The 144,179-nt window shown below is 38.9% G+C and overlaps 5 protein-coding genes and 3 non-coding genes across 12 annotated transcripts; 1 reads left to right on the top strand and 7 right to left on the bottom strand.

Annotated features, from left to right (window-relative positions):
• Window positions 1-5,482: 5,482 nt before the first annotated feature.
• LOC129767821 (WD repeat and HMG-box DNA-binding protein 1) lies at window positions 5,483-32,366 on the bottom strand. Its single transcript, XM_055769046.1, has 7 exons — window positions 32,164-32,366; window positions 31,619-32,097; window positions 31,102-31,563; window positions 29,863-31,043; window positions 29,637-29,795; window positions 6,130-6,246; window positions 5,483-6,064 (listed from the first exon to the last, which is right to left on the bottom strand). Exons 1-7 carry the CDS (start codon window positions 32,238-32,240, stop codon window positions 5,576-5,578), a joined length of 2,964 nt encoding a protein of 987 aa, XP_055625021.1. The 5' UTR covers window positions 32,241-32,366; the 3' UTR covers window positions 5,483-5,575.
• Trnay-gua (transfer RNA tyrosine (anticodon GUA)) lies at window positions 6,289-6,381 on the bottom strand. The gene is made up of 2 exons: window positions 6,345-6,381; window positions 6,289-6,324 (listed from the first exon to the last, which is right to left on the bottom strand). It is a non-coding gene; the product is annotated as a tRNA-Tyr (tRNA).
• Trnay-gua (transfer RNA tyrosine (anticodon GUA)) lies at window positions 15,340-15,430 on the bottom strand. The gene is given in 2 exon segments: window positions 15,340-15,375; window positions 15,394-15,430. It is a non-coding gene; the product is annotated as a tRNA-Tyr (tRNA).
• Trnay-gua (transfer RNA tyrosine (anticodon GUA)) lies at window positions 24,580-24,670 on the bottom strand. Its single transcript is given in 2 exon segments — window positions 24,580-24,615; window positions 24,634-24,670. It is a non-coding gene; the product is annotated as a tRNA-Tyr (tRNA).
• Window positions 32,367-33,918: 1,552 nt separating the features above from the next.
• LOC129767825 (mitochondrial enolase superfamily member 1-like) lies at window positions 33,919-62,752 on the bottom strand. Of its 3 annotated transcripts, XM_055769054.1 has the most exons (10): window positions 62,486-62,751; window positions 62,342-62,426; window positions 62,151-62,284; window positions 61,965-62,087; window positions 35,344-35,494; window positions 35,125-35,282; window positions 34,928-35,070; window positions 34,711-34,874; window positions 34,354-34,655; window positions 33,920-34,296 (listed from the first exon to the last, which is right to left on the bottom strand). In XM_055769054.1, the coding sequence occupies exons 1-9, from the start codon at window positions 62,588-62,590 to the stop codon at window positions 34,369-34,371; spliced, it is 1,350 nt and encodes a 449-aa protein (XP_055625029.1). In that variant the 5' UTR covers window positions 62,591-62,751; the 3' UTR covers window positions 33,920-34,296; window positions 34,354-34,368. The 3 variants fall into 3 exon arrangements, with proteins under 3 accessions (XP_055625030.1, XP_055625029.1, XP_055625028.1); XM_055769055.1 differs by having other exon boundaries at window positions 33,919-34,655; window positions 34,711-34,865; window positions 62,486-62,752; XM_055769053.1 differs by having other exon boundaries at window positions 33,921-34,655; window positions 62,486-62,750.
• On the top strand, window positions 40,575-50,474 carry LOC129767822 (inner nuclear membrane protein Man1). 2 transcript variants are annotated; one of them, XM_055769047.1, is made up of 4 exons: window positions 40,575-40,775; window positions 41,373-41,953; window positions 47,677-48,418; window positions 48,490-50,474. In XM_055769047.1, the coding sequence occupies exons 2-4, from the start codon at window positions 41,446-41,448 to the stop codon at window positions 49,796-49,798; spliced, it is 2,559 nt and encodes an 852-aa protein (XP_055625022.1). In that variant the 5' UTR covers window positions 40,575-40,775; window positions 41,373-41,445; the 3' UTR covers window positions 49,799-50,474. The 2 variants fall into 2 exon arrangements, with proteins under 2 accessions (XP_055625022.1, XP_055625023.1); XM_055769048.1 differs by having other exon boundaries at window positions 40,575-40,935.
• A 4,257-nt stretch (window positions 62,753-67,009) lies between the features above and the next one.
• Window positions 67,010-68,359, bottom strand: LOC129767829 (uncharacterized). The gene is made up of 2 exons (XM_055769057.1): window positions 67,733-68,359; window positions 67,010-67,409 (listed from the first exon to the last, which is right to left on the bottom strand). The coding sequence occupies exons 1-2, from the start codon at window positions 67,805-67,807 to the stop codon at window positions 67,107-67,109; spliced, it is 378 nt and encodes a 125-aa protein (XP_055625032.1). The 5' UTR covers window positions 67,808-68,359; the 3' UTR covers window positions 67,010-67,106.
• Window positions 68,360-70,596: 2,237 nt separating this feature from the next.
• Window positions 70,597-140,895, bottom strand: LOC129767828 (peptidylglycine alpha-hydroxylating monooxygenase). Of its 2 annotated transcripts, XR_008741578.1 has the most exons (8): window positions 140,264-140,895; window positions 91,504-91,561; window positions 91,330-91,417; window positions 91,015-91,226; window positions 72,659-72,710; window positions 72,254-72,592; window positions 71,928-72,186; window positions 70,597-71,867 (listed from the first exon to the last, which is right to left on the bottom strand). XR_008741578.1 is itself a non-coding variant. In XM_055769056.1 (7 exons), the coding sequence occupies exons 1-7, from the start codon at window positions 140,429-140,431 to the stop codon at window positions 72,018-72,020; spliced, it is 1,086 nt and encodes a 361-aa protein (XP_055625031.1). In that variant the 5' UTR covers window positions 140,432-140,894; the 3' UTR covers window positions 70,597-72,017. The 2 variants fall into 2 exon arrangements, 1 of the variants encoding a protein (XP_055625031.1); XM_055769056.1 differs by having other exon boundaries at window positions 70,597-72,186; window positions 140,264-140,894.
• Between the last annotated feature and the right edge of the window lie 3,284 nt (window positions 140,896-144,179).

The raw sequence follows: 144,179 nt of genomic DNA, 5'->3' as shown, positions 1-144,179 counted from the left end.
AAATTCGACTGCAAACCACCACTCGAACGAAATAAAGAAAGGGTTTGACATTCGAGTAGCGTCGAACGAAAGATGTTATACAATTCAAACGGAATACAGAATGAAATTTTTCAAGCCGTTCGAAATATTTCGAATCGTTCGGAATACAGAATCGGGGTGATTGTCTTACACGATGACAACACTACACATCTTCGATGACACGTCAAAATTTATGGGAGCTTATTTAAGGGGGTATTCTAGTGTAGAGACACCATTATATCATTATTTGTTCATCTATCTTTTAACAAAAAAACAAAAATTGAACGAAGAAAAAACATTCATAACTAGAATACTTAAGAGCTGATGAAATGAGAGGGTTGTGCCATGGTGTACACGATTCCAGCCCTTGTGGTTATCTGAAACAAAAAGATCGAACAGATTCTGAATCAGTAAAGATCTCGCTATCACATGAACCTCGGACAAGTCAAAAACATCTTTTTTTGACAAAATGGCGGCCGATACTCTTGAATGCCTAAGCTACAGAAATATGAAGGATTTTTTTTTTCAAATTTCTAGACTAGAATACTCCCTTTACGAATTTAGAATCATCCACCGCATAGCCCAGACCTCGCACCGTCTGACTATCATTTGTTTCAATGTCTGCTGAACTCTCGTGATGTAAAAACATTGACCTGATAGTTTTCTTGAAAAATGTTGTTCAGTTCCGTCCTCAAACCATCCCTCTGACAGTCCGCCATGTTTTGAATGCCAACATCTCGAGCTAACATTCAATACTTTTGAACCCCACTGACACCAAAGATGTTGACACCTTTCGAGCACATAAGAAGAGATGGACGACGAACCGAACGTAGGGGAAAAAGGGGGAATTGGACCACCCAAGCACATCGCCTAATATTTCCAAACCAATACGGTCTAAACAAAAAATATCACATTGTATACTGAGCTACACTTGTTTTCTCTCAATAAATAATGTTTAATCATTATATAAAGCTTCAATCTACCAAATATATCATAAAATAAAAGAGATGATTTTTGGACATTAAAATTTGATGTGGGGTGATTTGGTCCAGTGTGTATTTCATCGAAAAAAACATACTTATGTTTATGTAATGTATATTGGGATAATGTTACAATCAGTAACAATGTTTTGGAATCGATACCAGGTGTGGCCAGATTCCAGACCAGAAAAGTTGGATTGACACCATCTCGAATTCTGCATGAATCTTTTCACTGTTGGTCGAGCATTTTCAAACACTTTTGATGCTTGGTCAAAGAAAACCCGTTCTCGATGGCCTGCGTTGCTCTTTCAAGCTCCTCCTTCTTCCAATGTTGTCTGTCCATCCTCTTTTTGTAATTCAGCGGCATCTGGAATCAATTAGACCAAAGAAAAGTCTCAAACCTGTAGGACCAATTCACCTCACAGAAACGTGCCCATGTCACCCCACACAAAACGCAAAAATTAAAATGCAATTAATTTCATTTATTGTTATCAAACTTACAGTTTCGCTACATCAAATTGTTCTTCTTCTGTAGGCGAACAGAACTTTACCACACAATACACGGAAAGTTTGTTTAATCAGCGGGAAAAACCTTAAAACCACGATCGGAAAACTCACATTTTTTGACGCTCAAAGTACTTGATATATTTACGCTACCGTTTCCCTCTACTTGTGAAGTTTTACCAAAGTTTTTTTTACTTTAGATATATACGGTTCAACAATAGAAGGAAATGGCATTATACAAAATCCAAGTTGAGCCGTAATTTTTTAGATAAAGGGGTGGTCCAAATCACCACATATGACCAAATCACCCCGTGTTACCCTACTAATGTATTTTTAGCACGTTTCAGGCCAATGTTCCATAAGACAACGCACAATGGTCCAGGAGATGCATTTGAGTGGAAATTAGCATTTAGAGCTCGACAGTTATTCTCTAGACAAAAACTGTCTTCGACAAAGTTGTTACATATAATAGAGCGCTCATTTTCATGTTTTCAAGAATAGGGTGACCAAAATTGTCGAAGAAATAATAAATCTTACTTTCTTATCTTTATAGATAGAGGTAAACTTAGTTCGACAATGTTGTAGTTCAAGTTATTGGAGACATCTTTGTAGAACAAAGTTTTTTTCTATCTCATGAAATAACCGATACAGCGCCTTTTTTCTAAGTTACGTTAGGGTCACCATGAAAAAAACTGTCTTTTGCTCTAACTTTTATATTTCAAATTCTACATACATGTTACTGTCTTCGAAAGACTTTTAGAGCTTACTAATACAATCATTTTTCGATACAGAACTTGTCAATATCTCAACTTCACTCAAAGTTATTGATATTTCTTCCCAAAAAACATGCTCTATTCAATTGTTTGTCATTCGTTGTGGGGCAAACATAAACAAAGTTTAATGACGGCATTTGAAAGAGCATATTTCACCCTGATTTTCAAAACTATGTTATTTTTTGTGTTTGAGTAAATTAAAATTAAAAATCGCAAAATGTTGCATATCAATGCTCTAAAAGTCGTACGAAGATAGTTTTGATGTGGAATTTTAAATATAAAAGTTACATCAAATGGTTCCTCTTTTGTAGGCGAACAGAATTTTAATGCACAATACACGAAAAGTTTGTTTAATCAGCGAAAACAGACATTTTCTTACAATAAAAATGTTTTCTTTGTACATGCTACCGTTTTAGGCGGAAATGCGGAAAATTCATACTACCGGATCTAAGAAACGTAGCTCATCTCGAGGCAGATCTTCAGACTAGAGATGGGCAAACCGTTCACGAACGGTACGAAAGAACTAATGTGCGATTCACATAGCACGTTACGGAGAAGAACGTCTACGCTCCGTCAACGTCTCCACCAATTCACACATGCAGTCAATGCCTCCACCAGCACCGTCACGTCAAATGCCAAACGAATGATTTATTTAATTTTATTCATGGTGTCGCCACCTACAACAATTTTAAATTGCAATGCCCTCTTTCAAATCATCATGCCTAGAATCAGTTCTAAATTTTGAAAAATTCAATGAGAATCATTGAATTCAATTATTTAAATGCTTAAACCCCGTAGTCCGACCCTTATGCAATAATAATAATAATAAATAGAATAATTCTTTCAACTAGTCGCGAATGATTTTCACTCAGAAATTTGGAGCTAAGAGATATGTTAGCATAAAAAATACAGTAAGTTACTTACAAAGCGATATGTTGAGGCACCACTTAGTGTCGCATTGGAGTCGGTTTTGACCAGTAATTGGACATTTGCGACTGGGGGCGACTTTCAATGTGGGGCCATAATTTGGGCCCCGAACTCAATGTTTACAAAAATGTCCAACTAGAGGTAAAAATGTCTAATTAAACGTGTTGCATCACAGATCTGTTCAATTAGCTTAGTGTCGATGTAGATGTAAATTACTGTATAACCAAATCAAAACAAAAGCCGAGACACAAAGCCCAGACAAAAACCAAACGAGCCGTCCGTCTCCGTCAATTATTCTTTTCTACAAACCCTGCCGGTCGTTTTCGTTGAACGTATGCTGACGGGTCGTTACGTTGCTGGTGTATGTGAATGTTTTCATGAGAATTTCATGGTAGAATCATTGACGTATCGTGACGTGACGGGACGTGAACGTGACGTGTATGTTGTATGTGAATCGCACTTAATTCGCCGAGAAGAGTGAACGAACGGTCGTTCTTTTTCAAAGAACTGTAGTTTTAAAGTATAACTATATATTTCCATTTTCATGTATTCTTTCAATTTCGCGTAACATTCATATACTTCCTGATTATCAGAAAAAAATCTGGAGGAAGCCGGGGCGATCCATGAATTAGGTAAACATAAAATCTAATAGTGAGAACAAGTTGAGAAAAAAGTTTTTTCGTTGCTTTCAATCAATTTTTCGGCCTATTGCGTGTGCGTGTTATCGTGATTGTTTGTATGAATGATTGGCAATAGCTGCTGATTTTTTTCTCTGAATGAACATCATGAAATATGATCTTACATGGAACCTGTGTGTTGTCCAAACAGAAAATATGAGAAATTGCACATATTTTGGGCGCATCAAATTATTACATATACTTTTGTCGGCCGATAAACATATTTTCACATACAGTTTGCGAGTTTAAAGAAGAAGCACCTTATCCTTCCCCACTAAATTTCAAAAATATAAATCCCATACGTACACTACACAATCCAACGATATCAATTATAGCTGTCTATTGATGTTGGTTTCCAGCTAACATTCTATGTTGTTCTTAATACCGCTGAACGAAAGAGCGAAAGAACTGATTCACTTAGATGAACGGTTAGTGACTGAACCGTTCATCAAAGTGAACTGTTCTGCCCATCTCTAATTCGGACCCCTGGCCATGCAGGTATCCTGGGCAATGTTGAAGCAGATATGTTGACGAACGAAGCAAGAGGACCACCTCTGTTGGACATACCAATCCAAGCGGTAGACGCACTGAGAGTTGTGAAAGATTTGATACATTATTTAGGGGCATCCCACTCAAGGAAATTAGGAACGACCCGCGCACGGTAATTAATTTCATAATTTCCTAATACGATAGGAGAAATTTGCCATACATCGGCTGCAGAAAACTACTGTGGTCACATCAGAGAGCATTTACGATCGATAAGGGTTAAAATAAACCTTGTGGTAATAGGTCATCAAAAAAATTAGAGGCGTTTCGGTATTTATTGTTTAGCATTTTGTTTGATCACATTTCAATATTCTATCCACAACCAACAACATTTTTCTCTGTTACATTTATTATAAGGTCGTTTTGACAATGTTTCATTTCTAGTCATGAGTCATGTAAACGGAATAGAAACATTTGCGTTGGGATGAGAATTTTGTACCGATAACTGTTGAAACACTGTTTAACACGGAGGGGTTTTCAACATAGGACGTAATGATTAATTAAACAGAAAAAATCGGTGGTTAAAACCAAGTTGGGGTAATGATTAATGGAAATTGTCTTCAAAATACTCACAGCTGCTCACTTGTTTCACACACAGCTCATAGAGTAAAAAACGTTTTGTGTAATTCGAATAATTACGTACAAATATCTGGATTAACACTTGACTCGAACCCACTCGATTAGAATTGCATTCGAGCAAATGAATCCTAACATGCCGCATCGAAGCAAAATAAAAATCCTGTCAATTTCACGCCTTTCGGAAATGGACACACTTTAAAATTCCATTTGTCAACACAGAGCTACAGTTAATCGTTCCGCTGTTCCCCCTAATGCCTGGAGATCTCAACAACTCTCGGCAGAACACAATTAATAAAAAATCATCCAACCCCCTCTCTCTAGACGTCTGTCAAACGCCTTTCGTACATGTCAATCATCCGGGTGAGTAGTGCGATGTATCCATTTCTTTTCTCGGGAAAAGAACCCAACCTTTTTCACGCTTAACCGCACATTTATTGTGTTGCCCAAATAAATACAAATAAAAAAAAAACGGTTTGAATTAATCGTTTTCCCACCCTTTATCGAAGCACTTTGTGGGGTTTGTAATCATTTAAATGTTAACATTATTCTTATATTACACAACAATTCGTTCTTAATTCTTAACAAAACCGAACCGAGCCAATTTGGACACTCCGGTTTCGCTTTTCTCGGAATCTTCCAGCTTTCGCTTCTCACCCGTCTCACCGCGTGACGCCGGTAAGCTATTCAGCGCCTTGTACTGTTTCAAACCAATCTTGATCAGCTCCTGATCGGTGGCATCGGGATTCTCCCCTTTCAGCTGTCTCCTGTTGATTTCGAACCACGGCATAAATTTCATCCCCGACGGGGTGTTGCTGCCCCTCGACTGATTTTCGCTGTTGGCCGTGGCTCCGCTCTCATCACCAGTAAACATCGAGGATGCCCCACTCATGTTCGCCGATTCATTCCCATCGTGGTATCCACCATTGGTGGAGCTCGGTGAGCTGAATCCAATAGCTTTGCCGGTCAAATGACCCAACGGATTGGACGCACTGGGTGTTGACTTCAATGCGCTGCCCTTCTTCCTGAAGGGATTTCCTTTTTTCGACATGGACAATGGTTTCTGGATCGGATGCAATTGAAAGAATTAGATGCGCAATTTGGAAGAAAACATGATATGCTACTTACAATTTCAGGGGTGGCGTCCTTCTTGGTTATCGCTTCTGCATTGATGTGCTGCAGTTCTCTCACCATAGCAGCATCCTCCCTTTCAATTTCCAGCTCTTGTTTTTCCTCTTCCCTTTCCTGTGGAAAATAAAGGATGATAAATTTGCAAAAAAAAACATATCCTTCGAACCGGATTTGAACCAGTGACCTATGGATTACTGAAAATCGTTCGTACTCTACAGTCCACCGCTCTACCAACTGAGCTATCGAAGGGTCGATGACGAGGGGAGAAATTAACAATAGCATTTCGAATGCGCGAGTAAACATCGGCTAACAAATATGAATAGGGGACCCGCGGGTAAGACGGACAGTGGTAGTGTAATGGACAGGTGGTTGATTTGTATAGTTGCATTATGAATTTCAAATTTCTGTTGATGGGAAACCCTTCTACATGCTATTCTATAATATTTAAACCACCTTCGACAATGAATACTGATCAAAAGTGGAATAGGGAAACAAAAACCGAAAATCAAAAAAGGATTCCGCGTGTGGATGTATTTTTTTCGGCTTCGATATAATTCATGCTCCTGGATCTAAGAAACGTAGGTGTGTACGGAAAAGTAAATTTCCTCGTAAGTTTTGAATTTAAATTATTGAAATATAGTCAACTCTCCCTAACTCGATGTTCTGTATCTCGATATTTTCCCTAACTCGATGGATTTCATGGCACCTTCGATTTTACAAGCATTCTTCTCTCCATAACTCGATACCTCCCTAACTCGATGCCTCTCTTACTCGATGTGTTTTGATTCATTTTTCCATGGATTTTCACCTCCCTAACTCGATTGATTTTCGCGTACATGTTTTTGTGCGTTATTACCTCAGATTTCAATTGCCCTTGTAAGTGAAGACGGAGTGTTCGTGTCATCAAACAATTTCTTTTCAAGTATGGAAAACCACGAGAAACCTTTCAAGCGAACAATCAAAACGCTAACCATTGCGCAAGGTTTGAGCATCATCGAGCAGGTCGAAAAATATGGACGGAAGGGGTCTGAAGCTGCAAATAATTTCAGTATTGCACAAAGTGCGGTATCAACACTACTCAAACTAAAGTAAAAATGGAATCGGAATGGAAAATTGTATCTAGACCAAAAGCATATAAGGTTGGTCAGAATCGAGAAGTTGGAGCGGTCAATGAATTTTTGTCTTGTCAAGCTAGACAAAATTATTTACCCCTCTTCTATTCTTCGGGATATGGCTTGAGAATTTGTCCAGAAACTGGGAAATCCGAACTTTAAAGCACAACCAACATGGACGGGAGTGATATTCCGCTGGCATAATTAATGTGTCGTGAGCGATGTCGACGGTACAATACCGTTCGATTGCTCAATGTCTTTTAATAATTAGTGCAAAAAGGACCAAAACGTGATCTGATGCCAGATACCGATATACTAGAAAGTGTTGAAAAACCTGAGAAAAACGCTGAAGATAGTAGTTCTATTGAGATGTTAATTCGAACGTTAAATCAAACCTGAAGAATATGTCCGGAATATTGAAATCAACTGAAAATGTTCCTGTGAAACTATTCGAACATTTCTTTGTGATTGAACAGTTCCTGCGTGATCGTTACAATTCAGTTTGAGTAACATACTTAATCAATATTTTCTTTGTTTACCTAGTGCCTCGTGCAAGTCGGACTCGATTGTATACAAACTCGATTATATATGATTCGATTATGTAAAATTTAGGACTCGATTGTATACAGTTTGAAAAAACAGTTTTTTTTTATAATTCAAATATGAATAATTTCAAGAAAAAAAATTAACCTTTCAGCATTAAGGTGAAATTTAAGTGGCTTTTATAAGTACAGTGGATTAAAAATTGCGATTTTTGAAGATTTTGATTGAATCTTCATCAGGAATTGTTTATATCGATATTGCAGCGAAATTAAGAGAGATAGAAGTTTGTTCGTCAAAGAACAAATTGTAGAGAGGTTATACAGCTTTAATTTAATTGATAGAAACAATCAAGTTTAGTATGAATTTTTAGGATAAAATTAATAATTACAAATAAAAAAAAAACTTTTTAATGTTCCACTTCAAAAAAGTTATTTTAATCCACTAATTTAGATGTTCCACTACTATATCCTGTACTAAATTTTCTCATCTTTCAAATGAAAGCAACAAAATCGGATTACGGAGCATACTTTTCAATGTAGAGTCAGTTTGAGCCAACAGAATCCGAAACAAAGAAAAAGGTCTATAAGTCTGTCATCGTTGAAATTCTAACATATGCGTAGAAGGATTTTTTTCGTGAAATATAACCGTCTATCACCTCCTGAAATATTCTGGGAAAAAAATTTTTTTTTATATGAGAAAGGTGTTTTTTCACTTTAAGGGAATAATCAAAAATGAATCAAAAATTCAAATTAATACCATAATTGGGACACTTACCCTAATATATGACAATTTAAGACATAAAAAAAATTAGGAAAAAATGTTCTGTATCTCGATACCTCCCTAACTCGATGGTCCCTTTGGATATCGAGTTAGGGAGAGTTGACTGTAATTGCACTGTAATTGCACTGGTTGAAATGGACAATCTCATCCATAACCACATCCAATGCATGATGGAAAGTGAAGGGAATAATATTCAACTCTTTTTTATATTGCTTTCTTTTTGTTCTATTTCGATTACTAGACACACAAACACTGAGAGAGTGCGAAATTATTCCTCTCGCGAGCGATAAACTTCTACGTTTCGTATATTATTAACCTGTCCATATCCCCCCACTACATGTCTATTATACCGCATTGATAAAAATGTTCTACTTTTCGGCTTGTTTTAATTTCAGTAAAAAACATGGAAAAACAAATTTTCATAAAACATTTAGCCAATTATTTCGAAAACAAGTATATTGAACATTAAGAAACTGCTTTTAAGTTTTGGAAAAAATGAGTTTCCGAAGATACAATCGAAGTTCTTCTTAACATGTCCGTCTTACCCCCATTTCCCCTACAATTCAAAATAATGAATTCATTTGACAATATGCTTTTTCACCTCTCACCTCTCACTCGTTTTAGCACAAAAGTAAATACAGTGACCAGCACGAAAATTATTCCATCTTCAATTTGTGCAAACATTTGAACAAAACTTATCATTTTTCAAAAATCCGTAATTTTGATTTATGAGGTTGAAAAAAAATTGTGATATGTTACGATCAGTCTTCAGAAAACAAATTCAGCGCTGCGCTTGTGTTTAATTTTCATCGGCGCGCGCTCAAAGAAAACTTTTATTCTATCTTGGTGCGAAGAGCACAAAATTCAGAGGCACGACAGCGCTAAATGTACCCGGCGCAGAACTCAGATACTAAACAATTCTCACTTGTGTGATGCGCGTCTCATTCTATACACACACACACACACATACACATCAAATTCTTGCGCCCGCTTTGTCTTCGTTCGTTCTAAGCAAAACATAAAAACAACAGCGCGTCCCCATACGCACCCTCTTAACAGAGAAAGCAAAGCAGACAAACAAGATTCGAGCGCGGTTTAAAATTGGGCATATACACCGGTGTAAGGATACGATGCAGAAAGGATGTTCGAACTTTAAAGCGAACGGTGTTGAAACAAAACATTTCAACTTTGTTTCGGTGCGCATTGATTCGTCCGGGCGCAGGTGTGCGCAAGGAGTGCGAGTTAAACTGGGTGCAAAACAAAAAGTTGCACATCAACACCGCGTTGCTTTCCGAAGACTGGTTACGATTAATTTCATGTTGGACACAAATAAATCATTCGGTGTTATTCTGACAAGTCAACGAAGGAAATAGATTTGGTGAACAATTGAAATCACTTTGGCATGCGTTCCTCCAAAGTGATTAGGACCCAGACAGACCACAGCGTTTTGTAGTACTGAAGGGTGCATTTGTTTAAAACAGCGGTACTCAACCTTTTTTTCAGATGGGCCACAAACATGTGGTAGTCATGGTGTCGCGGGCCGCTTGTGTCTAAGACACGACCGCATTGTTGACGTAGGAATTATGAATGCCGAAAAACAAACATTATAGTAATTCAAGAATGAAACTTTTTAGCACAAATATTTGGTAGCACTGAGGGCCGTTGAATGAATGCTCTCAGTGAGGGAGAGGTTTCATTGTTTGCGAATGTTTCGCAAACTTCCAGTTTCCACAGAAGAACACAGCACTCACTGCTGAAAATAGCTTTTTCACACCCGGCTTCAAATGCGTTGCACTTTGATGACATTTTAAACCCTGAAACAATTCACTCGAATTCACGAAAAATAATTTGATCGATCGGAATGTCACCATTTAATCATTCACGATTTATTAGTCATCTTGCTAGTGACCATTTGGCAGCGACAGCGGCAGCATTCCAAATGGTCTTTGTCAAAGCCGAATGTTTTATTTAGTTTTCCAAATTGGCCTTTTTTAAGGCTAGAGACGTATTAATTGAGGAAGTCTGAGAATCTGAGAGAGCCTCTATAATTCAAAACATCATCATCATTACACCAATAAATCCGAACACGCTTCCAAATTTACAGAATCTCTCTTCCACCATAAATTCAACAATTTGTACGTGTGATTCAATTATACGCAACAATCTCCACATATCTGTATGAAAACTCGCACCATGTTGGTTTTCATACCGTTATTTTATTGGTTATTTGGTTATATTTTTAATATTTTTTATGCTTAACTTGTGCAAGCTCTGCACGTTTGTTCAACATGGTAGCAATACAGAAACTGGAACCAGCCAGGGTAAGCACGATATTTATACTACTTCCACGGCCATCCGACGACATGCATCATCTACTGAGTTCTTATGATTTCACCAAAACTTATAGATTTTTGTGATTTCATTTGTTGGCTTTTAAAGCTGTGAATAATTAACAAACATCACTTATACACTTTTTATCTTTTGAAAGTAATTGTAATACCACTTCTCTCAACCGGCAAAGAGATGTTAACGCTCTAATCCTTGCTCCCCAAATGTTACATATCGTTTTCGAAATTTTCAACTTGCACTCCAGTACCGATGCAAGAATGATGTGGTGCAAAAATAAAGAAACATTCTCCACCAGACGGCGTGAAAATCAACACAGTGCTCCACCGAACATACATCACTATGTGGATACCAGTCTTTCATTTATCCTTTCTATCGAACAAATCAGCTTTGTCTGAAATCAGTATTGAGAAAGACTGCGGTCTGCAAGTTCGAATTATAGAGGCTTTAAAACTTCAATTTATTCGGCTTTAACATTGAAAAAAAAGCCTATTTGGAAAACTAAACTAAACTCTGAATCATGAATGTTGTGAAATCGCGAATAGCTTGTATATACTCGATAAATTAAAAAACGCTGCATTTTCTATTTCTATTTCATAAAACCGTGTTCTGTTTTCTGATTTTGCACCATTACTGAAAGATATAGCCCTACGTAAAAAATAGGAGATGATTTCATAGGTTTTCGTTATTGTTACACATTAAAAATAGTTCAAAATAAAATAACACCAGATGGGCCAACCGGAAAAGCCTGCCGGGCCACATGTGGCCCGCGGGTCGCAGGTTGAGTATAGCTGGTTTAAAACAACGGGTTCCAACTAGAGATGGGCGAGCGCTCACGAGCCACTCATTTCAGCCGATACGTCAGAAAGAGCGTACGATCCACGGTTCTTTAAAAATGAGCCGCGGCTCTCAAATGAACGGCTCTTATGTGTACGGCTCTTGAACCACAGTTCAAAAAAGATCCACGGTTCTTTTATGAGCCTTTTTGAACCGCGGTTCATTCAAGAGCCGTTCATTTGAAAACTACGGTTCATAAAAGAACCGTGTTTCTTTTAAGAGCCGGCTTATTGATAAAGAATCGTCTATCGTACGCTCGTTCTGACGAACCGTGGCTTGCGGCAGTGCGGAAAAAATATATGTTTCCCATGCTGCTTTTTAAGCGGTTTCATTTAACTGTTTGTATGTTTGTAAATTTTGGCGGATTACATATTTTCTCGAAACCCCATAAATAAGGGTATCTAATGAAAGGACTTGACTAGTAGGACACAGTTATTTGTGCAAGATGGAAATTCAAAATGGCGGCCGGTATAAAAAGACAGCCTACTAATTTTATCAGAACCCCATCAATATGGGAATCAAATAGGCGAACCAGCCCAGGAGGCTGAAAACCTCTCAAATAAAGATTAAAAAAAAATGGGTATCAAATGAAAGGGCTTGCCTAGTAGATCACAGTTATTTATGAAAAATGTAAATCCAAAATGGCAGCCACCCCAAAATGGCGAAATATGTATTTTTTTTTCAAAACCCCCTCAATATGGGTATCTAATGAAAGAACTTGAATAGTAGAACATAGTTATTTATGTAAAATGGAAATCCAAGATGGCGGCCGTTACAAAACGGCAGACAATTAATTCCGTCAAAACCCCATCAATATGGGTATCAAATGAAAGGGTTTGACTAATAGATCACAGCTATTTATGAAAAATGTAAATCCAAAATGGCGAAAGAGGATTATTTTTTTCAAAACCCCCTCAATATGGGTATCTAATGGAAGTACTTGACTAGTAGGACACAGTTATGTATGTAAAATGGAAATACAAGATGGCGGCCGTTATAAAATGACAGACTACATATTTTGCCAAAACCTCATCAATGAAAGGACTTGACTAGTAGAACACAGTTATTTATGAAAAATGTAAATCAAAAATGGCGACCCTTACGAAATGGCAGACTACATTTCTTCTGAAAACCCCATCATATGAGTTTCAGATGAACGGACTTGACTAGTAAATCACAGTTATTTATGATTAATCCAACCCGCATATGGGTATCGAACGAAATGGTTTGACTAATATAATACAGTTAATCATGAAAACATTCCATTCGATTTTTTTTTAAATGTTTGGGATATAAAACGGGGAGAAAACTGTGTCGTTATCGAAAACTGCTATATTCTCCCGACTGATAATTCGACATGATCAACATTATATGGATCAAGTGAAATCAGTTCTAGTGATTATAAAAAAATCTATGTATGAATTGATTTCGGAGCTGGTAAAGCGATCTACAATTCTTGAGTCAGACGAATTAGTAGCCTAATAAATACTGCTAGATCCTCGCTTCAAGCAGCGAGGTTTTGGGGACAACAGAAAGTACAACTATGCACACCAGTCGTTGATAAGGATGCTAAAAATGACATCCATAGAATACACACCTACGAAACTACCACAAATCGTTAGTGATGAAGCGCTGTCATCTGTATGGGAGGAGTTTGTTGCTTTGGTTGGCAATCATCGATCCTCACATGATCCAACATCTATTGTAGATAAACATTTAGCCGAACCACATTTGCTGAGACTAAGCGACCCTTCATTTTGGTGGAATGAAAGGAAATCTATCTCTCAGTACCATGTGAGCGAGTTTTTCCGAAAGCAAAACAAGTTTGCAGTGAAAGATGTAGTAGACTTTCATCAGATAACATTGAAAAGATAATGTTTATAAATAAAAAATAAAGAAGATCATTGTGATGGAAATATATCAGAGAAAAACTTCAGTAAAGTAATATTTTTATTTTTCTCTGCACTGTTGTTTTGTTTTAAACCTTATTGTTTACGTCTTCCATTCTTTACATATCCGAATAAACCAGTTCTTGAACAGAGCCGTTGAGCTCTTTTCCGGCTCTTTTCATTGAGCGCACGGCTCTGGGCCGCTCACTGAAATGAACCGTTTTGCCCATCTCTAGTTTCAACATTTTCCCGATTGTTTGGCTGTTAGTTTGGTGTTTCAGTTGTATAGTGTTCATTGCCATTTGCGTTATTTAACAACGCTTACAATTCATTGAATTTCATTATCAAAATCAATGCTCTTTAAAATCAGTTTTTTTAGTTTAGTGCTGTAAAGTAGGATTGGGCGATCTTGAATCGATATTTAGAAGATCGATCTTTAGTAAGCTTGGTCATTATGTCGGTCCAGCTGAAGCGTTCTTTCTAGTTCTGGGACTCCTACCAAGATTTCGACTAAATACCAGACGCATAGCATGGTATATGATGGGATTATTGTCAGCATAGTTCTGGATGATTATATAAGTTGTTGAATTTCTAATAATTTTCAATTAAATAACTCCATGGCGGTACAAGATAAATGTCCTGGAAAATACAATTTACAATACAATACTTACAATACAATACAATAGTTCTTCATGCTGAAAATCAAAATGAAATACCTTTCATGTTTGAAAAAAAAAATGAATTTCTTATCCATTGTTTAATGTGAAGACAACACTTATATCGAATAAGTAAATAGATTGGAAAAAGGCATTCGATTCAGCAAAGATCGATTCTCTGGTACCGATTTAATCGGTGAATCGATCCCCACACCGTTTGGAAAATCGATCCGTCAAGATCTTTTCTTTCTAAATGTCGCCCAATCCTACTGTTAAGAATTTCGGTGATCATTCAAAACAATTTTGATACATCCAAATCTGATAAATGTGATATGTAGCTAACGAAATGTTTAACCTAATGCAATCCATTACTCGATATTTTTAATTTTGTGACTTTGTTCCCTCTGACTTAACACCGACCAAATCGTCTACGGAGTCCAGTTTGTTTCTTGCCTTTACATGACCACTCTCGTAGAGATACGAAGAAGCAAGCGGAATTTTTAATAAGAATTTCCAATTTACACATCGAACGCAGAATTTAATTTAAACCCTTTTCATCGAACAGATCACTAGCGGAGCAATCATTTTTCACGCCTAAATATTCACCCTGTACTTCAACGATATTATAATATATATTTTTTCTTGAAAACATTTCGAACTGATCATTCAATTGAAACCGCAGCATCTCACAGCTTGATTTTTTTCAAAACTTGCACTTCATCGTATTCGACAATAACCGCGATTCGTTTTTACACAATGTTGTGAATGGCCTTTTCGAGCTATCGAATTTCACTCGCTAACTGGGCTGACATGACAAACGTCAAATAAAACTGAAGGAATCTTCAGTGATTTGTTTTACTGCAAATGCAAATGTTGCAATTATTGCGCCAAAGAAATGGTTTACCCTCCATTCCAGGCCCTGCTCCTTGCAAACATTGCTAAGTGGCCGAGCGGCACTCCAATTCATGTGGAGAAGTCAAAAAAGGGAACATGGAACTATAAAACATAAAATCTCTAAATGCTACCAAACGACACAAAAAATTATCCTTCGAACCGGATTTGAACCAGTGACCTATGGATTACTGAAATCTTTACTCTCTACAGTCCACCGCTCTACCAACTGAGCTATCGAAGGCTTAAACACTAGAAAACTCTGACCTATTTTTGTAACACCAATATCGACACGAAATGCTAAACATTTGAATCTTGCAACCAGGGATCGGCAACATCATATTCCACTGAGGATAGTCAGGGGACTAGGATTGGGTGATCTTCATAAAAAGATCGATCTTGTCGAATCGATTTTCCAAACGGCGAAGGGATCGATCCACTAATTAAATCGGTACCAAAGAATCACTCTTTGCCGAATCGATCTTTGAAAAATAAAAAGTTTTTTTTTTCAATTTACTTGCTTATTCTATAGTAGTGTCGTCTTTTCTTTAAACAGGGTATATGTTCGCGACCAAAGCGTGAAGTTTGAGCAAGTGTTCCAAATTCCCAATTTTCAATGTCCATCCCTATCCATTTTCCTATCCAAATTATTTCCTCCCATTCTTTTCGTTTTCTCAGTATGACGGGGCCACAACAAATTTTAAAGTCCAAAAAAAACATTTTCCAGGGCATTCGTCTTGTGCCGAAGGGAGTCGTTTTGTTAAATAAATTAGTTGCAGCATTATTAGAAATTCAACAACTGGTGTCTGCCCAGAACTCAACAGACAACGATCCCATAAAAGACAAACGTGCAATACGTCTGTCATGTAGTCGAGGCAGATTCTTGATTTTGGCGCCAGTTCTAAAAAACAACCGTTCGCCTGGAAATGATGTCAACATTAAGTTCAGTGATCCTATGAATCACTGGTTACAGTACACCCCTCAGTAGCTGCCGCTAGTTTTGTCTGTGTCAGCATTTGTACGGAAGTGATTACATTATCATTGGAAAAAAAAAATAGGTGGTCTTCAGTGAGATTGAAATCGATTTATACTGGAAGACAAATCTACAAAAAGTTTTTCTAAAATCGAAAATCTCGAGAGCAAAAAAAATCGATTTTCTCCAGTACAAAAGATCGATCCAAAAAATCGAAAATCGGAATGGAAAAGATCGATCTTCTAAAAAACGATCCGAGATCGCCCAATCCTACAGGGAACTATGAAGCCATCGGTCTTCCCAGTCAATTGGAAATGAGTTTTTGCTTCTTCCAGCAGTTTCTCTTTCAACATGAATCAACAATCGTTCGGGCCCTCTCGTCACTGTTCTAACGTCGCTCTATGCTCAGTTCATTCTTCATCGTTAAATTGTGAAGTCCTTTTTTTGCAAAGAAAAGTTTTTGCTTCACTTTATATGGACGTTGAAATAAGATTGTGTACGCGGGTAACGAGGTACATGTCAGAGTGGAGTAGTAGTGGCGGATTGTAGTCGGGTTGAATTAAGAGGTTAATTTGTGTTCATTCGTCAGGTCAATTAGAATAACATTTTGTTAGAATTGAATTGGCCATCGTTAAGAGAGAAGATGACAACTAGTCGTGTTAAAATGCACCCTGCTTGCAACACACATTTTGGTGGTCATCAAATTAACATCGTTCGAACGGGAATGAAAATTGTCTTTCTCAAGACATGGAGAGTTCATTCAGCTCGCGCAGTCCGAAGACATCGGTCGCAAATTTGTTCGCGTCTATCATATAGTGGAGATTATACCGTTATCAGTGGCTGGTGAAGTTATTTCGCCCTAACGGGGTTCTCTTTATTGCGCGAGTGAGAAGAGCAGCAATCACAACCAGCGTGAGGAAGAAGTTCTCCACCGCGGGCGCGGTGCGTGTGCCGTATCATCGCTGTGTGTGCTTTATCATCGTCATCGATTCCATCATCGTGTGGTGGTGCGATTTACCGTTGCAGCTGTACCGAGCGATTGCCACGCGGTTCGATTGGGACACCGTTTCATTTCATTCGCATTGGTGTGCGATTTAGGTATAATATATATATTAGGTTTAGGAAGATAGAAGAATTCAAAATTATATTATTTCATATCTGCCGTAATGGCAGAAGGTCAAGTTGAAATGGAGATTGAAACTACTGTTTCCTCCTCACTAGCTACATCGGGGGCTGGGAAGTCGCTCAAACGCGTTCCCCCCTCAGAAGATGTCTCTTCAGAGAAAGAGTTAATTAACCTCAACAAGCCCCCCTCAAGAAAATTGGCAAACTTTTCCTCTTCGCCCCCTCCATCTCCCGCTTCCGTTCAACTCCCGAACTTGCCTCCCAGTCCTACTGATCCCGCTCCCGCTCAACAATCGACCTCGTCCTCCCCCTCAGTTGTTTCCTCTCCTCGTGTCAAGGTCTATCCAGACGATGCACCTGGAGCTGGTCCATGGGTTGTTTTTTTCCGGCCCAAACCTAAAGGAAAATCTATTAATGTCATTCAGGTTTCGAAAGATCTGGCAAGATTTTATTCCTCCGTGGTCGAAATCTCTAAGGTTAGGCCGAACAAACTGCGTGTTGTCGTGAGTGATCGGAAACACGCAAATGCAGTTGTGATCGACGAGAGGTTCACCCTAGAGTATCGTGTCTACGTGCCCTCCCATGACGTAGAAATCTCTGGGGTGGTAACTGAAACGGGTCTGACGTGCCAATTGATAAAAGAAGGAGTTGGTAAATTCAAAAGACTCCCTTTGGTGGGCGTTAAAATTTTGGACAGTCGCCAACTAGGTAAAGTATCCCAAGAAGAGGGAAAAACGAAATTCACGCCGTCAGACTCGTTTCGAGTAACTTTTGCTGGTACGGCCCTCCCTGACTACGTCATGGTGGACAAATTGAGACTGCCTGTGCGACTCTTCGTGCCAAAGCCCATGACTTGCAACAAATGCAAGTCAGTTGGTCACACTTCAGATTATTGTGCCAACAAGGAGCGCTGTGCAACTTGCGGAGAGCAACATGTGGGGGAATCCTGCAGTGCGACTGAGCATAAGTGTCCATATTGCGGGGGATCCCCACACGTGCTCTCAGCTTGTGAAACTTACAAGAGTCGCTGGGAGAAACAGAAGCGCTCTTTGAAGGAACGCTCAAAACGCACTTTTGCGGATATTTTAAAGGGCGCTTCTCCACTGGCTCAACAACAACAACCAATCATCACACAAAATGTCTTCGCCACGTTGCCCGTTGACGAAATGGAAGCGGACACAGCTAACGGGGGCACACCGTTCATTTTCCAAGGGAATCCCCGGCGCAAAAATGTGACCACTCCCAAAGTTCAAGGACAAGCCCCACCGGTTATACCCCCTGTTAGCATGTCTAAAAAATCGAGTGCAGCGGACAAGCAAAATCAGGTTCCTCCTGGTTTCCGTGGGAATGGTTCACCTTTGAACGGCCCAGCACTCGAGGGGACATCAAAAACCCCAACTGTCCCTGTTTTTCCGTCTAGTTCAACTTCCCAATCGGGATTTATAAAGTTGACTGACCTTGTGGATCAAATCTTCACGTGTTTTAACGTTTCCGACTCCATCAGAACCATTGTCATCTCAATGCTTCCAGTGTTAAAGACAATTTTGCAGCAATTGATGCAAACATGGCCCCTTCTTGCAATGATTATCTCTCTTGATGTCTAATTTAAATAGAGAGGTCGGAGATATCACTGTTTTACAGTGGAATTGTCGTAGTCTTATCCCTAAATTGGATACTTTCAAATTTCTAATTCATAAATTCAATTGTGATGTTTTTGCTCTGTCCGAAACCTGGCTCTCTTCTCAAAATGATCTCTCTTTCCACGATTTTAATATAATACGCTTGGACCGCGATGACAGATACGGAGGGGTACTATTGGGGATTAATAAGTGCCACCCATTTTTTAGAATTGAACTTCCACCTATTGGAGGGATCGAAGCTGTTGCTTGTCATGCAAACATCAGAGGCAAAGACCTCTGTATTGTCAGCTTGTATTGGCCTCCGAGAGCTGCGGTTAGCCGCAAGCAACTTGTTGACATGTGCTCACTCCTTCCTGAGCCACGATTGATCTTGGGAGACTTCAACTCTCACGGAACTGCCTGGGGGGAACAGTACGACGACAATCGTTCATCGTTGATATATGACCTTTGTAACAGCTTCAATATGACCGTTTTGAATACTGGGGAAACAACACGTGTACCTAAACCTCCTGCTAACCCTAGTGCTCTTGACCTCTCGCTTTGCTCGAATTCACTATCGTTAGATTGCAAGTGGAATGTAATCCAGGACCCCAACGGTAGTGATCACTTGCCAATCAAAATTTCCATCACCATTGGGTCGAGTTCTTCTGAATCTATAAACATGGCATATGACCTCACAAGACACATTGACTGGAAAAAATATGCGGACGCGATTGATCTAGCCATCAATTCCAGAGATGGTTTGCCTCCATTGGAGGAGTATAACTTCATTTCTCGTTTGATCTATGACAGCGCGGTTCGCGCTCAAACGAAACCCATCCCAGGCTCCACTATTCGTCGAAGGCCTCCCAATCCATGGTGGGATAGCCAATGTTCCAAGCTTTATCAGGATAAATCGAACGCATTTAAAGCTTTTCGAAAACGTGGAACCATTGAGAATTTTCAAACGTATTTGGACCTTGAAAATCAATTTAAAAACTTGATCAAAGGGAAAAAGCGTGCTTATTGGCGAACTTTCGTGGGAGGTTTGTCACGAGAAACGTCAATGAAAAAATTATGGAAAGTGGCTCGAAACATGAGAAATCGCTCTTCATCGAATGAAAGCGAAGAATATTCACATCGATGGATTTTTAAATTTGCACGGAAAGTTTGTCCCGATTCCGTTCCTGTGCAAAAAATTGTTCGAGATATACCACAAGATAGGTGCGATCTTGATTCCGAGTTTTCGATGGTAGAATTCTCTCTTGCTCTCCTTTCTTGTAACAATTCGGCTCCAGGAACAGATAGAATTAAGTTCAACTTGCTGAAAAACCTCCCTGATGTGGCGAAACATCGCTTGTTGAATTTATTCAATCGGTTTCTGGAGCATAATGTTGTTCCAGATGATTGGAGACAAGTGCGAATTATAGCTATTCAAAAACCCGGAAAACCCGCGTCCGACTTCAATTCGTACCGCCCAATAGCAATGCTGTCTTGTATACGGAAATTTTTGGAGAAAATGATATTGTTTCGCCTTGATCGTTGGGTTGAAACGAATGGCTTACTCTCAGATACACAATATGGGTTCCGCAGGGGCAAGGGGACGAATGATTGTCTTGCGTTGCTTTCTTCAGAAATTCAAATGGCTTACGCCGAAAAAAAACAAATGGCTTCAGTATTCTTGGACATAAAGGGGGCCTTTGATTCTGTTTCAATAGAGATTTTGTCAGACAAATTACACTCTCGGGGTCTACCGCCTCTATTGAATAATATGTTATATAACTTGCTTTGTGAGAAACATTTGAATTTTTCTCATGGAGATTCGGCAGTAAGTCGGGTCTCTTACATGGGCCTCCCTCAGGGCTCATGTTTAAGCCCCCTTTTGTACAACTTCTATGTAAGCGACATCGACAATTGCCTTACACAAAATTGCAGCCTAAGACAACTTGCAGATGATGGAGTAGTGTCTGTCGTAGGATCAAACGAATCCGACCTGCAAGAACCCTTACAAGATACATTGAACAATTTTTCAACCTGGGCCATTGGGCTAGGGATCGAATTCTCCACGGAGAAAACAGAGATGGTGGTTTTTTCTAGGAAGCATAGACCAGCAAAACCAAAGCTTCAACTTTTGGGTAAACCAATCACTCATGCTATGTCATTCAAGTATCTTGGGGTCTGGTTCGACTCCAAATGTACTTGGGGGGCCCATATTAGGTATCTGAGTAAAAAATGCCAACAAAGAATAAACTTTCTCCGTACAATTACCGGCACCTGGTGGGGAGCCCATCCAGAAGATCTTATAATGTTGTATCGAACAACTATTCTCTCAGTGATGGAGTATGGCAGTTTCTGTTTTCAATCAGCTGCCAAAACACACCTCATTAAACTCGAGCGAATTCAGTATCTTTGTCTCCGTATCGCGTTGGGATGTATGCCCTCAACGCATACCATGAGTCTCGAGGTTTTGGCAGGCCTACTCCCACTAGAAGATCGCTTCAATTTATTATCTCTTCGGTTCTTCATCCGGTGTAAGGTCATGAACCCATTGGTGATCGGAAATTTTGAGCAGCTGATCGGGCTAAATCTTCATTCTGGATTCATGACTTCATATCATGAATTCATCTCCATGCAGGTTGATCCTTCTTCGTATATTCCCAACCGTGTTTGTTTTCCTGACTACATCAATTCCTCTGTACATTTTGATCTGTTCATGAAGGAGAAAATCCATGGAATTCCAGATTATCATCGATCGGGGATCGTTCCTACGATCTTCAATGCAAAATATGGGCGTATCAATTGTGATAATATGTACTTTACTGATGGGTCCTCTATGAATGAGTCCACAGGATTTGGAGTGTTCAACGAATTGTTTAGCACCTCACACAGTCTTCAGAATCCTTGCTCAGTGTATATTGCTGAATTGGCAGCGATACACTGGGCGCTGGACAGCGTCGCCTCACGACCTGTTGAACACTATTACATTGTAACGGATAGTCTTAGCTCTGTCGAAGCTATCCGTTCAGTGAGGCCGGAAAAGCACTCGCCGTACTTCCTTGAGAGAATACGAGAAATTTTGAGTGCTTTAACCAGACGCTGTTATGTCATTACCTTTGTCTGGGTCCCCTCACATTGCTCAATTCCGGGTAATGAGAGGGCTGACTCATTGGCAAAGGTAGGTGCAATTGAAGGCGATATTTATCAGCGTCAAATCGCCTTCAATGAATTTTATTCTTTAGTCCGTAAAAATACCATCGTTAAATGGCAACGTAAGTGGAACGAAGATGAATTGGGTCGGTGGCTTCACTCGATTATCCCTAAGGTTAGCCTCAAACCATGGTTCAAAAGTCTGGACTTGAGTCGGGACTTTATTCGCACCTTCTCTCGACTCATGTCCAATCACTGTTCGTTAGACGCGCTACTCTTTCGTTTTAATCTTGCCGATGGCAATATCTGTGCTTGTGGCCAAGGTTACCACGACATCGAACACGTTGTTTGGTCGTGCGAGGTGTATCTTGTTGCCAGATCGAATTTAGAAAACTCTCTTCGGGCCAGAGGAAGACAGCCCAATGTGCCGGTGAGAGATGTGTTGGCTCGGTTAGACCTTGATTACATGTCCCAAATATACGTCTTCTTAAAAGTTATCGATCTTCGTGTGTGATTGTCCTTATATCCTTATATTTTCCTTTTCCTTTTCCTTCGCGAGAAATTAAATCCCTTCTTACTAACAATAGAATAAGGTGAAATGTAAATACATGTTAGATATAAGATAGGCTTAAGAATTGAGTATGATGAATGTGAGTGCGAATGTGAGTGTGAACATTGTCAACATATCCTTATATCCCTTCCTTTTCCTGAAAAAAATGTCACCCTTCTAAACTCGAGCAAACCGCGAGTAATCGGTTCTCTACTTCATTAACACTAGAATTAATGAAAAATGATTATATATACTTGTAACAATACAGATAGGAGTTCGGCTCCTTTAAACTTATGTAACTGAGCCTGTAAAAATAAACGATTTAATAAAAAAAAAAAAAAAAAAAGACATGGAGAGTTCAGTTTAAGCTACCCACAAGGGCCTATCTCAAGGCTAAGAGACGAATGAACTGCAAAAGTTTAAAGTCTCTAACATTCAAAACAACACAGCTAAAGTTTGGGCTTGGATATACTCAGTGGCTCTCGCACCCGGTACGAAAGTGTCTGGTTGCACTCCTCCTTCGGGATTTTTTATTTATACAAAAAAGAAACCCCAAAAACGGAAAAAAATCAATTCTATCCAAAACATTACAAACTTATTCGCCATGTACTTTAAAGGTGGATCTGGGCTTATACGCGTTCACGATTTCACTGACAAGCAGAACGTAGCAAGAACTCATAAGAGTAAAGATGAGAGTTTGTTCTGTTTTGTCAATAAAATAAGAGTGGTTAAAGAAAATGTGACCAAGCCGAAGACGGGTGAGAACCAGACTTTATTGATTGTTGTTAAGGTCGAACCAAGGAAGAGTGGTGTAATTTTGCGATTTTGGGTAGAATGAATGTTTCTCCAAGCCACGATAATGTTTTAACAAAATCATGCATCAGGGAGTTTAATACAAAATTTTGTTCGATTGTTAGATAATATCGAAAGTAATTGAATTGAAGGCTTTGCATTCATAAGTTCGTAGATCTATGTTGACAATGCGGTTGCGCCTTGGACGGGACCCTCCTAATTTGTTTATGTTAAAATTGAAATAGGTAGGAATTTTCGTGTAACTATACGTATTTAGTAGATTTTTGGTGGTTAGCGGGTATCCATCTTAAATCTACTGAATACGTATTTTTAAGTTGACAAGTCACATACCAAGTGTTTAAAATAACTATAAATATTCGGCCTTTAACTTCTTTTTCATTTATTGTGGGATATTTATTTTAAGGGAGTATTCTAGTCTAGAAATTTGAAAAAAATAAAAAAAAAATTTCGTCATATTTCTGTAGTTTATGCATTCAAGAATATACCCTAGAAAACACTTATCGAAAATCCTATTATTTACTGAGTTAGAGCCATTTTAGTGATGCGGTATCTAACACGTTACGGCCATAACAATGAACTTCAAACGCGTTTTTCTCAAAACTAGTTTTTTCAAACTGGCGTACACGATATCTTAAGTCCTACTGATCCGATTAATGTCGAAATTATATGGATACAATCTGCAGGCATTTCTCTATCGCATGAACCTCTAAAAAATAATATTTTTAAAATTTTACTATTTTAAAAAAAAACCGGGAAACTTAAGGAAAAACGTTTTAAACCGCATTTTGTTTTTCATAGGGCCGCCATTTTGCAAAAAAAACATGTTTTTGACTAGTCATGCGATAGCGACATCTTTGCTGATTCAGAATCTGCTCGATTTTTGGTTGTTTCAGATAACCAGAAGGGCTGGAATCGTGTACGCCATGGCACAACTTTTTTTGAACCCTCTCACTTCATCAGCTCTTAACTATTCTAGTTATGAATATTTTTTCTCCGTTCAACTTTTGTTTTATTGTTAAAAGATAGATGATATAATGGATGGTAAAAATACTCTTTGTTTTATTTTTACGGAGCTCGAAAAAACGTCCGAAATTCGTGTCTCTACACTAGAATACCCCCTTTAATATGCTAACTCAACTTTGTGTTGTCTCAACAAAAAATATGTATCCTTCGAACCGGATTTGAACCAGTGACCTATGGATTACTGAAAATTAAACACTCTACAGTCCACCGCTCTACCAACTGAGCTATCGAAGGTTCGAGAAAACAATGTCTCAGAGTATTTTTTCAACTGAAAAGGGTATTTGCAATAATTGTCGCCACTAGATTAGTACTAATAATACGCGTAATAGTCTGGCAAGGGTACCGCAGATAACGCAATAAATTACTAAAAACGAGGTGCATGGGCGCAAAAAAATCCACCCCCAATTTAAATCAAAGTATTGCAGTGTTAAAAGTTTGTTCAAACCTGTTTTCGGTATTCCATCCTATACTACGTAAAAGTAGGCAATTAGATGACAATTTTGCGATTTGGGTGCTTTTAGGGTGTGACATAAAAAAAACCCATTAATGGTTTATTTTAAAAAATAATAAAAACGAATAACGAATCAATAGTCAATATGACAGTTTTTGGTCTCGATAACCAACTGACAACGCGTTGGCATACTCTCCACGAGGTTTCGAAAGTGTTGGGGGTTCAGCTCGTCCCAAGCCGTCTTCAACGCAGCAAAATAGTTTTGCTTGTACGTAACGACAATTTTGTCCACCTTGTTGTCCAAAATCGCCCATAAATTCTCTATATAATTCTTGTCGGGGCTTTGAAGTGACCACGCCATTAGTTTGATCTAGGCCTATCCGAAAAATGCTGCTGTTTTCTTCGCAGTATACTTCGGATTATCTTGCTGGATAGTTGTAATTATCTTCCAACCCTATTTTCTGCATGGACTCTTCAAAGTTCTCGCACAATATGTCGATGTAACCATCGGCAATCAGGACGAGAAACGAGAAACAGCCCCACACCATGATGCTTCTACCACCGTGTTTCATAGTCGGTTGTAGATGCCAGCCTTATAGGCACTCGTCGCTTTTCCGCCACATTTGGAATTGCCTTTTCTTGTTGAACAGCTCGAGCTTGGACTCGTCCAACCAAATAACGCCCATTTAGAACTCCAACTGCTTGTTGACATAGTTCCTCGCAAACTGAATTAATTTTTTGTTGATGTTGCTGATAATCGGTCGCTTTTTGGCGAAATAGCTCTTCAGATCCCGTTACACCAAGCGTCGTCGAATAGTGCGATTGGAAAGGTTCAGATCCAACCTTTGTTCAATCGCCCGAATGGGGTTTCTCTATACCCACAACGGCTTACCCAATTCATCTTAGCAATGTTTCGTTGAGACACCTTAATCGGGAAGTCACACACAATCTTATTTCGGACCTGTATTGCGAATAACTTTCGACCCATTTTCCATGAATTACTTTCGATCCATTTTCCGGAAACTTCCTCAACGTCAAAAACACGTCACTACGCACGAAAAGTCGACTAAACAGTTACGAAAATTATGTTTGTGTCGGATGTAAACAACCACCTGTCAAAACCGGGTGTATCGATGAAAAAAACGCGGTAAAACAAATTTACACAAGTGAATTTTTTATGTCATACCCTAAAAGTACTCATTTAGGAACAAAAGTGTTTTGTTTTGTTTTTCTGAAAAATAAACCAACGATATTGCGATAACCCCGCGGATGATCAGGGTTCTACTGTATTGATAATCATCTTCCAGATCTTCTTAAACACACATCTAACAAACTCAGTTCATTGAGAAAATTACAAAAAATCCAATTATGTATTCTTTTGAACACTTTTCATGCGAAGATGTGGAAAATCATAAACGTTGATTTCGAAAAATCTATTAAAACTGAATCCATAGCGCTGGTTAAGGATGATGAAATTTACCGATCAATCATGCGAAAACATGCGATATATTCAATTCACGTTGATTCTTCAATGAACCGTCCTACAAAGTTACAACGAATTTCTGATACGATTCTTTTGGCTTAATTGTAAATTGAGTTATTCTGCTAGTGCGCAATAAAAGCTGCGGTTTCGACAATAGTTCAACTGACACTGTTAGAAATAACTCCATTGCGTTATCTCAGATCCTTTCGGAAGCTTTCAGTAAAATTCATCTATCCGTATTGTTTGAAAAATTGGTAGGATTATACCTATTTTCATATTGGGAGACGCATGTAACCCAAGCAATTATCGGCAGATTTCATCGTTGTCAATTTTATACCGGAAAACACTGAAAATTTACGACGAAAAATCGAACAGCAATTTTGATTATTTTGCTTCGGAAAGCAACCATATGTTAATGCTTTTACACTCAATGATTGCTTAAGGGGGGATCCCTGTCTGGAAGGTAGGAACATAATGAATTTTCGTGAATTTTTTTTCGGATGTTACGAATAAAGTGAAGCGTTCGTGTATTTTGGTTATTGTTTAAGGTATATTTGAAGATGTATTTTCCATTTTTTGAGTGCACGAATAATGATTATGACGCTGGTGACAGCTGGATGCGTAGATACTGTCTGAAAATCGGTACCTTGCTGGTGGTATCGGTTCTGAAGCAACGGAGTGTCGTAGAACAAAATCCAATGAATATTTTAAATCTTTAGAACAATACCTAAAGCGTTACATAGGGGGTTTTGAAAATTCAAAAAATTGCCAAAATGACGGCAATTTTTGTTAAAAATTAGATATTTTTCATGAAAAATCTCTAAATAGCGATTTTTAAAATATCGAAAAAATGTGATAGCAAAAAACAGCTATGTAACACCTTAGATAATTCATTTTTACATGCTGATAAAAAATTTCAGCCAAATCGAGAAAAATGTGCTTTAAAATTCGTACAGCAATACTATATCCCTTGAGGTGACTTCATACTTTTGGCTGTAACTTTCCAACGATATCAAATATCGAAAAATCTTTTAGGACAACATTTATGAAGGTATAAGCTTCTCAAAAATGCAAAAAACAAAAATTTATTTTTTTCGATTTTCCAGACCGAGGTCCCCCTTAATTTATTAGTTACCACTTACCATCAATTTTATTAAATTTTGTATAACTTTAATGGGTAATAAATTCGGTTTTAAGTCGATATGCGCGGAGGGTGATTCAATTAGGATTTGGTGATCTTTGGAAAAAGATCGATCTTGACGAATAGATTTTCTAAACGGCGCAGGAATCGATTCTTTAATTAAATCGTTACCAAAGAATCGATTTTCGAAAATTAAAATGTCATTTTTTAAATTTATTTATTTATTCTATATAGAACCGATAGAACAGGGAATACAAATTTCATATTTCACTTTGATGCTTATCAAAGGCATTTTATTTTGTTTCTCAGTATAAAGGTCACAAAAAAAAACTTAAAAGACCAAAAAATTGCATTTTCCAGGCAATCATCATGTACCGTCATGGCATTATTTAATCAAATAAAATAATTGAAAATTATTATTGAAAACTAGCTGACCCGGCCAGAATTATTTTTTGATATAAATTCTTTAGAACAAATTTCTAAACTTCCTTCTTCGGATTTTGCGATTAGCAACACATTTGGCCTTCCTTTTTTATTTATATTGATAGGAATGCGCTATTCCGCCTGAAAATCAGTTTTCACCTTTAAACAAAGATCAATTTCGTTAGCACAAACATCGAATGGACTAACAACGCTTATCATGATGTAATTTTCGTACATATGGATATTCAATTTACCGAATTTTCTGACCTTCCTTCAGAGTTTTCCGAAAATTTTCCGATTTTTCTATCCGCTATATTGATCGATGGACCAAGACAAATATAACAAAATAACAACGACTCAGATCGGAATCCTTCTTCGGATTTTACGCTTAGCAACACATTTGACCTTACATTTTTATTTATATAGATAGAAGATGTAGGAGTGCGTTATTTCACCAAAATCCATTTCCACTTTCAGACAAAGAACAATTTCAATAGCACAAACATGGAATGGACCGACAACGCTCATCATGATGTAATTTTAAAACATATGGGAAAACAATTTTTCGAATTTTCCGAACTTCCTTCATGGTTTTCCGAAAATATTCCGACTTTTCTCTCCATAACATTGATCTACGGGCAGAGACGAATACAACAAAATAAAGATGGCTTAAATCGGACGACTCCTTCTTCGGGTTTTGCGCCTAGCAATAACTAGGCAATATAACTTGTGACCTAGCTTCTGCTAGATCTACATCTAGGATTGGGCGATCTTTATAAAAAGATCGATCTTGACGATATGGTCCTAAAAAACGGCGAAGGGATCAATTCACTAATTGAATATCTACCAGAGAATCGATCTTTAGAAAATCTGAAGGAAGGAAGGAAGGTATTGAATTAGAGAGACTTTAAGAAAATCTGAAGACTTTTTGCTTTTTTTTTATTGAAATACAAATCTTATCTTTAGCGCCAGTTCTATAAAACATCCTTTCGACTGTCACAATCCACTTCAATTGATCGTATTAGTCACTGTTTGCAGTAGGTCGCGCCCCTCAATAGCTGCCTCGATTTTCGCGATTTTTTCGAGTACAAAGATAGAAAAACGGAAATCGAAATGGAAAAGATTTATCTTCCAAATATCGATCCAAGAGCGTCCAATCCTACCTTAAATACCATAAATAATAATAAATAACAAAATCTAATGAAACACATAAATATGTGAATTTTTCTGCAGTATTACTTCAATAAAAGCACACACATTGTGATATAGGACCGAATTGTTCGGCTTTTCAAAGTCATTTTTTAAAAGAAGCATTGAAGTTTTCCAACGTCAATAATCAAATTTACGCCAATGGATTTCGTCAAATATTAAAAGTAGAAATAAAACAAAAAAAAAATAATAGCAACTGACAGTCGCATCTACATAATTCTGCAATAGACGTGAGCGCCACAATTACCAACTTGACCGCACATGAAAGATGGTAAATATCTACTTTACCGACCGCGTATGCTTTATGCACCAAAAATAACTAAAAATAAGCAAATCGTTGAAGCAATACTAGAAACAGATTGCAATCAAAACAGCATCTTCAATTGATTGTCCATCTTGTGTCCCTCACCAGCATATAACAAACAGCAGAGCGAAGTGTTAACTGGACAGTTCGGTTATGTACAGTACATTAAGGGCATTAAAAGAACTTTACCTGTTCTTCGAAAGCATTTTTCATGGGCTCCAAACTCTCTGCCAGATGGAACCGATTGATCTTGTTAGCGTATTTCTTCACAACTTGTAGCACTTGACTGTCGCCAACAGTTTCGATCAGCTCTTTAGCTCTCTGATCCATTTCCGAATGACAGGCTATCTGAAAATAGAAACAGGGGTACCATCATTATCCTTTGTAATCATTTCTGTGCAAGACAAAAACTTACAGCAAACAGTTTAGTAACCGTTTCCTTTAGAATTTTCTCGGCTTCGTCGCACTTCAAGTAGATACTTCGAACCAGTTCCTCTTCGAAGGTTCCCTTTTCAGATTCTACGTCACACATCGGTTGCTGGAACTTGACGCTCAACGGGACGGGGCGTGGATTGGTCAATGGGTATTTAGCCCCACGGCATACGATCAATTGCGCCTGTTGCATCGATTCGGAAACCCTGATGATGAAAAGACTGTCGGAAGCGCCGATTCTGTGCTGCTCTGCGTTCAAAATAGGAAACCACAGGTTGGCCGTGGCATGGTATAAACGCATAATCCCCTCCGAATCGTACGTGACGGGTGAACCTTTGTCAGAATAACCCAACCATTGCAATTTTGCTCCCGCGGATAGCGCCAGCGTTATCTCACGACAACGCAGTTTGAACCGGACGCATGTTATTATCATTAACTTCAAATGTTGATCTTCGCTCGCTGGTGAGTGATGGTAAGCGACAAGAATGTGATCCCCGAAGGCAGCCATGGACACAAACGGCCCGGGGATGGCCACTACCTCTCGCTGTGTTCCTCTTGCTGTGAAAACTCGCAATAATCGAGAATCGGTAGCCACCACAACGATTTTGTCCGAAGCAACCACTCCAATGATCTCTTCCGTTCCTGGCATAGTGCTACTCCACTCCTTGTTGCCAAAAGCGATGAAATTTATACACACCAGCTTGCTTCCTTTGCTGTCCGCACTCGAGGGACAAGCCATTGCCAGTACAGTTTCACTCAGACCGGCCATTGTGTGGTTCAGATAATTGTTCAAATGGAAGCCGTGGTTCTTTTGGGAATCATGAAATTCAATCTCAATTGAATTTTCCTTCTCGTCGGAGTGTCCCCTCACTATCCCGACGTGATTGTACACTAAATAGCGATGCTGCAAGTGGTCCGGCGTTGAGCCTGGCTGAAAATGGCCCTGCATCGGATAGGATCGCGCATCAACTCTATCACTCGCTTCGGAGTGCGCATCGTCATTATCGGCACCGTGATGCGAATCCGTTTCGTCCCGTTTAGCAGCACCTAGCAAATCATTCACCAGATCGTCATCGTTAGTAGTGTACTGACTCTTCAACTTGCTGACTGAAAAACTGTTTTCATCGTCTGAATCGTCTGCAAGCAATTTTTCTCCCGCGACATCTGAAATACAGAGATTTTGCTAATTATTGTGCAAGGAATAAACGAGGAAATGCTTTACGTTTTGAGTAGATTTCGTTTATGTCGTCATCGTCATCTTCCACGCCAGTTGCTTCCCTTTCGGCCATCGTCATGAGATCATTTCCATCATCTATCTCGCCGTCATCGTCTTCCGAAGTACATGTCACGTTCCCCAGTTGCCCTTGATTATCACACATCACCAATTCGCCATTGTTTGTCGGATTCCAGCACAATCCCGTGACAGGATATTGATCGATGGATGACATTTCTCCCTCCATCGGCTCCCCGGATTTATAATTCCATATGACAACTTCACCAGATTCGGTTCCCGCGGCAAGATAATCCCCCTTTGGGGAAAAGGCGCAATATGTGTAGTCCGAGCAAACTTTGGAATGTTTCAGAACTTTATGTTGCTTCCAAGTTGATGAATTGACGATTATTATTTCTCCTCCTTTTGGATACGCCAAAACATTACCGCGAACTGGCTCAAAACTTGAACTGGCTGAAAAATAACAATTGATTATGTTTCATTAAACAATTACAGTTGAAGCTCTTACCGATATGGGCATTCCCTTCGAAACTTTTCACCTTACGCAAATCTTCAACTGTGTTCAGTAATTCCTTCTTGTTCAGATCCCACACTCTTAGCTTTCCATCACCACATCTCGCAGCCAACAAATTCCCCGCGCTGATACTAATACTGAGCACGGGACCTACCCAACCACCGAACTCGAATTCTTCTCCCCCATCCACCGGTTTCACTTTGATGCTTCCATCCTCCGAACCAGCGGCTATGAATTTCGCATTCCGTGCAATGCTCGTAACAAAGGCAGTGAACCGGAAATCAATTCCATCCTTCTCCAGCGCGGGATACGTGTAGGCTTGTACGGTGTTCAAATCATTTCCAATCAAAACCCGGTTACCGTACTGTAGCAGGGCCCAAACATTTTCCGCCACACACGTGGTATGGGGGTCATCATCAAAGACCCCATCCCAGATACGTATGTCGCCATCGTGGCCGATACTGAGGATTCGCCTGGGAAGAATAGCAGTTCGTTTTTAGAATGAATACCAATCGACCGTTTACCCCGATCTCACTTACTTCCCATCATCTTGGTATGCCACACTGGTATAGCCAACAATGTGACCATAACGCATAGCAGATCTCTTGAAAGGCATGTTGAATAAATTACACTAAATTCGTTCGGTTATTCCACCTACTTTTTAGTTAACACAATATTTTGTTATGTTCATATAATACCATCGCGCGCCAATTCTACTGATTTATTTGTAATCATTCGTGGTCCGGTGAAAAAAATATTCGAGCTCTGTGTGAAGAATTGGAAATATTTCACCAAAAACAACACGATCAATGCAAAATAGAAAGTTTTGCGCGAAAATCAATAATTCGAGTTGATCAAAGTATGTACACTCTTAGGAAAAATTAGTATATATGTACTTGTGCGTCATGTTGTGGTTAATTGGCAGATCCTGGATATGCAACCGGAGCTGTTCAATTGCTACTGCATCACTGGTAATTTCTGTGTGAACATGGATAATTAGTAAAGAGTTACATAAAACAAGTATCGAATATCCTACTTGAGGCTTTGAAGAATTTGTCATGTAACATAACCGGAATGATCGGATTGGGCAGCTCCCGTAAGAACTTCTTTAGTACCGTGACTACACACAGTTTGTTTACCTCGTCGTAGTTCGGTGGCTTCGTTCGATACAGCTTGTACATAACCAGGTTCAAGTTACACATCGTTTTTAGTTCATGCTCGTATTATGACAATCTGCGGCGCCGGCTGAGAAATTAAATAATAAGCCATAAAACAAACGTTAAAATGCAATGTTTAAAAATGATTGTTCGATATTATATTAACCACACTTAACTTATTATATAAATAAGTTCAAATTGTCAGTGATACACGCAACAATAATCCAAACCAACAAACCAACATACCGTCTGGTATCGTGATATAATTGGGATTTGCATTCCTCATGAATAACTGTGTCCTACTAGGCAAGTCCTTCATTTGATACCCATATTGATGGGGTTTAGAGAAATATGTAATCCGCCATTTTGTGGTGACAGCCATTTTGGATTTGCATTTTTCCTAAATAACTGTGTTCTACTAGTCAATCCCTTTCATTTGATACCCATATTAATGGGGTTTTGAAAAAATATGTAATCCACTATTTTGTGGTGGCGGCCATTTTTGATTTGTATTTTTCATAATTAACTGTGTTCTCCTGGTCAATCCCCTTCATTAGATACCCATATTGATGGGGCTTTGAGAAAATATGTAAACCGACATTTTGTAGCGGTCGCCATCTTGGATTTTTAAGATCATGAAATACGCAGTTTTATTATGACTGTAGAGATAAAGGTATGTTCCAAATTTCAGATCAACCGGTCAACAGGAAAGGGGTCAAATTTCAATTAATGTGGTACAGCGCCATAGACAAACATTTTACATACAAACATACAAATGTTAAATGCACTGCTAAATAAAACTGTTTAAAAATTTCAGCATTCTATCAAATCGAGCACGATTAGCCACTCATTCACCTGGCGCGATGCTTTTACCGCTTTTAACACACTTCGATAGGCTCTCCTGCTCCACATCCCATTGAAACTCTTGCCTCTCACTATTGCGATATCGCACCGCATACATCCCCGGCAAATGCAGCGATATCTCTTATGCTGAAAATCAATCTCAAAATGGCGTCTTTCCTGCTTGGTGTCCAATGATAGAATGTGGCCAAGCACCACCATCGCTCATTTTATATAGCCATATAATTAACGTTGTAGCGACCGCCTATATTTATTTATAATCTCTTTTTTGTCCCCCTCCTTCACCTTGTCCATACGTTTCGCCCGTTCCCGTGGTTGCTTGAAATGAATAGCTGTTTGCTGCGGGAGCGCAGACAAAATGTATGGGAAAGTAGGGAATTCTTTCTTCCAATTTTTCATCAATTTGAACTGTATATGAGCTGGAAAACCATAATGTGTAGCATATAAACAATTGCTGAGGATATTTCCTATCAATGTGTGTATTTGGAACCAAAATCCCTTCATTAATTGAGGAGGTATTAGCGTTCAAACACTTTTCCACATCGAAATATTGAAATGGGCCCTTATATTGAAAGGTTAAACGTAGTCCTACGTCAAAAAAACATATATTTCCAATAAGTTGAGTCTATAAGCTCGATAGAGATTAGAAATTAGCTGAAATGAGTGTAATTATTACGGTATTCATATTCCATTCTTTGAATTGCTTCCAACCCGACTTCAGTTCTGCTAAAAAATTCCTTCTGCAAACATACGCTGCCATTCCGAACCAACGGGGTATTCAAACATTGATACAGCCTCGGGTTTCAATTCGGTGGAATACCCCGGTGCGGAGGGCGGAATATAGCACGCATTAGCATATATTCTGGCTGGATGAACAAATTGTTCATGCTGTTGATCAACAAATTCGATCATCCTTTTATCCATCGTACAGGAAACGGATGTGTAATCCCATAATTGCAAATGTTGGACCATCTCACAGAGTCCAACGCCACCGGCGTGCGGACAAACTTTGACTGAAAGAATTGTTTTCGTGTAAAGTACCATTCTTCCATAATTATCTTGTTATACCATTGAACTTCTTTGCCATCAAATAAACCGCAAGGATTTCGTTCACTCCTCCAATACGGGCGGAGTCAATCTGGCAAAATTCGAATGCTTGAGATTGGATGAATTGTTTGAACATAACCCGATTGCAGCACATCTCTCCTGTTGCAACTCCAATACTGTATGGTCTGTAAGATAACAAAAACTATATTAGGAGAATATTACAATCAGAACGAGCTACTTCAAAGCATCGGCTATTTTCTTATGTCCGAGGATATCATCGGGCGATGTTGGTTCTTCAATCCACAGTAGCTTAAAATGTTTCAAATTTTTCATCCATTCGATAGCCTCATTGACATCCCAAATTTGATTCGCATCTACCATCTACAAAAAGTGAGGAACATTTTAGCTGTGTATCATCTCATGATATCTGCGCACCAATGTATTATTCCATCCTATTTCTTCCCGTACCAGCCGGCAACGTTTGATATCGTTCTCCAAATTTTGGCCAACTTTTATCTTGAATGCGGTAAATCCCGCCTGAAGGTACTTGCGACATAAGGCACGAATCGTATCATCACTGTAACCTAGCCACCCTATAAAAGACATGAAGTCAAACATTGTTTCGACCAGCACAGTCAGAGCGAAAATACGTACCAACCTGCGTTGTGTATGCTGGATACCCTGTCTTCATGAGTTCATTCATTCTAGTTCGAGTGCCCGCCCTATTTTCCTTAAGTATGTTGATCGCTTCCTCTCGTGTGATTGCATCCGTTATGTAGCGAAAGTCTATGGTGGATACCAATTCCTGTGGAGAGATGGACAGTGATAGAGAGTGCATTCAATTCGCATATATGACGGAATTATTTTGGTCCATTAGTTTTTACTCTTGAAATGCGATACGATTCAAAAGATTCATAAGTGACTTATTGACTAAATTGATCATTCGATAACGAGACTGGACTTTTTAGCTGACAAAACATTACCTGGAATGTAGCTCATTGTAGTTCCCCTCTATTTTATTTGATAACTGGGCTTCCTTTCTCGCCCAGTTACCGAACGACTACTGTTTTCGCGTTGACGGCATTGAGATTCGTCTCCTGATTTTGGGAAGCAACAATGGATTTTCATGCAGAATGCACTTCAGAAAAGGATAATTATAAATGAAAATTAACTTTTCCGTATCAAATATGCCTTCTACGAATTTTTTGCAAGTGATGAGAAATCATTCATGAAGATTGTCATGAAAACTCGATTTTCGAATCAAATCGTCGTCCTCGATTTGTGATTTCAATTTATGTCATGCATTCCAGTTACTTCACTTTTTAGAAAGATAATCCTCTGATCCAAGACACGACGCGTGCCAACGCTTGCGACACACAGTGCTGTATTCTGAGATCAGTTTTAGCCTTTATCATTATTTACAGTAAACGAGATAAGCTCTTCGAAATAATAAAAAAGTACAATAACAAACTAAAACTAATTATAGTTTCTTAAAAATAAACATAATCTGATGAATAACGTTTCATACTCATAAGTTTATATATTACGTTGCTAGATTAAATTCATCTGCAAGCAGTCGACATCAGATACCGAAAATTCCATTCTTTCCACTTCAACGCTGCTTCGATTGAAAAAAAAATCGACGGTGCAATCGGCGTTACCATCCTGGGGGCAAAATCCAGTAGCGTCGAACTCCGGCTTCAAACCGGGTTTATAAGTTGTCGGTTACTCGTTGAGAGTTATGTGCGCTGCATCACCGTTCCGTCAACTTTTCTCTTGGACTTATTTTGCCGACGGCGAACTTGCCGTTGCTGGTGTATGTGAATGTTTCCATAAGAATTGCACGCAAGAATAATTGACATAACGTGACGTAGATGTTGTATGTGAATCGCACTTCAACTCCTCACGTATAACGTCGAACCAAGGCGCCTAGAAGCTTGTAAACAAAACACAATACGCTTGAGCCCAAGCTCGCTCATGATCAGTCTGTCTCTTTCACGCTACAGGCAAATAATTCCCTTTCTGATTTCTTCCGTACTGTTTTCATATACCGCTCCCCTAACCAACTTAGGGACGAAACGGCCTCACCTTAGGATATACTTCTAGGCGCCTCGCGTCGAACCACACTCGTGGCGATCAGACTTTGCTAGAACGTTCGATGTTGTACGTTCTGGCAAAGTCTAATCGCCACGAGTGTGTGATTCGATGTGAAATGATTACATAGCTTCGGGCATGTGATGTTCGTGGGACTGCTTCGAACGATACCATTCATCATCTTTTTTTAATTTTCCGTTGATTTTTCTAAAATTGTCCATGAACTTGAAAAAAATGAATTGAATTAATTTAATATTTTTTAAATGAAATGTTCGTTTATATATTTAAATTATACAACGCAACTAGCTCACAACATGTATTTGGATACACACGCTCAGCAGAGTAGCGGAACGACTCGATGTGCTCGTGTTTGGGCCGTGCTGCTGGAATGTAATCGTACGGCAAGGGGTTATACGTCAAATGAACCGAAGAACTACGAACGTACCCATACCACGAAATTTGACATTTGAATATATATGGCCCATTTAAAAACAAAAAAAAACATTCAAGTAGCTCGGTTGCGAGTAGCTCCATACCTACAAATCAAATGGTAAATTTCGTGGTATGAGTACGTTCGTCATTCTTCGGTTCATTTGACGTTTAACTCATACCAAGTACCTGACAACGTATAAATCGGCTTTGGTTTGATACCAGCGAGGTGGCGCTCCAGCAATCGATGGATCTCTTTCAAATACATTTTCCTTATTTTGTGGAAACCGGGCGTTTTCGTACCTCCGGCAATTTATACAGTTTGATCGTTCTCTACATCGTCTTGTTGCATAGCGATGAGAAAATTAAACCTACAACCATTTGATCAACAAACTAATCTTCGAAAATATCTCAAGTAAAATCGAATTCACCAGTTTCTTCGGGTCCAAAGACCGATACCAGTAGCGACAAAAAGCGACCGGTTTTAGCAGTCGTTGTGCAGTTGTGTAGACCGCTTGAAAAATCCCAGTAAGATTCACCTTTCTGATAATCTCTCGAATCAATAGTGGAGCCAAACGTCTCGAGCACAAACAATCTCAACCATTTTCTGTTGTTTTCATGTGTACATTGAGAGTGACAGAAATAGCCGAAATGAATCCTACCAGGAGGACGGACTTAACTACTCATACTCCACAGCAGTCTTGCTAGTGCTCACCATCGTGTGACTATTTTTGGAGACGTATGTGCTGTGTCATTAATGAACATCATAAAATGAACATTCAAACAACTATCGCAAAGTACGTGGAATAAGAAGGTAGTCTACTCCCTGCTTTGTTCAAGTGTGGTAGGCAAAGGAAAAAAGCAAGAAATAGTAATAAACCATCGATCGAATCCATATAAATTCAAACATTTTTTATTTTTTCAAATTATAATACAAGAACTGTCTCCAAAAATGTTTCGAAATGATGAAATAGCAGTTTACTTAATTATTTTAAAATTTAAAACTGTAAAATTATCGCACCTGTACTATAAAAATAATGCAATCCGATAAGCAAATGTGTTGAGAGGTTATATCGAAGCAGTGTCGTTCCCGTTCCCGATCCATGGAGCGAATGCATGAGATAACTGAAAACGTCTCTGATTAGTTTATCTCATTCGAAATTATTCTGTTCCGGCATCGCGGGACGTGGTACTTCAACATTTCGCTGAAGTAAACAAAACCTGTTCAGTATGAAATCGATAAAAAACCACATAAAAACTTACTTGCACTGAAAAAGCGGTATATTATCGTGTTTACCGTCGGCACGACTTGCGATTTTGTCTCTTTTCAGGATTTTTGGAACTTTTAAAATCGAGAAATATTGAAAAAACTTCAGTACTTCGAACTAATTGAGGATTTGTTATTACTAACTTCGTTGTGTGTGTAACACATGCGCTCTCCGTGTGTATACACAGGAGATATCCCTTACCTTCTATTCTACGTACTTTGCAACTATCGAACTAAAAATGTCATATGACATTTCGACTCGACGTTCTGTAATTATATCACAGTGTTCACGGCGAACGCTCACCGCTTAATGTGCGATTCACATAGAACGTTACGGAAAAGAACGACTACGTTCCATCAACGTATCCACCAATTCACACATGCAGTCAATACTTGCACCAGCACCGTCACGTCAAATGTCAAACGAATGATTTATTTACACCCCAATTCTGCATTCCGCCGGATTTGCATTTCGTTCGAAACCATTATTTCGATCGAGTTATAATTTCGCTTTCCCCATTTCGAACGTTTTGCCCATTTAATGTTCGAAGAGAAACAGATCGAATGAAATGCAAAAAAAACTCGAACGGAATACAGAATGGGATTTTATGAAGTCGTTCGAAATATTTCGAATCGATCGAAGTACAGAATAGGGGCATTAATGTGTCGCTACCTACAACAATTTTAAATTGCAATGCTCTCGTTCGAATCAGCATGCCTAGAATCAGTTCTCAATTTAGAAAAAACAAATGAATATCATTGAATTATATTATTTAAATGCTTAAACACCGTAGTCCCAACACTTATACAACAATAAGAGTATATAGACTATTTTTCTTAGTCGCAAATGATTTTGACTCCAAAATTTGGAACTAAGAAATGTGTGGGCATAAAAATACAACCAAAATCAAAACAAAATACGAGACGAAAACCCAACGAACCGTCCCTCTCCGTCAATTAAACTTTTCTAAAGGAGGCGACCTAGCGTAGTGGTAACATCCATACGTCTCACGCAGAGATCACGAGTTCAATTCTCACATTCGGAATTAATAGGGGAGAGTTTGACGGTTGCTTCGATATGAGCAATCCGTGAAAGTACCAGCCATCGTGTATGGATGCGCGAGTGAGGAGGTGAATGTTTGTATACAGCTACGCTTGAAACCAGAATAGAGAGAGAAAAGAATGCATATCATTAGCAGTCAAATGACATTAAACTACAATCAAATTAGCCGATGGTTATGACCACGAACGGTAAAATGAAATAGCATATTTTAAACGCTTTTCTGTGTACGTTCGCCGCCAGAGAAAGAAAACATTTTAACGTTCAACTGATGGTCTTGTTTGCGGCTGTGCGTTTATTTCTGGAACCGAGCAATGTATTTTTGACCACGTTCACAGTACATATTAAGCCGTAACACTCGCGCAAGGGCAGTATGTAAGGCAAGGCGCAAATTGAGAAGCGTATAGCGCTCGTAAACGAACACGAGACCACCAACACGACTCATACGTGCCACAAACGTAGCGTGGTGGAGCGCATATTCAGTCGCAGTTTGGTGTAAATAACGTGCCACTCCCTTACAATGTCTGATTCACACAGTTTTGCGCGATATATTTATTTACTAACACAATCACCCGACCGGTACGACCAGCACGAGAAACTGTGGTTCAGCCACAGCGTCACGCGAGTCGTGTCTCACGAGCGCTCCACAATCTCGCGTCATCTGGCCAATTTGCGCCGTTCTATCTGTTTTCATTAGCCACAAAAACAGGCGCTATATCGCGGCAAGTTACTCGCGTTATACGCGTCTCAACTTGCGCCTGGCCTAATGGTTATCAAAAATGTCGACCGTTTACAACACCCACTTCATGAAGGTCGGCTGATAGTCGAATCGAAAAATAGCATCATCATCATCATATGTACAAAAAATATGTACATTCTACTGTTTGTATTACCAAAGATTTGGTAGCTTCTTTTACCAAGGAATTTTCTGGGTGTGAAAAGTGCTTCGAGTACATACACGAGATCCGAGTTGAAATATTTCGCAATCTGATCGAACGTGTGTCAAATTCCGAACCCGTTTACGCCCTTTGACATAAACGCATCACGCGTTTTAATTTTTTCACTACGGCAAGTCGCGCGACTGTGTTGTTTCGTCTTCGTTTGGAATTTTATTAATTTTTATGCGTAAACCGGTTCACTAACGGGATTGTGTCAGTGCTGTCCGATAAATCAGTGTGTGCGCTATCTTTTCGGCATGAATTACATGGAAGTTAGATGAAGCGGTGTTGATTTTCCGTAAGTTAACCCCTAAAATGTAGGGTACACCATTGTTTAGTGTTGCTGTGGCTGTGTGGTTGAGGGTGTATGGATTGGTCCGGTTGTCGGAGGGGGAAAGTGAGGAAGTGCATGGTGGCAATCTTGTCTTCGTGTTGTAGCTGTGCGACATACCCAGAAGGTGGGCAACCGTGTTGCCATGTTATGGTCGCTTGCTGACTTTTTTTGTTTGATTTACCATAAACGTATTGGTACCCCGGTTAGAAGAACAAAATCTATCTGGAAGTCTAAAAATCATTGCCTCCTTAGTAGTGTTTGAAAAGTAATATCTTGGCACACTTCAAAGATTTTTGTTCAACAAATAAACGAACGGAGTGACGTCTCCACTGCAACAGTGTTTGTGGCACACATTGTATGATTACCAGACCTCCTCGCACGACTCGTTTGGAACAAAGTAGTAGTGCGGTAGTAAAGTTGAAGCGCCGTGTGCGTGGGAACAAGTCACAATAAACACAGCCCGGCTGCATATCTACAAGTATACAGTGCGGGCGCCAGTTGAAACCCGACAGAGGTTTGTGAGATTGTGTTTGATTAACTTTTTCATTGAATCATCGACAGAAAAAGAATTGTTGAGAGGAAAAAATCATCGGAAACGGGCAGCCTCCGGCCGTCTTGCGACACACAGGACACCATGGGTAGTCGGATGGACAATCTAGACCTGCTGTCGGACGAGGAGCTTCGTCTGCGGCTGATGCAGTATGGATTTCAAAATATGCCTGTCACGAGCACCACTCGCAAGCTGCTAATCAAGAAGCTACGCAATCACATGGAAAGTGAGAAGGGCAAATTGCGGCGGGAGACCAGCTATGTGACGCGATATTCATCGGGAGAGGAATCCGACGGGGAGAGAAGACAAAAACGGAGATCTGCGACCAGTGCCGGTAATACCCGGACAACGATGCCACCGCCGGCCACCAGACCGATTAGCAAAAGAATCAGCAGCAACAATTCGGCCATATCACAGAGTAGTAGTTTACTGAATCACAATAACAACAACAACAACAATAATAATAACAATCATAATAAATCACTTTCTCCGGGAACGGGGAAAAGTTCTGTTTACATCTCGCCGGTAATCATCAACGATAGTGAGGAAGAGGATTACACCAGTGGATTGCGGACGACGAGCAGAATCTTCGGTAAGTAACTTGTTTTCCTGCTATCCAAAAGTGGGAAAATATTTTTTCATATTACTATTTAGCGTGGGAAATTCGAACACGACTGTACACGTAATAAATACGTCACCCTTATTTCGTCATATTACGTCCTTATTGTTGAGTGTCCATGTATCTAATATGAACGGATATTTGAAACCATTAAAATATTTGAAAATCACAATGTAATTTGAAGTGATTGTCGGTAAATAAGTATAGCGTTAGTCAAAAAAGAAGCGATACTCTAAGTTCCTTTGCCGCTGTTAAACCTTTTACGGGTAGTGGCAACTATAGTATCACCAACGACTTTATTTTTCTTTCTCTTCTTCAACAATTAATTATCACTTTGATGTAACCTTGTGTGGTAACTAGTTCTGAAATCTTTGAGCCCGAAGAAATAAAAAAAACTTCATTTTGGAGTCATTTTCATGTTAACAATTCCCAATTTGGAACAGCAAGAGCAAATTTCCCGATAAGTCATTGAAAAACAGTCAATTTGTTGAAGCTTTCAATACATATGAACTGTTTAGAACCTGCTGAGTCTAATCATGAGTTTTATTAGTTGTTTTTGTTGAAACTAGCATCGATAATTCAAATATAAAAAATTATTTTAACAATACCGTTAGACGGGCAGGTGGTAACTTTTTTTTGGTACTTTCGTATTAGCGTCACCGGAACCGAAATACAATAGATAACAATTACTTAACCGGGCAAACGTATGCGGTCCAACGCTCGCTAACGCTCGGACCTAACTAAAGAATCGTCTCCTATGTTTCAAACTAACCGGGCAATCGATGGAACACAGGTTTGTTTGCGAAAGGCCGCCGCTTCGGCGGGTTTAACTGTAACCGAGCCGAATTTTAATCGGGTACATGTCACATATTTATTATATCTATAATAATTAGCACATTACACAGTTGCCATTTTTCGGCGTAAGAGTATTCCCTTCTATACCATTGCATATGGTACATTTACACAGTAGCCATTTAGGCGTAAGAATACTCCTTCTGATCGATCTCCATTCGCTGATGATTGTTGAGAGGGCCTACTTATTCTGTAACAACACAAAAAATGTGTTACGTGATCCAACTCGATTTCTAGTAGAAAGTATTATTGTTTTACTTTTCAATAACTCAACAAATAGATGATAGTATAAAATGAAAAATTCGACAGAGCATTTGGCATTTGCGTTCTGAAATTTGTTGGAGTTTGAACACACTAATTTTTTTTCAATTCAAGAGATTACATTAGTAGAAATAGAAAGAAAGTCACCAGGTTCTTCTCATAATACTGATTTAAAAATATATATTATCAACGTGCGATTTTTATTTTTTTTCAAAAATTAATTGCCTGCTCCAGTATTTGTGAGTAATTTGTATTAACATATTTACAATTAAATTAATATTTTGTTGAATTTTGGGAGTAAATGATGTCAAGTTTACCCGCTTAAGACTTTGGTAAAGCATCCAGACATCCAGACCGTCTTTTGTCTAGTCCAGACTTTCCGCATTTTGCCTAGGTTTTCCAAATTAAAAAAAAACAAATTCTGCAATCACATTTGACTTTAATGAATTTGTTTGGAAAGCTAGTTTTACTTAAACAATTATTCAAAATTGCATTTCACCGAAGGGATTGAGAGGCCAGACTGTGCTGGCTTTCTCAGAGCACCGATAAGCATGCTGGTTTCTACAAAGTATGTAGAAAAGACATAAAGTGTCTTGGAGGATTGAAGGATTTCTTGCAGCATGCTGCGACTGAGAAGCACAAAAGCGATTACTGTGATCACGAATGTCTTCGGAAATGGTCAACACTAGGAGTTTTGCGAAGCAATCCTTTCAGTCAAAAAGAGTCAAATATTTGGCTTCGGTCAAACAGTGTATGAGCACCCTTATTATCCAGCTTATTAGTAGCTATTGGAATGATGGTATACTGTCCGTGAATAATTGTTTTCATGACCTTATACAGGTTACCGAAAAGGATTCTAGAACGTTGTATGACGAAATGGCTTAGTTGTTCAAGATGGAAAAAATTGCAAACCAAGTTTATTTGATTGGCTATGGGGCTGGTGAAGCAAGGGCTATGACTTCACCAGGCAACTCACTTGGCGCTTTGCTTAACCCTTTCACGACCACGGGGACGCCGATGTCCCAAGCAAAAATCATGGATTAATTAAATATTCACGTAACCATTGTAAATTATTTTTTTATTTTAATATTTCGGAATGTACCTTTTTATTATTTTTACTGGCAATACATAATAGCGACCATAGGGACATATTTGTGCCATAAATTTAACAAAAAAAAAGGTAAAAGTTTTTTGAATTTTTAGTATAAATTATGTTTTTAGGGTGCCTATTGATTCATAACATATAGCTAAATTGATTTAATAAGGTACCGTAACCTTATGGTCCTGAAAGGGTTAAAAGAGATTGTTCATCGCTTTTCATTATGAAGTGTATTTGCTATAGTTCTGCCTTATGCTCTTCGTATGCGTGTAAGCTTATTTCAGATGAAATTGAGCAAAACAACTAGCAGTCCCTTGCGGACTAGTAAGTGTGTTGAGATTCAGAAAATTCTTAAATTAAAATTCTTGGAATTGCTGCATCCAATGTGCGACTACTGGAAGCAGTGGTGCAAAGAATGATTGACCGATATGAACCACTCCGAACCTACTTTGGATTTGTGAAACATATTATAATTGAAAAATATTAGGAGTACGTAAATGATGGAAAAATATCTGTTGATCGGCTCAACGAATTTAAGGCTAATTTAATACATCAACATAAACGACTTGGTTATGATAAATCTAACCATGCTGGACTCGTCCAATGTCATCAGAAGAAAACATCAAACGATTCTACTTACTGAAAATTTTTCCAATCTGGTTCCCAGAGGAATGATTCAGTCAATTGATGAGAAGTTCAGAGAGCTGCGCAATGTTGATTTTTCAGACTATTCTCCGGGTATATCGAGCGGTTGTTTGTGTGATTGAATCACACTTACTTACACATTCTATGCATTATTAAATAGATAACGGTGGTGGAGAAACAAATATATTGAGAAGAATTTTCACCTATTTGCATTGTTAATAAGCACACAAATCTCGTGTATTGTTCTGGCGAGAACAAGAATGAATCATGAATCACCCATCTTCATCTGTTTCTACAAAATCACGCAAACGTGTCCTTTTCGGGGCCACTAAAACTTTTGGCCAAGGATTTTCCTTCTAAATTCGATGCATTTTAAAATAATATCCGAAGTAATCAACAGCAAATTGATTTTTTTAATTGTTTGCCGGAAGAGAGCTTCTATGAATTTAGGAACGTGTTAATAATTAATTTGTTATTCATAGACTTCCAGACTGTCTCAGTTCATTCGCTTCAAGCTTTTTAAAAAAGGACCATTTTGAAAACTAAACTAAAAACTCGGTCTTGAGAAAGGCCATTTGGAAAGCATCACTGTCGTTGGCTAGATTGATAAATCGGGAATTACTGATTGGTGACTTTTTCCGATCGATCAATTTATTTTCGTGAATTCGAGCATTGTTTCCGGGTTAAGGTGACATCAAAGGGCAGCGTATTTCAAGCCGGATGCGAATAAGATATTTTTTAGCAATGAGAGCGGCATTCTGAGTGTATTTTGAAGCGTTTGAAATGTAATTTTGCTAAGAGATACTGAAAAATTCTGATATTCAGCATGTTCGGCGTTTCAGTGCCGCTCTAAACAGCGAACAATCAGCCGTACATGTTAATTCTGAAAGTAAATTTGAAAATCTGCTTAAATTTGCGTTTTATTGCTTCACGAAACGTTTGAGAGCATTCATTCCCCTTGTTAGTGTTACCAAAAGATTGTATAGAGAGTTTCATTCGTGAATATGTTTGTTTCTCGCCGGTTATAACTATGTAGTCCTACGATTATAACGTATAGTGGAGTACCGCTGCTCTAGACAGTCATGTGATTTTATGTTCTACGTTGAGAAAATCACAATGAAATGTGACATTCTGCTCCGGTCTTCATATTTACTGATTGGAAAAGATTTCGCTTTTTGACGTAGGACTACGCGTTTCATTTCTATACTGGGGTGCAAGTTCAAAGTTTCAAAAACGAAAGCAGTACGCCGGAGAACGAGATTTTGAGCGTTAATAGCTCCTAAACAACTGAACAAAATGGTATGATAGACACTTCATTCGAAAGATAAAATGTCTACGCGTCATATGCTTGTTACTTTTTGATCCAAAAACTTGTTTCAATGGCATAAGATTGCTCTCAGAACAGGCTATTGAAATCTCACCAATAGCTACATAAGCGAATGGCCCTCGGAAATCCACTCTTTTATGATTGTGCAACGATTGAGGTATGATCGCTGGAATGGACTTCAAAACCATGGAGCCTTTGGAAATCGGCATTTAAAATTAGATGCAAGCGGCGAAAACATTTGTACTCGTTTGCGTTTTTGAAAATTGGATGTGTTTTCCCAATACAGATGCAACGCTGCAGCTCACTGAAGTTCTACGCATATCGTTTGATGAAAACGTTATGTTGATAACTATATGCTGCGATAACCACTACCATAATGCATGAATTGATTTAAATTGGGATTTGTTTGCTATTGAATCCGTAAATAGTTTCATTCATTCACTATTTTAATCAATAATTTAATCAATACACACCAAAGATTGCTCTGCGCAGCGGCGATATCGTACCCAGTGAGGAACATCCGAGGTGGGATTATTGCTAATTGAAGATATACAATTGATTACTAAGTCAACGGCAGTCCTACGTCAACCTTGCGGTTATATCAAAGGTATAACCCATCCATAGTTTTTATTTTAAATCACATCAGGATTCATAATTTGTGGCCTAAAATGATTGTTAATATAAAAATTCGATGTTCCACAAAGTTCGTCAAAAATAGCTTTACCATCTTGTACCCATTTTGTTAATTTTCTACATGACTTCTATTTTATATGAAAAAATAAAAAAAATAAATAAGAAATATGTATTTTAGAGATTTTTTTAAAAAAAAAGGTACTATTTTGTTTTCTCAGTGTATATTTTTTTCACGTTTGGGCATCAATACTCTATAACTCTTTCTAAGACACTATTTCGGTAGGACTCATAGTTTTTGAGATATAAATTATCAAAGATTTCTCTTACTAAAATCGATACGCCCTTTCCAAAAGTTACACTTGAGTCAAAAAGTTCCCAAATTCTGTGGAAAACTCATATTTCCTCCAACCCAAACGGAATACAAACTTTCATTCGGATCAAAAATACATGTTTTTAAAATCTGCATTTTTAGGACGATTTCACATGGAATTGCACTATACGAACAATGACAAAGTTTTGCTTATTTTGCTTTGTTTATAAGTTTATAAGTTTATAAGCGCGGGTGGATCAACGCAGTAGATTTGTGAAAGAGTCTTGGATGTTGATTCAAAATCCAGTTTAGTGAGTAGAATGTGATGTAGGATAATGTAGGATAATAATAGCTCCTTTGGACGAATATAAATTAATTCTCGCTTCCCGAATTCATTCTTTCAAGACCCGCGGGAGTAGTTGAAGCGTATGGTTTCTACTTACAATATATTTTTCAATTTTTCATTTCTTTACATCGAAGCGTTGAGCACATCCACGATTCAGATAATTCCATCAAATCTATCACAATAAAACAAGCCATTCTAATTCGGAATCTCTACGTTCTCACAGGAAACGCCTCATCTTCGCCAAGCGCACTGTTTCGACGGGCTACCAGTAGCAACACTTACTCGACACCAACGAGATCTCCCGTCTCGCTCACAGCGACCACACCAAGTTACACATCCACTTACAACAGAGCAAGCAGCGCCATTAACAACAACAGTCCAACCGCCGCCACTACGGTTGGCGTAACCGGCGCAAGTCTCAGCGACTCCACCAACTCGAATGGAAGTGCCTCGGAATCACCGTTCGTAAGCGAATATACGAAGCGGCTGCTTCAGCTGCGCGGAGAAACGGTAACCCACGAGAATTACAACAGTGCTATTGGGAATGCCTTAAGTTCTATTGGTGGTGGTGGTGTTGCTGCTGGCGGTGGCAGCGGTCTCAATCTCAATCACAGTACGGCACCTATCAGTGGAAATCATTTCCGCAACCGATACTCCTATTCGAGTCGATACTCAGGCAATCACAGCGATAGGACGAACAGCGGAATACACAATGGAAGCAGCAACAGCTTCAACGAGAATGATATTGTTACACACGCGCAACCAACTCCGGAGCCACCGCACATACCGCTGAGGGTAGCGCTGAGGAATCTTATCACCAAGCTTGACGAGCATTACGGGTTCAAGCAGACCTTCATTCCGTGTGCGCTACTGTGCCTGTTCGTCGCCTTTCTGGTGTTTGTTGCGTTTATGTATATGACCATCTCTACCGATATCGTCAGCACGCTCAATTCGATCGATACCAGGTAACAAGTTCAAAGATATTGATGTAAATAAAACCTACTAATTACATGTGTAACATTGATGCTTATCGCAGGTATGATCTGTGCGAACACGCAGCACCGGATGTGAGCAGATGCGTTACACAGGCTGACGTGGGTCCCGCGTTGGAGCTGCTGAAATTGGTGGGAACCGAGCTGAAGGATCGTGTTGTAAAAAGTAAATGCGTCGATTCGAGCGTTTCATATATAATGAGCGCAGATGAGGTACTCAAGCTAGCCAAGGAGCGCAGCCCTAACCTATTGATCCCACAGCTCATTAGGCACATGCACACAATGGAGTATTTGATCGATCAGAATCCCCAGTGGAGAATTAACCATTGTGATCAGCACGGGGCTGAGATTGGATTCGATGAAGTGCTGCGCAGAAGACCCGCGAAGAGTAATCATTTTGGTATACTGAGACCGAAGCTTCCCTTCACCTGTATGCTGTATAACAAATTCCACACCTTCTTCGTGATTGTGGGCGTGTTGGGATTGTTTGGAATAGTAACATATCTGATTCATTATTTCTTCAAATTTGTACTATACGTTAAGCAGAAGCGCAAGGATCAGGTGAACGCGTTGATCAATGAAATAGTTCAGGCGGTGAGTCAAGCTGCAGCATCCGCCAATGGGAACGACTCATCCGACATAATAGTGAATCATCTGCGGGACAGGTTAATCGCTCCCGATAGTCGCAAAAAGTTAGAGTGGGCATGGTTTGAAGCGCTTCAGTTTCTGGAACAAAATGACAGCCGAATACAGTTCAAGGTCGGCAATCGTGGCGGCGAAGACTACAAAATGATGTGTTGGGCCGATAGTGCACCACCTCCAGCAATTTCGTCGGCTCGATCTGTTCCCGGAGGCGCAAAAAAGTGGCAAAGTCCAGCTTTTGACAACACCAACAAAATCCCGGACCCTCCAACGCCCTGTCTCAAAATCCGACAAATGTTCGACAAATATGAAGTAAACGATCCAAACCTAAAGACCATTGTTCAGGATGCAATCCTGGAGAAAGTCGGCTCGCGATGTAAAATATACGACATCCAGTTGGATCGGAATACCTGCTGCGTTTACGTCCGCTGCGCAACTGCCAAGGATGCCGGAATAGTGCATGATGAAATCAACGGCTGGTGGTTCGACAATCGACTCGTTTCGATTAAATTCCTCCGACTGGAGCGTTATCTCGCTCGATTTCCCCGATCCTCAGTTGGGCCAAATTGCCTGAAACCATCGAATCACAACAACAGCTCAATGTCCCAACAGCAGCAACAGCAACAGTCCAGAGATCGACCGTCGAGTCCGCTGGAACGTGACGATGACGAGGAGGATGACGAAGAAGAGGACGATGTCGAGCTCGAATAAGAGTGCAAACTTTCTTATTTCGAAATTTTACAGTTTAACCCGTAACTCTTAGTTGTACATTAACGTGGCCGCTTATGTTGTTTGTTTTTATATTGTTTTGTCATAAGGAGACCCCCAATCCAATATCATTTTTTCATTGTTCTTCTGAGTAGTGCTATTCTTATTATGCCAATTAATTGACTAATCAAATTCAGTGGTGCAGTGCAGGAGATAAATAAAACGAAAAATTAAAAAAAAGAGATATCGTTAACGTTACATACGAGAGATAATAAAACACATTGTTGGTTTAATGTACACTGTTGAAACATCATATTACATAAGTAACGACAAATCCAACTCGAAGAGTGAAGCAGCTTCCGGTTCTTGCTGACGAGACTGAATATGTGGAAGACGAGTGTTATCATTTGTTTCCAACTGTACGCGGGATATGCCTTTGGTCATGCCATTCTCAACAATGCTATCATTAAAAAATATATATCATCAATATGCGCAAGATAGGAAACGTCCGGAACCAACAAACAAACACACATAGGCAACTCATAAATAAAATGATCATAAATTTTAGCTTGCAGGAAATTATAATACATCCGATTGTGAAGCTGGAACATCCTTATTGTAGGTAACAAATGTAAAAAAGAAGGGTTGATTCTTAAATAAATGGTAATTCTTTAGTAAACTGTTGTTACTGTTATCTCTAGATATAGGTTGCGATGAAGATGATGATGGCCCACCTCATACCCCTACAAAGGTTTGAGCAGGACGATTTATCTTATAGATAATAATTAAGTTTAAAAATATCAAGAGACCAGTATTATAAAAAAACGAAGCGAACTGGATCTGTTGCAGGCATAAATATCTATCAATAGAACAGTAAAAATAGGCACAAACTGCGAAAAAACAAACAATGTTCCTATCCATATTGACATTGACATAGTCATAGTCTCAACTTCAGGCCCAATGTTTTTTCTAAGGCATGTCAAGAAAATTTCCTTGACTGATTGGGAATTGAACCCAATATCTAAAAGTTTCTACTTAAAACATAAAAGAATCAGAAATAATCGATATAACCATCTGATGAAAGATAGTTTACGACAATTCCGAATGAGTTATCCCAATTCCAGTTTCCACTCCAGACCCTATATAAAAATTTCATTATGTGTCAGTTTTCTGCCAGTGTTCATTATTAACATTCGTCCAGGCCCACCAAACGCGCGCGAGGCTCAAACTTTCGTAGACAACGCTAATTTTTTTTTTAATAATAATCTACAATTTTAACAAATTTAAAATTTAACAACAAAAAAAACATCATCATCATCAGTACGAACATGGCAGTTTGAGATACCTGTAAATATTTTTTCTATTATGTAAATCGAGTCGATAAGATTTTCGTTCGCTATTTTATTATTATAGAGCCTTATTATGGCTTTCAAATCGAGAAATCGATACAAAAACTATCACAATTACATCGAGTAAAATTTCGTATTTTGTAAATCGAGATAATCTTATGGAGTCGAGTTCATGCTCGAACTTCATGTGTTGCAAGTTGCATATATTTAAGCGTTTGGGAAAGGTTTCTCAAGGAAAAATTTCAGGGACGCAGGGACCAAAACAAAACAATTCTCTGAAGATACCAAATAACCAAACAACTCGAAAAAGTATGACAGTTGCATCGATGGCTTTCACTCTGTTGATGCTTTCGGCTTTGCTCGGTTATTCTATGGGTCCTATTATAGAAATTGAGTCGATAAGAATTTAGCTCGTTAGCTCTATTTTACTTTTATAGATACCGAGAAAGTCGATAGTATCGAGCGAGTGAATTGCTATCGGTACAACGGTCAAATTTTTTCGAGCAGTTTGTTTTGGTTTGATTGTTGCTTTTGTTGTGTGTTTTGATCAGGGGTGACATTACGCATTTCGAAACGAGTAACTCGTTTCGAGATAATTCAAACTCGAATCGAATCGATTTTAGTATTATCTATTTTTTTTCGAGTTATTATTTTCAGTGATCTAGTACACAAAGCAAAATATGTCTCGAAGAGCAATGTCAATTTTTTGGGTTTGTAAACAAAGCAAACTTTACGGCTACTGCAAATATCAATGCCGAAAAACATATTTAGTTTGATATTATATTAGAATTGTGATAAAAAAAAAAAAGATCGCGGAATGTTTTTTGATGATAGCGATAGTGAAGAAGAGAGCACGCTTATTCCACAGAGGCAAGAGTTGAGGATTGAAAGTGACCCTCTTTCGCTATGTGAAAATGAGTGAGTTTGTCTTATATACGTTTCCGATATAAATAATAATAATTATTCTTTTGTTTCAAGGTTTCGGCAGTATATCAAACTTATGGCGGGTTTACATTAGGGAGATCTATAGCTATAGATGGATTTATTCACGTGAAAATAGGTGTAAACGGGTGAGAATAAATATGATACACTTATTCGAGGTATATATAACTTGAATAAATTCAGCATATGTAAACGCTTGTGAATTTCTCACTGGTGAGAAATCACTAAAGTTGGATGCAGTTCTACTTCAGGTGAATAAATTCACCGAAAATATGAATATATTCATTATAGAAGTTCACGCTAGTGTAAACGGTTGATGCGATTTCTATAAATCTCATCATATTTCTTCACATAAATATATCACTAGTCTAAACCCACCCTTAGTCGAGAAGCATTTCAAAATATTTCGGATACAACCGTGTTCCAAACAACTTTAAGAAGCACTGCTAATCCTGCAGCTTTTAAATTAGCGTCCGTTTTGAACCTTCTGGTTTCTGGTCGTGCCAAATTAATATAAATATATATTAAATCTATATATATATATATATATATATATATATATATATTAAATCTATATATACCAATATCCAAAAAAGTAGTTGTTTTGAATTACTCATTTTCATTTTCATTTTTACTGAATTTGATGGTTGAAGTTGCAAACATACATTGCTTATACAATATTAGTTTAGCCGTGAAACAATTTTTGAATATAAAGGCGGAGCTGAAGAATACCGATGCTTTCAATCAACAAGGTGAACAAACACATCAAACAAACTAGACGATTCGACTGATTCATCGACGAGCGCGGCCAAACGGTAGTCGAGCCAGACGAGTTACTAGTCTGTTTTTAGTCGAGCTCGGCTTCTAGAATATGAAAACAAACGAGACAAGCGCTCGTCTGCTCGTCTCGTTTTATGGAATAGGGCCCTGTATTTCGTTGTCCATAGTGCAGAAATAAAAGTATTGTATTTATACTCACATACTTTTACAAATAGACGTCAAAACTAAAGAAAATTGAAATTTTCTTTGATGTAAGGTTTAGCATTAAAATAAGTTACCGAGGCACCACTCAAAGTCGCATTAGAGACGATTGTGACCTGTAATTGGACATTCTCGATGAAAGTGATGCAGAGTCAACCCTTAATCTGGGGACATAATTTGGTCCCAAACTCGATGTTTATTTTTGTAAATTAGAGGCGAAAATGTCCAATTATTCGTGTCGCATTACAGGTCTGTCCAATTAGCTCGTTCGATGTAGTATTGATACAGTTATATTAGTTCGATGTAATATTAATTTTATATTAAAACTGATTGTCACGGTTTTTTCAAATGAAACAGATGTTCTCAACTCTGAACCTTTTGTATGGTATGTCGTTTATACTTCAAATACTCTATCACCAATTTCCCAAAGAATGTTACTACGCAAATTCACATAATATATTAAAGAGTTTAGTCGACTTTTAGTGCGGAAAATGGGAGCAAAGCGAAACTCAACACAGGTCCGAAATTTGATTGTGACTCGTAAGCGTAAGGAGTCTCAAGGAAACATTGCCGAGAAATAAGGGGTAAGCCGTGATGCAGTCCAGCTGGTAATTCGGAAGAATCAGATGCTCGGCAGCGTGACCGATCGACTGGGAAAAGGACCGAAATGTGAGACTGATACAAGAACGGAAACGCCAATCATCCAGGATGTAAGGAAAAACCCAATAACGACCTTTGAAGAGAAAGAAGGTTAGATCTGGACGATTCCAATCGCACCATTGAGAAGCCCGCTTGGTGGAACGGAAACTGAAGAGCTACTTCGTAAAAAAGCGAGCGATGATCAGCAACACCAACAAAAAAAAACGTCTTCAGTTTGCGAGGGACCATGTCAACCATCCGATGGAGTTCTGGATGCGCATTTTTTAGTCGGACGAGTCCAAGTTCGAGCTGTTGAACAAGAAAAGGTGACTTCGAGTGTGGCGGAAAAGCGACGAGAGCCACCAGGACCGGCATCTACAACCGACTATGAAGCACGGTGGTGGAAGTATTATGGTGTGGGGCTGTTTCTCGTGGGCTGGGATGCGAAACTTAGCGCAGGTCAACGGTTATGACTGCCGAATGTTACATCGACATTTTATGCGAGAATCTGGAAGAATCCATGCTGAAAATGGGACCCCATGTTCCAGTACGGTAAGAACCCGAAGCATACGGCGAAGAAAACAGCAGTATTCTTCCGATCGGCCCGGATCAAACCAATGGTGTGGCCACCCAAAGCCCCAACTTGAATCCTATCCGCGTTAACGGCATTGAGCTTCGTATTACGGAATGGGGGAGTAGACATGACAATATGGATTTGGAGAAGAAATGAGCACGCTTTTAAAATAAAAATTATGAATGATAATTTTTTTCCCAAATCAAATTAGTACTCTATGTAAATGAAAATCACTTTTTCTTGCAATTAGTGAAAAATTATCATACAAAAATTGTGTCTAAAGATAATTTAATATTATAATGGTAAGTTTTGATGATACTATGTGAAAATTCATAGAAAATAGTTTAAATTAGAGTCAAAACAACGTACTTCTAGTAGGTAAATAACGCCAAGGAAAATTTTCATACAAATTTTAGCAATTTAAAACCGCCTTTGGGCCGACTAATCTGATGGAGAATAGTTGGCGTCATATAAACTAATGTCGAATCCAGATGTCGACACCATTTCTCCGTCAACGCCAATTGAATTCTTTTGAGCGATTTTGGACAACAAGATGAACAAAACTAACGTTATGAGCAAGCAAAACTATTTCGCTGCTTTGAAGGAGGCTTGGGACGAGCTGGACCACCAACACGTCCGGAACCTCGTGGATAGTATGCCAAAGCGTTGTCAGTTGGTTATCGAGACCAAAAGGGGTCATATTGACTATTAATTATTTGTTTTTATTATTATTTTAAATAAACCATGAAGTGAATTTTTTATGTCATACACTAAAGTTGCCCATCTATATATATAAAAATGGATTTCTGTCTGTCTGTCTGTCTGATTCTTATAGACTCGGAAACTACTGAACCGATCGACATGTAAATTGGTATGTATGGGTTTTTGGGGCCGGGGAAGGTTTTCGTGATATTTTGAGACCCCTCCTCCCTCTCTAAGGGGGGGCTGCCATACAAATGAAACACAAATTTCTGCATTACTCGAGAATTAATCAAGCAAATGAAACCAAATTTGACATGTGGAGGTTTTAGGATGCAATAAATGTTTCTATGGTGTTAAGATACTCCTTCCCCCTCTCTTAGAGGGGGCTGCCGTACAAATGAAACACAAATTTTTGCATTACCCGAGAATTAATCAAGCAAATTAAACCAAATTAGGCATATGGAAACTTTAGGGTGCAATGAATGTTTCTATGGTGGTTAGATACCCCTCCCACCTCTCTTAGGGGTGGCTGCCATACAAATAAAACACAAATTTCTGCATTACTCGAGAATTAATCAAGTAAATGGGCGGGACGAAGTTTGCCGGGTTAGCTAGTTTAGGAATAAAAAAGACGGGTGGGTAATGTCGGGGACATAACCGGAGTGACGTAGGACTATACAAAGGGGACAGCTTTTGTTAAATATATATTTTAAATATATTGTTTTATTTTCTTCACCTACGTGAATACCTACCTATCTACCTGAAAAATGGATTAGTTTACTGTTTACTCTTTATGAATATGTTGATGGTTCTGAAAAGAACCTTTGGTGTTGTGTTTTTGTTATCACTCGATATTCCCATCTTGTTCGGCTAAACCTTCCTGTTTAGCGATTTGTTGTCACTCGCCACAGCTTTCACAGTTGGAAAATTTCTTCCCATCCAGCTTGTGACATATTTTACAGTAAATTACATTCAATGGCACGTCGCATTACCACCACTCAGTGCCGGATTGGAGGTAATTTTAACCTGTAATTGAACATTTGCGATGACAGTGGTACAGTGTCGACTTTCAATGTGGGGTCATAATTTGGATCTCTATGTTTACAAAAATGTCCAACTAAATAAGTCGCATTACATGTCCGTCCAATTAGCTAAATGTCGAACTAATTGTAGATTACTGTACTTTAAATCTGGAAACAATTTAAGAATTGGTGAAAATTTAATAATCAGGCAAGTCCCCATTTATCAATAAGCTCAGAACAACTGCCAAATTCACATACTCATCAAATCCTGGCAAACAAATTATGAAAACATCAATTTGTGTTTTATTATTATTTTGGATAATGTTTTAGAAAGCATTGAGCTTTATTTCCTAAACTCTTTTTTGGAAGGTTTAATGGCCCTGAAAAGCGCCTTGTTTTATGGAATGGTTCCAATTTAGAAAACTTAGTACTCGTGGTTTTGAAAAAAACCATTTCGAACGCCCTCGAAGCCGGCTTGTTCTGGATTTGCCACCAAAGCAGTTTGTATAAAGAACAAACTTTTTTCTTCTGCTACCTGATGCCGTTTTGCGATTGTGTTTGCCACTCGCCACTCGCTGCAACTGCCTGTTGTCTTGATGTCCGCCGAACCGAATGTGTTCTGTTCCGAATGCAGGTTTTCTTATCGTCGCAAGCAGCTTTGCCAGCTATCTCGATCACTTCGGCGGCCGAAGCTATATAACGCCGGCTAGGTGGACTGGTACACTGGTACTAACGCGCTCGACCTAGCTACCCTTGCGGGGAACTCCAGATCAACACGAGCGGGAACTCCAGATCAAGGTTCGAGCGGGATTTTGCCTTTCCCTTCACTTTTCCTCCTTTGCCATATCCAACCATGGCTGCTTGTGTTGGTTTGTTGATGTGAGGTGATGCGAAACGATGTGGTGTACGGTTCGGATGAGAATGATCGTTACGGCAGCGGAGAGGGGATTTTTAAGCTGACTGGCTGGCTCGAGAATTACGCATGTGTGAGACTGCGACCAATGTTTCCCTCATTTTTTTCTTTTTCCTTTCCAATCGTGCATCATTCTATTTCGCTGCTGCTCTGGTTGCCCGTTTTGGTCGGTACGATTTGAGGAGCACAAAATGGACCAATCAAAAATGGGCACATAGTGCATTTTGACAATGCTTGATATTTCACAATTATTCAATTATTTATCTCAAGAAAAATGAAATGTTATTCGTTATGATAGATGCGTAGATATATTTCCTATCAATTGATGCAAAAACCTTTGCGATCTATTGAGAAATGCTCGAGTTATAAGCGTTCCAAATCTTGCATTTTTTCCTACTTGTTCAGTGCCTAGATTTCCATTTCACCCCCTATATCTTCCGGTTAGACGTAGTCCTACGTCAAAATAATGTTTTGTTTTTATATAAAATAAATGAACGATACTGAAATGGCAAAATTGTCTACTTATGACCTACTTTTACGTAGGATTGAATGGAATACCGAAAAGTTTGAAAACACTTAATATTAGAACACTTTGATTTCAAATGGGGTGCATTTTTTGTACCCATCACTGTATATAAAAATGGATGTCTATCTATCCGTCTGATCCTTATGGTCTTGGAAATTACTGAACTGTTCGGCGTGAATATGTGTATGTAGAGGTTTTTGGAGCTTGGGAAAGTTCTTATGATGGTTCGAGACTCCTCCCCTTCTGGAAGGGAGAGCTCCCATACAAATGAAACACAAATTTCTGCGTAGCTCGAGAACTAATCAAGCGAATGGGACCAAATTTGCACTTCAGTTTTGTTAGTTTTTCAGCTTCTAGCATTGCAACCATCCAAAAGTCTAAAGTCTCAATGAGTCAAGACTTTCTCATTTCAAGAAACGGTGATCAATGGCTCGGTTCAAATCGTTCGAATGGGCCTAATGTCAAAACATTCCTCCATAATTTTTTTTTTGGAAAAACGCAAAAGTCACAGGGTGTCAAACGAGGTGAGTACGACGGGTGATTCAAAACGCGTTTCTGAGTCGAAAAATTACGCAAGATCAGTGGCTTAGGACTCGGTGTATTGTATGTAGCACCCAGCAAACATTAAATCGTATAATTTTGCACGTGCCAAGTCTTACAAGAAATCCCAATAAATCATAATCGCATATAATATCAATCAAAGTATGTATCGTGTAAATTTGAAATCGCATAAAATGTAAAAACTCGATTTTATATACCATTATACCATTATAAATTAAGTCGCAATTCGGTATAATAAACATCAGTTTTATGATGTACATTGTCGTAAAATATATTTAATCCGCATCATATGCGTATATTACGCTGATGCAGTTTGTGTGTCGTATAAGCGTATAATTTAAATCGATTCAGTACTGTAGTAAATCGTGTTGCATGCTGAAGAAAATCATGAAACAGTAAATCATATTAGATCCTAATAAAGAACATATCACATCATATTGAAATGTCAATGATGCACTCGAAAGTTTTAACCGCTGTTGAATTAAAATTCAGATAGCCGCACGAGATAGCTGGTGGATGAAAATCCAGACGACCGGAGTTCGAACCCACATCGGAACAGTTTTCACCAAACATCAATCTGTGGCATTTCAAACATTCATATTCCACTCCCAACACAAGTCAATCAAACAATTATTATTTCTACGAACATAAATACTCATATATAAAAATGGCGATTCGTGAGGTTGTAATAAACATTTCACGAAAATATTTCGCGTCATTTGTTTTTTTCTATGTCTGTAATAAATCGTATATAAGTATGGCAAAAGTCTTATTTGGTGCTTTGACAATTCATGAATATATTCATATTAGATCGCAATTCAATATCAACATAATCGCTATTATAGTCGGCCAAAGTTGCATATTCATCCAAACTAATTCGGTAAGCATTTGTCATGTATGTATATGGCCTCCACTTTTGCATGCATATGCCAATTAGGCGCATTATATGCCAACCAAAATTTAGGGCATATGATGTTATATATACGCTTGTTATGCGATATAATGTTTGCTGGGTGATGTTATATATACGCTTGTTAAGCGATTTAATTTTTGCTGGATAATTATGAAAAACAAACACAAGTGGACTAGGTAATATAAGAGGGTTCGCTGAAAAGTAATGCACACATGCTTGTAGAATACGAACGAACGCCTAAAAAAATTACTTCTGGTGACAATTGAAAGGGCTATTGTCCCTCATCACGAAAGTGCAGTTTTAGCTCTTCAGTATTCACCCGAATACTAAACGAATTTTAATGTCTAGTGAACTTGTTCACGAATCAAAACGGTGCTTCTATAAATAATAGATACCGGTGATCTGTATAAACAAAAACTATCACCCTTGCTTGTGGAAAGGCTTAATGGGAAACTCCATGTATTGCGACACCAGGAAAATATAAAGAGCATAGTTCTATATGTTCAAACAAGAATATAAAAGGCTAAAGACGCCTAACTAATTATTTATGTGACACAAACAAAAACCAGGACTGAATTTTGGAGTCTGTTTCGAAAGATATCACACGAAGGAGAATCATAGCATATATTTCATAAATATAAATATAAACACATTTTTTAGTCAATACTTATCTGAAGTTTAGATAAAATATATACATCTTGTTCATTTTCCAAGATCTCACAAGTTATGCATATACTGCATATAATCTCAGTAAGTTATACACTACTGCTTTTTTAAGACAAAATATAGGGTTGGGGAAAAAGAAATGTCGTATTTCTGATCGAAATTTGACGCAAACTCTCAAACTTGTTGCCATTTAGAAAGCAACATCATTATCCCCCCTTATAAAATATTTGCAAAAAACTCAGACAGCCAGTTTTCGCAAGCCTCTTTTGAGGCCAACTTAGTATCACCAAGAGCGTTTTGCATGGACCGGAAGAGATGATAATCACTTGCAGCCAGGTCCGGACTATACGGTGGGTGCAATAGGACATCCCATCCGAGCTCCCGTAGCTTCTGGCGGGACATCAAAGATGTGTGAGGCCGAGCGTTGTCCTGATGGAAAACAACACCATTCCTATTGATCATTTCTGGCCGCTTCTGGTCAATCGCCTGCTTCAAACGGCCAAGCTGCTCACAGTAGAGTACCGAGTTGAGGGTCTGGCCATAGTTGAGCAGCTCATAGTGGAGAGATTCCCTTCCAATTCCACCAAACACACAGCAAAACCTTCCTGGCCGTCAATCCGGGCTTGGCGATGGTTTGGGACGGCTCACCACGCTTCGACCAAGACTTTTTGCGCTTTAGGTTGTCGTACGTGATCCACTTTTCATCACCAGTCACCATCTACTTCAAACATGGGTCGAGTTCGTTCCGTTTCAGCAGTGCATCGCAGGCGTTGATTCAGTCTAAAAGATATTTTTTGCGTTAACTCGTGTGGTACCCATACATCCAGCTTTTTTTGGAATCCAATCTTCTGCAAATGGTTCCAAACGGTTTTATGGTCTATACCCAGTTCCTGGCCAATCGAGCGAGTCCTCACATGCCGATCTACTTGGATGATTTCAACGATTTTATCTGTTTCCACGACGATTGGCCTACCAGTACGGGGTGTATTTTCGACAGCCACTACACCAGAACAAAATCGATCAAACCAACGCTGTGGTGTGCGAATCGTTACAGTATCGGGTCCATAAACTACACGAATTTTTTTGGCCGCCTTCGTTGCAGTTTTACCTCGCAGGTAGTAAAAACGTAAAATATGGCGAATTTCTTGCTTGGTGGACTCCATCTTTGACGCGCTATAACTTGAGACTGAAAAGGACAATCACAACACTGTCAAAACGACACTTGTAGCACAGATTGTCGTCTTTAAATAGCCGTATAGTATGACCCGATGCGATAAGTACAACACAAGATATGTTTAAGTGTTGCCATATATTGACAATATACGACATTTCTTTTTCCCTAGAGGCGAATGAACTGAAAAGTTTAAAGCCTCTTTAATCCAACATCATCATCATCTTTTTCCCCAACCCAATATATCCGACTGCAAAGGGTTAAAACTATAAATCAATATGAGGCGCCGAAGAATGGACACGTGTATTAGTGCTATGTCACTGCGAGTTAAGCAGTGGGCTCTTATAAAACTGAAGCTTGAACAAATTCTACACAATTTTCCTTTCTTTCCTTCAGGAGAGACCTCATATTCTTATGATTGATTCACCAGAAGTAGGCGTGCACTTACGGCACGAATTACGAAAAAAATATTTGAAGTTGAAGTTGAAAATAGTTGACGTGGGACTACCTTAGCTTAGCAATCATTCGTTTGTATTGATTTAATTCTTGAATTGGACATTTTTATCTCTAATCGGACATTGTTGTAAACATCGAGTTCGGCTGTTGTTATGGCCCCACATTGAAAGTCGCCACTGTACCACCCTCATCGCCAATGTCCAATTACAGGTTAAAATCGCCTCCAATGCGACACTGAGTGGTGCCTCGGCATGTCGCATTGAATGTAAATTACTGTACCTTGGTTTTGATGTGTTGGGGAAACCGTAAATCGTAAATTATCTCAGGGAAAATAGCATTTTATTAATTGTGATAGATGCGTGGGAATATTTCCTCTCAATTGATGCAACCATCTTTCCGGACTATTAAGAAATGTTCGTGTTATGAGCATTCGAAATCTTTCATTTTTTCTTGCATGTTTAGGTTCTCATTTCACGTCAAAAAGTAGCAAAAATGTTTGCCTAATTTACTTAACTCTTTCTCGAAGTTGTAAACGGGATGTGTGAATATTGATATTGTGCGAGACATAACATATTCGAAGTATGCGTAACAAATCACGAAAAAAAATTGTGGAAAGTGGATGGTATTTAAAAAAAGTTGAATAACTGATCCCTTTTCTCTATCTTTTTGAACTTCAAACAGTTTAAATACAAACCTTGGTAACGGTATGAAAAGCAATCGGTGAAAACACGGCATACAAACAAATACCACTCACCTCCGGTTCCATCTCAGTGAGCAATTTCCACACTGGTAGGCCGCGAATTTTCCCCCACAAGTCCCAAAGAGCATTAATGATGGCAGCGACTGCGAGATGGGTTACTCCTTTTTCTGGACCAATCTAAAAAAATTATAGTATTTGAACTTTTTTTTGTTCTACTTTTTTTTCCTAACACATTTTTACCCATCTCAGCTGCGATTCGCTGGTAAGTTCGCGCCAGAACAGAGCAAAGTTTTGGAAGATACTTTCAGTGGTGCGCTGCTCAACCATGCGTTTCATGGAATTTACCGCCAGCAAAACTATATCCGTTCCACGACCTATTTCCAATTCGGATGTTTGAATTGCGAAAGGTCGAAAATAAGGGTTTGTGTTACCTAACGTGAAAGTGAGACCATTCCCATAGATTCCTTCCTCGGTGTTGATTGTAACGTAAACACAGGAATAATCCGGATCGGTGTGCTGGGAGGAAGTTATCGTTCGGGTTTCGATTGTGCAGTATTCAATTCATATTTACGTACCATCGCATCTGACCCGTGAGCTCCCAACGAAGTTGGCCAGCGGATATCTTTAGCCTCCAGTGTTGTGATGTGGTAACATTCATCCGAACGCGTCGATAGTGCCATTGTTAGTTACTAATTCTAACACAACTTTTGCCACAGAGTACACTAATAAGTTGAGAAATTCCTTTCTTTATAGCTCCGGAATACCACACTCAACCATCAGCTGTTTGATTTCGGTTGTGGTATTTATACAATCGTGGTTTTTGTTTTGAAGAAGTGTCGTCAGAGAGTTGGGCAAAAGGAGAAGATGATATTCTTATCGCTTGCTGTGAACCAACGATAGGAATTGTTTTGATGGCCTTATCTCGATCGGGCTTAACGCTTAGAAATTAATTAGTTTTACGGGGAGTGTTGGTTATGGCGATGATGTTAAACATTTGCATATATAAAGCGGATATTCTCTATTTTATACGATACGATTATCTAGATAACTCACATTCCGAATACTTCATATTAATAAGTAAATTTTCTGAACTTTTGTGTCATGCATAATTTAATACTGAAAACCTCGACATTTTTTGGAGTATACACTTCCGTATGTACAGGTACAGGTATCAATATAGGCTATAATGTATAATAGTAAACATTTGAAAAACAAGAATGGTGAATTTTCGTAAAAAGTGATTCTAAGTAAAATAGCTTCTTTTATCAAGTTTTCAACTAAAATCACAATAACTAAACCGGATTTCTGAAGTAAATGATTTGTGATTCGCATAAATATTGCTGGAAAACCCACCGTTTTGTCATCTACTAAAGAGTAAGAGATCTTGAACTGGTTAGAAGACGTAGCAAGTCATACAATCTGTGAAAAGATACTTAAGGGAGTATTCTAGTCTAGAAATTTGAAAAACAACCTACACTCGTGAAGAGGCGTTTTAAAATGGAGATTGGAAATGGAGAAAATGGAGACGAGACTTCGCTTCATTGCTAAACAAAGAATATAGACTTGTTCAGTGGTTTTCAACCTTTTTTGCTCAATTCCCCCCTTTACGAAATTAAAACCCAGTGCTTCACCCCTATCAGTATTTTGTTAGAAAGTCTGTAGCATATCAGTTAAGTAATGTGAGAATACAAACGGTTTTCAAGATATATTCGTAACAAATTTATTTTTATACTTGTATCTGATTACAAAAAAGGGTATATAAAGTTGGGCAAGTCAGTATGGCACCTATGCCCGAACGATTGTCGTTGTTGTCGAAAAGCTTATGTCTTCGATATCCACTCTGTTACGATGTTTTGTTCCCATCAGCAGCATTGTAGGAAATCCAGATTCACATAAATTTTACGCAAAAGACTACAACACTCGTAACGCTTTTTCCTCATATCATTTCCGATCATTTGTAGATCGATGAGTATGTTCTGAAATTAATCCGAAACTTTCGTCACTGCTAGTCGGAAGGCTTTTCAATCCATGTTTAAGTTTGTTCTTTGATATAAGGAAAACATGTTTCAAGTTTAACTTGTTGTAAAAAGTCTTGACAAATGCTATACAATTTCCTTTTTCTATGGTCTTCTGTATTGTTTCGTCGTCTGTTCCATCGTCATTCAATGACGAAAGTCTTTCAAACATTGCGAAGTTGTTCAACTGAACATTACATTTCAGATTTGGAAATGTTTGCCGAGGATCGCAATTTTTTGTGACAATTTTTGCTAATCATTGTCATCTTCAAAGCGAACAAATGTGCAATATTCCCTTGCACAATTCCTTCATTTTAATGATCTAATTCCCCACTGGTTGAAAATCACTGGACTATTTAGTCACTGATCAATGAATTTCTAAAGTGGTACCTGCATAATATATTGCATATATTGCATAAGCAATATATTTTTTTACTGCAACTATCAAATTCATTTCAGTAATTGGAAAATTTTAAACATTTTCAAATGGTCATTTTCCAAACAACACGATCAAATGTAAACATTAAACTTCATTTCCAGGGATGCCAGATGACCGTTTTGATTATATATTTCACGGCAATAAAAATGTATTCACAATCATATTGAACGGAAAATAATAATTTAAAACAAGATTTTTGAGCAATTTTGATATACGCAAGACGGGTCTATGGTACTAGGTGAGACCGTTTCGTCACTAAGTTGGTTAGGGGAGCGGTATATGAAAACAGTACGAAAGAAAGCAGAAGGGGAATTGTTTCCTTCAAGCGTGAAAGAGACAGACTGATCACGAGCGAGCTTGGGCACAAGTAGACTTCCAAGATGGCTGAAGAGTGGTTTTAGCAAGTTGGCCCACCTTAGGATATACTTCTACGCGCCTTGGATAAACGAATGTTTTTCTTTACTGACTTAAGGTAATATTATATTATCAGGCACGTAGCGTAACCGGCACGGCACGTTTCATGCAAGACAAATATTATTGCGTGTGTTTCAAATGTGTATGCGTATATATAGCGGAACGGCTCCGGGCATACACAGCACGCTTCAGACAAATGCATGAAGGAATTCTCGAAAAGAATATTTTGCCGGTGCCGGGCACGAACTACATGGGCGAGTAGCACCATACATACAAACCCAACGTCGAAGTTCGTGGTGTGGGTGCGTTCGTCGCTCTTCGGTACGACATCGGTTCAATCACCAGTAGCATTTCTCCGCTCCGTCTGCGCTGCCGGTCCGTACAGAGAAGTTGCTATGCCTGATGATATGAATACATCATGTATTTGTCTGCCGGTGTCGGTACGTGCCGTTTACGCTACGTGCCTGATAATATAAAACGGCCTTTATAGCGAATTCGTTTTTGTTCAGTTTCCAAAGTACGTAGAATAGAAGGTAAGGGATATCTCCTGTGTATACACACGGAGAGCGCATGTGTTACACACACAACGAAGTTAGTAATAACAATTCCTCAATTAGTTCGAAGTACTGAAGTTTTTTCAATATTTCTCGATTTTAAAAGTTTCAAAAATCCTGAAAAGAGACAAAATCGCAAGTCGTGCCGACGGTAAACACGATAATATACCGCTTTTTCAGTGCAAGTAAGTTTTTATGTGGTTTTTTATCGATTTCATACTGAACAGGTTTTGTTTACTTCAGCGAAATGTTGAAGTACCACGTCCCGCGAACAGAATAATTTCGAATGAGATAAACTAATCGGAGACGTTTTCAGTTATCCCATGCATTCGCTCCATGGATCGGGAACGGGAACGACACTGCTTCGATATAACCTCTCAACACATTTGTTTATCGGATTGCATTATTTTTATAGTACAGGTGCGATAATTTTACAGTTTTAAATTTTAAAATAATTAAGTAAACTGCTATTTCATCATTTCGAAACAAGACAGTTCTTGTATTATAATTTGAAAAATTAAAAAATGTTTAAATTTATATAGATTCGATCGATGGTTTATTACTATTTCTTGCTTTTTTCCTTTGCTTACCACACTTGAACAAAGCAGGGAGTAGACTACCTTCTTATTCCACGTACTTTGTTCAGTTTCAACCTCAGTGCCGCACTAACTGCTGTTTTTTTATTCAGTCAGTTTCGCAATCAGTGTCGCACTGGTTCGCCCCGAAAGCTGTTAGTTTCGCACTGAGATGTTTCACGGGTTGGCACTCGGGTTCACCAATATAACTATACCGAACTGTCAAGTTCCGAGTATATTTTGGAAAATCTAAAAATAAAAACTATGAAGATGAAAAACCTGCTGCTTTTGCTTTTGTATTATTGGAATCGTAATCCAATTCGGATTCTGATTTTGAAAGTATATTCGAGCAGACGGCATTAAGCTACGTGTGCTTTCATTGGGAGGCGAAAATAATTCAGGTGGAATAAACCTGCTTTCAAAATCAAAATTATGAATGAAAATTTACTTTAACGTATCGAATATCTATTTCATGTGATGAAATAAGAGGTTTTTTTTCGATATCACAGAAACATATTGAACGAAAACTGTGGCTAATGATGATTTTATATTATAATAGTAATTATTTGTGGAAAAACCAGGAAATGCATCGACAAATGGTTAAGTAAGTGTCAGAACTACATGTTTTAATTTGCAATATGCAATATGAAGTGCATCCAATATGAAGTGAAAACATTCATTCAAACTTTTATATTTTTACACTGCACTTGGCCCTGCTGATCTGATAGAGAATAATTTACCTCCCAAGCATTAATATCGCCATTAGACGTCGACACTGTACATTTATCGTCGCAAATATAAACAAATCAGACTATATAACGCACACCAACAAAACACCGCATTCGTGAAACTGAAAACGTTTTTTTTATTACAGAGTCAGTTTGGCACTGACTCAGTTTTAAAAACGAATTCGCTATTACATTTTACAATAACGCGTTTCATTCGTCGTACTTATTGTTTCGAAGTGTATTGCTATGCATGTGAAAGAAACTGTTAAGGACACATAGATTTACAACTTTTCTTTATAAATCGTTAATTAGGTGGGTAAACACCAATAACCAATAACTCCATAACGATGTGTAAATATGTGAAATTTACAAAGTTCAGAACGAGAATGATAATTTTATTTGTGTAGCCTGGTTATATAAGATAAGGGTTACTTCGTTTTACAACTCTCCTCTTTAAACTATTATCCCATGTTACGTCGATTCCGCTCCAGCTTGGCACGTTGAAGAAGTCTCATCAGTCCATCGGACATGTTCTTCAGAGCTGACATAATTAAATGTGATGATATTCCGACAGGCTTCACAGATGTAACGATGCCGGATATCTATGTGTTTAATCCGTGGAGTATATCCGCCATTCTTAGCAACACATATCGTCCTTTGATTGTCGCAACACAGTTGAGTTGGCAGTTTTCCATAGAATTGCCTTCTACACTGCCGCGGACAAAGCTGTGTGTTCTGCTGGTCATTTCTTGAAGCTCCAGGATACTGCTTCTCCTGGAAATAGAGGGTGAGTCGATCATTATTGTGACACTTTCAAACCGAATTTATCCAAATTTCTCTTTAGAGCGTTTGTTTACAACCACTGAGTTTTGCAGTTGACAGTGAAATTCCAGTCGAGATGAAAGAAAATCTGCAAAACCGTTCGCGAAAATATTTTGTTCGCCTACATGCGAAACTCTGGTTTGTCGCATCGCGCCTTGGAAGAATTATGAATAATCATCATTCGACCGTCTTACGAGCCCTCAAAGGTTCCAGGAATGGCAGAATAAGGCGGAATAACGCGCAAAAAAACAGAGCGGCGATTTCTCAAAACTTACCAAATCGGAACAAATGTTGAAAGAAGCTGACAAGCTGACGAAATTCGCTACGAAGTACCGTATTTGGTAGGTCATATTCACTTGTGGCAAACGGGGTAAACCATTCGTGACCAAAGGCACAATAAATGATTGGATCTACAGAACTGAGAGTCTCCTTTTCTAGGTAGCACTATCAAAAACTGTTGTTTGTTGTTTGACTTCATGCCACTGCTCCAAAACCTTGCAGGATGTGGCATCCTAAAGCTGTTATGTGACGTCATGATGTAATGTGGCATCCTAATACAGTATGTGTGACGTCATGAAGCGAGGTCAGATAAAAAGTTAGACGTTTGGAGTGCACGGTTGAATGGTAGCTCGTGGAGTATCTCATTCATTTTACAGGATATCACATTGGCGATCCTGCCAAAACGAACGGAAGTCGTAAAAGTGAGAGCATAGATTTTGTGTTGCCATTGCGAAAGCGATAGGATAGGAGTTAATTGAGGTAAGGACAAAATTGAAAGTTATATACATCGACAGAAAATAGTAATTCGATGGTATCAATAAAATGGAAATTTTTCGAGTCGGGTTGAGCCCAAGGCCGAAATATACAATTAAAGTGCATGTAGTTGAGTCGGTAGTAGACCAAGACCAACAATGCGAAGAAAAAATTGAGTCGGGTAGAGCCCAAGACCAATAGTAATAAAAATAAAAATACAATGTTTCGTTTGATTGAGCCGGAGGAAGACCAAGGCCAGTTATAAAACAAGTTGAGTCGGGAAAAAGCCCAAGACCAACTGTCGAAAAGATTCAACCGAGAAAAGCCTAAGGTCAACGTATCATGAAGGTTGAGTCGGGAAAAGCCCAAGGCCAACGTATCGCCAAGAATGTGTCGGGGAAAGCCCAAGACCATCAAATTAAAAATAGAAATAAAAAAGAAAGAACAAAGTATGAGCTCATAAATTACCAAAGCCAACGTGAAAAAAAGTTGAGTCGGAAGAAGCCTATGCCCATGGCGGTTAAATGGTAGCTCGTGAAGTATCTCATTCATTTTACAGGATATCACACAGGAGTGATAAATTGTCCTGAACTCCGTCCGAATGAAACCTTAAGTCATTGTGAAGAGTGAACTTCGGAAGACAAAAGGAGAGGCGAATGTTGTAAAGGAAATGATAAGGAAGTAAAAAAACTGAAAAACGTACCGAAAACGACTGTACAGTATGTGATGAAAGGCATCAATCGCAAACATCGAGCATTTTACTGAAACTTATCCTTAAATTTAACCGATTCAATTTCACAATTGTAAAAATTTGAATTTAATTCGATAACTAGTCGATTTGCCAATCAATCTAGAGTGTCGCAATAATTATCGACTCACCATTTACTTCCATAGTCTACACTCACCTGTATTCTGGCAGGATGCAGGATAAGTGCGGAGTGTAGAACTGATTCACAGTGAATTTCTTTAGAGACTTGGGAACATCGAGGAGATTTTCGCACCACACTCACCACACATGAAAATCAACTCTCCTCTCAGTCGCTTCGCTTCGAGCAGGATTACTTCCAAAAACGTCAACCTCTCTCTTGCTAGTGAGTCCCAATAAACGCATTTAAAACATGACCCTTCATCAGTTATCCTCGCTCTTAACGTTCGTCAATTAATTTCTAGTTGAAGCATATGGTTGTTTAAATTGGCGTGGCGAATGAATACAAATCTACCTCTCCTGACTTTTTGACTTCACTCTACCACTACTACTCCACCCCGACATGTATCTCGTTGCCAGTGTACACAATATTATTTTAATGTCCGTTTAAAGTGCAACGGAAACTGGATTTCTGATGCAAAAAAGTAGTTATACCATTAATGGATGGCTCCCACCTTACGCTTAACTCCACTCATAAGGTTCTGTACAACATCTGGCTGCAGCTTCTTCTGTACGGAAACCCACTTTTTCTTCATGTCTTCCTCAGATTTGACCTCCTTGGGATGCTTCAGTAGTGCCTGCTCCATAATAGTCCAGTATTTTTCGTTGGGTCTCCACTCCAGGTCACCACTCCAGGACATCCTTTGAATAGTGGCAAGAAGCTATCCGACCAGACGATCGCATGGCCCTCGTTTTGCTTGAACAGAGGAAGCAGACGCTTCTGTAGACACTCCTTGAGGTAGATCTGCACGTTAACAGTCCTGGTATTCATATGAGCAGATCGTTTGCAAAATCTTGTATTTCATAGCAAACTTCGGAAGTTTCCGTTTCCTTACTTCCTCCGGAACATCAAACTTGTGCTGGGCGATGAAGAACAGTAGCCCCGGAAGTCTTTTTTTCCCATCGTATTTTTGCCGTTCGTTACGATTTGGAGTCTTCTGCATTTCGTTCGTATGCATTCCCTCCCGGTCCTTGGCTCTCTGAACAACTTGGACAGATTCACCTTTTTGTCCACATCACTGACCGAAGCATTGGGATTCCACTTAATCGCTTTCACGACACGCTTGATCCTGATCACTATTAGGACATCAATTCTGACAGCATTTCTCCTTCCGTTCGATGCTCAGAGTTTCGTAGTAAAGTTTAATCACACGACTCAACGTTGACTGCACGATTCCAAGTTGATTATTTTTTTTCAATTTTCGAAAAACTGACAGCGATAGAATACAGTATTTTGATCGTGTTACACTCTTAACTGCTTTACCCAAATTTTTAGGAAAAAAAAACACAATGGGTAATTTTCTACAGCGTTTTTCTGTGATGCAATTCGACGTGGGACACCCTTTAAGTATCGATACGTTACGTTAAACGCAATACCTGTGCTCTGGGCCAGATTTTCACCACACCGTCCACGTATTTCAGGGAATTTCTTTTTCCGACTACTTCCGACAATGCTGACCCTTATGAATATGAATACTAGATCTTTTATTGTGCCTCAATATTTGTGTTTATAGATTTCAATATTTACCATTACTACATTGGTTTATTACACGTCCGCGTTGCTGCTGCAAAGTCGCCTTCGGCCACTTACCGAAAACCACGGTTGTATGACGACTTGTCTTAATTTTTTCTCTTCGTCGCCACCGCTACCATTCATTATTCTCCAAATGTATGATATATGATATATGTTTGTTTGTTTTTTTTTTGCTTCGAACAGTAACCAACCATTTTCACAATTATAGAGGAGGAACGAGTCACATTTACAGTGGCGTCTTCTATCGCTTGGCTTTGGCCCACTATTTACTACTAGAGGGAGGATGTTTCGCTACATTGTATGTTACTTTTTGCTACTTTTTATTCTATCATATGCATTTTTTGCGATTCTCTCTTTTTTGTTTTGGTTAAATATTCCATTTGGGAAACCGGTAGTGGTCTCCGACTCCGTTGGTAGCCTATCCCAGACGATATGGCTGTTCAGTACAGGTAGGTAGATGATAGATATTGGAATGTTGTCGCCGTTTTTTACCATCTGGAATGATGTCTTCTGGATAATATAATGATGAGCTCTTGCTGGTTCGTTTTCTACAATATTTTACACTCTGTGACTAAAAATTGTTGTTGTATAATTGTACCTGTCCTATTTAAAATATGTAGGCAATATCTACAGAGAATTTGAGGAAGGATTGCACATTCATAATGTATATAGTGGGTCAACAGTAGCTCGATTGCTACAATCGTTCCGTCAAGGGGGGGAAACAATCCGGAAACTTAACCAAACAATCATGTATAAAAATATAGGGCTTCTGAAAAGGATTCGATCAAATCCTTATTAACCAGTCTCTGCTTCAGTTCCGAACCTGAATCCTACGATAAACTCTGAAAAATTGGCTCAACCATTTTGTTATTTCACAGCGTTTGCTTCCTTGTACCGTCGTTTTCACACATACACACATTCATTTGTATACACAGAGGACGAAAGAAGTTAATTAATCATAACAAAGTTAAAATAAAACAATGATTAGGATATTCTAACTGCTGCAGGGCTGACAGCAGGGTGATGCATCATGACTAGACTTATTTAATTTAGTTTGTTTGTTTCGTCTTCTAAGAGATCTCGTTCTGTTTAAAAACCTTTGTTTCGATAGCTGATATGGTTCGAAAAATTGATTTAGTTTTGCGTGTGTCTGTTATGTGTGTGTGTGCTTCCCGTTAGAAAGGGGATTAGAATATGTCTGTAATTTAGAATAGCAATAGAGTATAGGTTCTTAAGTGTATGATTAGCTGCTTTTTACAGGTATCATTGTTGTGAGGCAACGCATTTTTCTCCCACTCTCTCTCACGCTAAATGCAGTGCAATTGTGGTTTGGAGGATGAAATCCATCTTACAGGTGACTCGCTTCGTAGTCAGGAATGTTATTGAGCTCTGTTTCCTTGTTGCGCCAGTAGAAATATGGTGGCCCGTTGCTGAAGCAGTACTTCATCTGCAGGGGCTCGTCGTTGTCCACGTAGTACATCAGGTAGAAATTACACATTTCATCATTGTTTGTGGCCCTGTCGGAGGATATACACATGATAGATTCTCGAGACATAGCTCTCAGAACTCAGATCAATAGCTTACCCAATGTTTGTGACGGTACTTCGATTGCTCTCCATTGTGCATCGTGCAGCCATCCGGTCCTTTTGTCGGATGGGCTCATGGTTCTCCACCGGGTAGAACATTTGCGGCGTCAGAGGATCCCGTTTGCCCAGCAGTGTCCAATGGTTCTGGCCTTGTTCATCAACTCTCACCCGGTAGCCAGACACGACCCGACCGAGGCTGTGCGTGTGCGTTCGGTAAGCGAACGGATATATAGTTTTATTCTCGCGGATGTCACACACCGTTTCCATGTGTTCGACTTTCATCGGAGGAATCATGCCACCCGTCCCGAGTAACAGAACACCAGCCTGTTTGCTCATACTGGATGAGAAATGAAGCAAGATTTTAGTACGATAATGATTTTGTTTTGTTGCAAACCGAACTCACGGTTTCAGAGTGTAGTGAAGGAATATTCCAGAGTCGTCATACGTGGTCCCATCTGCAATTGAACACAAATATTTTATTTTTACATATTAATTTTTCTGCAAAATAAAAATAGCTGTCGGATAGCTTCTGGTGGCACTGCAAATGCTCATCCAATCTTCTAAATGTAACTCAAAACTGCGTCCATGGCGCTCAAAAACGCAAATGATTTCATCAGAATCCATTGCTATTTATGGGGGGAACACCTTGAGGTTCTACAACCTATAAATAAAGGCAGAGTCATTGCTGCTAGAAGCCGTGAACCTGAACCTGAAATCTGGCTCATACTGAAGAGGTTTAAGCCCAAGATAGGCAGCATCAAGTCAAGCGAGATGAAGGCTCTGTTTGTTATATTTTCAGTAATTCCTCGAATTCCAGGGTGGGGAAGGTTGTTTTACGTCCCAGTGCTGGAGCAATGAAATTCTGAAGCTTATTTCTGATATTCAAATTGTTGCATGCAAAAGTTTGCCAAAGATGAATTGTTGTATTTATTCAAACAATCAAACAATCATTAATAGGTGGGAGCTCGTGTACGTAGCTGCCAGTCATATGTTTTGGAGCTGCTAGACCCTGACACATTTGAATTTGATTCTCAGTAGTTAAGAGGAAAATTTTCTCATGATTCTCCCATACGTGGATCGGCTTCTAGTAAACGAAAACTTTCTGGGAATTAATATACATTCGAACAGTCTATCATAGCCATATAGAAACGCATCCAAATCCGGACATCTAAACGCTTACGATAATACCTTCAACTACTAAAAAATATTGACATCTCATGGCATGAAAAATTTCCGTTCCCATAGAACCAGTATCACAGAATTCCACAAAATCATGTTATACAGACCTCGTTCGATTTTGGCACATGTGCCAAAAACGAACGGTTTTTCTTAAAACCTGTTTTCTAGTTTTCTAGTCTTTCATTCAACCAATTTAAGCTGAACAGACGAAAAACATTATGATCCAATATGTTTCCAATAAAAATGGCAGGAATCGGTAAACTGGTTCCGGAATATGGCCGGAACATGTTCCGGTAATATAATGGGCATGATCAAAGCAGTGCTTAGAACCGTACTATGCCCATCAAGTGAAACCTCTAATTACTTGGAATTTAAAAGCTTGTCCATTGATGGTCATATCTAGTGTTTAGGGCGTCATAGGCCACATGTGGACCTATTCCGGTGGTGTTCCGAATACTCAAGGGGTGGCTATTCTATTATTAAACCTCTAACAACTTGGAATCCAAAAAGTAGTCAATTGGTGAACATAATAGGTACATAGGACATTTCTGGCCCCATCAACATGTGCTCTCACCCCCCTTGGCAATCCGTTGTTTTTCTCTTTGGTATCATTGGAATGTGTCTTTCTTAACCCTCCTGTACTCGCGTGCAAAATCATAACACATATACTCGCGCACGGTGTCACAGACCGAAAAATAAACTTCTCTGTAATGTTGCCATTGTGTATTTTTCAGGCTGTATTGGCATTTATTTGAAGAAGAGGGTATGATTGAATGAAAAAACTCCAAAAAAATATGTTTTCTTCGTCTTTATTATGTCTTAATTGTCATCTAATTCAGCCTCATCAAAACAGAGTAATTTTTGATACTTCAACACAAATAACGAAATTCGATTTTTTCACTGTTATTAATTAAAAGTAAGCAACAGAATATAATTCATGGAAGTATAAACAGCTATAAAATAACATAAAAACGTATAAATCGATTGTGGTTTCATTGGAGTAAGAATCGAAACATAGCATAACTGCATGCATGAAGCAAACATATTTTTTGCATTTCATGCAGTTGTTGCTTGTTTTTCAGGTTTTTTTTTTATCAAAGAGAAGAATGTATAACGTATTCTAGATAATTACCAGGTTCTGGAATATAAAATTTGCATATTTATAATATTCTTTGTCTCTGTATTCTTGGTAAACTAAGAATTAGTGCCTTTTTTGGATGGGACATAAAAAGATTATATAGAAGGATTTCTAGGAACTTCATTTTCTTTTTCTTGTTTTCTTGTAGATATTGTCCATTATTAAAAAAATATCCTCGAAACTGTAACTGTTAAAAATTACAATAAGCCACCGATTAGTTTATAGTTTACTGTTTACAATTTTTTCACAAGTTAAATTCTTTCACAAGTGTGTATATTTATGACCATTATATTTAGCGAATAACTATACGAAAGTCAAACATTCATATTTTGCTTTTGAACGTATGAATCTAACGACGAATATATCGACGAATAGTTAATATATGGATCCGTTCAATCCAATTAAAAAAGGGACTGAAATCAAATAGAATAGTCCGGTAATGATCTTATGCAATATGTTCAATAAATATTCCACGCCGCTAACACTAATTTATACATTTCATTCAACAATAATCTAGAATATGAAAAATGGCACTTGTCCAAAAAAGTTACTCCTATACTCGCGTCAGACCGAAAGTGTTAAAAAAGTGGCACACGTCCCTTTTGTATCAACACATGCGATACGCTAAACGATGACGAACGACGAATAACGAAGCTAGAGAGAATCGCAAAGTCGTAGGGTTGATATTTTCTGAGAAATGAACGAATTATTGATTTCTCGGTCTGACAGACCAATGCGCGAGTATAGGAGTGTTAAGGTGAAGGACGTTGGAAACCACAAAGGGCTGCCTCTACGGTTTTTGCCCTGCCACCTCGCATTTATTAGGTACACATCTCAACAAATACAAACGTCTCGTACCTGAAATTGTTACTTCATGTATGCTGCACTACAACAATCTATGAGTAACAATTTCTGGCAGGATGGAAGGGCAAAAACCGTAGAGGCATCCCCTTGTGGTTTCCAACGACCTTGTCCTCAAGAAAGAAATATTGAAAAATTGATTTTCTCTTTCTTATTTCATCTTTATTCATTGATGTAAGTATTTTCAAATAATATAAAACAATATCTCAATTCTGAATAAACAATATTGTATTCGGGAATGTTTCGGAAATGTTTTCGTTTATTCATCCAAGCAGCGCAACATTACGATTTTTTCTGAGGTTCGATTTTATGTAAAAAAAACCTCAGCTTTCAATAAAAAATATATAAAAAATATAGCGGCCTTGGTCTCGAGACCATGAAACTATAAAAAACAAATACAATCAATAATGATAAAATCAAAATTTTGCGATTGTAACATTAGCTAATTAGCTTTAATTTGACATGTCGACTATCTAAATCGGTTCAGTAGTTCACAAGTTATAAATTTTTGAAAAAAGGCATTTTTTGGAAACAAAGGGGGAAAGTTGATTTTTTCGGACCACCCTAAAATGGAAATGGTCATACTAATGTAAAACTAGAAAAATACGGGTCTAATGTTTTGCGGTAGAGAACAAAATTACTATTTTTCACGAAAATCTGAGAACCAGTATATCGGTTTGTTGCAAAAATTAAAATATTCGCGTTATGTAATTTTTGATTGACCCATAAATATTTCTAACCATCTACAAGTTAAAAAAAAAAATGAAAAAAACCCCGTTCGTGTTTGGCACGGTTCGATTTTGGTAACACAAAATATTCGTGCGTGTTGCAAAAACCGAACGGGGTCTGTATTTGTTCATTTGAATTGTTTTTTGTGATTTCAACTCCGGACACTTTTGCTTTTAATCCCCATGTTGTCAGCAATATTTCTTTGAGAGAAATTATTTATTGATTGTATTTTAACAATATGGCCACTACAAGATGGCGCCATATACAGCGCGGACTCGATGATATACAGTCTCCGATTTCTTTTCACTATATATAATCGAGTCAAAAAATATTTTTTTTTATTTGTTTTTTATGTATATACTAGCTGACCCGGCAAACTTCGTCCCGCCCAAAATTTGTTTTTTGTTATCAATACCTTCAAACATTCACGTTTTCTTACTATGAACAAGTTCATGGCTCCAATCGCAGAACTGTTCATTGATTAATCTTCTAATCGACCCCATTGAATTTACCTTTTACTATAAAATTCTTAGTATTTCTACCAAAACTCATCATTATAATATCAGATTATTTTCAAACACAATTCTTGTTCAAGATTTTTCAACCACTTGCAAATAACATGTTTCTCCGTTACATGGAATAAATGTTTTATACTGAAAATATGATAGAATAAAGACAGCCCTAAATCAGACAATTCCTTCCTCGAGTTCTTCTCTTATCAACACATTCGGCTATACTTTTGTATTGGTATAGATAGAAGAAGATATAGGAGTGCGTTTCATCACATTAAAATCCATTTCCAGTTTCGAACAAAGATCAATTTCGCTAGCGCAAACATCAAAAGGATTAACAGCACTTGTCACTATATAATTTTAGAGCATATGGTAATTTGAATTTTTCGAATTTTCTCTTTTTCCTTCAGAGTTTTCCGAAAATTTACAATTGTCATGTTTGGAGGAGCTCAAACTATCACGAAAACCTTCCCCGGCCCCAAAAACCCCTACATACCAATTTTCATGTTGATCGGCTCAGTAGTTTCCGAGTCCATAAGAATCAGACAGACAGACAGAAATCCATTTTTATATATATAGATTTTTCGCTTATTGAAAATAAAAGAAGAATTTAATTCTTGATTCATCCCCTTAAAGTCAGAAAACACCTTTTTCACATGATAAAAATATTTTTTTCCAGAATCTCTCAGGACATTTGATGGAAAAAATCCTTCAACGCATATGTTCGAATTTCAACAATGACAGAGTTATAGATCTTTTTTTTTTTGGACTCTTTTGCCTCAAACTGGCTCTACACTAAAAAGAATGCTACGAAAGCCAATTCTGTTGCTTTCATTTGAAAGATGAGAAAATTTGGTACAGGATATAACAGTGGAGCATCTAAATTAGAGTATTTAACACTTTGAACGCCCCGTCACCCAGATCGGGGTGACGGGTGTATTTCCTGGGAGGCCCCGTGACACTTTTCTCGTTCCGTTTTAAACGGAATTTGATAGAATGGGCACTTAAATGTAAATATGGAATATGTAGAATAATCCAAAAATCAAAAACATAAAAATATAGTTTTTATATTATACTTTTAAACGGTTTTATTTAAAATTACCTACTATAAATATGTTTGTATGTTTATCTGCAGGATTGTCCCAACAGAAATTTAACCTCCTTCCTGTTGATCTTTATCTCTGCTGTCGTTATAAAACTGCGTATTCTATTATCTTGAAAATCCAAGTTGGCGGACTACATAGGGCCTTATTCCCGTATCCACGTACACTTACGTTCCCACTACCCTTACATCTCACTTCACTTTGTTGTACTTATTCCCGTTTCGTGAAGTGTAAAAATGAACTTCGTGTATTAAGTGGAGTGGATACCAAAATGACCGTGTGTTCATTTCCAATGTCGTTTCTAAGAGAAACGTCAGTTGTATATTATTTTGTTTATCCTCGAGTTGTGTCGATACACCCAGAAAATGGATTACTAAAAAAAAGCTTCCAAATCTTTTGTAATTCAAACATTAGTAGAATGTACATATTTTCTGTAAATATTACCAATCGTTTGTAAAATGAATGTCAGATGCAATACACATCCTTATCAACGAATGATTCATTTTACTTCGCGGTGTTAGTATTTTTTACGATTGTCATTACTGGCAACCGCGAAGAAAATGTGAATATAACATTATTAGTCTAATTACCGAGTAGATAATTGAGTTGAACGGCACTACTTTCCGATATTGATTTCTTCACAGAAGAAGGTCGAATTAACCCAAATTCGGGACAGGTAAGTAATATTCTTGACAATCAATTCAATTTATGTTCTCTAATTAATATTGATACATATTGGATAGCAATGATTCGTCCTCGTCTGCTGCGGGAGAATTTGAAGACATTACTTCAATAATAAGGAATCTGGGTACTTCGAAACACAAAAACGAACCCTGTCGAGTCCTAGATTCATCTTTATGCTGTTGGATTTGGTCAAGAACAACTTCATAAACGCTTTGCAGATTGTGATAGGTGGTTCGATCAATTGGATGTTTTCCGGATTCGTCACGACAGAGGTTCCGTATCCACTGAGGCTGCGCGTCAAGTCAATATTGCAACGGGGCATAGAGCAGGCCTCACCTAATGCCGCCAGGGTTTCGTCAGATTCGTGATATTTCCCGATTGTGTTTGGCTGAAAAGTAATTACACGCTGGTGAGAATTGAGTAGTCTGGCGTAGCTATTTGTGGTAATGATTGTGTATTTTTTTCCTAATTTCTAGCCGTGACCCAATTGATGCAGGATCAGATGTCTATAGTTTAGATAGTTCAATTTTTTTTTTTTTTTTTTCCCAAAATATATTTTTTATTAAGGCACATGTGGCGTTAGCCTGACGGGGCCGGGAGTCCAATATTTTGACATATTTTGTCTTACAACTATGTTAGTAATATGTAACCGATTACTCGCGGTTGGCTCGAGGTTAGTATTACAAGTGTTCTCATAATTGGTATGTTGCAGTCTTCGATGCTCTATACGTGTGCCCGACACGGGCTACTTCCTATTGGGATGCAGCTGACCATTAATCAGCAACGCTCCCTAGTCTGTACCCCATATCTAGCGTGGTGCGTCTTTCTCGACTCGAGGAATCCAGGATAGAATGGTCACTAGCCGGCGCAATCATCAGTTCGTGTAGAGTTGTCATGAGCGGTACAACCTTTGGCTCTTGTTGAATGATCAGTGGACTGCACAACCTTTGGCCCGTGCATCTGTAAAGAGTGTGTGTATGTATTGCCGCGACTAAGTAAAAGTTTATCGATCGCTAGGAGGGATATGAAACGGGGACACAACGAAGGAAACATCATTAAACGTTGACATCGGCGTTTCTGAGAAACAGGTATAGATGAAGCAGAAGATCAGGATCCCGGCTACCTAAGATATCCCGGACGGGGATATCCGATTGTCTGCCTTTTGCTCTCAGTGCTCTAGAGAGCTGAGAGCGAGCAGCATGGAACCGGATACACGACCAGACAACAAGCTCGATGTCGTGGTAGCCATCGCCACAATCACAAAGATTGTTTGCTGCGAGCCCAATACGATAGAGATGCGCGTTTAGGTTGTAGTGATTGGACATAAGCCGAGATATCACGCGAATGAAATCACGACCTACATTCAATCCCTTAAACCATGCACTCGTCGAGACCTTAGGGATAATCGTGTGTAACCAACAACCGAACTCATCTTCACTCCACATGCGCTGCCAACTAACGAGTGTGTCCTGACGAGGAATGTGAAAAAATTCATTATAGGCAATTTGCCTTTCAAAAAGTGTGCCTTCTGAAGCGCCCACCTTAGCTAGCGAGTCCGCTTTCTCATTCCCCGGAATCGAGCAATGAGAGGGAACCCATGCTAAGGTAATCTTGAATAATTTTTCGACCAAAACACTCAATAGATGTCTTATTCTTGTTAGGAAATAAGATGAGCGTTTATCAACTTTCATTGAGCGGATTGCCTCTATTGAGCTGAGACTGTCTGAAAAAATAAAATAATGGTCGATGGGCAGTGTTTCAATGATCCCTAGAGCATAGTATATCGCACCCATTTCTGCGACATACACGGAACAAGGATCTTTGAGTTTGAAAGAGGCACTGGAATTTTCATTGAAGATGCCGAAGCCAGTGGACCCGTTTATGTATGAACCGTCAGTAAAGAACATTTTATCAGATCCAACTTTCCCATATTTTTCCGAAAATATCGACGGAATAACATTGGAGCGTAGGTGATCTGGTATTCCATGGATTTTTTGTCGCATGGACAGATAAAAAATGACAGAGGAATTGCAAAAGTATGGGAAGCAAACTTGGTTGGAGATGCCTGGTGAAGGGTGCACGTCGTGGGTAAGGTACTCAGGTACTGGTACTGGTATGAAGACATAAAACTTGACTGAGGAGTCAGCTGGAGTAGATTTTCGAAGTTATCAATCACCAATGGATTCATGATCTTGCAACGGATGAGAAATCTGTAGGATAATTCTGTGAACCGAAGAGTAAGCGGGGGTACTCCTGCCAAAACTTCGAGACTCATCGTATGTGTCGAATGCAAACACCCCATGGCTATACGCAAGCAACGATATTGTATTCTCTCCAGCTTGAGAATATGAATCCTGGCAGCTGATCGGAAGCAAAAACTGCCATATTCTAACACTGACAATATCGTTGTTTTGTACAACTGAATGAGGTCTCCTGGATGGGCACCCCACCATGTTCCGGTAATTGTTTGGAGAAAATTGATTCTTTGCTGGCATTTCTGTTTCAAATACGCAATGTGTCTCCCCCAGGTACACTTAGAATCAAAATATACGATATTTTATTTAAGATAGTTCAATGAATAATATAAAAAAGTTAGTTAGTTCAATAAATGAACAAATATGCATACAAAAGATCAATAAATTAAATACAATATACGCATTAAGGTTGGGTTAACATAACATGTTTAGGGTGTACGTTAAATCAACGTTGAACCGAATGCTTTTACTGGCCGATTTAACATTTGTTTACCATTCTTATCGCGTAATATGTACGAATCTGGGTCATGCGAATAGAATCAAATTGGTAGTCAAAAAGAAACCAATTGAAATGTCAATAATCAGGAAGGAAAAAAGTTTCTACATTTTTTCATCAATTAATGCGAGCGTTTGAAATCATGAAAGCACAACTGACAATTCGGTAGATTTGCAGAAATTAGTTTTGGTATTTTCAGAAATTTCAGTCTTATTGACTTCAAAACTCCTCTAAACTTAATTGTAATTCAATTTTACTTCTCGCCAAATGTTAGGTTTTAATTATTTCGAACACTAGAGTTGTATTATTTGAACTTTTTCCTTTCTAAAAATACGAATTACCCAAATTACAACCTTTATTTCAATTCTATTTCAGTCACAAAAGGTCAATAAACAAAGCCCGAGTGATGAAAACGTTTGCTCTTTTTATATGAGAAACGTTTGACAGCATGGGGAAAAAAGCACTTGAAAAATAGATTCAAGTAGATTCAAATGTTATTAATCATTGGTAATATTTACCAAAAAACTCGTCATATACACTAACTTTTTGGGAGAGTGTATGATTATGATGAGCACGGGGAATCGCTCTGTTTACACAAGCGAGAGCGTGAAGTGTAAACCAGAATAACATCGGTGGATGAACTTGGTGTATTCATAATGAATTCAACCAAATGTTTACAGTGGCGTGCAATCCGGAATAAGGTTGTACTCACTCCACATTGTTTTCACGTGTAGTGTATTCGGGAATAAGGCCCATAGTTTATCTAAACCCCATCAACATGGGCTTGACTAGTAGAACACAGTTATTTATGAAAAATGTAAATCTAAAATGACCGCCATCACAAAATGATACATTTTTTTTCATTTCATCAATATGACTATGAAACGAAATGGCTTGAATAGTAGAATATACTTGTTTGTGAAAAATCACATTTTAAAATGTACTGTTGAAAAATCAATATCTTTATGTCGTCTATAGTAAGTTCTTCTAACATATCGTCCAGGTCTTCACTTGCGTATGGTTCCTCAATATCCAAATCAGAACTCGATCAGATAATACTCGAAACTTTTCTTCTAACGCTTCGCACTATTTCGTCGTTACTTATATCATCGCTTTCAAATTTACTATTACGCCGTTTTGGAATAAACAGGAGCTTCTCCGCGTTACGCAATTATTATTCTCATTCTCAGAAAGAAACTTGCAACTTGCTTTTTCTTTTAGCTTTTTAGCTACCAAGCGCAAAGAACGATGAAAACGAATTACGTAAAAAATCGGAGTTGCCAAATGTTATACGGTTTATGACGATATATACACAAATGTGACATTTGTTCTCAGTATGATATATTCACAGATTCTTCGCAATCGATTGAACAGAATATTCCATATTCTCCAATAAAATTGTAGTTATTCATCGCCATCTAATACAGTATTTAAAGCAAGTACGACGTTCGGCTGAATTTCATTTTTTATTATCATTTCCAACACTGTATAATTGACTGAAAACTTATTTTTTATAAGTTTCCTAATCAGCAGTCGGTTGATTTCATTCAGATTCAACAGAAAAGTAATCCTGAATCGAACCCGAATTCATTATTATCGTTGCCCTCTTATTTCTCTAGCGCACCGTCAACTGTTTGGGCCCCGCAAGAAACACGAACGAATCGCTCTGGGCGACGAAGGTGCTAAGAATGTGATTTTGGCCACCAAAAGTCCAGCCACTTCGGAGATGTTTATCCTTGTCCACAGAGCACACGTCTTGCCTTTACCGCTGCCAGAAAGCCGAGGGACGAGATCTCGTGCTGCGTAATCCGCGTTGACGGCATTGAGCTTCGTATTACGAAATGGGGGAGCAGGCATGACAATATGGGTTTGCAAAAGACATAAACGTGCTTTTAAAATAAAAATTATGAATGAAAATTATTTTTACCAAACCAAATTAGTACTCTAGGTAAACTAAAATCACTTTTGCTTGCAAGTAGTAAAAAAATATCATACACAAATTGTGTTTAAAGATAATTTTGTATTATAATGGCAAGTTTTGGTGAGAATATCTGAAAATTGATAGAAAATAGTTTAAATTGGGGTCAGAACAGCGTACTTATAGAAGGCAAATAACGCAAAGAAAAAAATTTCATTCAAATTTTAGCAATTTAAAACTGCCTTAGGGTCGACTAATCTGATAGAGAATAGTTGACCTCATACAAACTAATATCGTATCCAGATGTCGACACCATTCCGCCGTCAACGCGAATTAGGTCGGGCGATGCAGGGTTGGAGCAAACCTTATAGCCGGCGAAATATGGGCGGCAAGGCTGCATCGCATAGGCACGGTATGTATAAAAGGGCAACGCAACGCATTGCAAGTGAAATACATTGGATGCAATAGGAGGATCACATTCACGTTCCACACTAAGGTAGATTATACATATAGACAGAGCTGATCTTCAAGCGGCGTAAATCCGTTCCCCGCGAGAGAATTCAGATCAGAGATTGATGTTTTCATAATTTGTTTGCCAGGATTTGATGAGTATGTGAATTTGGCAGTTGTTCTGAGCTTATTGATAGTTGGGGACTTTCCTGATTATTCAATTTTCACCAATTCTTAAATTGTTTCCAGATTTAAAGTACAGTAATCTACAATTAGTTCGACATTTAGCTAATTGGACGGACATGTAATGTGACTTATTTAGTTGGACATTTTTGTAAACATAGAGATCCAAATTATGACCCCACATTGAAAGTCGACACTGTACCACTGTCATCGCAAATGTTCAATTACAGGTTAAAATTACCTCCAATCCGGCACTGAGTGGTGGTAATGCGACGTGCCATTGAATGTAATTTACTGTAAAATATGTCACAAGCTGGATGGGAAGAAATTTTCCAACTGTGAAAGCTGTGGCGAGTGACAACAAATCGCTAAACAGGAAGGTTTAGCCGAACAAGATGGGAATATCGAGTGATAACAAAAACACAACACCAAAGTTTCTTTTCAGAACCATCAACATATTCATAAAGAGTAAACAGTAAACAAATCCATTTTTCAGGTAGATAGGTAGGTATTCACGTAGGTGAAGAAAATAAAACAATATATTTAAAATATATATTTAACAAAAGCTGTCCCCTTTGTATAGTCCTACGTCACTCCGGTTATGTCCCCGACATTACCCACCCGTCTTTTTTGACTATTACCCGTGAAACGTGATCAATTGTAAAACACGTCCGGATAAAAGATTTTGGTAGCCATTGTTCCGGTGACGTAATTTCCGGACAATGAAGCACATGTAAAGCCTCTCAGCACAAAGCATAAGCAAAGATTACAAAAGCACAAAAGCACAATGAAACTTGAACGGTCATGACTAGAAGACACTTATGAAGACATACACACACACATTAAATATGAACAGGAAAGTTAGACATAATGGATAGAAATTAAATGTTGATTAATGTTCGAAATAAATGTTAGAATTTGTTAAATCCTCACTGAAATTTATAGTCAAAGTTAGTACAGGTCGGACTCGACTATCCGGAGACTCGATCATCCGGGATTCGATTATCCGGAATTTTAGACTTGATTATCCGGAGTATTTTATTTTTGATGGCGCAATATATATTTGGCGCCATATATATTTATTTCACAACCCCATCATCATCAAATCATCATATGAAAGGGCTTGGCTAGTAGAGCACAGTTATTTATGAAAAATTCAAATCCAAGATGGCGGTCGCTACAAAATGGCGGATTACATATTTTCTCAGAATCCCATTAATATGGATATCAAATGAAAGGGATTGACTAGTAGAACACAGTTATTTATGAAAAATTCAAATCCAAGACGGCGGTATCAAATGAAAGTACTCGACAAACAAACAAATACTTTTCAATGGTTTCATTCAGCTTGCCTTGTTTGTATGTATGTTCGAGTGTTTGTAAGGTTGTCCCACATTAATTGAAATTTGACCCCGTCCTTGATCACTGATTGATCTTAAATTTGGAACATTCCTTTAATTCTACTGTCATTATAAAACTGCGTATCTTGAAAATATCAATTTGGCCGCCGCTAAAAAATGAACGGTTGAACGGTTTAATGTACCAAAAGTTAGAAAACAATTAGGCATTCAGCAGTCAGTAGTTATCACATCCGTTCCATCATTAATCTAGGGCAATGATGAGACTAAAATATAATCGTGGGTGATGGAAATCCAATGTTTATTTCTCACTTAATTCTCTTCTGAATATTTTCAATATTTTTTTCTCTTTTCTTTTAGTCAAATCATTTCATTTGATACCGATATTGAGGGGATTGCAAAAAAAACATAGTCAACCATTCAGTGGCGGCGACCTTTTTGAATTTATGTTGTTTATTTTTTTTCGTGTTCTCCAAGTTAAGCCATTTAGCTATTTTTTTTAGCGACGGCCAAACTGAATTTTTCAAGAATACGCAGTTTTATAATGCCAGTAGAATTAAAGGTGTCTTCCAAATTTCAGATCAATCAGTCAACAGGAACGGGGTCAATTTTTTATTGATGTGGGACAACCCTACAAACATTCAAACATACATACAAACAGGTGAAGCTGAATGAAACCATTTAAAAAATTATTAGTTATCTGGGGAATGCGGCCATCTTGGATTTGGATTTTGCATGTTCTACTAGTCGAGCACTTTCATTTGATACCCATTTTAATGAGGTTTTGAAAAAAAAATATATATGGCGCCATTCTGTGGTTGGATTTGCATTTTTCATAAATAAATGTGTTCTACTATTCAACCCCATTCATTTGATATCCATATTGATGGGGGTCTGAGAAAATATTAAATCCGCCAATTTGTAGCGGCCGCCATCTTTGATTTACATTTGCCATAAATAACTGTGTTCTACTGGTCAAGCCCTTTCATTCGATACTCATATTGATGGGATTTTGAGAAAATATGTACATAATACGTAGTTATTCTATAACAACACAAAGATAGTCAATTAAAGGCCCAATTAAAGGCCACGATCGATCTCGTAGTAAGCGAACGCGCATGGCTACGAAGACCCACAGTTGTGGAATCTATATTACATTTTAAAAACTGGTCAGGTAAGCCGCTGTGGTAGAAATAAAGGGAAAATTGCATCACGGAAAAAAAGGCTGTAGAAATTCGCCCAGTAGACCGATCTTTTTGAAAATTTCAGACAGTAAAATAAAATCTATTAAACAACTTTTGGCATTTTCTTTTTATTCATACTTCGAGCCCAAGCCCGTATGCTCGCACCTTCCTCTTTACCCCGTCCATAAGGTTCTGTACAACGTCAGGTTGTAGTTTTTTTTTAACAGAAATCCATTTTCTCTTGAATTCCGCCTCCGATTTGACAACTTTTGGGTTCTTCCGGAAGGCCTGCTTCATAATCGCCCAATATTTCTTTATTGGGCGAAGCTCCGGCGCGTTGAGCGGGTTCATTTCCTTTGGCACGAAGGTGACCCCGTTGGCTTCGTACCACTCCAACACGTCCTTTGAATAGTGGCACGAAGCGAGATCCGGCCAGAAGATGGTCGGGCCCTCGTGTTGCTTCAATAGTGGTAGTAAGCGCTTCTGTAGGCACTCCTTAAGGTAAACCTGCCCGTTTACCGTGCCGGTCATCACGAAGGGGGCGCTCCGCTTTCCGCAAGAGCAGATCGCTTGCCACACCATGTACTTTTTGGCAAACTTGGATAGTTTCTGCTTGCGAATCTCCTCCGGAACGCTGAATTTGTCCTCTGCGGAGAAGAACAACAGGCCCGGCCGCTGACGAAAGTCCGCTTTGACGTAGGTTTCGTCGTCCATTACCAGGCAATGCGGCTTCGTCAGCATTTCGGTGTACAGCTTCCGGGCTCGCGTCTTCCCCACCATGTTTTGCCTTTCGTCGCGGTTAGGAGCCTTCTGAACCTTGTATGTACGCAGGCCCTCCCGCTGCTTGGTCCGCTGGACGAATGAACTTGACAAATTCAGCTTATTGGCGACATCCCGGACCGAACTTCTCGGATCACGTCTAAACTGCTTAACTACGTGCTTGTGATCTTTTTCACTCACGGAGCATCCATTTTTGCCGTTCTTCACCTTCCGGTCGATGGTTAGGTTCTCGAAGTATCGTTTTAGTACTCTGCTGACCGTGGATTGGACGATTCCCAGCATCTTACCGATGTCCCGATGTGACAACTCCGGATTCTCGAAATGAGTGCACAGGATTAATTCACGACGCTCTTTTTCGTTCGACGACATTTTTCCAAATTTACGAAAAATTGACAGTGAAGCATGGCCAACGTGATCTATACACTCTTATCTGATTATAAGCGAAAGCTGAAGATATAATTCCTAAAAATTAAATTTCTACAGCGTTTTTTCCGTGATGCAATTTGATGTGACACACCCTTTAGGTATGCATTAAATATGGGTAGGTTTAGCTTTCACAAAAAATTAACTTAAGGGTTAGTTAGATATCAAAACCAACCTCTCGAGGCCTTCGAAAAAGCAATTTGAGAATTTTAAAAATTTAAGATCGTCTGATTTTTTTCCATACTCGTTTTGCAATTTGTGTGTGATTGGATTATGGACTGCCAACTGATTCCTCAAGTACAGTTTAGTTGACCTCGTATCAACGGATACAGATAAGCACGTTGACATTCGTAGTAATCAGGGGTTAGACATCAATTGAATATAGGCTACCCAAAATCAAAATCAATATGGTGTCATTTGTTTACCAACATATCATTTGCGAGGATTGAAATCGTTGAAATCACGGAGATAGTATGCTTTATTTGTAACTGCATGAGCGATTTTCATATTTCGGTTTCACATGGAGGTGTTCACATTTATCATGGAGTTTAAACTTAGCCACTATTCGACTATATAACCGGACCGAGTTGTGAACAACAGTAATTGACAGAACCAAAATGTCAGTGAACCGCAGCAATATTGGATACACTGGCAATATGAGGGATTTGACGTTTTAGTCATACCCCTGGTAGTAATACGGACAATAAGGTGATGTTAAATAATTTGTCGAAAAAGTCAAAGAGTTATTCCCGCTATTATTATTAAAATACTAGCTGACCAGGCAAACGTTGTTCTGCCAAATAAATTATTTCTAGTGAATATTTTGGGTGTTGAATAAAACACACTAATGTATTGTAAGTGTGTTTGAATATTTTAACGATCTTTAAAATAAATCGAATGTGACCGATAAAAAAAACGAATTAAATGATTTGAACGAAAGGTTATATGATGTTTCTTGGTATATTTCATTAACGTAACTGACATGTTTGATCTCTTAAAAGTTAAACGTCAACAGAAAAAAGTAATATAAGTTTGTCGTAAAGTAGAAAAACTGAAATATAGAAAATCAATATTCATTGCTGTCTCCTTGTTAGAAAATATGTGCATGTGATTTTCAACATGGCTTAGTTTATAACAGCTTGGTCTCGTTCATAAATTGGAAAACAGCGATACGCCAGCTAACTTCTATGGAGCTGATTAATCGGCCTGTTTGGAATCGCGTTATTTTATCGTTGTCATTCAATTGAGGAGTATTCACATCGGTACTCTAAGTTTGAAACACAGCCATATTGCTTCCTTTATTCATGGATGTTTTTATTACTCTTCACCGATTTGTAGAACTCAATATTCATATATGCATATGAGTGATCGGATTTTATAATTCAATCGAAATCGACTTTTACACTCTTAAATTCGTTCGCCTTGTCGCGAAACAATGGTCAAAATAAGTCATCCGTATTTGTGGTTCAATTTACTCTCTATCTGATCGGCATAATTCCGGAAATAATTCTAAATTGATGAAATTTGAATGAAAATTATTATTCGATTTCGTTTGGATGCTAAATTTGTTTTGAATGTGTTTGAATGCTAAATTTTGCGTGTTTATTCCACCCGAAAAACCATTACTATTTTTGCTTCATAGAAATGTAACATGGAGACCAATGTTGTTTACGTCGAATTGCGTGGCAAGATTGTCACATTTGCTCAACTCGATTGGACTTGAGCTTGAACAGAATGCAAAATTGCGCTTTTTCCATTCAACAGAATACAACCAACAATATGTGGGGACGAATACGATCGAACTTCATTTTGTGTTTGAACACACGCGCATTGTCATGACAATGCATTGCGCTTTGGCCTGGCTATAACTAAAGCTGTGTCGGCGTTGCTCATGATAGTGTCTCGCAAGTGAATATATTATTCCTCGCACCGCTTTTGTTAATTGTGTAGTAAGAATTGCAGTCGTTCAATCTCTACCTTCGCGTATATGTCGACCATAAATTGTTGGCACAGCTTACGATATCTTGAATTGGCGTTTCTTGACCATGTCAAATCACCATATGATAAACATAAAAATCCATCGAGCGCGCCCTCTGTTTGTTTCGTCGCATGTTCATAAATATTAAATCAAAATGAGAAATGATGTTCAGTTAATTGAATTAAGTATCTGTGACGGGGTCTCGTTGGTCTAATGTTTATGCAAGAGATTTTTCGTTAAAGAAACCCTTCTGACTTGCACTGTGGTCACGCGTATTCTTGAGCTTGCCACTCCAGAATACATTCAAGGCGTATTGTTCGTCATAGAAATCTCAACTATTGTTTTTTCTTCGCATTAAATTTCTCGTGTCACCGTGCTATCATGATTCCAGCAGCGCTTGTGCTTTGGATCTACACACGTGCTCTCCAGCTGATGTTTTATCAGGGTTGATAGCAATAGCGTGATTGTCATTTTGTAATCCGAGCAAATGTGATTTGAAGAATTTCGATAACTCATTGTGCTCATTCAAAAAGGCTTCCAGCTCGTCGGAGATGCTCCCTGCTTTAGATGAATTGATGTTACTTGTGTATTTGTGGATGTTCAATGAAGCGGGCGTTACGCCATCAGTCATTGAACAACTTAAATGAATTCGTTCTGTTGAAAAAACGAAAAACGGTTAAATTATTAGAATATTTTTGACACAAAAATAATAAAATCGCAATTAAAAATAGGGAATTGGGGACAAAATTTAAGGTTATATGTATGGTATGAAGTCAAATTTTTGAAAAAAAATATCCAAATCTTTTTTTCTGCATAGGGCCACCCTATTCGGTATTAAATGTATGGTTATCGGTATCCTACCGGTATCATATATAGTTTACAACCTATTCTCATACCTACCAAGTATTTTGAGTATAATTCCATCAAAATCGGTCGAGCCGTTTCGAAGGAGTTCGGTAACAAACACCGTGACACGAGATTTTTATATATATATAGATTACTGGGCTTGAAACAAGAAAGTCTCATCAACAGAAATTAATATAGGAAGAAATTCCAACGACACAATTCTGTGCTTCCGTAGCAACTGTTTTCCATACCTCAACCGGCCAATAGCATGAACAAGTGCTGAACCAAAACTTCACACCACCATGAAAAACGGCAATCAAATCAGTATTCAGCAGAAGTTCCACCAACTTGGAATGAGTGAATTAATTCTATATCGTGGAACGTGAGGCTAACAAGTTGTAATCCTTTTATAGAACAAATAAATCCTATTCTAAGCCTAACAGAGCAAACTTCATTCTGCTGAAAGCTTATTTTAAACGCCACACTGAGTCGGTCAACGAGAATCGAATCATGTGACCTCCTGCCCACTTTAAATGGAACCCTGATTCAATTACCAGTGAAAGGAAAAAAACTGGTTGTTTTTCACCCCAGAACAGTGAGCCAATCAATCACAAAACTAGTAAAACCAACAAATCTCCAGCCCCACACCCCGCAGCGCTCCGCTAAACCCTCTCGTACTCACCCTTGAACTTGTCGATGTGGGCATAGTGAACCTGCAGAACAATGTATTTAATGGGGGAATCCTTTCCCACCTTGAAGCCCACTCCGTCCGGCAGCTCGAGCTTCGGCGCATCGCGAGCCCACGCGTAAATGATTTGGGATGGCGATCCGTTGGCACACGGGCTTCCCGTTTCGTCCTTCCCGTCGTCACTCTTCGCCATCTCACCACAGTTCCTGGGGAGAGAGAGAGAGTGTGGTGGGGAGACAGATTTTTGTTGTTGTTATTAGTTCTGTATATCAAAACTATCGTTGGGTGAATATTGATTCGAGTACTTACCACACGGCCGATTCCGACCCCGGTGCCCCACAGCCATACAGCAGCATATGATGCGCGGTGGCCATCGTAGCATTTGGCTCGAAGCCCACTGCAAAGAAAAGTTCATAATAATCAATCAATACAGCTCGAAAAAGTTATTCTTTCTGATTTCCAACGAACGTGGAGAGCACTCACCTATATAATAATTCTTGGTGTAGTCCACTTTGACTGGCGTGCAGAGGTAAAGCTCGGGCTGTTCCGGGGAAATCAGGAAAAAAGAAAAGCGAAATAAAATTATCAGCGATTGTTGGATTGTTGCGGGCCACTGGTTGCCATTTCGATGAAATACCAAACACAGCCCCACAAAAAAAGACGATAATCTGATAAATGTATAATACTTTAGATAACCCAGAGGCAGCAGTCGAAAATGAGCAGAAAAAAGTCCTTCTTCTTGTTATCAACGAAAGTCACTCCAACCTGACCCCAGGTTCATGGCACAGAAGATAAAGTGAACGAGTGACTATTATTCAGTCTTCTCCGAGGGGAATAGTATGAATACTAATAATATTTGGGAGGGAGGTGTCAACTGTTATGTTGCCACTGTTGTTTTTTGTACGACGCTGGGAAAATAGAACCCACACTGGATAACGACGACACCCCCGGTTTTGGTATAATGGATTCCAAATTCATATGTGTGTCTGCCGCCCCCCAGCAGATGTCCTGAATCAAACCACTTTGGTAGCACGATTCTGGTGATGTTACAAGAAAACTCTTCTCCCACTTTCCCATGCGAGTACATACACAATTGTTCTGTCACGCTAAATTTGTGGGCGGTGAGCGGAGGAACAATGAAATATGACCGATCTGATAATGATTGTATGAATCGTTTCGAGCGAGAAATAATATGTGTTTCACACCGATAGGTTGGGAGGAACCCCATGCTAAGTACTGAGTGTCTAACAGAATTTTGATCCTCGAAAATTATTTGCGAATGACAGTTTAGGATTAACAATAGAATTACTCTTTCTTCAAATGAATTTTGTTTCTGTAAGTGCGTACGTCATGTAATTTTATTTCTAAGCTCGCTATACCCGAATCAATACTTATAAGCATTTATACAAATTTCTAGTATCAACTCAGAATGAACTTCTTATTGATTCTTCTCGGATTATCTTATTTAACGATTAAGTATTGAATTTTTCGAAAGTTCGTACCGACACTGATGTTGACCAAATCGAGACGTTCATCAAGAATCAAAATCACAGCACGAAAATCAGCAAATTCAATACAGATATCTCAAGGCCGCCGTTCATTTAATTGATCGTATCTCAATTTGCGAATCACCCTGTAATCGCAACGAAAACACGCCGTTAAACAGATGATAAAAATGAATAATCCACAACAATATCCAGCAAACTTGGGGTAAGCGAAATGAACCACAACACCCGCACTACACAAGCAGAATTTCACACGAAGAAAGTGATACGTTGTGTCCAGCCCAATTGGAAAGGAATTTTGTATTATGAGCTGTTACCAAGCCACCCTTTTTGGACCCTTTTTTATCGACTTCCAACAAGTAGACTACTGGTAGGTATGCAACTGGACGAATTAGAAGCGATCCAGGAAAGCATCCGGTGATAGTCAATCGAAAACACCAGAACAATGCCAGACCTTATATCTCTTTTGTAACCCGTCCATATTGTTGGGGTGTGGCTAGAATGTGGCTTCTCCACCCGCCGCACCCACCGGATGCTGTGCCTTCGAATTATCACTTGTTCAGGTCCTTGTGAAATACCCTTAAAATAAGCTATTTCGATTCTTTGGATATCACAAAATCGAAACATGACCAGTTTTTCGGCGATAAAACAAACGAATTCTGGAATGAATTTTCATCTGCAGGAAACCCATTTACAACCCAAATATCGTATTGCAGCATAGTCACAATAGAATTATTATGAAGAGAAGCTCCAGATATTCAACACAGAAGCTACCAGACCCTAAATTTTGACGGTTTCCAAAACTATTGCTTTAGAACCATTGGGATAATGTATGTATTGTTATACAATCACCGAAAATAATTTCATTGAAAAATAAGAACTGATATTCCCTCTGTCCAATTTCCACAAGACTAGCAGAATTTTGACTGCCAAACTACAAAATATGAACTTGCAGAAAATAAAGTTTCTCATGAAAAACATCTAAAATTGACTGGACAATTTAGTCAATTTGGTTTTTCTAGTTCTGCTGTGACTCTCTTTGAATCATATCTGTCACAAGGAACTCAAGTCGTAAAAAGCAATGGTAACGTTTGCATTAAAAAATGCACTTGGTGATAAATTAGCTTACTTGCAAAAAAAATCTACGCCCTTGAGAGCGGCCTTCCGGCGATTAATCGGAACATTCTCCATGGCAGACGAAAACATGCGTGTAGGCAAGGAAACCAATTGCAACACATGGTCAGCTCGTATATTATTCTCGCGAGGGCGAGAAGGAAATTAGAATCAACCATCTTCAACTGTTTCTACAAAGCCACGCAAACCATCGGCTCTACTCAGGACTATCAAAACAGTAATTTCTAGAATTTCGATGCATTCTAGAATAGTATCTAAAGTGATAATCAATTGAATTAAATAAACTAATTCCGTAATTCTACGTCGACAACACGGTCGTGTCCACTATATAACTCCGTTATTGTTTGATAACCTATAATATCATTCTCAAATACCCCAAGGTATCTAATTGAAAAATTCGAGCCTTTCAGAAACACAAGAACAAGAGATTTTAGTCTGCCACATTTCAGCACTTCTCATTATCGCAATGCCTTCATTGTACGAGCAACTATTTTCTGGAACCAACTTCCCGTTGCTATCAAACTTATTCCGTCCCGAATAAGGATCCATCTTGAGCAGCGGTATCCAACCTTTTTTTTTCATAGAGGCCACAAACACTTGTTAGCAGAGATGCCAACCTTCCTGATTTTTCAGGATTTTCCAGACTTTTCAGCACCCTCCCTGATATCCTGACGAAAACTCAATTTATACTGATTTTTCTGAAATGATCCTGATTTTTGTACTCTTTACATTATTCGTAATAAATATACTGGTTTCCATGCCAAAGTTTTCTGTCATGATAGTCCTCCGGTTTGCACTTGTATATATCTTACATTAAGTTAAATTCTCTAGACACAAAGCTGTACTTAACTTTTTTCTGTCTCTACCCTCAATTGTTTTGTGGCTTTTCAAAACAGTGCTAGAAAATTTCATTAAACCAGATTGTTTGACGAATTTATGAAATTGCAACGAGATTAAATTTGAGGAACAACATTGTTTATCGTGGATAATATGTATGTAGATGTATCCCCAGGGTTATTAATGTAAGAATACGTTTGAGAGTGTAAAATTACTCAAGAGAAAAATTTTGCATCCACAGTCTATACAAAAAGACTTTAAATGTAATTTGTTCGTCTGATTCAAAGTAGAATCAACTTTAATGTTGAGACTATGCTAAATGTATCTATAACCGCACTAAATATCATAAAAATTAGGAATTTAACAAATTCATTCTTCCACTGCTGATATGCTTTCCTCATGTGTCGAGTAAAGATTCATTCCAAAGCATGGACGATGGACTTGAAAAGTTCAATATTGATTTCTCTGCATTGACTGTAGTGATGCTGTAGGTTTTTTGGAAAAAATATAAACGATCAAAAGGTCAGGTGAAACACTACCATTTCCGCTTATGCGAGGATTTATACAATGCTCATTAATTTTTTTACATATCCGGTTTTCGCCCGAGGAAAGATATACTTTGTTACTGGTGGGATTTGGAATGGATTCTGTATTATGAGCTACTACCAAGCAACCTGTTTTTCACATGTATGGTTCGCTGCAGTTTTCGACGAGGAAGCAATCATGTTCTAGGAGGATAGAATATTTAAGCTATGTGAAAGATGGCGAAAGATTGTGAAACAAAACTAGGGATATAAAATAAAATTATAATGTTTTGATTGGAAATGATGTTTTTGTTTTCCCAAAAATCGACATTAACTTTTCGGACAATCCAATATGAGCTACCCTTATTTATCCTGATTATTATTCTCATTCTTCCTGATTTTTTAAAATTATAGTTGACAACCGTGCTTGTTAGTCATGGTGCCGCGGGTCGCAAAGAAAAAAAAAAGATAAATGAAAAAGGGTGATGTTCAAGACACGACCGCACTGTTAACATAGAACTACGAAATTGTTGCCGGCGAGCACTAACATTGAAGAAATTTAATAATAAAAATATTTGATGTAAATATTCGATAGCGATGACAAGGGCCGACAAATGAATGCATTCATTGAGTGAGGAGCGCGAACGCTACGCGAAGCAATTTGAATAGATTGTCGAATAGATTCTAAGCATCACCATCCAGCATCCTAGCAAAATTACATCTCCAACACAGAACGACAAATCTCAACAGACGCAGAACGGTAACAGAAAATCCGAACCGAACCGATTATGAGGTGGCTGCGGAGGCGAAAGCAATACCATCGAAACAAAAAATCGAAAATCACTTTCAACAATAAAATCACGAAAGGTCGATTGAAAAAATCACAAATCAGTCATTCACGATATATCAGTCATCCAGGGCAGCAAGGCTTTCCCAATAGTATTTCTCAAGACCGGGTTGTTCAGTTTGGTATTTCAAATTGGTCTTTTTCAAGGCTAGAGGCGAACAAACTGAGAAAGTTTAAACCCTCTACAATTCCAAACAGCATCATTACACAAATAAATCCAAACACACTCCAGAACTCACAGAAGCTCTTTTCAGGCAAACATAAATATTAAAAAGATTGTTAGAATGCATCGAAACTCTTTAAATAACTCTTTAGTCTAAAGTTTTAGTGGCCCTGAAAAGGACCGATGGGTTTGTGTTGTTTTGTACACGCAGATGAAAATGGTTGATTCATGATTCATTCTTGTTCTCGCAAGAGCGGTACACGCACTCAGGACAATACTCGTAACGTATTCAGTATGTATTCGTATTTCCCGTACTTGAGCTTGAGCTTGGGTAGACTGTACAATTCGTAGTTGCTCTCCGTGATTGACCTGAACCAACCAAATTGCACAAAGAACACACAGAATGACGCTTGGGACTAGCAAATCATTCTCGTTGTGTAATTTTCGGTGATTCGAGCTTACAATGATCAATAACGACGCCGGCCACGTCCTTACAGTCACCAGGGGAAGGGTAGGAATGTTAGTATGATATTCGCCACCCGAAGGCCAGAAGGGTCGCCTCTATAGCGTGGTTCCCTAGCGTTTATCATGGAAGGGATAGTTTGTTAGTGGGAAGGGGTAATAATCAGGATTCACTGTGGTAATTGATGTGATTATGCTAACGCAAACTAGAGATCACTTGACGAAACGAAAACTTGAAAACCAAATGCATTTCGTAGCCGTGAAGATATTAAAGGGTGACCTGAAAAGGTCTCTGCAAAAGGATCATAACTCTGGTAAGTGAATTAATTTTGTAAGCGTGGACCCAATTACTCGTTGAAACGAAAACTCGAACATCAAATGCATTTCGTAGCAGCTGAACGGTAACCTGAAAAGTCTCCTCTGTTCAACGGAGCAAAAACTCGAAAATCAAATGCATTTGAAGATTGAATATATTGAAGGGTCACCTGATAAGGTCTTATCAGACTCGGATCGGACTTAATACTTGTGCCTAGTCGCACGTCATGCTCTTCCATTGTAATACACGGAAATCACGGAAGTTTTCCGAATTGGGACTCTAGCATCTTGAACCTAGTCTTGCAATTTATATTTGAACCTCGAAAAGGAAAACTTGATACCTGCGATTTGGATTTGTAATAAAAAATAACAATTTCTCAAGTAATCAGTCGAGCAATTATTAACGAAATCATTGTTCTTGTAGTAAGGGTTAGAATGACATAATTGAAGGAAAAGCAACGTCAATCCTCTATTCAAAAAAAACCGAAAAGGAGATACATACAAGAAGAACTCACTGACATTCAAGGTGAACTACTAATCCCAAGAAAAAACATGGGTGAGCAAAAGAGACAAATGTAAGTTAATTCAAACTTTTCTCTCGACCTCCGTAACATTCTCATGGTCGAAACGCACACTACATTGAATATTCTTGCATGGAAATCTTATGGCCGCTTGTACATACACATCAAAGTCAACGTCTAGCTAGATTTAAAAGAAAAGAAAATCGATGTTACGTTGACGTCAATGCGTCAAAACTATTGGATCTTCTAAAACTCTAGAATGTCGTTTAGATTGAATGCAACTTCGCGCGAAAATGCGGCTGCACAAATCTCACGCAACTGCGAGAAATAAACAACGACAGAACTGCACCGGCGTGGCTACACCGTCCGCTCCGCCTTGCCGTGACCGAAATCGTCTGCCTCGAACAAACAAAACAGCCTGCCTCCATCCGTCAGCTATCGCACAATCAAAATATGCTCTCCGATCCAATCCTCTCACAAAAACTCGACTGTACGTCAACCGACGAAAAGAATCAAACTACCTTGGTCTTCCGAACCAAACGAGTCCGTTCTGGGAAGCAAGGCAACCACACCAATACAATCACATGTTTGCTGGTCATCCTCCACGATCGCGCACTCGTAATGCCACACTCTCACACGCAGCCGCACCCGCCATCACCGCAGTCTTCTACTGACTGACACTTTCTCTCTCTCGCACACAACACCGAGAGACTTGAAGCGGATTGCATTTCAGATCGGTTATAAAAATAACAAATTGTTAATAGTACTTAGCTGGGATGTTGATGTTTCTCGATACAGTTGGATCATTTTGCTGGCAGAATTAGTGGTTAGTGGATTCCATCCTTAATATCACTGCTGTAAAAAACATGCTCTAAAAAGCAAGCTACCACGCATACACACATAACCACGGTACACGAGAGAGTTGAAAAAAAACAACGCCATAATCCAGTAAAATAACCACAAAACTGATTAACTGAATTTGAACTCTTTTTTTTCATTACAACGCCATTAACACAACGAAACCAGAAACCATTTTCACGATAACTTCCACCAACAAACTATTCCTAGCAGCGAATAGAGCAGAAACAGGTTGAAACGCGCTAAACAAAGAAGAAAAAAAAATCAGACGCGGAGCAAAGAAAAACTCATCCGCACCCGACGAGTGTTCGGTCGAGACTCCTATGTATTCGTATTTCCCGTACTACATACAAATACTCTGGCCATCTTCTATAAGACCACCCAGATTCTATTTCGTTACAACACAAACAGTTAGAATTTCAACAAGATACATTCATACATTGTGGACTGCTTAGAATAAAGAATATTTAACGTCAATTCCGTTCAAAAGAGTTGTTTGTTTATTTATTGTGCTTAAATATGATAATTTCAGCTATCCAGTTTCTATAAGACCACTTCAAAATTCATAAGTATTATCAATGAAAAATTCAAAACGATAGGCTGATTTACATGGCAATAATTGTTAACCTTGCTATTTCGACTAATAACCATGAAAATTCGTGTTGGCATACTATTTAACTAATTCTGCTGAACGGATTTCTCGATATTTTTCTATTTTTGCGAAATTGCGACCTTGAGATCTTCAATCGTGGTGTACCGTTTTTGCTCAGTATAGATTCTGCGTACAAGGATCCCCCTAAGACTTTCAACAGAATTCAAGTTTGGAGAGCGAGCCGGTCAGTTAAATAAATTAGGTTTTTGGTCCTTAATCTATTGCTTAGTTTACATGCTGGTATGAACAGAAGCATTGTTTTGCTGGAATGTGAATTTTTGTGACGATATTCACGCAAAAACGGTAGGAGAGAGGATTCTAGAACATGTGTGTAATCCTTGAATGATGTGTAAGCTATTTTGAGCTTTCCGGTTGCGCAGAATCCCGCCCAAACCATGCACGAGCCTCCACCAAAATTCCTGGTTGAAAAATACTATTCCTTCTCCCGTAAATCACACCAGTACCAGTTGAAACCATCAGGACCATCCAAATTGAACTTGTTTTCGTCAGTGAAGATAACCTATACATTGAAGAACTCTTCGTTATGGTATATAGCAAAATGTATTCTTTTGGAAACATTTTTTGTCACAACATACCATGTCCCACTGTCAGTTCATGTGAGCTTTGGCAAAACTCAGACGTCTTCCGAGGTGAGATGGTGTAAGATGAGGAGTTTTAACCTTCTAAGCCCTCTGTATGTGAGGATTTTACCAAAATGTGATGAATTGTCATCCGAGCAGTTAAGTAGTTAAAATATTGCTTTATTTGCACATGCGATTGTGAGGTATTCGAACCTGTTCTAGCTATTTCCCGCTTATCCCGGTCAGAGAGCTTCGATTTACGTGGAGCTCTCTTCTTCTTACTGTATCCTACATTTTCTTGGTGAAATGCATCGTTTTGTTCTCTTCTCTCTCCGTGACAACTTTTCCCTTCGGAATTTTTCAGATTTAATTGATCAAAACAACTAAAACAACGAAAAATGTAACTGATCTTATAGGAACTTGACAGTTGAAAATACGAAAACATTCGTTTACGCTCAGCGCTTGCACACACACATATGAACATCATGCAGTGTATGGTAGTTACCAATACATACACACTAGAATATAAATTGAAGCATTGTTTGTTCACAATGACACAAAGCAGCAAGATCATCGCCTGGCATAAAATCAACATTTCTTACGTAATTTTTCTTGTATCATTTATTGCTTTGCACTTTTCTGTGCAGTGGGTTTCGCTATAGTAAAATGGGACGATATATGCGGTTCAAACTTGTATGCAGGCTTCGAAAATGGTATGCGATGTTTGATACAGATCGGATATGCAATCAACAGTCTTCGTTCCTCTCTTAGTTTAATCACTAAATGTTACACAAGTGATTACTGACATTCATACAAGTATCTGAATGATCCTCTCATATTTGGTTATATGTTCATGAGAGTTTACTTGCATGACACATTGTGTATCATTCGATTTTGATCGAAATCCAAACACTGGTTGAAACAGTTGGTTGATTGTAATTTCTTTCTTGCCCTCGTGAGAATAATACACAAGCTGACCATGTGTTGCAATTTGTTTCCTTCATGTCACGCATTACACTGAGTATGCATCGTGAACGTTCTTCTTCTTTTTGATGTAGGACTACATCTAAAAACACTATATAGGGGAATAAAAGGAAAATTTAAACACTGAACATGTAGGGTATAATGAAAGATTCTAATCGCTTATTACTCGACCATTTCTTATGGGATCGCAAAAATATTTTTACGCATCGATTGATTAGAAATATTTCTGCGCATTTACCACAATAAACAAAATAACTTTTTTATATAAACAATTGTATAATTGTAAACTATCAAGCATTATCCAAGCGCGTATAATCCCGCGTTTTGATTGGCCCAACTTGTGCTCCTAAAATTGTAACGACAAAAATGGCAACTAACAGTAGATTACAATTTGAATACGTCAATACTACTGCAAAAACAAACGTAGCTATCCGCTGTGCATATCATTCTATCAAAATTGAAAGATTCAAATTGAATTGAAATTATTCTGTAATTATTCCAAATTGAATTATTCTATGAAAAAGAAAACAACGAAGTAAACACAAGCACACGCTTATGCTCTCTCTATATTTATCTTTGCGCAAAAGAAATGAGAGTGTGTATGTGTTAGTTCTCTCCCTCTTTCCTCCTTCTGCTAGTATTTTCTGTTTTGTTTATGCTTGCTCAGTTTTGTGCACAATACCGTCGAAACATAAAACATTTCGCGAGCGCGTTGTACAATACAGTTGTACGAATTGTACAAAAATCTTGGCAAAAAGTATAAGTTACAACATTTTAAAAGCGAAAATGTTGCAGCTTCGACTGTTTATCATATCCTAAGATTCCCAACAACTACTCACAAGCAAGGTAGTGGAAAACCAGCCAAAATTATAGAAACAAAAGGACTTCGTTCTCTTTCTCGTACTTTCTCGTACAAGGAATTTCTGAGCAAACGGGATCCCGCAAAAGTGTTCTCACCAGTACATATGTAAAACATTGAAAAGAGTCCACTGAGAAACAGATTTTAACGCTGGAATCCCAATGCCACTGGTTGATATAAAAAAATCCGAACGATGAAAGTTACTTCCCCCTTTTAAAAACGATCGATACTATTCCATGAACAGTTCTACAGGATCTCCTAACATAAAATATAAGTTTAAACATAAGTTTGAACAGAAAGTGATGTTGTACATTTCCATTATATATTCTAAGCCATGGTTCAAGCCCTCTGGTTTGGCTATCAATCAAGATCTGTATATGTTTGGATTCTAATTTTTCATCCCGTTTCAACAAAAACATCATGCAGAGCGTCGTGGTTGGCCCAAAAAACCACAATCGTTCCTGAATATCCTTTCGCTCCCATTTGTACCCAAAGATCTCAACCCGACAAATCTACCTCAGTGACCTCCAATCGAAGATTTCTACGGGATGTTTAATTTCAATAAATCAGGTCTTCTCCAATTATGTTTGTGTATTCTTGGCAGCTCGAGAAACAAATTCCAAAATATTAGCTGCTCGTTATCGACTGCAGGGATAGGTCAGCACAGAAATGTACAGAACGAATGTATGGGTAAATGGTAATGCTTCCAACGAATCTTAGAGAATTGCCGATTCGATTGTTATGCTTGTTATTTTTGTGATGGTGATTTTTGTGATTTGGCAAAATTGTTTCACAGAAACGTAACATGTTTTCTGATTTGGCACCCTTTCTAGAAGATAGCTACACCAAAGTTTCTGGAAACGATCAAAACCATCACGGGAGATAAGTATCGACTAAAATTGTGATTTGTTGTTGATTTGTTTGTACTGGGTATTATAAAAAAGACATGAGCTGAGATGCCTCAAAAAGGTTTTACAACAAGACAACGGTCGATCACATGTTGCAAAGCCGGTGAAACTTACGCCGGTATTCTATCGAGACAACACTGAACTACTGGCCACACTGATCCATTGGTTGTTGAATAGAAGACGATTCTTTTCAACACGTCAATTGTGTAGCGAGTGTAAATGCCATAGGCTACATGTTACCTAAGAGTTGGCTCAGTAGAACTCCGTTAAACTAATGCTTAAATGAAAAGAAAACCGCCACGTTCGCCAGATGCGCTATTGAACTAGTTCTGATGCCAAAGAATGACAAAAAAATACGATCTGATACGCTGATTCGCTTGGTTCGGATTCTTTTTTTTAACTTGGTCGCAGAAAAAAAAACAAATAAAAAAGACGGGTGGGTAATGTCGGGGACATAACCGAAGTGACGTAGGACTATACAAAGGGGACAGCTTTTGTTAAATATATATTTTAAATATATTGTTTTATTTTCTTCTCCTACGTGAATACCTACCTATCTACCTGAAAAATGGATTAGTTTACTGTTTACTCTTTATGAATATGTTGATGGTTCTGAAAAGAACCTTTGGTGTTGTGTTTTTGTTATCACTCGATATTCCCATCTTGTTCGGTTAAACCTTCCTGTTTAGCTATTGCGTTCGCCACTCGCCACAGCTTTCACAGTTGGAAAATTTCTTCCCATCCAGCTTGTGACATATTGTTCAGTGAATTACATTTAATGCGACGTGCCGGAGAAACACTTTGCCACTCACTGAAACTAATTGTTGCCTTGATGAGCGCCGAACCGAAGCTGCTCTGTTCTTGATGCGGGTTTTCTGATTGTCGTGAGCAGCTTTGCAAGCCAACTCGAACACTCCGACGGCCTAAACTCTATAATCGCTGTTAGGTATACTGGTGCTCCGGCACCAATCCGTTCGGCCTAGTTACCCTTGCGGAGCAATCAGTGAATGCGACCAACAGGGAACTGGAGACCTGCACGGTTGGAGTGAGACTTTGCCTTTCCCTTAACTTGTACTCCTTTGTTACGTCCACGATGCCGATGCCGTGGGGTCCGCGTGTTTTATACTCTAGCGGTACACACTCACAGGATAGAGACAAATCGGCAGACTCAGCCAGAGGGGCGAGTCCAACGAGACGAACGAATGAGCGTTAAAAGGGAGCGATGGCAAAAAAATACATTCATTACGATTTGTTCGCTCGTTGGATTCACATGCAGGCTAAAAAGGGTCCTTTTCAGGATCACAAAATTATCTTCAATCTAAATAGTTTATTGTTTTGTTATCACTCGATATCCCCATCTTGTTCAGCTAAACCTTTCTGTTTAGCGATTGCGTTTGCCACTCGCCACAGCTTTCACAGTTTGAAAATTTCTTCCCATCCAGCTTTGTGACATGTTGTACAGTAAATAACATTCAATGCGACGTGCCGAAGCGCCTCTCAGTGTCGTATTGGAGGCGATTTTAACCTGTAATTGAACATTTGCGATGACAGTGGTACAGTGTCGACTTTCAATGAGGGGTCATAATTTGGATCTCTATGTTTACAAAAATGTCCAACTAAATAAGTCGCATTACATGTCCGTCCAATTAGCTAAATGTCGAACTTATTGTAAATTACTGTACTTTCAATCTGGAAACAATTTAAGAATTGGTGAAAATTGAATAATCTGTAAAGTCCCCAACTATCAATAAGCTCAGACTGCCAAACTCACATACTCATCAACTGCCAAATTCACATACTCATCAGATCCTGGCAAACAAATTATGAAAAAATCAATTTGTGTTTTATTATTGTTTTGGATAATGTTTTAGAAAGCATTGAACTGTATTTCCTAAACTCTTTTTTGGAAGGTTTAATGGCCCTGAAAAGCGCCTTGTTTTATGGAATGGTTCCAATTTAGAAAACTTTGTACTCGTGGTTTTGAAAAAAACCATTTCGAACGCTCTCGATGCCGCCTTGTTCTGGATTTGCCACCAAAGCAGTTTGTATAAAGAACAAACTTTTTTCTTCTGCTACCTGATGCCGTTTTGCGATTGCGTTTGCCACTCGCCACTCGCCACTCGCTGAAACTGCCCGTTGTCTTGATGTCCACCGAACAGAATGTGTTCTGTTCCGAATGCGGGTTTTCTTATCGTCGCGAGCAGCTTTGCCAGCTAACTCGATCACTTCGGCGGCCGAAACTATATAACGCCGGCTAGGTGGACTGGTGCACTGTTACTAACGCGCTCGGCCTAGCTACCCTTGCGGGGAACTCCAGATCAACACGTTTCGAGCGGGATTTTGCCTTTCCCTTCACTTTTCCTCCTTTACCATGTCCAGACATGGCTGCTTGGGTTGGTTTGTTGATGTGTTGTGATGCGAACCGATGTGGTGTACGGTTTGAATGAGAATGATCGTTACGGCAGCGGAGCGAGGATTTTTAAGCTGACTGGCTGGCTCGAGAATTACGCATGTGTGGGACTGCGACCAATGTTTCGTTCATTTTTTTTTCCTTTCCAATCGTGCTTCATTCTATTTCGCTGCTGCTCTGGTTGCCCGTTTTGGTCGGTACGATTTGAGGAGCACAAAATGGACCAATCAAAAATGGGCACATAGTGCATTTTGACAATGCTTGATATTTCACAATTATTCAATTATTTATCTCAAGAAAAATGAAATGTTATTCATTATGATAGATGCGTAGATATATTTCCTATCAATTGGTGCAAAAACCATTGCAATCTATTGAAAAATGCTCGAGTTATAAGCATTCCAAATCTTGCATTTTTTCCTACTTGTTCAGTGCCTAGATTTCCATTTCACCCCCTATATCTTCCGGTTAGACGTAGTCCTACGTCAAAAGTATGAAGCCAGTTGGCAGGTCCCGTCTAAGCTTACAACAAGTAATCTTACTTAAAAAATATTTTAGAATATTTATACTATTCATTATATCATTAGTTGTTCATCTATCTTTTGACAATAAAACAAAAACTAAACGGAGAAAAAATATTCATAATTAGAATAGCTAAGAGCTGACGACGTGAAGGGGTTCAAAAAAAAAGTTGTGCCATGGCGTACACGATTCCAGTCCTTCTGGTTATCTGAAACCAAAAAATCTGAAAGATTCTGAATCAGTAAAGATGTCGCTATCGTATGAACCTCGGACAAGTCAAAAACATCTTTTTAGACAAAATGGTCTCCGTTTGAAAAACAAAATGCGGCTTAAAACGTTTTTTCTCACGTTTTCCGATTTTTTAAAAATAGTATAATTAAAAAATATCATTTTTTAGAGGTTCGATAGAGAGATGCCTGCAGATTTTATTCATATAAATTCGACATGAATCAGTTCAGTAGAACTTGAGATATCGTGTACGCCAGTTTGAAAAAAAAACTAGTTTCGAGAAAAGCGTGTTTGAAGTTCATTGTTATGGCCGTTCCAGGTTAGAAATCGCATCACTAAAATAACTCTAACTCGGTAAATAATATGATTTTCGATAAGTCCTTTCTAGGGTATATTGTTGAAAGCCTAAACTTCAGAAAAATGAAGGAATTTTTTTTTTATTTTTCTCAAATTTCTAGACTAGAATAATGCCTTAACAGTTTTTGAATACCTAGGATCACTTTGTATGCCCATTATCCGTGCAGAAATAGTGAAAGGAAGCCAACAAATAGGAAACGAAATGCCAATGGTAGCCTCAGATGCCAGCTAGGAGGACTTGTGGAAGGAACTGTCATGAAAACTCCATCAACTAAACACACACTCGTATGTAACAAATCTAGTAACGTGCACACAAATTGAAGAAGATTAACACCCACTTACTTAATCCTCGAAGCGGTCCGGTCGACTACCCCAATGACGTCACCTCTCCTATGGAGGAGGCATGAGCGATATCGGACCGAGATGGGTTCCATTAATTTTGGCGGCTTCTCTTGCGAGCAAGCACTCAATCACTCGATAACGATACGAAAACAATCACAGGCCAATCAGCAGGAAGAGAACGATCCACTGAACCGTAGGGAACCCCACATGCTCGACCAATGTGGGGTGTAGGTTGGTGGGTGTCGGTTTCTCTCGCCACTCGTAATCGCCAAACCTAATGGATTAGAACTTATGCAGCGAGATGAAAGATTCGTTTCAAACTAATGTATTAAAGTGTCGGAGGGGGAGTTGATGTGGATGCTGTTCGCATTAATGCTATGTATTCCGTCGTGTGCAGCATGGTTCTGTTCCGACGGATAGATGGTTAGATAATAATAAAGTTTTCCAAGCTTTCCGCTTATCCAATAATCCCGGATTTTTTCCACCGTCGACACGTGTTATCAATTTTCACCCCACGCAGATTTGAAACGCATCATACTGGATTGTACAACTTTGCCGGTTATCGAATCTATTCGAAAATACCTTCACGATCCGCTTTTAATCGCACGTTGGCACGTGAAGCAAATTCCAACATTTCTCATTCGAACGCTAGAAACAAAAAAAAAAACAAGGGATTGCTAAGATGGCCGCCTTTTAGTAGCCAGCATAGAAAATCATGAGCATAGAAATCATAACCTAAAATTAAAAATGAAGTGCTCCGCGCGATTCTTCAGCTGTGATTTTAATTGTAAATCGTCAAGAATGCTTCCGGATGAGTAACCAAACATCGCTTGCCAAAGGAAACTATCTAACGTAATCAAATATTAACATATATGACTCCAAACATTAAACAATACGTGAGCCCGCTAAGCGCGAGCCCTGTTCTATGCTGCCTACGCTCAATTTGCATTGGATGGGATAGGGTTGCCAGAGCCCCGAAAAAAAACGACATTAACGAATTCATGCGGCACGCCGTTTTCGCAGGTCATGACCAAGCTCACCGGTACCACCCGGTGTGGTGTGAAAAGAAAACACTTCGAGCTTTTATTTTTCCGGGCAGGTGTGTGAATGCTACTAAATCATACCCAGCGCGTGCTTCCACGTTCCATTGGCATTTATAGCATTTACAGGACTTTTCATTTCAATTTGACTGTTAAAAGCATGAGTGGGTGAATGGGAAACCGTGTGTTCTTCCTCCTGCCCTTACAACCGCCAGGACCACAGGTAGCAAACGGTATGACGCACGACAAAAACGGCCATGGTTCAACAAAGAGAGGAAAAAGCAACAATTCATATGATTCGTTTGAAGTGCGATTACAGGACTGAATCCGAAAAACAGTCTCAGTGTGTATAGCCGACAAGCTGACAGCGTTGAACCTTGGGTCATGCCAGCGAGTGAGCGAATTATGCAGAAGCGGTGGAAGCCAGCAGTGGGCGTATCGGATACCGGGATTTCTGTTTTGGCTCCAGCCGGCGGAAGGAAACCAAGGCTAGAGAGCGAGATAAAATTATCCTTTGTAATTGTTGAATAATCTCGTCGTCGTTTCTGGAGAAGATAAAGTGTGCGAGGGCGCGCACAGCTGGGAAAGTGACGATACGAAGTTGAGGATAAAAGTCAGTAGACTTGGTAGGAGAATGGAGAAGAAATGTGCCAACAGTTGGCGGACATCACGGGAATCTGTTGAGTTATTAATTTATTATGATTTACCCCCCATTCTATCAAACTGAACTTTAGGGGAAGATTGGCACACAATAAAAGCTGATGGCGGAGAACGGTGGATGGATTGAAACTTAACTCGTCAAAGTTCGACGGAAAATTCTATAACTTTTCTAGATAAGCGTTCTGAGTGCTTTTATTTGTTTTGCAACGGATCGACGGAACCAATTCGTTGTCACTTCCAAAATCGACTAAAAATCAAAACTAGTTCAAAAGTGATTAACGTTTTTACAATTTTTTACTGCTGAGACAGCTGGACAAGAAAATAGGGAAAAGCACAGGACAAATCGAAGCAGAGCCATCCAAGCTGGTTGCAGAATAACATATTGTATTGACATTCGACCATTTTTGGTCGACTCTGTTCCAGGTGTATTTGAAATTTGAGGGGCTTAGAATGCAAGGGGTGTAGTGACTTGATCGATTTCTCTTCATCAACTTTTTCTTTAGTTAATAACTCAATTGCAAAAACGTTCCAATTTAAGTTTGCTATAGAATCTGATAGGTGAGGTTCTGACCTATCTTCCACATTGTCAAATACAGCTGGGAATGTATTTGAGGCTAAGCTATGACCAAAAGAGAGAGTCGATGTAGAGAAATCGATCAAATCACTTACACCCCTTTCATTCTAAGCCCCTTATTTGTGATCTTTCCTCCAAAATTGAAAGCTTGAAAGCTTTTTTATTAATTGAGATGTGGTTTTCGATGAAGTTGGGGAAAAATTAATAAATCGGAGTTAGATCATAAAATCGCGTTGTGTGTTTCCATATATCCACGCACACGTGTTGAACACGCAACATGCAATAAAAACAAATTTCCCGGCAAACTAAAATTTGAATCAGTTGTTATTTGAAACAAAACATATTGAATTAGAAAAAAACGAGAACATCTGTTCAAAAGCCATTGACTGTATAAATCAGTCACACAAAGAAGCGAATTCAGGCTAAAAAGCGCTTTATTGTGCTTTTTCGGAAACTAGAGGAGTCTACGCAATTAATACACCCGCAAAGAAAATGCGCTAGCGCAGGTCTCAACTCTAGTTGCGATCCTTAATTCCTTAATCTCCGCACTATGGAGTGCATGCATAAAGTGGAAATAATGGGTACCGTGGAATTTACAAAAGATGATGCAACATATTTTTGTGAGTTACTAGGAGATGCACATGGCATCTTGAGCAGTGACCACAGTGTTCTTAATTATTATTATATTATTTTGTATAAGGTTTAACACGTTGCACCCAGCACAGGTCCCTAGGGGCCGACGTTGAGCTTTTTGGTAGGAAAGCGCTCACTGACTGGGACTGACAGTTACAAAATAAGAAAATAAAAATATATACGGTTTGTTTTCGCGTGTTTTACAAAATGTGACTAAATGTGTGAGTCGAATCTCTGACTGTTTTTTATTTATGCAACAATTATCTTTGAGAGCTGGGACCCACACTGATAGTGTGCAAACGCTCTTGATGCGCGCTGAATGGAAAGCGGAGCAAGAAAAAATCGGGGCTTAACGTGTTAAGCACAGTTTATATGGAAGGATTGTAGTATTATTATTTTTTTTTCTTTCTTTATTGAAGAGATTTTTAGCCAAAGGCTGGTTCATCTCTATTGTAGTATTATGAATCCTCGTCAGTAAAGAGTTGAAACAAATAAGTTGTCTTTCAAATTTCTATTTTAACTCATTTTAACTATTTTAACACATTTAACAAAATAAATCATACTCTTCGTTTCCGTTTCAGGTGATAATGAAACTTATAACTTTAGTCGATAATTAATATTAGGTGTGGCCCCCTTCGCCTTAATGACGGCTTCTAATCGTCGGGGCATACTTTTCACAAGCTTCTGTGGATATCCTGGATTAATTTGTTCTCATGCTGTACCAAGAGCGTCAAAAAAAAATTTTCGTTGGAAATCCTAATATGCTTATACTTTTTTGTTCAAGTAACTCCACAGATTTTCGATGGGGTACAAATCAGAGGACTAGGAACTAGGAAAGACTAGGAAGGCTTATCAAATGGCCTTTCTTTTTTTTTTTTTTTTTTTATAAATTCGTTTATTTTTACAGGCTCAGTTACGTAAGTTTAAAGGAGCCGAAATCTTAAATATATTTTTAAAACTATATATATGAACAATTTTCTTAAATCTATGGTTAGTAATGTGGGAAACCGATTACTCGTGGTGGACTCGAGATTAAAAGGGTGACATTTTCTCAGGAAAAGGATGGGGTATAAGGAAATTATTACAATGTTGATAATCACACACACTCAATTCTTAAATCTATTCGTACATCAGTTGTGAATTTACATTTCATTCTTCTGTTTATAGCAAGCGGACCAATTACTCACAAAGGAAGAAATGGAGGGTATAAGGATATAAGGATAATCACACACGAACATCGATAGATTTAAGGAAAACATATATTTGGGACATGTAATCAAGGTCTAACCGAGCCAACACATCTCTCACCGGCACATTGGGCTGCCTTCCTCTAGCCCGAAGGGAGTTCTCTAAATTCGATCTGGCTACAAGATACACCTCACACGACCAAACAACGTGTTCGATGTCGTGGTAACCTCGGCCACAAACGCAGATATTGCTGCCGGCCAGATTGAAACGAAAGAGTAGCGCGTCTAACGAACAGTGATTGGACATGAGTCGGGAGAAGGTGCGAATAAAGTCCCGACTCAAGTCCAGACTTTTGAACCATGGTTTGAGGCTAACCTTAGGGATAATCGAGTGAAGCCACCGGCCCAATTCATCTTCGTTCCATTTGCGTTGCCAGTTAGCGATGGTATTTTTACGGACTAAAGAGTAAAATTCATTGAAGGCGATTTGACGCTGATATATATCGCCTTCAATCGCACCTACCTTTGCTAATGAGTCAGCCCTCTCATTACCCGGAATTGAGCAATGAGAAGGGACCCACACAAAGGTAATGACATAACAGCGTCTGGATAAAGCACTCAAAATTTTTCGTATTCTCTCAAGGAAGTACGGCGAGTGCTTTTCCGGCCTCACTGAACGGATAGCTTCGACAGAGCTAAGACTATCCGTTACAATGTAATAGTGTTCAACAGGTCGTGAGGCGACGCTGTCCAGCGCCCAATGAATTGCTGCCAATTCAGCAATATACACTGAGCAAGGATTCTGAAGACTGTGTGAGGTGCTAAAAAATTCGTTGAACACTCCAAATCCTGTGGACTCATTTATAGTGGACCCATCAGTAAAGTACATATTATCACAATTGATACCCCTATATTTTTCATCGAAGATCGTTGGAGCGATCCTCGATCGTTGGTAATCTGAATATCCATGGATATCTTGCTTCATGGACAGATCAAAATGCACAGAGGAATTGATGTAGTCAGGGAAACAAACACGGTTGGGAATATACGAAGAAGAATCAACCTGCATGGAGATGAATTCATGATATGAACTCATGAATCCGGAGTGAAAATTTAGCTCGATCAGCCGCTCAAAATTTCCGATCACCAATAGGTTCATGACCTTACACCGGATGAAGAACCGAAGAGATAATAAATTGAAGCGATCTTTTAGTGGGAGTAGGCCTGCCAAAACCTCGAGACTCATGGTATGCGTTGAGGGCATACATCCCAACGCAATACGGAGACAAAGATACTGAATTCGCTCGAGTTTAATTAAGTGTGTTTTGGCAGCTGATTGAAAACAGAAACTGCCATACTCCATCACTGAGAGAATAGTTGTTCTATACAACATTATAAGATCTTCGGGATGGGCTCCCCACCAGGTGCCGGTAATTGTACGGAGAAAATTTATTCTTTGTTGGCATTTTTTACTCAGATACCTAATATGGGCCCCCCAAGTACATTTGGAGTCGAACCAGACCCCAAGATACTTGAATGACATAGCATGAGTGATCGGTTTACCCAAAAGTTGAAGCTTTGGTTTTGCTGGTCTATGCTTCCTAGAAAAAACCACCATCTCTGTTTTCTCCGTGGAGAATTCGATCCCTAGCCCAATGGCCCAGGTTGAAAAATTGTTCAAAGTATCTTGTAAGGGTTCTTGTAGGTCGGATTCTGTTGATCCTACGACAGAGACCACTCCATCATCTGCAAGTTGTCTTAGGCTGCAATTTTGTGTAAGGCAATTGTCGATGTCGCTTACATAGAAGTTGTACAAAAGGGGGCTTAAACATGAGCCCTGGGGGAGGCCCATGTAAGAGACCCGACTTACTGCCGAATCTCCGTGAGAAAAGTTCAAATGCTTCTCACAAAGCAAGTTATATAACATATTATTCAATAGAGGCGGCAGACCCCGAGAGTGTAATTTGTCTGTCAAAACCTCTATTGAAACAGAATCAAAGGCCCCCTTTATATCCAAGAATACTGAAGCCATTTGTTTTTTTCCGGCGTAAGCCATTTGAATTTCTGAAGAAAGCAACGCAAGACAATCATTCGTCCCCTTGCCCCTGCGGAACCCATATTGTGTATCTGAGAGTAGGCCATTCGTTTCAACCCATCGATCAAGGCGAAACAAGATCATTTTCTCCAACAATTTCCGTATACTAGACAGCATTGCTATTGGGCGGTACGAATTGAAGTCGGACGCGGGTTTTCCGGGTTTTTGAATAGCTATAACTCGTACTTGTCTCCAATCATCTGGAACAATATTATTCTCCAGAAACCGATTGAATAAGTTCAACAAGCGATGTTTCGCCACATCAGGGAGGTTTTTCAGCAAGTTGAACTTAATTCTATCCGATCCCGGAGCAGAATTGTTACATGAAAGCAGAGCAAGAGAGAATTCTACCATCGAAAACTCGGAATCAAGATCGCACCTACCTTGTGGTATATCTCGAACAATTTTTTGGACAGGAGCGGAATCAGGACAAACCTTCCGTGCAAAATTAAAAATCCATCGATGTGAATATTCTTCGCTTTCATTCGTTGAAGAGCGATTTCTCATGTTTCGAGCCACTTTCCATAATTTTTTCATTGACGTTTCTCGTGACAAACCTCCCACGAAATTTCGCCAATAAGCACGTTTTTTCCCTTTGATCAAGTTTTTAAATTGATTTTCAAGGTCCAAATACGTCTGAAAATTTTCAGGGGTTCCACGTTTCCGAAAAGCTTTGAATGCGTTCGATTTATCCTGATAAAGCTTGGAACATTGGCTATCCCACCATGGATTGGGAGGCCTTCGACGAATAGTGGAGCCTGGGATGGGTTTCGTTTGAGCGCGAACCGCGCTGTCATAGATCAAACGAGAAAGGAAGTTATACTCCTCCAATGGAGGTAAACCATCTCTGGAATTGATGGCTAGAGCAATCGCGTCCGCATATTTTTTCCAGTCAATGTGTCTTGTGAGGTCATATGCCATGTTTATAGATTCAGAAAAATTCGACCCAATGGTGATGGAAATTTTGATTGGCAAGTGATCACTACCGTTGGGGTCCTGGATTACATTCCACTTGCAATCTAACGATAGTGAATTCGAGCAAAGCGAGAGGTCAAGAGCACTTGGGTTAGCAGGAGGTTTAGGTACACGTGTTGTTTCCCCAGTGTTCAAAAGTGTCATATTGAAGCTGTTACAAAGATCATATATCAACAGTGAACGATTGTCGTCGTACTGTTCCCCCCAGGCAGTTCCGTGAGAATTGAAGTCTCCCAAGATCAATCGTGGCTCAGGAAGGAGTGAGCACATGTCAACAAGTTGCTTGCGGCTAACCGCAGCTCTCGGAGGCCAATACAAGCAATGACAAGCAACAGCTTCAATCCCTCCAATAGGTGGAAGGTCAATTCGAAAAAATGAGTGGCACTTATTGATCCCCAATAGCACCCCTCCGTATCTGTCATCACGGTCCAAGCGTATAATATTAAAATCGTGGAAAGAGAGATCATCTCGCGAAGAAAGCCAAGTTTCGGACAGAGCAAAAACATCACAATTGAAGTTATGAATTAAAAATTTGAATGTATCCAATTTAGGGATAAGACTACGACAATTCCACTGTAAAACAGTGATATCTCCGACCTCTCTATTTGAATTAGACATCAAGAGAGATAATCATTGCAAGGAGGGGCCATGTTTGCATCAATTGTTGCAAAATTGTCTTTAATACTGGAAGCATTGATATGACAATGGTTCTGATGGAGTCGGAAACATTAAAGCATGTGAAGATTTGAGCCACAAGGTCAGTCAACTTTATAAATCCCGATTGGGAAGTTGAACTGGACGGTAAAATAGGGACAGTTGGGGTTTTTGATGTCCCTTCGAGTGCTGGGTCGTTCGAAGGTGAATTATTCCCACGGAAGCCAGGAGGAACCTGATTTTGCTTGTCCGCTGCACTCGATTTTTTAGGCATGCTAACAGAGGGTATAACCGGAGGGGCTTGTCCTTGAACTTTGGGAGTGGTCACATTTTTGCGCCGGGGATTCCCTTGGAAGATGTACGGTGTGCCCTCGTTAGCTGTATCCGCTTCCATTTCGTCAACTGGCAGCGAAGCGAAGACATTGTTTGCGGTTAAAGGTTGTTGCTGTTGGGCCAATGGAGAAGCGCCCTTCAAAATTTCCGCAAAAGTGCGCTTCGAGCGTTCCTTTAAAGAGCGCTTCTGCTTCTCCCAGCGACTCTTGTAAGTTTCACAAGCCGAGAGCACGTGCGGATTTCCTCCGCAATATGGACACTTTTGCTCAATCGCACTGCAGGATTTGTCCACATGTTGCTCTCCGCAAGTGGCACAGCGCTCCTTGTTGGCGCAGTAAGCTGCTGTGTGACCAACTGACTTGCATTTCAGGCAAGTCATGGGCTTTGGCACGAAGAGTCGCAGCGGTAGCCTCAATTTGTCCACCATAACGTAGTCAGGGAGGGCGGAGCCAGCAAAAGTGACTCTAAACGAGTCGGACGGCGTAAATTTCGATTCTTTCCCTTCCTGGGAGACTTTGCCGAGTTGTCGGCATTCTATGATTTTAACCTTAATCAAAGGCAGCTTTTTAAATCTGCCATCTCCTTCCATAATTGATTTGCACGTCAAACCCGTTTCGGTTATCACCCCCGAGATTTCTACGTCATGGGAAGGCACGTAGACACGATATTCCAGGGTAAACCTCTGGTCGACGACAATACCGTTTGCGTCTTTCCGATCAGCCACGACAACACGCAGTTTGGTCGGTCTAACCTTCGTAATTTCTGTCACGGAGGAGTATCTTGCCAGATCTTTCATGATCTGAATAACATTAAGTGCTTTTCCGTTTGGCTTAGGCCTGAAGAAAACAACCCACGGACCAGTTCCAGGTGCATCTTCAGGATAGACCTTGACACGTGGAGAGAAGACAACAGGAGGAGAAGGAGATGACGAGGACTGAAGGGGATCGGGGACAACAGGATGGGGAGGCGAAATCTGAGCTGGGGTAGGAGCGAGGGGGGTAGGAGAGGAGATATTTGCAGGTTTTTTAGAGGGGGGCTTGCTAGAGTTAGCAGACTCGTCCCCGGACGAAACATCCTCTGATGTAGGAACGCGTTTAAGTGTCTTCGCTGTTCCTTTATTAGAACTTTTTTCAACCAGAGGGGAGTCATCATCAGAGATCTCCATATCTGGAGATCCTCCCCCTCCTTCTGCCATTCTGTAATTGGTACTTATATTCACAATGCACCCAGTGCTGATGAACTGGCAACCGCTGCTTGCTTCTCAATCGGAGCGCTTGAGCGCTCGGCACTATCACACACCACTAAGAAGTGATGCTCTCCTTCACACTGCTGTAAGTGAACAGCGAATCGCGCTGGTATTGTGTGCGTGCAACTGAGCACCGATGTCCGACTTCGATTGCGATGGCGACAAATCGACGAAAACTGAAAGCCGCCTGGCCTTGCCAGGCTTTGATGATTCTGCTTTTCTCACTAATTCCGAGTTCACACTGCGTTTTACGATATCTCGAACAGTTCGAAAACGCGCGAAAAAAGCACACCCGGGCGATAAAAAAAAAAAAATAACAGCCAACGGTAACCGAAAACAATGCTTTAACGGAGACGCTCACAGCACATGACCGGTTACTCGAAGCTTATGCCGAAGAATGTGTAAATGGCCTTTCTCAAAGCCGAGATTTTAGATTTCAAAATCGGCCTTTTTCAAGGAATGAACTGAGAATTTTTGAAGCCATGATCATCATTATTCAAATCACAGTTTCATTTCAGCTTGAAGACTCTCTCAATGCTGATATCACACACTGCGGTTTTGTTCGATACAAAAAAGAAAGCAAGAATAGAAGATAAATAACACACAAGGTGATGCAATTTATCCGGTGGAGGCACCGCATCGATTTTCATGCCGTCTGGTAGAGAGTGCATCTGTGTTTTTGCATCATATCATTTTCGCATTTGTACTAGGGTCTATGTTTAAAATTACGAAAACGAGAGTGTTACGTTTAGGATGGAAGGGTTTTTGCGTTAATATTTTTTTTTGGCCGGCTGAGAGAAGTGATATGGAAATCACTTCATTCGAAAAATGTATTGTAAGGTGTATTGATGGTTTTTACTTATTGTTCCAACGTTTCCATAGCTCATATGTTTTTATTGGCGGTTCCATGGTTAAATAAGTGCGTTGAAAGCAAATTACTAATATCGCAAAAATCTATAAATATAAGTACCTAATTGATTGTCCAAGTCCAAATCAAAATTGATTAGCGATTGATGCATGTCGTCGACTGACCGTGAAAGCACTAAAATATTTTGGTCGCGCTGGTCTACAACTGTTTCTATTTCGCTACCGTGTTGAATGGATATGCAAAATATGTGGATATTGGTTGTGTCTGATTGTATCACATGTACGAATGTTAATTTTATGCGTTATCAAATAAATAAGGGTGGTAGGAGATCAAGTATATATGTCATGCATACCGAGTGCACCACATGCGTTGGCAAAAAGAACACAAATCTCGTGTATTGTTCTCGCAAAAACAGAATCATAAATCATCCATACACGCAAACCCATTGATCCTCTTCAAGGCCACCAAAACATTCGACTAAAAAGTTATTTAAAAAATTTCAATACGAACTTTTCCAGTTCATTCGCCTTTAGCCTTTAAAATTGCCAATTTGGAAAACTAAGCACTCGGTCATGAGAATGGTCATCCTGAAAGCATCGCTGCCGCTGTCATCTGGTCGATTCGGTTCGGATTTTCTATTGTCGTTCTGAGGGTTGTTTGGAGCTTTGATTTTAGGAGCGTTGGAAATGTAATTTTGCTATGCTATGTTTGTAATTTCGACATACTGGAAAACTACTTGAATATTCTATAAGTTGAGTGTTTCAGTATCGCTCTAGGCAGCGATCAATAGTATAAGTTAATGCTAAGAGTTGATTTGAAAATCTGCTCTGATTAGCGTTTTTTCGTTAAATATTCGCGCCTCTCACACAGTGGAATCATTCATTCATCGGCCCTTGTCAGTGCTGAACAATATTTTAACTAAAGTGTTTCATTCTTAAATTTCTGTTTGTTCTCGTCAACTATAACTCTGTAGTCCTACCTTAACAATGAGGTCGTGTCTTGGACATCACCCTTATTTTTTTCACTCCGTGTGTTGAACATCATCCCTCAAAGTTTTGAAGTTCCCAATTTGTAAACTGTTGCGTAATTTTAGAAAGTCAAAATTGACTCAAAATATACCGTTTTGTTTAGGTAGAACGAGATAACTTCTTTAACGACCCAAAGGAACTTTTGCCGTCTCAACGTAGGTGTTGTGTCATTTATTAATACTTAAGATTTCTTATGGCAAATAACACGCATTGAATGTATTCTGAGTGACAAGCTCGAGAATACGCGAATCTTTGAGTTTGGCACAACAAGTTCAATTTTTACTGCGTTGAAAATGTCGAGTTTGGTTGCAACTTACTGCATAATTTGCGGGAAGTTTTGATTTTCTGTTTCCATTGCAAGATAAGTGCAGCTGAAGCGTATCGAATGCTTGTGGCAGTTTATGGTGGCTTTGCACCATTGGATAAACTTTGAAGGAAATGGTTTGGACGATTTGAAAGTGATGACTTCAGTGTTAAAACAAAAAGCGGCCAACCGTTTGACAGGTGACAACCATTGCCAGTCATATCAATCTTGTTGTGTACAGAAAAAAACGACAGCGTTATCATTTAGTTTGCGAAAAACAGTCAAGCGAGTACGCTCGATGTTTCGTTCATACTGCAAGCTTCACCCCGGAGCGAGAAGCTGGACATCATGAGGCACTTTGTGTTCGCCGGATATACTCAATCCGGCATTTACTACACTCTCTTCCTACTGGGGAAATACGAAAGCGAAAGCAGCAGAAGCTGAAGCGACAGACCGAAAACAAGGTGGCCTCTACGTTCTTCAACTTAAAAAGGGAGGTCGCTAAACGGCCAAGTTGGCCAAAATGGGCATGGGCGGATTTTCACTTGAAATTATGGATATATTAATCGAAGAGAATTATTAGTTCGCTTCTATTTTTAGTTGCATTGAAACCATTCGATTAATATTCCATTTTTGCAGTAATTAATCACTAGTTTTGACTCTGTGCCATAATTTCACGTTCTCAATAACGAACAGTGCCTGAATCGACCGTATAGTGTAGTGTGTAATTGATTTACATAATCGGATATTAAGATTTAGTTAACTTTAATTTATATCGTACAATACAATTGTGTTAATAACAGCTCCGAATATTACTTGAATTACCGGAATTCGCAAAATATTTTCATGAATATTTATATTCTCTGGATTAGCGATGAAAATTCAGACCGCTCAATCTCTACATATGTTCACTTCTTCAGCAGAAATCTGCTAATTTCTTCGAAAGAAATCTTAAATTGAATGCAAGACGCGCTAAAATTAAATACCTTGTAGTAGTTTCAAGTCTTAAACTAACTTCTTATAATAATGATAATGAAATAAAAATGATAATAAAATTCTTGGGTATATCTCGGTACTAACAGTAAACTGATGAAACAGGAAATTTTGATTAAGTGGAAACTAGAATCACGCTTTGAATAACTTACAGACTTATAAACGCATAAATTTGATATGACTTCAAAGAAATTATTCTTGTTTAGTACATATTGGTTTCATTAAATGCTGAAATCACTCTTTATATAAAAGATGAATTGCCTTGTGAAACCATCTTCATTAAAAGAAAGGGGGAGGTGGTCCCGACCTCTTTCATCAGTATAGACGAGTAACCCAATAAAATGAACGAGGAATGCCAAATCATCATTGATCGATAGTGAGCTCCATTGATAGTAACGTGATGGCCATTTTCATGTTTCGAAAAATACAGAAAAATAAATCCACCGGTTCATGAACCGTGCAGTGCATTCAGAACATTTTTTGAAGGAATTGGCAGCTCTTGTATTGCCAGTGGCTTCTCATCACACCAAGCGTCGCCGATCACAATAAAATAGACGCTGTTACGCCTCACGCTTGAGCTATCAGAAATAAAAGTATGAAAAAAAATGAACCTCCTAAAATATAATCTGTATAAGCCACCAATTACCAACACCTAAAAGTTAGAAACATCCATTCGTTATTTTATCAAACCTTCGAAAACGCGATTTTGTCAATTACAACCAGAATCAACGAAATCCTAATCAACCCAGTATCGACATCAGCCTTCTTCCAACGCGCTCGGAGAGATTACATCAATTCTGACCTATTATATAATTCCAACGAATGATGGTAGCAATCACGAGAAGTATTAGCAAACGTAAAGTTTACAATACAACCGAGATGTATAGAATAGAGAGGACGGTGCAACACCGCAGCAGAAAACCTGTTTTCTAAAATTGATACACTTCGCGCGGTCATCTTTCCACTCCATCAATGTTCAACGGGGTACAAACATCGACGCTCGAGACGTGAACCTGTTTGTAGCAGCGTAAATAATTAGCAGAAATATTGCCGATAACGGTAGTACCGGCTCGGTGTTGATTCACTGAAGCCCTGTGATAATGAGTTTGGAATAGTAATTTTCGTTGCGGGCTTATTGAAATTAACCGACTACAGGTGAAATTTAAAGCGGATCATAGCGCAGATTTCGTTCCTGAGAATGAAGGCACACTACACGAAGCAATTTGACGACACGTGTCTGTGATAATGAGGAAGTTTGTGCTGCAGAATTTTCTGCTCAGTTCTGACCTTTCTTATAAAATGGGGTGGCATCCGTAATACCTCGATAAATTAGAAAACAACGTTCGAATATTGGATTGAAAACTATTTCGCACAAGAAAAATATTCACACTTGAAATATTCATCGAACTTATTTCAATTACAATTATCGAGATATTTATTTCAATGTTCGTTCATAAAATGAATTATTATGGATTCAAAATAAAGCATTCGTGTCTATGTTTTGAACGATAACAAGAATTCAACAAACAAAACCAAAAAGGTGGAACAAGTCTGCAATTAACACCTGCAAAGGGAATGGCTAATGTAAACGTGTTTCTGAGCCTCAGTGTTTATCACAACACATTTCATGTTGGATGCATCACGCTTAGTTCCTTTTCGAGTCTTTCATCAGTATACACATTGCTATGAATGTGTCTATAGCCGAGTAGAGTCGAAAGAGAGAAGACTCGAATATTTCCACGTAAAATTTCTTCCTTTGATATGAGGTAATCAATATAATCCAAGGCTGGACTATATTGCTCGAAGATTTATTTAGAACTCAACCCTTTGTATATTACTGGTCCTATCTATTTCATTCTCCCTATGGTCAGTTCAATGGTATAATTTGATTACCTATCACATTTTGCCTATGTATTAGAACAAATTGATTTCAGATTATCATCTAATCTACCGTATGCGTGATAATGTTTGCATCATTGGGCAATGTTAGAATTTTTTTTAAATTTCGGTTTCGATTTTGTTTGGTCACATTGGTTGCGCGTTCGCTTACTTAGCGATAGATCGTGAGGACAAAATTCAGAGCCCTCAATTGACCATCTTTGTGTTTTTATAGAATAACTATGTGCACACAACAATCATCAGCGATGGAGATTGATCCACGGTCAAATGGAGATCGATTCATCCACACAACTGCTCTGCTCTGCAAGAAACATCGGGCTGTTGTGCTATAATTAACACAACCATGATCATATCATCTGTCTCCGCTTTCGGTGTACTATCTGAACAATGAATGAACATAATAACATACGCATAAATGGCTACTGTGTAATGCTTCATATGCAATGGTACAGAAGGAATACTTTTACGCCTGAAAATGGCTACATGTGGAACATGTAGCATGTACACGATTAGAATCCGGCTCTGTCACAGTTAAATGCTAATGAGCCTAAATAAATAAACAAATGGGATAGAAAAAAACGAAGAATGTTTTTGTTAATCATCGATTGAGTTTCCATTTACGGCCTCCACACGCTTCCAGAACGCACGCCAGGTACTAATAATGTAACCTGGCTATTTCTCTCCAGGTAAGGGTCAATGTTTGTTTGAGGCTTGCTGTACTCGGGTGGTGTTTAGGGTAATGTAGCGGATTGAGATGGCAATCCTTCGCCCAGTACGACAGATGTTCCTGCAACCACTTCTGAGTGCGGTTCGTGATGTGGCACCGATCTTCATCTTGTTGAAATACAACATTTTACTTCAGACTACACTGCTCTTTGATCCACGAAAGAACACACTTACTTAAAATCTCAATGTAGACCTTCGTGTTTACTTTGCCGCCTTCTGGAATGACCGGGTTCATTTTTTGACGTAAAACTACGTCTTTCAGGAAGGGTGCTAAATCAGAAAACAGGTCACGTTTTGATGAAATAAAGTTAACGTTAATAACTATTTTCACTGTGAACGAATTTTCATGATTTGCATACCAATCGAATCGGAAATTAAGATTAGTTTGATATGCTATACATTTTAATTCGCTAATCTCTATACGGTTTAAATTCATGAAAACTGGAAGAACTTCCTTTTTTCCCATACATTTGTTCTGCCAATTCGTGTGCTAACCCTATCCGTATTTCGAATGTTTATAACTCAAACATTCCTTAACAGATCGGAAAGATGTTTACATCAATTGATAGGAAATATTTATACGCGATCAATAAAATGTTATTATTCATGAGATGAACAATTCAATGACTGTAAAATGTCAAGCCTTATCTAAATACCCTAACTGCCAACGGTTGACTGGCCCGATTTACGATTTCCCCAACACAGACTTCAAAATCGATGTACCTGTGGAAATCCGCTTTGCAAATATACGTGCAAGTCGGGGGTATTTTTGTTCCCACCGAGCTGTGTTTCCCTAATGGGCACCTTACACGATCAAACTGATTGACAATGAGTGTCTTCAATATCGTGACAGCTAGGATTTCGACATCCGATTTAACCTCAATCAATATTTTGCCACCTTACACGGTCAATACCGCCCTCAACCCGAGACAACGAAAATATCCGCGATGGCTAGTGGCGACATTCGAGTTTGGGATTCAAACTATTCTCCATCAGATTAGAAGGCTAAAAGGCAATTTTCAATTGGTAAAATTTGAATGAAAATATCTACTTGGTATTATTTAATTAGTTGAAGCGCGTAGTCCTAACTCTAACTTAACCTATTTTCTATGAATTTTCAGATATTCCTACTAAAATTTATTATTATTATATAACGTCAGTTTCAGATACAATTTTTGTATGAGATTTTCTCACCACTTGCAGAAAAAAAGTGATTTGCATTCACATAGAATACTAATTTGATTTGGAAAAGTTAATTTTCATTCATAATTTACACTTTAAAACTCGTTTTTCCTTCTCAAAAACACATCATAATACTCGCTTCACAAATACAGACTGATCCTTTCAGTTTCAGGGATGCCAGATTATTTTAGATTGCGAAAATATATGCAAATTATATTATCTGCAAGCAAATGTTTTTATTCGATAAATAAGACTATGGCAGTAGAACCCCGATTATCTGTATCTGTATCTGTACCCCGATTATCTGTATCTGTATCTATTTCTGTATTGATAAAACATAGTTTCTATGTTTAAACATCATCCCGACTATTCGCGGATAATCGGGATCCTACTGTAACTTGAATTAACACGTGATGTTTTTTCACCTGTGATTTTCCCAGATCTTCTCATTCTCCAAATTTTATAGCGGAGTGTGAAGAAACACACAACTTAGACTAAAGTGGCTGCCCCGCTCGCTAGCGCAAAGAATGACCGAGTTCAATGTTAAAAAATTCCTAAGACGTTGTTAATTTTCCATTCACTCTCTCACCAACACATTGTCAGTTTACTTAGAGGTTTTGATTTGTATCGCGAAAAGTACTGTATTTTGCTATTTTAGGTACAGTAATTCACATTTAATGCGACATTTTTCTAATTGGACAGACCTGTATGCGACACGTTTAGTTAGACATTTTTGTAAACATCGAGTTCGGGCCCGAATTATGGCCCCACATTGAAATTCGCCGCCAGACGTCGACGCTGTACCACTCTCATCTTCAATCTTCAAATCGCCTCCAATGCGACACTGAGTGGTTCCTCGGCATGTCGCATTAAATGTAAATTACTGTATCAGTTTTCCAAACCAAAAGCTTTCACTTAAGATTCCTACAATTTCAGAAGTTTATAAATTTTAATTGCAATCGCAAAAAAGACTAACAAACATTAAATGTCCGCTTGCAAATCTGGCAACTCAGTCTGGAACTCCGTGAGGTAAAACGTCATCATCATGCATCCATATGAAATGTCACGATATTGATGCCCGAAAATCAGAAAATCCGGATTTCTGTGTTGTCGGCCATGTTCAGCTGTCATTATGCTCTCAAATGTCATCATATTGTCAATAAATTTGACCGTGTAAGGTCCGCTTAACACGGACTTCAAAATCTTCCCATACATTTGTTCTACCGATTTGTTTGCTACCCTACCCATATTTCGAATGCTTATAACTCGGACATTTCTCAACAAATCGGAAAGATGTTTGCATCAATTGATAGGAAATATTTCTACGCGTCTATCACGATTCATAAAATGTTATTTTTCATGAGATGAACAATTGAATAACTGTAAAATGTCAAGCGTTATCTAAACGCCCTAACTGCCAAAGGTTGCTTGGCCCGATTTACGGTTTCCCCAACATAGACTTCAAAATCGATGTTCCTGTGGAGATCCGCTTTGCAAATATACATGCAAGTCGGGTTATTTTTGTTCCCACCGAGCTGTGTTTCCCTAACACGGACTTCAAAATCAATGTGCCTGCGGGTCGAGTCGAGGGTATTTTTATTTCCACCGAGCTGTGTTTCCCTAACACGGACTTCAAAATTAATGTGCCTGGGGGAATCCGCTTTTCAAATACATGCAAGTCGGGGTTATTTTTTAGTGTTGCGTACCTTTGTACTCGCTTGTCGTTGTGCAGACCGGAATATGTTTCCCTAAAACGTACTTTTAAACTGAGAAGCCTGGAAAATCGTCAGTTCAGATACTAGAGGTGAATGAACTTTCGCGGTTCGAGAACTATGTAAACATGAGATGTGCAATAATTTCAGAAGGAAATGTAAAATACAGTGATCGTTTGACAATTTTTCCGTTCACATATTTTTTGGTAGTCCCAGGCATCATATCAAACGTAAAAGGACGTTCATCAAATATATTTGTAACGAAGAACATAAGCTATTACAAAAATGTCGATGCATTCTAAAATAATATTCGAAGTGGTAAACAAATGAATTACATAATATAATTGCGTAGTTCTACGTCGAAAATATGCGGTCGTGTCCTAGATACAACCCCTTACAATTTTTTTGTCATCGGAAGCAACCGATCCAAACACCATAACGCTACACCCAAACTAGCATTGGCAGAAAAAATATCATCTTTGGCAGAAAAAAAAGCTTTTTAGTGTGCTGAAGGGTAAAAAGAACAAATTACAGCATCTTTTTCAAGAATTCAAAAATGTTTGTATGCAGCTTTTCTCTCAGATTGAAGGTCAGTTTGGAAAAAAAAAAAGTCCAAACGATGCCAAGCAGGGATAAAAACCAAAGTCGGATTGAATGCAAGGTTGTTTTACACGGCTACGCTCGCCACATATCCACTGGTGCTGTTCTATAAATACGTGAGAATATTACACCATATTATAAAATGAAGTTGAATCTTAGAAGTATGCATGGAAAGTGTTTTCTGAGAGTAAAAAGAAAAGCATGTCAGCAATCAGGATGTCAAAAAATGTGCTAAAAATCAGATGCACGTTTTTATTCTCAACGGCCACGTCTTTTACCGGGAGATCGGTTCTAGAATTTGATACGGGATCGACGGCAAACATGCTTTCGTCGGTGTACAGAATCACCTGATTTTTTCGCTAGAAAAAGTTTAAGTTTTTCATACATCGTTCTACTCGATGCTTCCGGATGCGGTTGGTATTCACACGAGTTTTATTTTCGTGCCATCGACTTCGCCTTGCAATTCTTCCTTTACGATCTTCCGTGCAGTAAAGTCGCTTATTCCGTGTTTTCTCACCATTTTCCTCATTGAACGCACTAGATTCGCCCGATTTTTGATAGCAGCGATAACTATCGGAATCCGAGCTGACCTTCGGACGTCCTATGGCAACCTTCGCAAATAGTTGTCCTTTCTTTTCTCGGTTTAAGACCCTTATCATGGTCCGACGGGACACTCGCACGGCGATTGAACTGCTTTTTTGAGACATTTGCGTGTGGGACAAATCACGAATACGCTGCCACTTTGTCATGGTGCAAATGTCAAACAAAGGAAATCGGCTTCATTCACTCACAGCCTTTTATATAATGAATTAGGCATTACGTGATGCACAGAAAACCAAAACATTGTGTGTACATGAACCTTATTTGTACGATGGTGCAAACATTATCACGCATACGGTACACATAATAATAAAAATAATGTACAGTAACAATATTCTTTAACCGTTCAAAGCTCGAAAAAGCGCCTGAAATTTATATCTCTACACTAGATTTCCCCCTCAATGGAATTACGCTAAAGCATTCGAATAAAAAAAATGCAAATCACACTTCAAATATCACTCCTAATAAAAAGTCACGAATCCGTCCTCTCTAGAAAACATTATCCTCAATCGCTTTTTTGGACTCCAATTAAATAACGAGCATTCCAAAAATACACCTCAGGTATAATATAATAAAGAGCAACGCCTAAAGCGTCACAACGTCTACCACTAGTTATTGTTACTGTTTTGAGATTTTTGATTTCAACTCAGCAACTGTATTTTTTAAATTTCATACCGGTTCGAATGAGATTACATCTCGTTAAAACTGCCATCGTAACGGAAGATGACAACACATGTTTCGGAGCCTCACGACAAAGCCTCCTCCGGGGTACGACATGTTCACAACACGTCACATTTTCATCTTGCTCGCTTGCGCTCGCATGAACAATGCAAAGACAATAACCATGTGTGTAGGCGTGGTGTTATTTTCCTCTGTTTGTCTATAATTTTCTCCGAAAGAGATGTTCGTTCGATGCTCGATGATGGTAATAATAGCTAACAAATATATAAACAAGTATATATTCGTGCATCAATATATCCATTCGCGTCTGGAAATAACAGGGTGGAAATCTTCTTCTGTTTGCATCAACCAACGTAATCAGGTTCGAAAACAGGGTATCAAATGGACACGCCAAGTGCACACTTCCTCTGAAGTGACTTCCACCAGAGGCTGTCATTCACAGCAATTACAAGGAAAGCGAACGGGTTCAATTTCAAGCCATATAAATCTTGCACAAGACCCGAAGTCGGGAATACGTTCAGCATCAGAGCGGGTCATGATGCACGTGGGATTGTTTGGAATAGGTCAAGCCAAGCCAAACAACCATAAATGATTAAATACCAAAGCGGCGAAATCGAACTTCTGCGGAAGGGAAACCGTAGAATGAATAATAAATTTTGCTGACGTATTTATTGCCCATTTCCCATAAGTGACAATAATTTTCATCTCAATACAATCAGCGAGCGAAAACAAAATCACTACTCCAGTTTATACTAATCCGCCATAAACACATCCTTAATGGAAGGTGGAGACGAAAGAGTACACGTTCCATGTCGGTGGAGCGTAAACATATGCTTCGCAGCATGCCAGAAGCGCCGAAGAAAACCGTGTCATCGTGTGGAATCTCCGAACACGAAGCTGTCTAATGAAATCTCCCACCATCACTCTCGTCGTTACGGTTGTTGGAAGACGACGACGAGAGTGATATTTGATTTAGAAGCTTTGGGTAGGGATGTCTAAATTTTTCATTTATTCGATTATCGATTAATCGTTGAGGCATTTACAATATTCGATTCATTCGAGCGAATATTTATTTCTTGTAATAATCACGTATCACGTTGTGATTCTGGTCGCGTGTTCTATCGGGTTGTCGATGTTAGATGGTTGGATAAAAAAAATTATATAGCCTAATTCTTAACCTTAAAATGCATTAACCTTGAGAAAGATTTCTTTTTCCATTAATCGCGGTTACATTGACAATTATTCGATGTATTCATATTATGATTTAGAATTATTCGATACAAAATTACCCGATTATAATTTCAGATATTCGATAATTTGAATTAATCGAACGATTAACCGACGTCTCTAGCTTTGGGTAGACCAGCATGTCAGCGTGTTCAGATCGCCTTAGCTCCTTTCGTTCTCTCACGAGAGCGAAAAAAAACCGGCTCAATCGAAACTTTCAAGGACATTCGACACGAAAAGGGCAGCCAGCTAGGTGCAAATTTCCAGTGATATCAACTTTAGTGAATAGTTTCCCCCGAAGATAAAAAAAAATATTACAATTCTGACAATCGCAAGAATAATTAGTAGAAAACAGTCGTCTTCCTTACAGTGTTCATCTTTCTCGAAAGTAAGCGCAAAGGTTAGGGATCCTACAAATGCTAAACAATGTAGTTATTCCTACGTAAGAGCAATCTAAATTTCTGAGTCACAATTCTAACTTCGATCATTCAACTTAACCTTTGCCGTTTGTAAATCAATCACCTCGATGGGACTGACTCATATGGTTGCATTCTACGAAGTTTCAAAACATGCTGCTTTTCCTAAAAAAATCAAAACAGAGATCTCTGAATTCCTTCGATCTGTTAGGCGTTTGAATATAACATACCTCTTTTTATGGTAATTTGATTCATTTACTTGTTCGATCAACTATCTATTCACAATATACCCCATCTGCAGCTGCAATCTTCACTTGTCTTTTAGAAAAAGTACACATTTCTTATCTGAAGATCTCATTTTTAAGGTTTTCCAATTATCAAGCATTGTCTGGAATAAGATGTTGGTAGCAAGTCACCTGTTCATCCAAATATTCACAACTATTTGTCTGTTCGTAAGAATGGAAGGGCTACATAGCCTGGTCATGCATCACCGATCAGAATAAATTATAGTCGGAAGGGATTGATGTTCAGAAAATATGATGGGTTGGGTAGGACGTACCATTAAGGTGTTTCCGGATGAGTTTTAACGATTTGAGCTACATGAGGCCAAGCTTTGTCGTGCATCAAAATAATCTTATCGTGTCTTTCATATTGCATAAATTGTGTCGGTAGCGAACTCGTATATTAGTTTCTCCTGGTCTCCTGGAACCATGGATGTGTGGCCTGGCGATGTTGGTTATCTCGTTAACCACATGATTATTTGTTTTGCTTTTGATTGGATTTTCTGAAACAATGAAACCATTCGCGACAAGTCCTACCACTATTAGCGGTATCAACAATCGTTCGAGGCGCTTAATTTGCACACCTCATAGTCAAAGACAATCTCGCATTGTTCTCAGTCATTCAGGTTAAAATGATATCAATAAAAGAGCTTTACTTTAGAAAAAATCACAAACCAGTAGTATGATCTGTACATGCGCATAACACGGGACAATTTCAAATTTATATCATTTTTTGCAGTTTAGACAATCTTAAACCAACTCTTAAGTGACCTTAAGAGTTGATATGATATGAACTCGCTGTCAGCAGTTTAGTACCGTTTTGGAAACTCTGTATTATTACTGACTTAATCCATTGAGGATTGCCATAATCTCCATTTGCCGATGAACATTTTTCGGTCTGAATTCAGAAATTTAATTATTGCTTTTACAAGTTTCATCTTGAGGATACCCATGCAACAACAAACTCTATAATAATGTGAGTCATATTTTGTATCCCATTTGTTTTTTTATTCAGGCTCATTGGTATTTTAGATTTGAAGATTTTTAGGACAAAAGAACATCTTAGTAATGATTACCGTCTTAGTAAAGAATACACCTGACTAAAAAGACTAAAGTTAAGATGGAGTGGAGGCGATCATACCTCTCACGCTAAAGATCACGAGCTCAATTCTCACTCCCGACATTCTTCCAAAAATGGAAGTTAAAGGGGCGAACCAGCCAAAAGTGTTTGCAAGTCACTATAATACAGAAAAAAGATGTTGTTGCAGGTCAGTGTTTGCTTTTTGATTTTTCTATCTTCCGATTCGGTTGATATTAACATGATAACGTTCCGCGATCTTAGCCATTCATGTTACTTTTGCATACTCCACGGCCTCTAACTTGAAATTTAACGTATTTTTTACTTTCTCATTCGCATACTATAAAGAATGTACACAATAAAAATTCGAAAAAGTAACACCACTTTTATCAGCGTTTTCTCAGCTTACATCAACACTGAAACAAGAAGAGGAATGTGTGTCAGCGAGGATTCCATGAGGTTTGATCAGGTGGAAAATACGACAATCTGTTCACTTCTCAGTTGGATGCGATGATTTGAGTATTCGAGGCAACCCCGAAACTTTCCGTCGGAGATATGACCAAGAAAGTTTAAATATCATCTTCATTTTTCCGAAAAGTTAAATAATTCCTGGACCAGCGATGCAACGGGGCAAGTTCGAGGAATATATAAAAAACAAAAAAACATATACACAGTCTTGTTAATGGTTACCATCGTATCACTAATTATGGAGACGTATGTGCTGTGTCATTAATGAACATCATAACATGAACAGTCAAAGTACCGTCGACCTAAAAATGTCATATGACATTTCGGTTTTTTCCGTCTTATTCATTAGCTGTTCATCGTCCCGTAATTAAACAACAGTGTTCACGGGGAACGCTTGAAACGTTCATTCAACACATTCGCACTTGATAGGGAATAGTTTGTCGGTTGCTTTGATCTAAACAATCCGTCTAAATATCATCCATCGTGTATGGATGTGTGAGTTAGAAGGTGGATGCATGTGTGCAGCTACGCTTGAATGCAGAATAAAGAGAGAAGAAGAACGCATACCACTGCAGTTTTAATGTCAAATGACATTAAAACTACAGTCAAAGTAGCCGGAATTAAAGGATGGTTATGAGCACGAATGGAAGAATGGAAATAGCATATTTTCACCGCTCTTCTGGGTACGTTCGACAGAACGAGAAAATATATCAACGTTCAATTGATTGTCGTGTTTGCGCTGTGCGTTTATTTCAGAGGTGACTGTTGGAACCAAGCAATGCTTTCTTGGTCACCTTCGCAATACATATTGAGCTGTGACTCTCGCGCAAGAGCAGTATGTGATGGTTGAGAGAAATGTCGACCGTTTACAACACTGCATATACAGCACAACGTCTGCGGAGCAAGGTATGTATTCGAAAACTTTCTAAGTAGCTGTGATCTAAGCAAGATCTCAGTTTTCGTTTCTTCAGATTCCACCAAATCAGTCATTTACCCAAAAGAATGCCTGGAAAAAAGACTTACCGTTCAAATACTGTTTGGTCTGATTTAGTATCTTGCTTTTATAATAAGTAAACTGAATGTCACATTCAGGAAATTGAAATGACCAGAGAAGTGCAAACCACAAAATTCAACAAGCAGTTGGAAAAATGCTTTCAGACGTGACAAACGAAACTGTGTAACGAGGATCCGCAATATTCATGATCTATATAGAATCATCAATAATCTGAAAATGGAAGAGATAATCTGAAGTATGAGAATTCATAAATCTGGAATCCAAGTTTAGGCCCTGAACCTGACAGAATTTAAAATTAGGCGTTGTCTGGGCAGCGGACGAACGATTATTATTATTTAGATATGACAAAGTGATAATGTCGCTAAAACATAATTTGCGTAACTTATATCTGTAATTCGATGAATGTAATGAATTAAAGTTTTAAAAATAATGTTGTCAATCACTGTGCAATTGTGGAATAAACTGCACAAAGAGTTCATTTAGCCGTCTGAACTGAAAGGAAATTTTATGGAAAATTATGGCATTTTCGAGCAAGGTATTTGCCACGGACTTTCGTTAGGTTGCACTGATGCTTCTATTATTGGTAACTATTAGATGGATATCGGAGAAAACCAGTAATGGTCCTTTGCACCGGATGTGCGAATATTCACGTAATTATAAGAAAAACAAAACAATCGATTAAACAACGCGCTATTGTGTTCACGATTTCTAGAATGGAATAGCGATTGGATCGCTATTAGAATTCGCGATTCATAAGGACGATCGCCATAATAAATGCAAAGCCATCCGAACCGACTGAATTGTGATTCGCCATCACTAAACGGAATAAAGTAGGGTATTTTTTCGCGAAAAGAATTTCCTTTGTAATGGGATAGAATCGCGAATATTTTTCGCTCGCCGTGATTGAAACTGGAGAAGAACACTCGAGTTGAACTGTCCAGCAATAATCATTGGCTTCTCTAGGGTACCAGCTTTCGCTCACCATATATTTACAGATTTCAAGAAATGCTCAAACAAATTAAATTAGGTTGGGTACCACAAGTTCAATGCTGACAACTACTGAGTCTGCTGTGCAAATCAGTCGCGCGTAAATCGCTCGCTTGAAATGCAAATGCAGTGCAGGAGAGAAGAAAAATTAATTCAAAATTTTCTTCTTAAATCCTAGGAGTCTCGATGAAAAAATGTATCGTATCAGTTTTTTTACCGTCAGGTGGAGATTGTTTATGTATGATCGAATTACTAAAAGTATATGATTGCCAGAGGGCGCGTGGTGTATTTGCTGCAAAAAAGAACGCAATTTGGTTGTGGTCTTCTAGAAGAAGAATTTTCGCAATGTATATTCAATGCAGTTCGCATTAACAAAAAAAATCAAATTTCGACATATGAAAAGCTTGTGTGTTGTTCTGGAAAGGACAAAAATGAGTCATGAGTCAACCACTACAGCTGATCCTACAAAATCATGCCCAGGGCCACCAAAACATACTACTTTTAATGAATTCTGAAATAATATCCAGTCATAATCAAGCGAACTAAATCAAATTATACCGTAGTTCAATGTCAACAACGCTGTCGCCCCCTAGTCACCATGCACTATAATTTTTTACTTTTCAATCTGGATGTACCTGAGCGTGGATGACCGTTTTTCACTGTTTTTTTTCATGCAACACTACCCTATGTCTTTACCGAGGACTCCGATACCCGTATCCGTACTGAATAATATGCAAATATGAATGGAGCGATTCATTTTCTAAAAAAAATGGAGGCTGAGTATAGATTCATAGGAGAATGAACAGAGCGAAGACGAAACACAACAGAAATGACCTAGAAAGAAACCTTTGAACCGAATGGATAAATTGAAACAAGCGTCGCACGAATTAAGTCGTTATGAAGTCATGCGTATAACATACGGAAATATTCTGATACAGTTTTTTCATACTAAAAATTAATCGGGTATGTTTTTGTGGTTCCAATACCGACGAAGATATCTTGCGGCTTCTTGAGCTCCTGTTCAAAATCTCTAATCCTGCTATTGTAGATTTGTTGTATTGTTCTGGGTATAAATCACTCAAGAGAAAAAAATTCGTTGAACACTCCAAATCCTGTGAACTCGTTTATAGTGGACCCATCAGTAAAGTACATATTATCACAATTGATACCCCCATACTTTTCATCGAAGATCGTTGGAGCGATCCTCGATCGTTGGTAATCTGAATATCCATGGATATCTTGCTTCATGGACAGATCAAAATGCACAGAGGAATTGATGTAGTCAGGGAAACAAACACGGTTGGGAATATACGAAGAAGGATCAACCTGCATGGAGATGAATTCATGATATGAACTCATGAATCCAGAGTGAAAATTTAGCTCGATCAGTTGCTCAAAATTTCCGATCACCAATGGGTTCATAACCTTACACCGGATGAGGAACCGAAGAGATAATAAATTGAAGCGATCTTTTAGTGGGAGTACGCCTGCCAAAACCTCGAGACTCATGGTATGCGTTGAGGGCATACATCCCAACGCGATACGGAGACAAAGATACTGAATTCGCTCGAGTTTAATGAGGTGTGTTTTGGCAGCTGATTGAAAACAGAAACTGCCATACTCCATCACTGAGAGAATAGTTGTTCGATACAACATTATAAGATCTTCTGGGTGGGCTCCCCACCAGGTGCCGGTAATTGTACGGAGAAAGTTTATTCTTTGTTGACATTTTTTACTAAGATACCTAATATGGGCCCCCCAAGTACATTTGGAGTCGAACCAGACCCCAAGATACTTGAATGACATAGCATGAGTAGCGGAGGCGATCTAGCGTAGTGGTACCATCCATACATCTCACGCAGAGATCACGAGTTCAATTCTCACTCCCGACATTCTTCCAAAAATGGAAGTGAAAGTGACGAATCAGCCGAAATGTGTTAAAAGTCACTATAATAAAGAAAAAAAAAAAAATCGACAACTGGCGCTGGACAACTGGTTATCGACAACTGGTGCTCCAATGTGCTCTACTGGAAGACAACGTACCAAACTACCGGTACCTGCCTGCACCTGTCCTGGAAAATGACCGTTTCAAGCTGTACTGGGATCGCACTGTTCTGACCGACCTCTCGATCCACCACAACCGTCCAGATATAATGGTTTACGACAAGAGCGACCGCAAAGTCACCATCATCGATGTCGCTATTCCACTGAACCAGAATCTGGAGGAGACCCACGGTCGCAAAATCTGCAAGTACCGACCATTGGCCGTGGAGCTCAAGGAACTGTGGGGGCTAAGGGAGGTCCCAAGAATTGTTCCAGTCGTTCTCTCTGGAACTGGAATTGTCCCGAAGGCACTTCTGGAAGCGCTAAAGGTGTTGAATATGGAGAAGGAATTGGCCGGCATCCAAAAGTCGGTCATCCTTAGCACCTGCGCGATTGTCCGACAATTTCTCGGTCAGAACTGAAACAGCACGAGCATGCAGATACGTGCATTCCGCAGAGCCTAGTCCCCCTTTGGCATTCAGAAGCCCGGGGGCAGGTGAAAATTCTGGCTAGGTTCGCCTAGTTAAGAAGTGAGATAAGTCTGTTAAAAAAAAACATAGCATGAGTGATCGGTTTACCCAAAAGTTGAAGCTTTGGTTTTGCTGGTCTATGCTTCCTAGAAAAAGCCACCATCTCTGTTTTCTCCGTGGAGAATTCGATCCCTAGCCCAATGGCCCAGGTTGAAAAATTGTTCAAAGTATCTTGTAAGGGTCCTTGCAGGTCGGATTCGTTTGATCCTACGACAGACACCACTCCATCATCTGCAAGTTGTCTTAGGCTGCAATTTTGTGTAAGGCAATTGTCGATGTCGCTTACATAGAAGTTGTACAAAAGGGGGCTTAAACATGAGCCCTGGGGGAGGCCCATGTAAGAGACCCGACTTACTGCCGAATCTCCGTGAGAAAAGTTCAAATGTTTCTCACAAAGCAAGTTATATAACATATTATTCAATAGAGGCGGCAGACCCCGAGAGTGTAATTTGTCTGACAAAACCTCTATTGAAACAGAATCAAAGGCCCCCTTTATGTCCAAGAATACTGAAGCCATTCGTTTTTTTCCGGCGTAAGCCATTTGAATTTCTGAAGAAAGCAACGCAAGACAATCATTCGTCCCCTTGCCCCTGCGGAACCCATATTGTGTATCTGAGAGTAAGCCATTCGTTTCAACCCAACGATCAAGGCGAAACAAGATCATTTTCTCCAACAATTTCCGTATACAAGACAGCATTGCTATTGGGCGGTACGAATTGAAGTCGGACGCGGGTTTTCCGGGTTTTTGAATAGCTATAACTCGTACTTGTCTCCAATCATCTGGAACAATATTATTGTCCAGAAACTGATTGAATAAATTCAACAAGCGATGTTTCGCCACATCAGGGAGGTTTTTCCAGCAAGTTGAACTTAATTCTATCCGATCCCGGAGCAGAATTGTTACATGAAAGCAGAGCAAGAGAGAATTCTACCATCGAAAACTCGGAATCAAGATCGCACCTACCTTGTGGTATATCTCGAACAATTTTTTGCACAGGAGCAGAATCAGGACAAACCTTCCGTGCAAAATTAAAAATCCATCGATGTGAATATTCTTTGCTTTCATTTGTTGAAGAGCGATTTCTCATGTTTCGAGCCACTTTCCATAATTTTTTCATTGACGTTTCTCGTGACAAACCTCCCACGAAATATCGCCAATAAGCACGTTTTTTCCCTTTGATTAAGTTTTTAAATTGATCTTCAAGGGCTAAATACTTTTGAAAATTTTCAGGGGTTCCACGTTTCCGAAAAGCTTTAAATGCATTCGATTTTTCTACATAAAGCTTGGAACATTGGCTATCCCACCATAGATTGGGAGGCCTTCGGGAAATGGTGGAACCTGGGATGGGTTTCGTTTGAGCGCGAACCGCGCTGTCATAGATCAAACGAGAAAGGAAGTTATACTCCTCCAATGGAGGTAAACCATCTCTGGAATTGATGGCTAGAGCAATCGCGTCCGTATATTTTTTCCAGTCAATGTGTCTTGTGAGGTCATATGCCATGTTTATAGATTCAGAAAAATTCGACCCAATGGTGATGGAAATTTTGATTGGCAAGTGATCACTACCGTTGGGGTCCTGGATTACATTCCACTTGCAATCTAACGATAGTGAATTCGAGCAAAGCGAGAGGTCAAGAGCACTTGGGTTAGCAGGAGGTTTAGGTACACGTGTTGTTTCCCCAGTATTCAAAACGGTCATATTGAAGCTGTTACAAAGGTCATATATCAACAATGAACGATTGTCGTCGTACTGTTCCCCCCAGGCAGTTCCATGAGAGTTGAAATCTCCCAAGATCAATCGTGGCTCAGGAAAGAGTGAGCACATGTCAACAAGTTGCTTGCGGCTAACCGCAGCTCTCGGAGGCCAATACAAGCTGACAATACAGAGGTCTTTGCCTCTGATGTTTGCATGACAAGCAACAGCTTCGATCCCTCCAATAGGTGGAAGGTCAATTCTAAAAAATGAGTGGCACTTATTGATCCCCAAAAGCACCCCTCCATATCTATCATCACGGTTGGACCGTGTATGATATTAAAATCGTGGAAAGAGATATCATCTCGCGAAGAAAGCCAAGTTTCGGACAGAGCAAAAACATCACAATTGAAGTTATGAATTAAAAATTTGAATGTATCCAATTTAGGGATGAGACTACGACAATTCCACTGTAAAACAGTGATATCTCCGACCTCTCTATTTGAATTAGACATCAAGAGAGATAATCATTGCAAGGAGGGACCATGTTTGCATCAATTGTTGCAAAATTGTCTTTAATACTGGAAGCATTGAGATGACAATGGTTCTAATGGAGTCGGAAACATTAAAACACTTGAAGATTTGATCCAAAAGGTCAGACAACTTTATAAATCCCGATTGGGAAGTTGAACTGGACGGAAAAATAGGGACAGTTGGGGTTTTTGATGTCCCCTCGAGTGCTGGGTCGTTCGAAGATGAAATGTTCCCACGGAAGCCAGGAGGAACCTGATTTTGCTTGTCCGCTGCACTCGATTTTTTAGGCAAGCTAACAGAGGATATAACCGTGGGGACTTGTTCTTGAACTTTGGGAGTGGTCACATTTTTCCCTTTGAAAATAAACGGTGTGCCCCCGCTAGCTGTGTCCGCTTCCATTTCATCAACTGGCAACGTGGAAAAGGTATTGTGTGTTGAGATTGGTTGTTCTTGTTGTTGGGCCAGTGGAGAAGCGCCCTTTAAAATTTCCGCAAAAGTGCGCTTCGAGCGTTCCTTTAAAGAGCGCTTCTGTTTCTCCCAGCGACTCTTGTAAGTTTCACAAGCTGAGAGCGCGTGTGGGGATCCTCCGCAATATGGACACTTATGCTCAGTCGCACTGCAGGATTTCCCCTCATGTTGCTCTCCGCAAGTGGCACAGCGCTCCTTGTTGGCACAATAATCCGAAGTGTGACCAACTGACTTGCATTTGTTGCAAGTCATAGGCTTTGGCACGAAGAGTCGCACAGGTAGTCTCAATTTGTCCACCATAACGTAGTCAGGGAGGGCGGCACCAGCAAAGGTGACTCGAAACGAGTCGGACGGCGTAAATTTAGTTCGGTCCCCATCATGGGAAAGTTTCCCGAGTTGGCAATTTTAGCTTCCATTGAGGGGAGCTTCTTGAACTTGCCTTTTCCTTCTGCTTTTATTTGTTCGCTCGTCAGACCCGTTTCAGTTATCACCCCCTCAATTTCTACGTTATGGGAGGGTATAAATGTTCGATATTCGAGAGTGAAATGTTGATCAGCAACAATCTCGTTTGCGTGTTTCTGTTCATTCACGACAACTCGCAATTTGTTCGGTCTAACCCTGCGAATTTCAGATACAGAAGTGTATCTGGCCAGATCTTTCATGATCTGAATCACGTTAAGGTTTTTTCCTTTCGGTTTTGGCCGGAGGAAAACAACCCACGGGCCAGTTCCAGGTGCATCTTCTGGATAAACTCTGACACGTGGAGCGGAGACAACAGAGGGGGAAGACGAGGACGAGGACGAGGACGAGGATGAGGATGAGGACGAGGACGAGGATTGGGTTGGATCGGAAGCATCAGAAGGGGGAAGCGAAATCGATGATGGGAGAGGGAGAGTGGAAGTAACAGTGGGTTGAGAAGGGAGGCTTGCAATTTTCTTAGAGGGGGGCTTGGTAGGATGAGCGGATTCGTCCCCAGAAGAATTATCTTCCTTATGAGGGACTCGTTTATGTTTTTTCTCAGATCTTGTATGAGATTCATTATCGGAGATCTCCATCTCTGGAGATCCTCCACTATTCTCCATTTCTGTCTTATTTCTAATTTATTATTAATTTTAACAATAATCTCAAAAAAAAAATAGCAATAAAAAAAATTAATATTAAACAATGAACAAATGAATTAAATAATAATATTAATAATAAATATATGTACCTTAATATGAAAGTTGTTCCAATAATGCGCTCTACTGCCCTAATCAGGGAGAGACAGAGGCTACGCGCTACGGAGACAACACAATAGCGCAAGAATAGCTTACGGAGCCACGTGATGATGAATCCCGTTTGCGACAGTCACGCGATGGCGATCCCGTTATGCCGAATCAGTTCAACAGCCGCAATCCGGCTCGCTGCAAGAGCGCTGCTTCCGTTGTTCCTTCGTTCCACTTAACAAAAGGTCAGGTCGAAAGCGGACAGCAATGACCTTCACTCGTACACGATTCACTCGTACCAATAGCACAATAGCAAAAGTGGCAACGCACACTACCGACACTGAACTTCACTCGTCAAGAGTTGGATAGCGAATGTGATAAAGTGGTTGTTCCGAATTGATCTGAGTGAATTTGTGAATTTTTTAATTTGTTCTATTCAATTATCGATCAATGGCAAAACATAGTTCAAAGAACAAAACGAAATTGATTGAAAGTTTGATTCGCTGTATGGTTTCAATCGTAGTTGACGTGGAAAATGAAGAATAGTTTCAGTTCGATGAACCTTCAATGACGGATTCCAGTGAGAGCCACCTTGTTGCGGATAAATTCGGCATTTTTAATAGTTTAAGTTCAGCTCCGATGCCATCTTTTCCAGTTGATTTATTGTTCTTAAGCTGTTCGATGGCACTCTTACCACTCGACCTATCGTTGAGTGTGGTACATCTTCATTATTTACTGCACCAACGGACAAACGGACAAACTTGTGATAGTTAATTTTAAAACTTTCACTAGTGTGTAACTGGAAGGAACAGCTATTTTTACCTTTAGAATTCAGTTAACGTTGCGGGAATCTGAGGTGGATCCAGGCGCATATGAACCGAGTCAACCTGTGAACTGGTAACATTTCTCAGCGCACTCTCCTTGAATCGGGCGGTGGACGAAGCGACCAGAAGCTTAGTTGGGTCGTTGTTATGCATCAACATTCAGCCCAGAGTTATATGATTTTTGCTGATGAAAAAGAAAGAAGCCACCGTTCCAGTTTTTTTAACAATAGGGACGGAGGTTTTTATGAGAAATAATGGAAAGCCTTGAAAATGACCATAGAGTTATCGAACCATACGGTGCAAATTTGACCAAAGTCCGGTCATTCTAATCAAACTAAATAATGTTTTGAAGCTTACGTGAACAATATGGACTGCTTTTTTCCCAAACTTAGTGTATACGAATATAAATCATGGGTTAACTCGCAGAAACCGCGGCGGCCTCAACTTATTTTTTTTTCCTTTATGAAGAAATTGTCCCATTATCTACATATTTGTTTTACATAAAACATGAAACTTTTCCCACTACTCGATTCTGGGGAATGAGACAACGGAAACACATGTTAAAGTTAAGAAGCGACAGGTAGGTTTTATACAATGAATTTTTCCACACTTATCAGTATGCACTTGCCGGTTAGCAGCGCATGTGAAGCGAAGACGACCTAAGGCGTTGGTTAAACATGATTATCATAAAGTTTTCGACGGGTGCATGGTACAAGAGATTTTTGTTATTATCGGCTTATGTACCGTATCTTCTTCCCATCGGTTGCGGTGATGGCTAGCACGACATCAAGCATATTGTGTGGTCCTATATCGAGTTACGCGCTGCCCGCTCGCAAATATCCAAATCACTGGGAGCTCAGGGTAGACACTCGGACGCTGAAGTTCAATTAAGTTGTTGATACATACACATACAATATTTGAAGAGAAACAGAAACTTTTGCTAGTTAGTTAGTGAATTAGTATTCTTTTACTAATCTCACTAACATACTATATACAGATATTGAACGATCTGTAAAGTTAAACGTGTTTTTCGTATTATCAAGAGAACTAATATTTGTGTATGAAATTTATAGATACACAACACAATATGGCAAGAATATTCATTAATAAACAGCAATGTCTAGAACTAGGTTCTGGATTACGAGCCCAACGCTGAGGAGTTATACGAACTTTTAATCAATAAACTGTCGAATTATACATATGGATCATTTTCTTCCTGAATTCCATATGGTTGGAATTGACTTGACACACAACAAGAGGTTGATTCATCATTCTCCAAACTCTAGTCTTGTAATATGACCCAGGATCAACTGTGATGGCAACACTCCGCACGTGCGAGTATCTTCTGCAATTGTAATGTGGGGTATGAGCTGCATAATTCCCAAAGAAACCTTGGATTTGTGGCATCCCGTGTACGAGACCCACCCACAACCTTGTGTATAGATTCTTATGCACCGAATTTTCGATGACTTACCTTGTACGGTATAACTTTTGGCATCAGGAAGGGAAATTGTCCCACGGTGTACACCGCATTTGTGCTGGTATTCTCTGTCACCCCGCTGGCCAGCCTCGAAAGTAGCGCAACAGTTAGAACTGCCACGGTCGAGGCTACCATATGGAAGTTTTCCAGTTTGGCAAACATTGTGGCGTGGATCTTTCTACTACGAACCAATGCACTTTTCAACACTATACAAAACGCAATTTATTTACTTCTCATTCAACTTTTTGACAGCGCTTTCCACTCCACAGCACTTTTGCACCTTTTTTTTGCTCTTCACTCCGCGATGAGCCACAGAACCTGAACCCTCTCTACGCCAGGGAATCCCCGTCAGCCGCGTAGCGCCAGCACCGCAGAAACTCACACACGTTTGATGTTTTCCATATTCGAAAGGCGCAGCAAAATATGCCCACGTTATTTGTTTACACAGCTGTTGCCCTCAAAATTGCCACAATTCAGAGATCTCAAAACTTATCGATGAGCCACCATCAAGAGTGCAATCTCGCGAAACGGTGAAGGACTGCTCGAGCGGGGGAAAACTTGTGTCTTGTTCGAAGCAGATTCGGAACTTGTCTGCTGGGTTTTATGTTGCTGCTACGTGACGACAATACACACAGAAACGAAACGGTCGCTGCGCTTATGTGAGGCTTATGTTATCATACGCAAGAGATAGAAAGAGAGAATGAGCAAACAACCACGAAAGCTCGCTCTCCGCATTCGTAAAGTATGACGTCGATGACGTCATTCAAAGAGCGGAGCGTGAATCACCGGACTTTTGTTAAGAACTACCTGAACGTATTTATATCATTTTTGATTAATTATTTTGGAGTTTTGAGGCTTCCTAATTAAAAAATTGAAAGTATACGGCGGTTTTTGAACAGCAGACTAATTTGAGAGGATCATTCTGTGCGGCGATTGAGGTGGGAAAACAATCGACACCTCTCTGTCAATAGGACTTCGCTTACTCGATTCCGGAGATCACCTCGAATTACATGAGAAGTTTATTCCTACGTAAATAACAGAACGTATTCAAAGTGACATGATGTCTATTTGAACACATGACTTCGATATCCATAAATATACACCATGTCCAATGTATTCTCATACAAATCAAACCTTGATTATTTTACATAATATATTCAGATTTTATTGGTTATAGTTTCGAATGAAAGGAAATATCGTGTTGATCATTTACAGCAGGGGTTCTCAAACTGTTTTGGGCAAGAGGCCCCTTTTCCAGAATCAAGTCATACCTCAGACCCCCATAACCAAATTTATTTGAAAATCCTATCTTTAGTTTTTTTTTCTTACTGAATTATTAGCAATTTGGAAACATTGCATTTCGAGGATTTTCAAATGGTTTCTTCGGTTTCGGGTTGTTTGTAATCAAAATGATGCCTTTTTCGACAAAGTATGGAAAAACGAGAAGATATTTTTCACCAATGTCTCACATCGCAGGATACTGTCTTTCAATGGTTCTTCATAACCAGAACTTATGACGACCGTAGTTGTACTCCTGCTTGAGCTCCTCATCTGTGCTGATGATAATCAACATTTCTTGCATTATCACCTTGGTTGATTACATGGATGTGATATAGTACGAATTTATTATCCATTGAGGAATTTGAAAATTTTGAAGATCCTAAAACATTTTAGTAAAATCCTTGTGTAATGTGTCCAAGAGAGTAACAAACGATAATATAACATGGTCTGTGAATATTCTATTCTGCTGAAATTTTGATTTGAAAGTTTCGTCAGAAATGTCGATATTATTGATATTGTTTTAATCAAGTTTAAATCGTCACCATGCAGCTGAAACACAAATTCAAAAAAGCTGAAAATCTTGCTAAGCGATGGCCCCTTGGGGGTCAACGAACTCCGGCGTGTAGATTTCGTCGTTTTTCTCATATTTTTCCGTTATTTTTTGGTACAGATTCTGTACAGTACAGATTACAGATTTTCATAAAAATAAATACAAATTGGTACAGTTTTTTTCCGCGTTTGAAATTTCTCTCGAAAATTTTATTGAATGATAGTACGCAATCTAAATTTGGAAAGACTTTGTTTAAGCATCATCAAACACACGAGTGATTCGAGGCTAGTAAATGTTAATGTACATTGAATTCGACTCGGATTGCATCACCTCGGCAGCTTGGGGCCATCTCCTCGTTAGATGGTAACTTCGCTCCCATTCGCTCCCATTCGCTCCCATTACCCTAAGTACTAGTATTTGAAGTAAATGAATCTAGGTATAAAGTAAGAAAGCAAATATAATATTTTCTAGTAAATGAGTATTTTTTCATATTTCATTTTTCTCTACAATGAATAATTCCAATGGTACATATTTCTGGTACAGATTTTTTTAAGAAAAAGTGCAGATGAGAGATTTTTTCCCTTCTGGTACAGATTAAAATCTGGCAGCACTGCTCATAACATATATTGAAGACTGATGCAATCTAGGGCTCAGATTTGTAGCTACTAAATGTTGTCTGTGAATCACGCAGTGAATGACCAGTACCTTACGCAGTTGTAACTTTGAGTGAGCTGTATAACCACGACGACGACAAACCATTGATGGTGCACCATCAGTCTCATAGTCGGTAAAAAAATCGATCGGTTCTCCTCTCCCTAGCAAAAATCATTTATTGGAACATATTTTCACCTTTAACACGTTGAGCCCCAAATTTTTCTTACTGCGCTATCCATTCAGCCCGCATCAAAACCGTTTGTACAAAATCATTGTCGGTCCCAGCTCCCAAAAATACTTATTGTATAAATAGAAATTCGACTATAAAGTATGACTAGGGACTAACGCTGGGCTCACCGTGTTAATATATCGAACATACCCTAACAACAGAGCTTCATTGCTAGGTAATGTAAACTCGTACAACTGGAGAGAAAATCTGTTGCTCTATAATAAATTGAATAACATTTTCCTCGCAACCCATCTCAAGTTTCCTGAAATAATGAAAAAAAATTTTTGCTGCGCCATGCACATAGGTAACCAAGCATTTTGTAAATTCTTCTTCGATCAATTTATTCTAGTTCACTTCATTTAGCTATGTAAACACGTTGTAATCTCTAGATTAAAATTAGAAGTTGAGTACATTATCATTCAAGCTCCAACGTATTTCCGAACGTACATGAACTTGCAACCTAAGGGCAAGCTTGTCATACAGTAAAATATCAGGAGCATGTTTAGACATGAATTTGATGATGACTTGATTCGTGTTAAATCGCGTATATGATTAAAATACAGAGAACTTTTAACCATGCCCGAAGAAGTCGTACGCTCAAACACAATGGGCCTGATTCTCGAATACACTTCACGGTGGAAACGAAATAAACGGCACGCCATTGAACTACGTTTTACGAGTTAGTGAAACGAAGATAATGATGAGTTTTCAGGCAGAATGAGCACTTTTCAAATAAAAAATCATTAATGAAAATTAACTTCTTCGTATCAAACTGGTATTCAATGTGAGTGGAAAACTTTTGTTTTCTTCATGTGATATAATAATCTCATACAAAAATTTCATCTGAAGATAATTTGATATTATAATGATAAATTTAGTGGGAAACTAATCTCGTATCCAGATGTCGACACTGTACCGTTGTCATCGCGAATACGTTTCATTCCGTTTCCACCGTGAAGTGTATTCGTAGTGTATTCGAGAATCAGGCCCAATATCTTGCACGAACCTGTTCAGGTTTATTTACTTGCCAAATTTTTCATCTTGTACTTTTCGTTCCTTTTTTTATTTTTATCTTGCGCACGCTCATCGTCTTGTTGAGTTTCAAAATGTACAGGAATAATACTTTCTACTAAGATGTTAGTCATTCTCAGGGTTGCCACATATACGAAATATTCTGAATTTTACAGATTTTTCAC

This window comes from Toxorhynchites rutilus, chromosome 2 (genome assembly GCF_029784135.1).
Source record: "Toxorhynchites rutilus septentrionalis strain SRP chromosome 2, ASM2978413v1, whole genome shotgun sequence".
NCBI lineage: Eukaryota > Metazoa > Arthropoda > Insecta > Diptera > Culicidae > Toxorhynchites > Toxorhynchites rutilus.
This window is presented reverse-complemented; position numbering and strand designations above follow the sequence as displayed.

What these genes read in the sequence shown, in the direction of transcription:
- LOC129767828 (XM_055769056.1), bottom strand. Translation starts at nt 140,431, where the DNA reads ATGTTTGCCAAACTGGAAAACTTCCATATGGTAGCCTCGACCGTGGCA. An exon ending in CAAAAGTTATACCGTACAAG is followed by an intron (nt 91,562 to 140,263) that starts GTAAGTCATCGA and finishes TCCCCGGAACAG; the next exon opens with CCCGAGCTTTACCTCTGCAC. An exon ending in AGTACCGTCACAAACATTGG is followed by an intron (nt 72,187 to 72,253) that starts GTAAGCTATTGA and finishes ATCCTCCGACAG; the next exon opens with GGCCACAAACAATGATGAAA.
- LOC129767822 (XM_055769047.1), top strand. Translation starts at nt 41,446, where the DNA reads ATGGGTAGTCGGATGGACAATCTAGACCTGCTGTCGGACGAGGAGCTT. An exon ending in GACGACGAGCAGAATCTTCG is followed by an intron (nt 41,954 to 47,676) that starts GTAAGTAACTTG and finishes ACGTTCTCACAG; the next exon opens with GAAACGCCTCATCTTCGCCA. An exon ending in CTCAATTCGATCGATACCAG is followed by an intron (nt 48,419 to 48,489) that starts GTAACAAGTTCA and finishes TGCTTATCGCAG; the next exon opens with GTATGATCTGTGCGAACACG.
- LOC129767821 (XM_055769046.1), bottom strand. Translation starts at nt 32,240, where the DNA reads ATGCCTTTCAAGAGATCTGCTATGCGTTATGGTCACATTGTTGGCTAT. An exon ending in CGAAGGGAATGCCCATATCG is followed by an intron (nt 31,564 to 31,618) that starts GTAAGAGCTTCA and finishes GTTATTTTTCAG; the next exon opens with CCAGTTCAAGTTTTGAGCCA. An exon ending in AAACGAAATCTACTCAAAAC is followed by an intron (nt 31,044 to 31,101) that starts GTAAAGCATTTC and finishes TCTGTATTTCAG; the next exon opens with ATGTCGCGGGAGAAAAATTG.
- LOC129767829 (XM_055769057.1), bottom strand. Translation starts at nt 67,807, where the DNA reads ATGACCTACCAAATACGGTACTTCGTAGCGAATTTCGTCAGCTTGTCA. An exon ending in TCAACATTTGTTCCGATTTG is followed by an intron (nt 67,410 to 67,732) that starts GTAAGTTTTGAG and finishes CTCTATTTCCAG; the next exon opens with GAGAAGCAGTATCCTGGAGC.
- LOC129767825 (XM_055769054.1), bottom strand. Translation starts at nt 62,590, where the DNA reads ATGGCACTATCGACGCGTTCGGATGAATGTTACCACATCACAACACTG. An exon ending in GCGAATCGCAGCTGAGATGG is followed by an intron (nt 62,088 to 62,150) that starts GTAAAAATGTGT and finishes TAATTTTTTTAG; the next exon opens with ATTGGTCCAGAAAAAGGAGT. An exon ending in AGCATACACAACGCAGGTTG is followed by an intron (nt 35,283 to 35,343) that starts GTACGTATTTTC and finishes TGTCTTTTATAG; the next exon opens with GGTGGCTAGGTTACAGTGAT.